General features: G+C 46.7%; 1 protein-coding gene and 1 long non-coding RNA gene across 16 annotated transcripts; one reads left to right on the top strand and one right to left on the bottom strand.

Annotated features, from left to right (window-relative positions):
- Positions 1–21,979: 21,979 nt before the first annotated feature.
- Positions 21,980–81,253, bottom strand: LOC116959114. 6 transcript variants are annotated; one of them, XR_006165362.1, is made up of 6 exons: positions 81,108–81,253; positions 52,367–52,499; positions 50,920–50,987; positions 29,729–29,938; positions 24,492–27,666; positions 21,980–23,146 (listed from the first exon to the last, which is right to left on the bottom strand). It is a non-coding gene; the product is annotated as an uncharacterized LOC116959114 (long non-coding RNA). The 6 variants fall into 6 exon arrangements; XR_004405653.2 differs by lacking the exon at positions 81,108–81,253 and adding an exon at positions 54,062–54,785; XR_004405650.2 differs by lacking the exon at positions 81,108–81,253 and adding an exon at positions 54,062–54,785 and having other exon boundaries at positions 52,367–52,483.
- KATNAL1 (katanin catalytic subunit A1 like 1) lies at positions 80,968–124,593 on the top strand. Of its 10 annotated transcripts, none has more exons than XM_042793071.1 (13): positions 81,497–81,567; positions 87,883–87,995; positions 89,390–89,481; positions 90,387–90,562; positions 99,262–99,422; positions 101,418–101,586; positions 109,095–109,219; positions 109,722–109,827; positions 114,678–114,836; positions 115,685–115,811; positions 116,767–116,901; positions 119,247–119,373; positions 120,905–124,593. In XM_042793071.1, the coding sequence occupies exons 4-13, from the start codon at positions 90,401–90,403 to the stop codon at positions 121,101–121,103; spliced, it is 1,470 nt and encodes a 489-aa protein (XP_042649005.1). In that variant the 5' UTR covers positions 81,497–81,567; positions 87,883–87,995; positions 89,390–89,481; positions 90,387–90,400; the 3' UTR covers positions 121,104–124,593. The 10 variants fall into 10 exon arrangements, with proteins under 10 accessions (XP_042649002.1, XP_042649004.1, XP_042649003.1 ...); XM_032982858.2 differs by lacking the exons at positions 81,497–81,567; positions 87,883–87,995 and adding exons at positions 88,035–88,661; positions 88,803–88,893; XM_042793068.1 differs by lacking the exons at positions 81,497–81,567; positions 87,883–87,995 and adding an exon at positions 80,968–81,121.
- The last annotated feature ends 10,906 nt before the right edge of the window (positions 124,594–135,499 follow it).

Below are 135,499 nucleotides of genomic sequence, written 5' to 3'. Positions count from 1 at the left end.
ACAAGCTTTTAGGACACAAACGTACCAATCGTTTCATTAATAACAGTAAAATGCTAAGTATTTTCAAACAAAGTTTCTTCGTGACATTCTTTAGCTTACCATCAGGCTATACTTGACTACAGAACACATCTTTTTGGGGCTGCTTTAGAAGAAAATAACAGTGTGTGACATTTTCCTTTGGCAGGCTATGATAGACATTATTTTAGCTCCTGAAATACGTTAAGGGACGTTCTACAAACGTGCTAGTCCAATGCGGTGCCTAAACGTGGGTGTTTATCAAACTTTTCTCCAGACTTTGCTACTGGATTGTACCCTACATCTGAAAAACACTTTGAGATTATATTAATCTAGGCTAGAATAGGTTTGCTTTAAATTAACACCAGCCTTTATTCCAAAATAATATAGACAAGCTGTCAGACTTTCTTCCAATGTTTGAGGGAAAAAATAGGAAAAGTACATCTCTGAGAGTTTTATATCCTTCTGCAGAAGTTGTCTTATATTTTTATTTTGTGTATGTTGTGCCTCGGCTTTTCTTTTGACAGTGCTTCAAGCAGAAAAACAAAGATGGATTTTTTTTTCCCCCAATGAATTTATTATTAAGAATGAAGGTCAGATCGCTCTTACGGCTGCGTTGTGCTGTTGAAAAACACAGCGTGGCTTCTGCTTTGAGAGCACCTAATTTTGAAATCCATCTTGCTGAAGCAATTGCTGTTAGAGGTGACCTGCAAGAGAGACAAGCCTTCCCTTTTGCCACTTCACGACGGAATAAAAGACTTAAGCTGTAAATTAACTTAGTCTACCTGTTTGCTACCTCAGAAGCTCAAGCCTTCCCTGCAGCAAGGAGGGCTCGAGATCCAGCGAAGCGGTGAGACGCCGGAGCAGCGAGGAGCGAGCAAAATGGGCAGGTGTGGGTTGTTTAGCTACACCTTTTCAAATCTTGCTTATACTGTTAAAACGCGTTTGACTTAAATGACGGGCGTTCGGCACAAAGGGAGCTCATCCGAATGCTTCCAGCAGCCTTTTGTCTATTAAGGCGGCAAAAGCTCAAATCGCCCATTTCTGACCTTCCAAAAGTTCTTCAGTAAAAAAACAGGAAAGACCAAACGCTACAGCCTGTGTGGCTGGAAAGGACCCAGCTCCCCGCACACCTTACAGCAGCAAGAGGTCATTCAGAAAGCCAGGCTTATCGAGGGGAAAGGGAGGACACGTTCTGTGATGTTTGGCGAGTGCATTTGTTACCGAGGCTAAAAAGCACATTTTCGAAGCAATGTCTGGGAAGAAATTCCAGCTGAGGCGTGACGTCCCTGACACCCCCCTCTGCTCCTTCGCAAACCGAACCGCGGGAAAGCAACACCAGCAATGCCCTTCTGGGAATAAATTCTCCCTTGCCGAAGTGCTGGGGTTGATCACGTTCTTCCTCAGCCTTCCCCAGGGGGGGAAATGCCTGTTCCCTGAAGAAAACCCACTCCAGGTGACGCAGGCTCGCAGCAGCGTGGTGGTACCGACGGCAGCCCCCCCTCCTCGGTGTTGGGAAGATGTTGTGCGTGGAAGCTGCCGGGGGGAAGGACGGCGTGGGGAGGCCGAGCAGGCTCCTGCCCACGGCCACGCCGTGCAAGAGCGTTAAGGGACGGGTCGCGCCGGGCTCTCGTGCCCGGGCTTGAAATGGGACACGCAGGGGGAGCGGCGCGCCGGGCTGCAGGTGGGGATCGCGGGCACCAGCCCTGCGAAGCCTCAGCTACGCAGTAAAAAGCAAAATCACAGTGCTGCTTTTTTTTTTTTTTTTTTTAAAAAAAAAAAACAACCCCAAAACCTCTCAATTTTGTGATTCCTAGAAGAGATAGCTTTCTCGCAAAATGTGCTTCAGTAAATGATTGAATACAGTGACTCACGTTTTATTATCAGGCTTGACTGTAGCCGAGCTTACCCTCGTTTTAGTTCTGTTGACACACGTTTCTGCTGACGCCTTCCAATAAGACGCTGTGAACAAACACTTGTGAAGCTGATGCTGGAAAAGGCGGTGAGGGTTGATCACAGCTCGAGCCTTCGGCACGGGAGCAGCTTTTACCGCAGGTTCTGTGCACGGGAGGGTTCGGTTTTGCTGTACCAGCCACCGATGGCAAAGTGCTGGTGGGATTCTGCTCGGGGGGGGGGGGCTGGCAGGTGCAGCACCCACCCGGGTGCCGGGGTGTTTTGCAGGACTGACCCATCCTGCTTGGGGCTGGTGGCTTCTCCCAGAGCCAGAGGCCGAGATGTGTGAGAGGCTGCCGGAGAACCCGCCTGCGAGCGAGCCTCCTTCCAACGCCGTTTCCTTTGAGGTGGAAGAAGGAAATGATCTGTTTTGGGGGAAAACGTTTGTACCAGATGTTCGGCGACGGCAACGCCACCTCGGGTGTTGCAGGATCTGCCTCCTTGCCTGGGGGTCTCCCGGCAGTGCCCCTGCCCCCCTTGCCCTCCTCGGCATCCCCTGCTCCGGGGAGGGGGGTAGGAGCGAGTCTGCCTCCCCCCTCCCCGGCTGCTGGGAGCTGGATCCCTGCTCCCCAGGTCGGACGGGAGGGTCGTCCTGCTGCCCGGCCACCCCCAGGCCATCAATGCTATTCCTGTGGTGCCAGGGTTGCTCGGGGACACCCCACCACGGCATCCCTAATGCCAGCAGCGGCTCCCCCCTTCCACAGACCCAGAAAATGGGGGGAAAAACCATAATGCTGGTGGTGCCACAGCGTGCAGCATCCTCGGGATGTGCTACAGCTCAGGACTGGTGTCCCTGGTCCACCAGCCTCGGCGCTTCTCTGAGTCCCCTCTCCCTACTGCCACGGGTTTTTCTTTCCATCTGAACTATTTAATGTGACTTTGGAGCACAATGGAGCTGTGATTTTTTTTCGAAGCCGCCAGCCTGCAGGAAACAGAAGGTCTCTGAATAAAAGGGAGGCTCTTGTTACAACTTCCCTCTTATTTACTGTTCCCAGTAGCAGCGAAGTAAAAAGACAATGAATGAAATGGAGGATTAATCACGCGTAGCGCTGAAATATAAACAGAGACTGCAAGTCCCAGAGCACCGCTCCGAGCGATGGCTCATACCCACGGCGTGCAGAAGCCTTGCAGCACCGAGACATCCTGGGTTTAATGAGAACAGGCAAAAGGCAGAAGAGACTCAACAGGAGGTTTGTCAAAGGCAAACATGCAAAATGAGAATTTTACGTGGACTTTGTCTGTTCAAGCGCGGTCAAAACTTGAGTTCAAGTTGATATCCCCAACGCTTAATCATCAGCCCATGACTTTTCCAGAGGAAACTCCCTTTTTTCATATTTTTCTGGATTAATTTTAAAACAATAAAAGTTCAGGACAACTTCACCACCTCACAGAAGACTTTTAAAAATGCTTCAGAGAGAAACAACAGCGCTGCACGGTGTTCAGCTTTGCTCCTAAAGGGGTTGTGGGCATTGGGCTCGCTCCTTTTTTCTCTTGCTTTTGGGCTGGTATCCAAGCGCTGATAGAGAACTAATCATGTTCCTTATTTATTTTTATTTTTTTTTTTTAACCAGACATTCTACCTGTGTTTGGTTTCCAGCTGTAGATTTAGAGTATTCACGCCAGCCTTTGCAAAGATGTTGAGCACCTCAAGTTAATTGGTAATAAATTAACCTTGGGAGAAGCTGTGACAGAGCCACGGCCTCGAGCAGGCTGTTTGTGTGAGGCAGACTATGTGCATACAGCTTTGTGAAGGTCTTTAGTGAAGCAAAACATAGGAAAGAAACGTGAAAACAGGGATGCATAACGCAGTTTAAATTGCCTGAAATGTCTTTAATAAACAGTTGGTTTGTGTACCTGAGTATCTGCACCTGTCAGATAAGTACTGTTGATTTTTCTGGCCTTTGGATACCGCATTTAATGTGAGGGTTGAGGTGAAATGGAGAACATAATTGTAAATCTGACAGGGAATTTGCTCCCGATCCTTAGTCAGAAACTCAAGCAAAACTCTAAACTGTTCCTTTTACAGTTCTCTTTAGAAAACACATGAAAAAGTTAATGAAAATTTATTTGGGCCACCTGCGGTAATAAAATTGAAGTGACCTCAGTCTGAAAAAAACACAATACGCCTGGTAAGTGAATATAAAAAGCCAGAGCATGTGATATAATGAAGCCAAAAACCAGCCCAACCTAGGTAGGTTAATACAACACTTGGAGGATTGTGTGAATAAAAGTCTAGAGAGCCAAAGCCGCGGTGCTGCTTAACTATTCCCTGCTATAAGCCGGGCTCCAAGCCTGGGATTTGTTTCGCTTTCTCTTTCTGCTGCGCAGGACAGAGTTGCGGCTACCTCCGTCGATTACTCACACTGTTTGCATGGAAAGAATGCTAAAAAAAAAAGAAAAAAAAATTCTTTTTAATATTAGAAGGCTTTTAATACTACTTCTAAGCCCATGTTGGTGCTGCGTCAAATTAGTCGGTGATATCCTTTTAAATGCCTCTTTCTAAATACTTTTTAAAAGGGGAAAGAGGTGCGTGTACCAACCCCTCCGCTGCAGCTCCCGTGTTTACACCCAGCAAAGGCCCCGGGTGGCCCCGCCGGGAGGGGAGGGTGACCCCCGCGGGTCCCACCACCCAGAGCCCCCAGCACTTGCAGCCTCCAGGTGATTCCTCTCCAGAAGCTTGATTTGCCAGTGATTCCCCGGTGAGGAAGAAGAGGGTGGGGAAGAGCATCCTGGGGATGCTGGTCATGGCATGAGTGCTTCCCAGATGGGCCCTTCATTGCTTGCTTTTGATTGTATTTATTTTAGGGTAATTAGTAATAGAGAGCTCCCGAGCAACCCGGATTTGGACAGTCTTTGGAGATCCAGATGACAAAATCGGGGGAGAGTCCGTTTTTTTTCTCCTTCCACCCACTACATGAGATGCTGGAGGACCTCACGTCGGGATGGGGGTTTGCCACTGTGCCCCGCTGGGTCCCCTCTGCAGCCGAGCTGCTGTGACATCCCCTGAACCGGGGAGACTGGTCCTGTCTCAGCGTCATCCCATGAGGATGCACACCGCCGACACAGCCAGCTGCCAACGCAGTTAAAAGGATGTTTTTCCCACAAGCTGCGGTTCCTCAAGGCAGGGAAATACCGAGTAGTTCATCCCTATAAAAAAAAAAAAAAAAAAAAAAAAAAAAAGCCTCCGTTCCTCTAATAAGACTTACATCCTACAAAAGTGATTTTCGTCGCGTGCCAGTGACTGGCTGCGTTCGGGAGGAGCCGTGATCGCGCTGGAGCCGCCGGGGAGCCGGGTGCTGTGGGACCGGGGGGTGCAAAACGCTCCCTAAACCAGCGGCGCTGCCGGCGGCGGGGCTGGGCTCAGGCAGAAGTGAGGCTGCCTGGAGTTTTTGCACTAAAAGCGTGATGAAAGTCCTTCGGTTTCGTATTTCATTGCCGGAACCGTGCTGCCAGATTGAAGGTATTCCATCTCTGGCAGGTGATGGAAACTGCAGGGATGTTCCTGGTGCCGGATACCGAGGGAATTGTAAAGAAACGACCATCTGAGATGAGCTGGGCCTTGGCCCCCCCCGCCTCCCTGCCAGCCCCACGGCCCCAGCGTCCCCGTGTCTCTGTGGGTGGCAAGTGGGGAAATGGGCTCTTGGCATCCACGGGGCTCTATTTGGAAGCCTGGGATGCGCTGCCTGCCCACTTGCTGCTCATCCCAGTGTTAGGGGTTTGTCGCAGACTTGTGACATCCCGCTGCCGGGAAATGCTGCTGGGTCCCATGGTTTTGGACCTCCCAGACAGACATCCCAGTGCTCTTACAGGCATTTCCCCTGGGGCTGCTTGAATTCACGAGAATCAGGAGATGTTAAATGAGCTCTGAGTATGAACCGAAATACTTCCGTAAAATGCTAATAAAGTGTGCTGGATTTTTTTTCCTCCTTCCACCCCCAACTTTCTAGTTTCAGCACATTGCTAGCAGAAATCTGATGAATCTTCATGCTAAGAAGATTCTCAAAGTCTACAGGGCTTTGCCTGCTTTTGGACTCAGTCGTGACTGCTCCAGCAAGCCCCCTGGAAGTTCATCTAATTGCCATAATACAAGAGATTTTTAAAAAATAGATTATATCTTGTTATAAAGCCTGGGGGTCTGTCCCTGCTGGGGTCTTCGTGGGCTTTAGTCTCTCTGCCGAGGCTGCTGGTCACAGGATGCCCACCCAGGCGCCGTAAACCTCACCCCTCAAAACGAAGGGGACCTTTTCCTCCCGCGGGTAACGCGAGCCGCGCGCGGCCGTGGTGACTCCCCGGCATTCCGGGTGTTTGATCCGAGGAAATCGCCAGTGAGCCAGGAAATGTCAAGATTACATCACAGGCAGAATTTTTTTTTTTTTTTTTTTTTTTAAAGCCCTGAAAAAGGACTTGTTAAAGCCCATTTCTCTGCAGCGTGATCCCAGCTGCTTTTCGTTTTTGCTTTGCATTTCAATTTTACGGGAACAGGCAAGCAAATCCTTTCCCCCCCCACCCCACCCCCCCCCCGCAAGATATCGCTTTACTTTTCCCTCCCTTTGATTTACAGCGCTTTTGCTCACCATGGCCTCGGCGCTCGCTGGGGCTGGAGGAGCGAGTCCCTGTTTCGCTGGGCCTCTCCTGAAGGGGACATGCGTGGGATGCCCGTGGGCCACATCCTGCAGCCGGAGCACCCCAGCGCCCCAGCACCCGAGGCCCCCCGGGCAAGTTCTTCACCCAAAAGCCCCACGGGGGAGGCTGGCCAGAGCCCAGCTTGCCCACACCAGGAAAGTACGGAGGGGGAGGTGGGAGCGGAGCCACCGGCCCCTTCCCCGAGTGTTTGCTCGTGTTCCGGGTGGGCGCCCTGGGCAGCTACAAGGAGGTACCAAAACTTCATGGCAAAACTGCACCTCGTTATTCCGCTCATTTTGCACCACTGTTAAGGAGCATCCAGCAGAGTATGTGACCCACACATGTTTAATTTCTTTTACAGTCTCTGTTTTGATATATGCTGGATGTGTTTTCATAAAACGAAGATTTATTGAAACCTGGAATTTTATGGCTTTAAGGTTCAATTGAGTCCAGATTGCGAGTTTCTCCTTTTGGAAGAGGAGGAGAAGGTTTAAAAGAGCCCGAAGAGGCGTGTTCCGCCTGTGGCACTCGTGAAACTCTAGGCCAAGGCTGACACCTTTTCACTTAACTTCTACTATAATGTCAAAGCAAAAATTTACCATCAAATATTATTTCTTCCATATGTGATGCCCTGCTGTAGATACAGATCACAGCAATTGTGTTGGGCTTCCTTCTTTCAAGTTATTATCTGTGCCATAAGAAAGGCAAGACTTGGTGCAGGATCCAAGGAAGAACGGCAAGTCAGCATGAACTCAAACCATGCATAATTAATGTGTCTTCACTTACAAACACGGGCTTGCGCTCTTGATTTTTCTTGTAAAAGCACAGAGATGCCTTTGCTGCCTACAATGCTCAGGAAAGCGATGTATTTTTAAAACACATTTAGAGCTGCAGGAGTATCTATTAAACACATTCCACACATTTCTGTAACATTAAGCATAAACCGAAGCATTTTCTTGGATGCTAAGCATAGCTCAGTACAGAATAACATCGGCTCAGAAGAAAACTCGGCTCCCGTTTTGTACCCGAGAGTTTTGTGCCCAGAGAGGTGGTGGATGCCCCATCCCTGGAAACGTTCAAGGTCAGGATGGACGGGGCTCTGAGCGACACAATCTAATTGAAGATGTCCCCGCTCATTGCAGGGGGTTGGGCTAGGTGACCTTTAAAGGTCCCTTCCAACCCAAACCATTCTGTGATTCTATGAAGTAACTCCATTGCCTCCTGCAGAGATATTTTGCCTGTACATCAGGCTAGGCACGAGCAGGGCTGGGGATCCTTGTGCCGTGGGGTTTAAGGAAAAGTCTTACGGGCTCCCTCTCAGTGGCCTGCAGAAACCAAAGTGTTCATCAACCACAAGAAAATAGTGAAACGCCAGTTTTCTGCTTTGCTACCTGTGTCAGATGGCCCTGAGGGCTCTGGTAGGAAACAACCAGCATTTGAGGAAGCAGAGCCTGAGTCCAGCTCTGCAGTTACCATGGCGTAAGTAAACAAACAAGTTTATCACAAGTGATGAGGGCATCGTGCCAGGTTCAGTTAAAATAATAAAATAAAAAAAAAAAAAAAAAAAAAAAACAAACAGCCCCAAACCAACAAATTATTACAGCATGAGGAAAGTCCTGAATGAAAATGATTGTTCATGCGAATACCAGAAATATATCTTGTCATAAACTCAGGCCTCCACATCTGCTTCACCACCAGAGGATTCTTTATAAACAGCCTCTTTAATTTTATCTAACAGCCTGTTCGCAGACATGCAGTCCAAAAATACATCTCCTTTTCCTCCTCGCACTATCCTGAGCTTGGCAGGGCACCAAACATGAGGTTCAGCTCCTAGTTCAAAAAAGCCCTTCTTTAAGCATTGACTCTGAGCTTGATTTAATAAAAGCTCTGCCCGGCTTCCTCCGGGCAGCCCTAATGGGATGCAGAGCCCTGCGCCTCTCAGGGCTGCTCCAGACCTGCTCTGCCTTGGGCAGTGGGATCGTTTCATGGTGTAACGAACTTGCTCTGCCGCGGAGTTGGGGAACAGGCTGGTGTTTTCCAGAGCGTCTTCTCCGAGGGGGGCAAGGGCTTCGCTTTGCCATCCTCCAAAAAGGGGAGCGAGCGGGCAGCGTGTGAAAAGCAGAGCAGAAGCCACAGTGAGGGATGTCCCAGCGCCACAGGGATGCCCTGGTGCTACTGGTAGGCAGGACCCCCCACCCCCACTCACGCCAGCCCTGCCTTCCCCACGGGAACCGAAGGAAAAGCATCAAAGCCCCTAAACCAGCTTCCGACCCTCGAGTGCCCAGGCAGAAGATGCATCTGCCTCATCCCCCGCCTGCTACTGCACTGCCAAACACTTGTAGGTGCTCCTGAAGGAAAGACCGGGCATTTTCCAAAATAGAGGGGTGTTACAGTGGGGCTTGTTCCCAAAAAGTCCCCCCCCGACACCAGCAGCAGAACCTTCGCACCTCCTGACACTGATGTTCCCAAGCGCAGCACCGATTTTTCTGGCTGTTCATTGCCTGGGAAAGCTGGAAGGGGTATTGGCTGCCTTTCAAAGCCAGGGCAAAAATGGGTGATGTCGCCCTAAAAGACAAAAAACCTGCCCGCTGCGAGGGCTGTGCCAGGTGGTGGGCCCCACCTTCCAAAGAAATCAGTACCAGAAACACCGCGTCACGTAGCATTCGCTGCAACGCAGGATTTAGTGCTAATTAGTTGGGTAATTGAAAACGTTGAAGAATTATCCCGTTTGACAAACTGAGTGGATTTTAAGCATTGAAATTTGCAGTGATAAAGAAATATTAATGGCCTGGCACATCTTGATGTCCGGTGGAAAAGGATGTTTAATAGTTTCTCCTTATGGTTCAGTTGTTTATTTAAATGACTTGGAAGCTAAGCCAGCAGCAAACATAACTACTACTGTTGGGGGGGGGGGCTGTGTGTTAATAATAAGTAGATTTTATTTAGCATTGCATCAAAGGATTAAATGGAGTAAAATAAAGGAGGGGGGAGTTTCCTGAGTGTTCAGCGAGGCAGGTCCCATTGCCAAGGTGCGGAGGAGAATCAGCAGAAATCCCCTGGAGCCCATCCAGTCACTTGGTCACACTAATGGAGGCAAATTAGCAGCGCAGGTGTGAACGAAAGGGAACCGCTGCTTGTGGCAAGGGAGGCTCCAGGTCTCTGGTGGTGGAGGGACTCTCTTGGCTGCTGCGGGGGGGATGCTGGTGGCACGCTGGGCTTTGCTGTCATCTCCTGGCAGGGATTTTCCGACCAGTCCCTGAACCAGGGCGGCTCGAGAGCTGTGTTCTTCTCAGCTGCCGGTCCCCAGTGGCATGTCCCCACAGGCTTGTCCTCTGTGATAGGGAGGGAATCGGGGTTTGATGGAGGGGACCCCTGCCACCTCGTGCTGCAGCAGCCCCTGGGCATCCCCCCCTCCAGCCGGGTACCAAATTTCACTGTACAAGGAGCACTGGCATTCATCTGACAACACCTTACTGGCCTGAGCTTGGCCGATGCCTTTCAGCTGAATTTCAGCTGAATATTTAGGAGAAACAAATAGAAGACTGTTAATTGAGAGGGAGAAGCAGGTTTAGCTGACATGCTGCCCAGCTGTGAGCTGCAGTACACTGATCCTTCCTTTAACGTACCACAACAGGAGTGTAATTCGGTTGTAAATTAGACGGCGTATATTGGAAATCTTGCCATTTTGTTCATCACGTTTCAGAAGGTATTTTATTTATACAAGCATCCACTCACTACCGGTACCAAAATGCTAATGGTACCTGTGCGCGCTCTGCGGGAGTTCCTGACGTAACTGCATGTCACCTCTCCCTAGCACAGGTTCAGATAACCCCAGCTGGGGGGTACACATGGATTTTCCTGCCATCTCTTTTTTCGGCCAGTCCCATGGCCAGTGGGGGCAAACGGAAAAGCCACTTTCGGGTGAAGAGGCTCGGAGGGGAGCAGGATGCAGGCGAGCACAGGCACAGTTGCCCAGGTGGGTGGTGGATCCACCGTCTTTGGAGAATTCCCAAAGTTGGCTGGTCGAGGCCCTGGAAAACCTCATCCCTCTCCAAAGCCCTTTCAGCCTCAGTTGCTGCACCTGGAGCTTGCAGGCAGTGACAACCCGGCTCCGAGCATCCCCGCTCTCACCTTACGGGATGTGAGCCCCCAGAGATGTTAAGAGCTTTCTCCTGCCAAAGCCTGGAGGAGCCAGCTCACCCCATCTTAGCTGATGGCTGCGGTAAGAAGGAGGGTAAGAAGAAGGCTTGAAAAGGTCACACTAAGGCTGCAATTTCCAAACCAGTGTGAAGGAACTGGATGCCTTAAACGCCCTCCAGTTTAAACACCGGGTCTTGGCTGTTAATGGAGGATGCTGTAAATGTAGCATTTCCTTTTACCTAATAAAGGACGATTAGAGGGAGGGACTTGTTAATAGCCAGGGAAGAGCCTTTAGTCTGTGTCAGCCTTCTTCCCCATGGGTTGCCGGTGGATGAGAGCAGCTTGTGGGCAACCTAAGGCAACGTGGCCCCAACAGCAGCAAAAGTGGAGCGAGGGAGAGGTGAAGCTGAGACAGGGAAATAACAGTTCTGAAACATCCATAGATTCCCTAGATTAATTTCCATCCTTCCCCAGCGTTTTGCTGAGCACTACAGGATTCAAGCCATTATTATTTTAAGAAGTTTTTTGGCTTATCTGCCTGCAAAAATAGTCATCACTGATAAATTGAAGGCATGGCTGTCTTATCTGGTCTGCAGCCAGAGGGGCTGGAAGCAATAGAAGAAGTGTGAACTTTCTCCTTCATCTCAGAGAACATTAACTTCAAAGCCCAGCCATAAACTTTCAGATGTAATGACTATTTGTCCAAAGGAGAAACACATCAGCTTGATCAATGACTGAAAGGTATAAAACACAGAGATTACATTTGCTAAACACTTGTGAAAAATACGTGGTTATGGTTGGGCATGTGGCGGGGGGGGGGGGGGGGGGGGCGGTGGAAATGATGACTGAATTATTTGGGCAGACAGGCCTTAGGGGCAGAGCCAAGGTTGTGGTGGGTTGCTGTAGGTCCAGCTTTGAGTGGTTTCTGCCCCCAGGGAGGCTGGGCAAGCCCCAGCGCGCTGTTGGGTGCAAACCTTCGTCACCGAGCGGGGACCTTGCGGCCCCGTTGGCAGCCGCACTGCCCCGACGCTTTTCCCAATAAACCGTGGGAGAAAACTTCTCTTTCAGCTGCTCAGGCAAAGTGTTTGAGGGACCACCAGCACTTTCTCTTGTGTCCTCGCTCGAGCTGTGTGAGCACTGACCAGAGAAAAAGCCACCCTGGGCGCAGCCGCCTTGGCCCCTGAGCATCTCTGAGCTCCAGGCTGAGCCCAGGCAACCCAGCAGTGCAAACACAGCTGGGCAGGCGCATTCAGACATTTCAGACGATTTTGGTAAGATTCCCCACATCCTTCTTTTTTTTTTTTTTAAAAAAAAAAAAAGCATTTAAAAAAAAAAATGCTTTCCATTCTTCTGTCGAAAATTCCCTGGAAAAAGAGAGTAAGGATGTATTTTTGTTTCTGTGGCTTGCATATGAGGAATCTGGAGGGAAGAAAATTTATATTATGTGACTTTTTTCCCCAGAGTAACCATTGCATGTGCCTCTCCTGAGAACATCTCTTCTCCCCTCAGCCGTTAGGGCTTGAGTGAGGAGGCCAGACCCCATCTTCTTCCTGGGCGGTGGGTTCACCGTCCTTGTCCACAGCACACAGCGCTCAGGGAGACCGCTCTGTAGGATTAATCCACTATTTGGTGGAAGCGTTTTTAAAAGAAGTAACTGGAAGGACTTGCTGCTAGGCACTGGCTCCTGCTTCCTGGGGCTCTGGGGCCGGGGGATGCAGTCCAGACCTGTGCGATTCCTGCCCGGGGACGGAGAGAAGGAAGTGCCAGAGTATGAAGAGAGATTTTGAAAGGTCTGTAACATCTTTTGCCAACATCTTTTTTGAATCAGCCCTGCGTGAACAAGTGAGAGCCCAGGAGAGCCGTGTCATCCTCGCAGGAGATCTGGGCTCACTGCGGGGGCAGCTCTGCATGGGGTGGGGGCTGGAAGGTTGCCACTGCCAAAGGAATGTCACCTTGCTTTCCGTCTGTCCTGTGTTGGCCCGTCCCCTCATCCCTCTGCGAGGCATTGAAATACCTCCCTAGGGAACCAAGGAGCAAAACTGAGCCCACCTTCCTCGGCATACATGCTTGGGTCCCCAAATCCCTAGCCCCAAAGAAAACCTCGGGCAAAAAGGCGAGAAGCAAAGGCAGAAACTCCTTTCTTTACACCAGTTTGCGTCTCCCAAAATGCGGCAGGATCAGGAGCCAGCTGGGCAGCAGGAGGCACTGGCAGGGGAGGCAGCCCCACCGCAGCGCCCTGAAGGGTGACGGCAGTGACGTGCCCCCTGACGCAGGCAGAAAGCAAGAGAAACAGGTAATCGTCTGGAAAAAAAATTAGCCGATTTAACACGTCTTGCTTCTCGAGATTTGGTACACCCTCTTGGCTCTATTCAGTGTCCCGGCCACGGGTGTCCTCTGCAGGGGGGATTTTCGGAGCGGATGGAGCTGGTGGGGTGCCCCCCGCTCCCTGGCCACGCAGGTGGTGTTGGGAGGAGAGAGTGGCTCAGCTGGAGCAGACCCTACCCGCCCCTGGACATGCTCTGACCTCCAGAAGGTGAGTTACCAAAAGTGATCTTCTCCAGGCCACCGCCTCTCCCCGCTCTGTCATCCCAAACCCAGTTACTCCCAGCGCTCTGGGGAACAAGCTGCGGGGACAGCCGCAAAGGGCTAGAGCTGGGGGTGGCGGTGGGGGCTGAGACAGCATGCTGGAAATGTAAAGCACAACCACGTGCTGCATCCATCTGGTCACCCTCCTCTTCGCAGCACATCACCTTCTGTCCCCCGGCCTCGGTCCCGGCGGAGACCTCAGGGGCAAGGACAGCTAATGGGGGGGCAGTGGCAGGGCAAGAGGGGCAACGGGAGGCAGACAAGTAATTTCTTTTAAGGGTCAGCTGGCTTTACCCAGGTAAAACCAGTGCAATGCCAGCAGATCCCACATTCAATAGATCCTCAAGGGTGTTGCTGGAGCACAGTGCTCAGCTGCCCCTGTAACGCTGCTGTTTGAGGGAGGGCAGCTGGCTGCTTGGCTCCTTTCCCCCCATAAAGCCGTACCTGCGCTTTGTAGGTGTGTTGTGTATTTAAGTCTGGTCTTTGCAAAGTGATCCACTATAGCAATCCCCTTCCCGTGCACGCAGCCCATTTTTCTACCTCCACTGGATCAGGTCCTGGACTTCAAAGCGCACGGGGAGCAGTGACCCGTTTTATTACACAGTGATAAAGCAATGGCCCTTCTCTGGTTCCGTATAAATAATAAATAGTAGTTATATTTGTAGATGGAGGCCTGCCAAAGACTTTGAGTACGAGACGTGAGATTTCCTCTGAAAAAGGAAGAAGAAAACAAGAATCCTGACAGCTTTCTATTTGGTTGTGCAGCTGCGCTGAAAAAGGTGCCCCGCAGATCAAAGGGAACCTGCTCCTGTTCTCCCCAGGTGCCGCGGCGCTTTGCCTGTTAGACCAGATATTACTTATCAGGCAGCAACGCTATGAACAGCACAAATGTGCACTTTGCTCTTCAGATGCTTTGAAAGCCAGAAGGATGCCAGGTTAGATTTAGGGAAGCACATATGGATGCGTTGCCTTCTCCAGCCTCGCGCTATTCCTTACAACCCTCTGCTGCTCTGGATGAGGACAGACAGCACGGCTGTGGACAATCACAGCTGTAGAAGCATAATTGCAATTGCTGTCTGAGAGCTGCTCGGTGCTTCTGATAACCCTTGAGGCCTGCAGCGAGTGACTACAGTACAAATGGAGAGTGTTTTGGGGCAGGGATATACTATGTGAGCAACTCTGCAGCAGGATTGGGGAAAAAAAAAAAAACAACAAAAAACCAAAACACCTCTAACCTTTCAGTGTTTACAACTCACTGAAGGAAAAGATGCTCTGAGGCACAAGCACAAGTCCAGACTGAAGCCCAGATTTCCCTACTCTGGGATTTCAGGCACTTGGAAAGCATCTCTGGGGCAAAGCCCTATACCATGGCTTACCCTAAAGGCTGAGATGCTCAGCTCTCAACCTAGTCACTGGCCAGAATCACACCACCAGTCCACTGACGACAAATCCCACCAGTTCTCTGGGTTCAAAGGGCTGCTCAACTTCTGGGGACGTAATGGGAAAGTGACAGTAGTGAAGTCTCGTGTCAGTGCTGGGAACAACTGTGTTTCAGCACAACCTCCCTCTAAACCCCATACACTGTGTAACAGATGGTACATCTGTTTCTCTTTCCAGCATGATCTCACTAATCACTTTTTAAGAATCTAGCATTCAGGGTTAATCAACATGAGCTGAATTACAGTAAAGGTCCCTACAGCAACGGAAAAATCCCATGCAACTCCCTTTCCCCAAGTTATCCTCTTGGATAGCAGGGTTTATCCTCTGCCTGAATTCTGCCCAAAGCCCTGTGATCCCTGCAAAGCCAGGGCTTCTCTCCGAAGAGCTTCTGCCTCTTCTGGGTCTTTGTCTATTTGACAAGGCAGATTTGCCAATAGCTGATTTTTCTGTTCAGCAGTCAAACATACATGATATAGGTCAACCCCGAAACCCTCACAGGAATGAAAGGGTGGATTCCCAAGGAGAACGATGTCCTCAGCTGCAAGGCTTATAAGGAAAAGCTATCGTCCACTGTAATCCACTGCCTACGACTTCATAGGCTCACAGCACATACGATGCAAGTTCAAAACCCTTCTGTTTCTCATACAGGGAAAGATTTGAAAAAAGGTTTCCTAGAAGCAGTATCACACCCAGTGTGCCAGGCAGCACCAGAGGTGCGTTGGGGCTGGAGCACAGCAAGGCAGGAGACTGGCTTAGCCTGGCTGTGCCTACGCTGCTCAGTAAAAGCAGGCCAGGGCAGCGTGGCACTGCTGGGCTCCCAGGCACGGCACCTAGAGCTCGCTCCCTGAGGAGGAAAATTGTCCTGGAAACAGCTACTTGGAATGATCCAAACCGGAGCCTCAGAGTTAGCGGAGAGTCCAGAGGAGCGTGAGCAGAAGCTCCGGGCTGGAGTCCATCCCGTCTTTGCTGGCGATGCAGACGTGGTCATCAGGAACAACTCTCCAGCCGACTCATGGGCCCTCATCCTTGACTTTCCCCATCGTGCCGGTTAACACATGCCCATGCTCTGCTCTGGAGTTGGACAAGCAGCTCCCTCCAACCCCCAAGCAGCACAGCACACGTCCCCAAACTCTGGGCATAGCTACTCCCTTTCATCATGATGCTCCTCCAGCATGGTCCTACCAGCCTTTCCATCCTCCAGCTCTTCTGAGCACTCATGCCTCAGTCCAGGGCACGCAACACCCAATGACTCTTTTACACTACGGAAACCCAACACCAGTGAGCTACAGCATCATCTTCATTATCCTGGGCATTTTGAGCTGGGATTAAAAACAAAACAAACAAACCTACAAAAATACTAGTTCTCTCTTAGGTCCATAGTCACTACGCACAGGGCCAAGCTGAGCTGGAGTCAAGTGCCATACCACGGAGCCAAGGCCAACCTACTTTTTGTGGGCTGGCCCTGAGCAGTGTGGACACAACCGCTCCCAACCATGACCTCCTGGCTCCCAGGCCAGCTCTCTGGGGCAGCCGGTTTAGCCTTATAGATATTCATGCTCTGTCTGGACCAATAGGCAGTGTCAAGAATTTATACACCATTATACCCTGAGCAGGAGGATTAGGAGAGCCCTGTTGCAGGCTGCCCCACAGCCTGTGGTTTGGCCACAGTCTTAACATGTCAGTAAAATCCTCACTCCGGCTGAGGCAGAGAGGGTGTTTCAAACCTCTCTCCCCAGTGCGACATGTCCAGACTTTCTTGTGAGATTAGCTTCAAAAAAAGTCAAACCCCTTCTCTTCAGAAATATCAAAGCAAGCTATTTCGATGTTTCTAATTTTGTAGGTTAAATCTGATTAATGGCTTGCACACCACTTTGCGGGTAGTTTTGGTCAACCAGAAATTGCGCTTTTCAGCGAATAAGCTGTTCTTCAGAAATCATTGGCACTACTTGGGCCCCCCTTCCCACTGCCACAGGAGAGGGCAGGGACCTTGTAGGTGATGCTCAGCGTACGGATCAGCTCTGCTCTGGCTCTAAAATCGTCACCAGCTGGTCTCACCTTCTGCCAACTCTTCTGCTTGGAGACACTGAGGACCTTCAGTACGCTCCATCTCTCGCTGTGGGCAGCTTCTTCCCCGGCTGCACCTTTCCCGCTGCGGTCAGAACGGCCGTGTAAAGATTTCGTTACCTAATTTAATTTCCATATTGAGAATTTTTAGCTACTATCATCGGTGTTTCTATGTCTTTCCTTTCAGGACATAGATCTTTATGATCCCACCAGGTTATACTATTTATTGTCTGTGATATTTTAAATGCCTTCTTAGGGACAGGTATAAACATGGTAATGATAATTTTTGATATCAGGACACAGCAATGGGCTTCCATGGATGGCTTAGCTGAGAATGGCCACACGTCCTCTAAGGACGTGCTACTTGGCCCTGATTTTTTGCCGCCTCCATCTCTGTACACACCAGCATCAGTCAGGAGGTCTCGCAAAGCCCACCGGAGCCATTACAGGCCATTAAAGCGGTGGCCTTGGCACTTGTAGGGCTAGCACTGCCTGCAGGGTGTGAAAGCCATGCGTTCCCAGTTGTGTTCCTTTTAAAGCTGATGCAAGTGGAATTTCACAGCACGCCGCTGGCAGCGGCGGCCAGCAGACACGACAGTATCCAGGCTCCGCTTCAAGATCTCCAAGAAGCCTCTGGGGATGGCGGGGGGCTCTCAGAACCCTTTGGGGACACCTGAACGCTGCTGTGGTTGGGGATGCTGCAGCCTCCAATGGGGTTTGGTGAGCTCCTGTGGTGCCAGCGGCCTCGGCCCAGGTTGGATTCCTGAAGGAGGGTGCAGTGCCACAAAGTTGGGGCTGAGGGACACTGTGAACCTCTCGCCAGGGTCAGGGAAATGCTCAGCTGCCCCAGACCCCCAGCAGCACTGGGAGGAGGTGGCGAGTGGCAGCAGTGGGAGAGACTCAGCTGACACAGCCCAGCATCTAAGGATTTTTGCTGCTTGCTGGGGCTCTGGTTCTGCTTTTCCACGAGGCCACCAATGAAGTGGCCACGGGAGACTGGGATCGCATCAAGCATGGCTACGTTTCTCTGGGGGTGAGGGCCAAGGGTGTGAGGTTCCTGCTGTTTTCCTCCTCAGTCCTGCTGTTGATGGGGAAGGGCTTCAGGAGGAGTCGATGGATCCTGTGGTGCAACTACTGGTTGTGCAGCTACTGTTGACAACAAGGATTTGATTTTTATGACTGTGGGACCCTCTTTGAGGATTGAGGACTGCTGGGAAGGGATGAGAACCACCTCACCAAATGGGATAAAAGTGGGCCAGCAGGCTGGACAACCTGCCGGGAAATAACTTCAACATAGGAACAACGGGGGAGGGAATTGGCAACCCACCATCAAGTAAGGAAGAGCTGGACCAAGTTGGCAAGGAAAGGATTCAGTGTGATGTGGACAGGAGACACATCACAGTCAACAAAACAGGGCTGAAGGGGTCAAACCACAAGAGTATGCATATAGATGAGGAAGTACCTATCAGAGAACTTTATGGTGGAAGCTCTCATACCTCTTCTGGGAAATCAGCATGACTGGGTGCCTCTCTGAAGTGCCTGTACACTAACGCACATGGCATGGGAAACAAACAGGAGAAATTAGAGATCCGTGTGCCACTGCATGGTTACAATCTCATTGCAACCATGAGTTGTGGTGGAATAGCTCACTGCTGTGGATGCTGCAAGGGATGGATACAGGCTCTACAAGAAGGATAGGCTGGGAAGAAAAAGAGGGGGATTCTCTTGGTTTGAGGGAACAGTGGGAATGCATAGAGTTCTGTCTTGGATGGATGAGGAGCCAGCTGAGAGTTTATGGGCCAGGATAAGTGGGCAGACAAACATGGGTGACATTGTTGTGGAAGTCTGCTGTGGACCCCCTGATCAGGAAGAAGTAGTTGAGGCCTTCTTGAGGCGGGTGGCGGAAGCCTGATGTTTGCAGGCCAAGGAGGATATCAGTGACTTCAGCCACCCCAATATCTGCTGGAAGGGCAACACACCAAGGCACAAGCAATCCAGGAGGTCTCTGGAGTACGTTGATGATAACTTGCTGTTGGAGGTGATTGAAGAGACAACAAGAGGAGACAATCTGCTGGACCTCAGAATCACAAACAAGGAAGAAATGGTCAGGAATGTGAAGGCTGAGGTGGCCTTGGCTGCAGTGACCATGAGACTGTGGAGTTCGGGATCCTGAGAGGAGGGAGCATGGCAAAGAGCAGGACCACAGCCCTGGATTTCAGGAGACCAGACTCTAACCTCTTCTGATTGTTGCTTCTAAGAATCCCAGGAGATAAATTCCTGGAAAGAAGAAAGGTCCAGGGATGTTGGTTGATGTTCAGGGATCCCCTTCTACAAGGTCAGGTACGGTCTATGCCTTGATTCAGGACATTGAACAAAGGTGGCAGGAGGCCTGCATGGATGAACAAGGAGGTCCTGGCAAAACTCAACCACACAAAACCACACAAGGGTGGAAACAGAGTCAAGTAACCCTAGGAATAATATAAAGACACTGTTGGAATGTGCAGGGATGGGGTGAGGATAGCCAAAGCCCACTTGGAGTTGAATCTGGTGAGGGACATGAAGGGTCTTCTATAGCTAGAAAATGTGGGCCTGCTGCTGGATGGGGAAGAGGGAATCTGGTCATGCAGGACATGCAGAAGTCTCAGGTAGTGAAGTCAAGAAGGTGAGTGGGAGATGTCATCATGTTTTTATGCAGGGAAATCCATGCTTAACCAATTACATAGCCTTCTATGATGAGATGACTGGCTTAGTGGACGAGGGAACAGCAGTGGATGTTGTTTATTTCAACTTTAGCAAGGCTTTTGACACTATCTCCCCTGACATCTGCATAAGGAAAATGATGAAGTATGGGCTAGATATGTGGAAAGTGAGGTGGATGGAAAACTGGCTGAATTGTCAGGCTCAAAGGGTGGTGATGAGTGGCATGAAGTCCAGCTGGAGGCCAGGCACTAGAGGACAACCCCAGAGTCAACAATGGGTCCAATACTGTTTAACATCCTCATTAATGACCTGGATAATGAGACAGACTGCAACCGTAGCAAGTTTGCAGAGGAGGAAGGAAGTGGGGGGGGGGGGGTGTTGATGCACCAGTTGCTTGTGCCACCGTTCAGGGGGACCTCAGCTGGCTGTAGAAATGGGATGACAGCAATCTCATCAAGTTCAATGAAGGGAAAAGTCCTGCCCCTCAGAAGGAATAAACTCATGCACGGGTCCACACTGGGAGCTGACTGGGCTGACAAGCAGCTTTGCAGAGATGACCTGGGGCTCCTGATGGACAAGCTGGCCATGAGCCAACAATATGTCCTTGTAAAGCTGGCCAGCAGCCTCCTCGGCTGCATTAGGAAGAGTGTCACTAGCAGGTCAAGGGAGGTTATCCCTCCCATCTGCTCATCACTAGTGAGATGCATCTGGGGTGCTGTGTCCAGGTCTGAGCTCACCAGTACAACAGACACCTGGACATACTGGAGTGAGTCCCTCAGCGATTAAATGCCTGGGGCAACTGACATGAGGAAAAGCTCAGAGAACTGGGGTTGTTGACCCCTGGGAAAGGAAGGCCCGGGGAGGATATTAACAGTGTGTTTAAATACCTGATTTGGGGAGAGAGTAAAAAAGATGGAGCTAGGGTCTTCTCAGTGGTGCCCAGTGACATGACAAAAGACAATGAGCACAAGCTGAAATACTTTTTTACTGTGAGGGTGGCTGATCAGCAGAAAAGGTTGCCCAGAGAGGTTGTGAAGTCTTCCTTCCTTGGCAGTAATCAAAACCTCCCTAGACTCAACCCCGGTCAGCCTGCTTTGGCTGACCCTGCTTGAGCAGGGGCTTGGCCGAGGTGATCTCCAGAGGTCCCTTCCAACCTCAACCATGCTGTGATTCCGTGAGATTCATTTAAATCTCCAGCGTAAAGCACAGTTATTTTCAAGTATTCCATCAGTTCTCACCTCAGTACAGGAAATTTGGACTTCAAGCCCAACAGCACATTTAACCTTTACTAAACCTGTGGGGTCGGAGTTCCAGGAGAGCTTTAACAACGCAACAAGCCAAGGAAGTACAAAACGTGCCATGCCAGCCAGATGTTTCTACTGCAACAACCATATGATCAGAAGTTTCTCAAATAAAACCATTTGCTGTCAGGACAGAGTGGAGCCAAGTCAGTGTGATTCAAGTTTTTAGAGTCAATTTTGTAAAATGTCAGAAGGAGTTACTTAGTGCCACCCAGTGTTGGCAGCTAGAAAAAGGAAGGTTAAATATGGTTACAACTGGGTGTAGCCTAGTGAAACAGGAAAAAAAAAAAAAAAAAATCCCTGCTCTTGCTTTCTGTATCAAGGGGTGAGTAATTCCAAAGAAGCTGTGCAGCACTGAGGTCCAGGAGATAGCTGTTCTGCAGCCAAAATGTGGTTTAGTTGTCTTGTTAAAAAAAAAAATAAAATAAAATAAAATCTTTCACCTTTTATGTTCACTTTTCAAAGCAGGCAATCAGTTTGAGATGTAGATGGCCCCTTTTGCCACAAGACTCACTCCTCTAGTCTGGCATCAGTCTAGAGAGAAATTTGTGCTGATTTTTCTGGTTAGATGTTCAGGAATTTAGATAAGAGACAACTACATAACAGGTGTCTCTTTCCTAGGATGAATATAGTTAAAACATTGCCTTTTTCCACCTTTTTCTCAGATGCTGCACATGACCTGCTTTTTCCTTGAAGTCTTCTAAATTATACAGGATCTCACATATAACAGACATGGAAATAAATACTCTCCCGGTTATGATCTTTGGATGACTGAATAATTGCACTTAGGCTTTTGTCCTTCAAAGGATTATATAAAGCCGGTTAAGTGTCACAGTCCCATTTAACAGACACGGAAAGTGAGGTGCTGAGCAGGCACTGTCCTCCCCATCACAGCAGAGAGCTGGGTCCTGGCCAGGAGGGGATGGAAGGGACCTGGAGAACTCAAGTGGGATAGAGAAGAACGGGAAAGGAAAGCACTGAGATGCCTCCAACCCACCAGATGTTGGGGGTCAAAGGGGTCCCAGGGTTGTGGTTTCACCTAGAGCGGCCACGGCAGAGAAACCCTCCTAGCATTTTGGGCTCCTTTACTCTGCCCTGAAGGATTCTTGTTGCCCAGATGAAAAAAAAAAAAAAAAAGAAAAGAAAGACAGCAGCGGTTTGAGCAGTTCTCTGGCATTTATTTCAGAGCCTAGAAGACAGAGGTCCAAAGAAAGACTGACACAGGAGTTTATCTCAGATTGACAGAACAAAAAAAAAAAACAACACAAAGTGAAGGGTGGTTGCCCTCTGAAGCAACCTCACTTCCATGAGGTGCCACGCTGGTTATCCATGTTTCTGGGCGGGAGAGCTCTCTCCTGATATTTTTGCTTTTTTTCTCCCACCCGTGGAGCCATCTCCCAGTCACACAGCCAATTCCTTGGATTTGTGCCTGCTGACAACAAGCTTCTTTTCTCACTTACCTTTCACCGAGTGCTGGGAAAGAGGCCAGGCAGTGCGGCCGCAGGTCACGTGCTGAAAACTCCTCTTCTGGGGCCAACACACTCGGGGTGGTTTTTCTTTCCCTGCCAGTCCCACGAGGTTCCTGGAGGACCTGGGAGCTGGGCTGGCTCGGCTGGCTCCCGTAGGAAGACCTCCATGGTCATTAATTACATCTGCATGTTTCACTAGCACCCCACACGTCCTAGGTGCTCTCCCACAGAGCTCACAGTTTAAAACCCAAGGCGGAAAATCACTAATTCCTGTGACGACTGCTCAGCCTATGCCTCAGGAATTCATGAAAAAGAGAATTTTCCCGAAGAGGGGGCCACAGGACACAGTGAACGCAGAAAGAATTGGGTGGAGGAAGGAGACCAGACAAATACAGCGTTCATGGAAAAAATATATCCGTGTGTATCCCCCTAGTAAGGAAGGTTTACAATGAGAGACAGTCCCTGCTCCAGAGGTTTTACAGTCGCAGAGACGAGGATGAAATAGCAGGAAGGGGAAAGGCAGAAGTAGGGGACCGGGGAGTCCCTGCGTTACACAGAGCAATTCTGCTCAGTTTGCAGGTCCGAGGCTTTTTTAAGCCTATAAATAAACTGGGGACGTTAATGATGCCATTAATCTCCGCTGGCTGCCGTCCCAGCTATTTTCAGTGGCGAGGTTACCTTGCCTCTCCCAGCAAAAGTAGGTCTCGAGGGGAGGGAGGGTCGGGCAAGCGGCGGGGACGGATGCTGAGTGCCCGGGGCCGGGGAGCCACCACCCTCAGAGGGAGGACATTGCCACCGTCCTTGGCAGCGTACCAGGAGGAGGTGTCCCAAGCGCCAGCCCTCCTGGCTCCCAGCCTGGAGGGAAACACACAAAACCAGTTGTCAGGTAATAAATGACGGGAAAAATTAGAGTGCTGCCAGCTGCAGAGGGAAGCGCATGACTGCTCCTGCCTGCAGCAACCCCCCCCCCCCCCCCCCCGGTGGAGACCCCTTCTTCATCCCCTGCAAGGAGATAGCCCCGATGGAGACCCTCTGCTCTTCTGGACCCCCCCAGGGAGCCTGCTTTTTCAAAGACAGAAAGTGGCAGGGCTCAAAAGTACGGGAGAGGGGACCTCAGAAAGGAACAGGCCAGGGGTTCCCAGCCTAGGGCAGGGAGTGGCTGGGGTGCAGGTCCCTGGGGAGAGCAAGGTCTGCCCTGAGAGAGTGTCCTGCCCATCACTCACACCAATAGGCAGTGCTTCCCTCATAGGCAGAGAGAGAGAAAAGGCCCCTTTCCACCCAGGGGGAGCAGGAATGTCATAAACTCAGGCAGTAAAAGGTGCTTTTCCTCCTTCCCGCAAACACCAAAAGAAAGAAAAAAAAAACAAACCACAAAACAATAAGGAGGTGGGTACCCATTGCTCTTCCATTCTTACACAAAGCCAATCTGAGGTGGGTCAATATAGAGGTGCTCCAACGCAACCTTGCGTTGTCATGTGTGGTGTGACACGAGAAAAGCTCTGTCTCTGCTCTTTGCTAAGGTCTCGCTATGGGATCCTGTGAGGAGAGAAACCCCAGGACCACATCTGCCAGGGACAAGAGCGGCCCAACATCTGCCCTCAGTGCTCACACTGCCCCCCAGAGCTGGTTTGGCCGTAGACGGGATGGTCCTGAGGTTCATCATATAAGTATACCATGCTTTTGTTTATTTCTGTTACAGTATGCCAGGAAAACTGAGCTCCTAAAAGAAAATGAAGTTCATGCTTACTGGAAATAGGTGGCTTTGAAAACCAAGTCTGCACACTGCTTTCCTCTGACCTGCCTGCTCAGATATCCAAGACGGGTCAGATACTACCACACGTGGTTAGAGAAAGGAATGTTCCTGCACCATCAGATAATAATGCTGGCCAAGCTTTTCTTTTATCTTCTGCAACAAGCTCAAGAAGTTGAGACATTCACTAAATAATATCACAGAAGAGTTGTTCACACTCTGGTCCCAGATGACATTTGGCTGCTGTAGCTATTAGGATTTATTCTCCTGGAGCATTCAGCGGCACAGGACTCAATTTCCCTCTCTTCTCAGAATACACCCACTGTTTTTTGTTCTTTGTGTTGCTTAGCGTTGTTTCCCAAATTCTTAATACCTATAGTGGTCTGGATGACACTTCCTTATAACGTATCAACTAGGAAAAATTAAGAAATATTTGGATGTTTTTCTTACCTTAACAATGACATTTTGGGGCCAATGTCAGCAATTTCTCTGTCCAGCCCTCTTGACCTGGTTTGCAGTTCACAAGCTATGAGATCTGCTCTCCCTCAGGAACTGCTATGAAATGTGTTTAATTTCCTTGGGTTTTGCTCTTTTGCCTCAATTATATCCAGTGACCAATCTGAAAGCACTGTTACTGCTACAGCTTCTGTGCCGCAACTGCTGTCTACCCTCTTTTAGGGGTCATGCAGAATATGACCAGGTGGAAGTCTCTGGAGGCCTGGGCAGCATGTGCATGGCATAAGGAGGCAAGGTTTGGTGCCCTGTATAGATGCTTTGGCAAGCAGAGCCACGACTGGATCCCACACTGTGCATTGGGTCTGTGAAGGGGAGCGATGGACTCAACATGTTGATGGCAAGATCTGAGACACCAGCCCCAGCGATGCCCTACCATACAGTGGAGAGGAAGTTTTTCTCACCTTAATGAGCCTACAGAGTGTTAAGCCGTTTTTGCAACGCTTTTGCAAAGGCTCCTTTCTGTTCCCTGCTGTCCGTAACTGGAACGCTGGGGAGCCCGTGAGCCCCACCACTCACCCAGGACACTGCCGTTTTGGATGCGCAGCAGGGAGCAGGCACTGCAACAATTCTTTGGCTCCACGGAGGTGCCTGTTAGTCACATCTCCAGCAGCTTTGGCAGACTTGGTGCAGTTATTATTAACGCCTAATCGCTACTTGCCGACTTTGCTGGGTGGTTGCCAGGATGGGAATTTTCTTTATCAATGGAATTTCATCAGTTGGGTTTGCTTGCCATGCACGAGTTTGTCACATTTAGAGATACAGCCATCCAAATCCTATTGGTATAAACTGGAGCAACATCAATCTCAGTAAGGAAGTGCTGAAAAAAGCCCCGCAAAATCCTGGTTTTACTCCTGGTATTCTGTGTCTGGAGAAACTGCACGTCCAATAAGAAACCACCTTGCAATTGCAATCTGGCACAAGACGCACAGCGATACTCCAGAAAGACTTAATGCTCATCTTGACAAAGTAATCAACTTGTCAAGCAAAGGAAGTCATCGTGGCCAGCGTGGTGACGGAAGGTAACTAATACTCTCCATCTGCAGCATCAGGCAATTAAGGGTTTAAAATATTACAAGAGAGGAGAACTGAAATGTTAGAGAAGAAAACATATATACAGGAGTGGAGACATTAGCAACATGCAAGGGCCAGAAAAATGGGAAAAAAATGCCAGAAATGTTTCATATTCAAATGAATAACAGCCTTAAATGAAGTGGTTAAGGCTTGTTGCATATGGTAAAAATACAGGCTAAGCCAAGCAAATGGTCTCAGGCTAGTAGCACAGAAGAAATTATCTCCCTAGAGCAAAAAGGCATCTGTTCATTTATCTTGGTTATGAAAATGTCCTTGTCAGATGTTAGCAATGCTGAGCTCTCTCTGGGTAGGTCACTTACCTCTTCCCAGCTCCAGAGGAGACTGGTAAGCCACTGTCCCCAGTACACAATGCATCTACCCATCCCGAGCAGTCACCGGCGCTCCTCCCAGGAGCGCTCAGCTCTCCGAGCAGCCGCAGAAGGCACAGCCCTCCCTACGCCGGGAAAATCCTGCTACAGAAAAACGTGGCTGCTAGTAGTAGTGACACTGGAAGGGATCCCTGCACTCTCCTCAAGCCTCGCCTGCACAGAATCACTCTGCAGGGACAGGGTTACTTAAAAAATGACTTTGCTGGCAATATCAGCTAAAATAATTCCTTCCTGCTGACCTCGCTGCTCACTTACTCCAGACCATGGCTCCCGCCCGTTCAGCCCTTCCCGGCACCAGGAGGGGAGTGTTGAGGTCCAGGGCCCAGAACAGACCAGTCTGAAATAAAATCCAGCAAAGACTTGTTGCTGCTTAGAAAAAAAAAAAGTACCAAACAAAGAAAAACCCTAACTTCAGGAGTTCTCTGCTCAGCACACCGACGGAGAGGTGATGCACTGCAGCTCAGAGTTAAGAGGGAACAGCCAGGGCAGGGCTGGGCATTGCTGCCAAAGGTTAGCCTCAAGCTACGGCCAGTGCTTCCACATTTCCAAAAGGAGGGAAAGAAGGGTGACAGTGTCTCAGGCGGGCAATAGCTGGAGCGAGGCAGGAGAGCTGAGCCCTGCACCAAGGCTTAAGGGAACCGATGCACGCAACCACTGACTGACAGCACTGGCATCTCCAGGAAGGCCCGAGGACCCACACCTGATCTGCACATTTCAGAGACCAACAAAAGCAGCGATTCATCACATCCGTCACAGAAACATGAAATTCTCTCTTGTTGACAATTAACTCTTAGGTTTGCCTAGGAAAACGGGTCCTGGTACCTTTCCTCCAGGAGGCTTGGGTACACAGCAGTGGGAGCTCCGTTGTTGCCTTCTGTAGGACCAAGATGATGCCGTCCTGGCCAGGCAAGAGAATGAAGTTGCTCCCCTGGTCCTAAGTGACCACTGAACAGACTACAGGATTCAAGAACACTGGAAATGACCTCCAGCTACATAAAACTGGCATTTCAGTGTGCCCCTGAAGCAGCAGAGCCTCCTGCTGCTGCCGGTCTGAACAGACCGCTGTAGCTGGTTTGGGTTTCTCAGTGTACTGGAGGAGACATTAGACAGTTGTGAGATTCAGTCTCTAATTAAGTCCCTGCAGTGGCAAGATCGCTTCCTTTATAATCACCCAGTGGAAACTGGTACTTTATCCTCTGTACTCAAATTTTTATTTCTTTTACTCTCATTTTCTCTCCAAAGTCTGGAGTCTCCCATTCCACTGGATGACAGCTGCAAAAGCCTTTGACATTCACTTTAAGGACGTTTCTTTTCAGCTGCTTCACATTTCCTTTTGACAAGCTCTTCTAGCAATATTTACCGCAACTAATGAATTAACTCGTGGCTGGACCACTCGCTAGTCTTTTCAGTTCGGCGTTGGTTTAAATCTTGATTAGCTGGCTTGATTTTTACATCTCATAGAACTGCCAAGCCCAAGCCGTCCTGTCACACACGGTGATCCAGAGATGGTTCCTGGTTACGCAGAGCAGCAGCCCTGGGCAGTACACAGGCATCAGGCATTCGGGGGCACCCCGCTTCTCCAGCATGTAGCAAACTGGTGTATTATCCAGAGGAAGAAGTTCAGCTCACAGGGAACATTATTTGGATAGCTGGAAAAGAAAGAGTCTTACTAATTTAAGTGTATGTGAAAAATGATGCAATGCAGCACGCACCACATTTCACAAACATCTTGCACAAGTGATATTACACAAATGCACCTTTCTCCACATTTTTTGCAGATCCTCTTTTCTGTTTCTAGCTTCTCAGCACATCCTCAGCAATGAACAGCAGTCCAGAGTTTCAAATTAGGATCCTTATTTGAGTTCCTACATATAATTAGTCTGATTTGTATAGATTCTGTCCTCTCAAGTCCCAAGATACTGACAGGGTTTGCAGGTGTTCAACCGCTGAGACAGTCAGGTCATTTTTATTTTGGCAACTAATTGTGGGCGTAGCCACCTGATTTTCAGCAATTTGGCTTTCAATTCTAAAATTTTGTTCTGAAGGTAAGCAGAAAACTGGCATTTGTAGCCCAGAGCCTGGGAACACACCAGTCCTTTAGTTGCTTAAGTTCAGGACGAAAAGCCAACACACATGGAGGCTCTTCACTTGTCAGAAGACTCACAACAAAACAGGAAGTTATTAATATCAGAGGCTGAACTGACTTGAGAGTCAAACAATATCAAACAGAAGGTGTCTCCTCTTTTTCCTGTTTATCTCTTGCTATTTTAGAAGCCAGGAGAGACAAAAAGTCAAAGAGTTTCTCAACTGGTGCTATAAGGCAGTGAAATCAAACCGGCAGACTGTACATCATCCCAGTAAAGATACGGCTTGTCTCTCCTCAGGACTTTAAAGCTTTTGCTGCCGTTTTAAACAAGTAGGCAACCTACTTTGAAATGATGGGGTGGAACATGACAAAATAATGCAGTGCAATGGCATGCAGGAATTTAGGCATATTGAACAATAAATGAAACTATGGGGCTGGTAATAGGCTGGCTTGGTATAATTAGGAAAACACTGGAACTAAAGATCTTTCTCCTGAGAAAGTGTCACTTGATTTTTAATTAACACAGGCCATTAGGACTACAGTTCCACGTCGTGTCTGCGTGATGGTTTATCAAAGCACAGTCAAATTACTGGCAGGGTCCTGGGAGGAAGTTCTAGGGTAAAGGAAAAATGCTGTATATGCTGGCTTACCACGACACAGTATAGAAATGAGCAAAACTTGCTGGGCTCATGGCAAAGCCCCATCACATCAGCGCAGCACACGCCAGAGAGCACTTCGCTGCTGCTGAACACAGTATTTTCTTTCAGACAAGGACAATTTGAAAAATTGCTTTTTCTGAAAGGGAACTGGACACAGTCCCTTCTTGAAAGGTGAGACTGAGCAGGAAACCCTGCGCTGGGAGCAGCTGGCGGGGGCAGAAACAGAGAGCCAGCCTGCCGGGATACAGGCTCGTCGGCTGCTAGAGCTCTTCGGTGTTTCATCAGCCACCGTGGAGGCAATGGGGCCAGGGAGCTGCCTTCCTGGCCCCCAGCTTCTCAGAGCATTTCACAGATGACCCATGTCAGTCCCAGGAAAACTGGCACTGGACAGGAAATTAAAGGCAAACCCTAGACTATTTATTCGTTTCAACTTAAAGTTGGGCAGGTGACACTTTGTAGTGTAACCTGGCTTTTCTTTAAAAAACAAACCACAAAATGCTTAACGTTGGCAGTAGATATATCAGGTCTCTTGGAAAGGTTTTCATTCTGCTGGGGAAGCAGGAGATGTGAGGACTCATTTGCTGGGCTCTTTTTCAGTTATTTGGAGGTTTGGGTCTGTTTCTTTTTTCCCATCCTATCTTGCTGAGCCACTCAAAGCCATGTGAAATAAATTCCTAGAAGCGAATCACTCCCACAGAGCCCTATGCCTCTCAATTCATGCCAGAAAAACACTGTTTGTAGCTGCAGAAGACAAAAAAAAAAAAAAAAAAAAAAAAAAAAGAGAGATGCTTCTTCTTTTCTGTCCTTGAGAAAGCTTCAGCTGCAAATGCAAGGCAAGAGTCACACTGTTTTCTTTCCACGAGGGTTGCAGATGCCAAACAAAAACATCACGGATTTCATCGCTACCTCAAGGAAATCTGCTGTAAATGACTTGCAGGGCCTGGCACCTCTGACAAGATTTGTTACCTACAGCACTGATGGAAGCAGCATGTTTCTCCCAGGAAGGCACGGCAGTCAGCTGTCCCCCAGAATGGCATCTTTTCTCCCACTCAGGCCACTTTGGGGGGTGTTGGGTAAAGAGGGGCACGGCAAGCAGCTGCCTGGGTCCTAGGCAGGCACTTTTGTCATCATTGCTACAGTCCTTACTAGACTCTTTCATCATCCCAAGCTTCATCCCTACAAGGGAAGAAAAAAAAATGTTCTCTCTTAACAAGAGGGCACAGGAGCACAGGCAAAACCAAACGGCTGGCCCCACTGGCTGGCAGATGCAATTTCATGTTACAGCTGAGTCAAACAGCTTCTTGCTGCAGATGAGGACGGGCTCCTCTCTGGCTCTGATCCCGTGCTCCCACTCCTGCCTTTGCCACTTTGCTGACTCCACTCTGAGGACACTGTTTCAGGGATCTAAACCAAAGAAAATTAACTCTGCAAACCAACTAAACTAAGTCTCCTGAGTCCCGTGGTAATATCTTAGCCGCTGGATCTCCTTTCTTGCAAGTAGGGAAAAGAAAAAAGGTAAGGAGAGGGCAAAGACAGCACCTTTGAAGGCTTGCATCCACAAGGATCTTATACTCTTTTTTTTTTTTTTTCTTTTTCTTTTTTTTTTTTTTTTTTTTCCCTTTCTCTCTCCAGCTATCACTCCAGCAAGCTCCTGTTTTGCACCGCAGTGCTCCTCAGAGGCCAAGCCCGTTGAGGACCCAAGCTGTTCCCCAGCTCCTGGCTCAGCACACGCCAATCTCTCCCGCACATGGTGAGCACGCAGCAGAAGGAAGGAATAACCACTCATCTCAGCCTCACCCAGGCACCAAACGGGATGCAGGAACTGGGATGCACGTCCCTCTTGCAATATACCCTGCGGCCAGCCCTAGCCAGCCACCTCTTGCTGCAAAGGGTCTGTAAATCCCAGGATTTACCCGCCTGCACGGTCCTAGCAAGTATCCCAGCGATGGGTGGCTCCTGCCTGAGCTCATGGATGAGGAGGAGGAAGAAGGGAGTAAGAACAGTTTCAGATTAAGTGGAATTAAGCAAGGCAAAAAAAGTGGTCACTAGGAAAAGAAAATGAATGATATAAAAATAGATATGAATAGTTTTCATGTTTTAAGCAAGAAATGCAAGAGACAGGTGAAATGAGGCAGAGTGGAGGGAAAGCATTCTGCAGAATGAATTAGAGAGATTTACAGCAGAACATTAGTTCCCTGTGTAGATCAGGTCAAACATTGCTTTGCATTTTAAAGTCAGATGCCCTGAGTGCTCTGATGGACTCCCTTTGCTGTCCAGAGCGTACAGTCAAAAGGTAATGCAGAGTGAAACTCTTCAGGGCCTGATATGGCAATCTCTCCTACCATCCCTGAATGCCTCACAGGCTCTGAAGTATTATTCTCATATGCCTTGGGGTTATGGAAGCGCTGTTTTCCCTTGGAGAACGAGGGGCAAAAGGCAGAGGGAATGGGAGCATCTTACCCAAGGGAGTCACTGGCAGGGCAGAAACCTGGACACAGATCATCTAAGTCCCAAGGTACCACCTGAACTTCCCGACACACCCTCCTCTCCCCCAAAACGTGAGAAAAGAAGAAAGAAAACCAAAGCCATACCGCAGTGGTTTGAGTCGTTTGAGAGTCCTGGCTGCAACCTCCCACACAGCAATCACCGCACAATCCTGGCTGGTTTCACCACTACCATCTTACCTTTCCCCTCTCAGGTTTTCGGTTGCATCTTGACAGAAATTGGGAGCTGCCTGAGGCAGAGGCTGTTTAACCTTCCCCATTGCTTTGCGTGTGGCATGCAGTATCATGGGGTATCTCGCAGGTTTTGACTCTGAATCGAGTTTTTGACTCTGAGAGTTAAATTATTTAATGCCACTTCTGTCTGCCTTATAAAGCCTTTTCATCCCTGTGATCAGCTAGGAGAAGCAATACACATGAGCAAGAGCCATCCACGCACGCTGCTCGGGTTTTACTATCCCTGTTCATTTTGAGATTTTTGATAGTAGGGAGGTTATTTAGGTTGCAGGCAATAGCTCTTGAGGGTGACGCGAATCTGGCTCGTGAGTCAAAACAAGCCTAAAAGACCTGCACACAGCAGAGATTGCTTTATAGGAATGAGGCCCGGCAAATTTATGAAAACTGACGCCCAAAGTACTGATGTGAAGGATTTACGTGATAGAGATGTGAGTATGTGTTCCTGTTCCCCTACTGACTATTCCTATGTATCTCCTCTCTCCCTGCCCTTCAAGGCTTTGCTCTGAATATAGTGGTGTATACTATTCCCGAGGAGTCTTGGGAGAGAATTTAGAGGGTAAAGATTTGCTTCAAAGCAGATCTTCAAACATCTGTTTGTACTTATGGCACAAATATTTAGCACACTACAGCACAGAGCTGCCTGTAGCTTCAAGGCAAACGCAAATGCTAAGCGGTATTAAACACTCATAAACATAAACAACATAGCCTGGAGCAGCTTATCGGTTAGGTGGTGATGGGTGGGGAAAGATGCGTTGTGTATTTAAGGCCCAGTCTTTTTCCCGCCGATTTTTTCCGTGTTAGTAATGAGCCAGGGAGAGAAAAACTCTCATGCGTTTTAGCCTGGCGATATTGCTGAGGTCAGCCAGTCCCGAATCCCCCCTGCAGTGGCTCCTGCTTGCCGCTGCACCAGGGTGCAAGGGCAGCCTCTGGCTAGCCACCCTCCGAGTCAGGAGAGGGAGGAGGCGACGGCTAACGGCAGCTCCACATCTCGCAGCAGTGCCACCTGCCACAGCGGGCTACGCCTGTGGCGGAGTGGAGAGTACAGCTGAAGGGCAAGGGGCAACCTCCCTGGTATCAGAGGCCTTACTAATTGGCCATACAGAAGCATCAGAGGGAGCCCCTAGCCTCAGGAGACCTTTTGGTTGGAAAACAGATGAGCAGATGAAGACATTATAACCTGCTGCTGCTTGACACCGCTCTGCCACCAAAGGCTAGTGTGGAGCTGAGACACCCGAAGGACGCTGGTACCTTTGTCTGAGAGAGAGGTATGATTAAACTGATAGAAGCTGGTGGTGTTTCAGTCCCCCATACTCCTTCTAGGTGAATGAGGAGATCATTTGGCTGGTTGAAGTCTCCGAATCGTCTCCTATTAGGATCAGACAACCGCCACTTCTGGTGCAAAGAGGGGACAGAAGCATGGGGCAGAAGCTGGAAGGACCTGAAGCATGGCAGCAGTGCTGGTCTTGATGGGCATAAACCATTATGGACGATATCTCAGTATCTCTAGTTCCCAGTCTTCTATCTAGTCTAATCCCATCTCCTTGGAGATTTCAACTCAAATGCCATTTGCGGCAGCCCTGCCCTGGACATATGCTGTCTTCTGCCAACTCCGCTGCAGGGATAGCAATCTGTGCCAGCAGAGAAGGAATAAACAGCTGGGTGGGTCACCTCTTCACTCACCTCACCATCATTCACTAGAGCTCATTTGTCAGAACCCTAAATCACAACACAAACACTAAAAATCAGTCCAAAATGGATATGCCTAGACCACAAAACCTGCAAATTCTCTGAAAACGTGCAGTCTAGCCCAATAAATAGCGTCTTCCCCAGGAGAGCCAATTTTGGTTCTCCAAGCAGAACAGCATCAACAAGAAAAGTACTTTAACACCAATATTTTTGGCAGTATGAAAACATCCCTGTATATTACAAGGCACTTGTAATACGGGCAGAGGTTTTCCAATGTAGATCCACATTCACTTCTGCGTTTCTGGACATGAGGAGGGCTTTTCAGTCATGTTGAGCTAATGCGACTGAGCCAACAGGAATTAAAGCTATGCCCTCTTCTGCCTGTTGAGACATGGTGAAAGAAAGCAGCCACCTTAAATCAAAGGGTCGAGGTTCAGGGAGGTGCTCCAGCTAGAAATCAGAAGGCAGTTTATAGATACTTTGATAACTTGAGCTTTTATCATTCCACAGGCCCCCAAGATCAGTTGGTGAGGGCTGAGTGAGTTTCCTCATATGGTGTTTGAAGGCAAAGTCAATCTACATTTGCTTCCCAACAGGCAAGCCCAGGCAGCTAGAGCATGTTATAAAAAGAGGAGATTAAATGCAAGTTTTGCAGTGCTACTGTCTGAAAAGATACAATCGGTTCTATCGTTAGGAGTTGGGATTTTAAACCTGATGTAGGCAGCTCTGAAGCACCAGTTTTGTCAAGAACATCCCATGCGTTGTCCTATCTTGAAAATGGAATTGTTTAGCTATTAAGAGATTAACGTAATCTCTGCGTCTATGAAATTGGATTTTGAAACCGCTTGCTCACTGCACTATCCCCAGTGCAGGGAATGAAACCCCTGCTCCTGTTCTCATTGCTACAAATTACGGGTCACACCTTGTTTGGGCCTGGGGTGTGCTGGCGTGGCCGACGGGACAAAGTACCTGGCAGGCTGTGGGAGGAATCTGGCAGGACGAGAGAAACTGTTATTCCTTGGAGGCTGCTGGTGATGTACCATGTCACTCTGGACCTCTTGGTGCGGGCTGGCCCAGTGAGAGGGATACTGAGATGGTCGGGACAGAGCACACAGGCTATGAGAAGGGCTTGTTTGGGTTTAGCCCAACACCTCCTGCGCATGGTGGATGGAAAAATAAGGGGCAACAAGCCCAGGCTGGAGCTTGGGAGATGAGAATGGACATTAGGGAAAACATCTCCCAGAGAGTGGGACTCTCCATCCTTGGAGGTTTTCAATACTTGGCTAGACAACACCAAGGCTGACGTGACCTAGTGTGATAGTCCCGTGTTAAGAGGGAGTCTGGACAAGCTCGGGCCTTCAGAGATCCCTTCCAACCAATGTTTCTGTGTTTCTGTGCTTCTCCTAGCGAAGGAGCCAAACGTTGTTCAGCTCTGTGGATCCATGTCCTTTTATGCTAGCTAAGGATCTGGCACTGCGGTCTGAAAGGCCTGAAAGAGTGTTTAGAAATCGCTTCAGAAAATTGGTTTGGAAACCTTTTTTCTTCTGCTCACGCATTCAGACGTGGTCTGAAACAGAAAGCTCTGGAAACAGAAATTGTCTCAAATATCTGGCTTCACAAAAAACTAAAAGCAAGAGCAGGATTTTCTCAGCTGTGAACACCACCTCCTTGGGGGTGCAAGTTCTCAGTCACCCAGGACTGCACAGTCTCTCCCATTTGGGGCAGTAATAATTCTCAGAACGATCCCACGTCTTGTGTGGGGCCACAGTGGCCACAGTTTTGAACTCCACCGGGTCAGTCTGGGCTTCAGGGAGATAAACATAGTTACACAGGAGATGTGCACGTGCACAAGCTGAAGCCCTGTGCCTCCACTTAGAGCAAGAGGATCTCCTAACCTCCTAACTGTACACCCAGCTTTGTGAGTACCAGATTGTAAAGAAAGCTGAAGTGCACAAGCTGGATGAAAAGCAGCACCAAGTCAAGCAAAGGACCTCTGACAGCTGAATCACCACCTTGTCCCATGGCACAAATATTCTCCAACATCCTCTGTTCCTCCTGTAGGATGGAATGTGCTGCCAGAGGTGGGGACAACCAACCACCCCAGTCTCATTACAGACTCCTTGCAAGGTATGTCATGGGATCCCCAAAATAGCATCTCCGAGCTGCACACTGAGGAGGATGCTGGGACACAGGTGAGAAGTACAAAGAAGACTGCTGGCCCTACACATGCCTTGGGAAACTGGGGAGTTTAGAAAAGCTGCCTTTGAAATCTGGGAAACCAAAGCTGAGTCTGGTTCTAGTGAATGGGGGGCAGCAAGGAACGCCAAAGCAGCTCTGCTGAGTGCTGCATGCTTCGCCTCCTGCTCTTCCACCACATTTTTCTTTCTTTGGCATACTCCCTTGCCTTTCTAAGGAGGGTAATTTAAAATGGGTGTCATTATCATGCATAGAGGGGAAAAAAAAAAAAAAAAACAAGCAAGGTTTCCTCTGCTGGTTTAATAAGCTGCCAGCTTCCAACAAACTAACAGTCAAGGTTAAGAAATCCAAGCCCCTCCTCTACGCTGCTTCCCCCTCCCACAGCCAGCAGCAGCATGCTGTGCTCTCCTCCAACCCACGGAGGAGACTCCTCCAAATGTGGCTTGTGGTCCTGGGAGCACGGTCTGGACATGAGTGTTGACAGTCCTGTTGCTTCACTTAGAGGTAAATGGTAGAAGAAGAGGTATCCCAGGGCAGGAGGCAATTGCTGCAGGGATTTCTGCTTGTCGTTGACTAACCCAGACCATGCCTCCCTGCAGCATCTTCTGTTCACTTGAGTTTCCTGGCCATAGTGACTCTCTTACTGCTTCCACCATGGTGTACCCATGCACACCACTCCACAGGCACTTCAGCTGGCTCCTCTTCTGGTAACAGACAGACCATGAAGCATCCTCTGCCTGTCTGAAGCAACTCTTTGGCCCTTGGGTATCCTTAGCCAGAGAATATCAGCTCCATGCCCCAAACTTTGTAAAGTTTGCTAGCCCTTTGCATCCTCTGGATGTCCCCTGCCAAGTTCCCCTCTCTTGGGAAAAGGGAATCTATTTGCAGAGTGAATTCCTTATGGCAGCACTGGCTACAGCCTGTGACAAGCCATCCCTCTGCAGTGCTACGGCCCTACAGTGCTGTCCCAGGTGGGTTGTGGGTAAAAATAAAACCACGGGGGTTTTAAATGGTTATTTACCCTTTTCTGCAGCAGCTGAAAAACAAAATTAGTTTTCAGTCTTTCCCAGAAGTATCCTTGGCTGTATAGGCTTGAGCAGCACCCTGGCAGTAGCAAGGTTGTTGTTAATGACTGATTGCTCCAGGGTAGTGGAGGATTTCGTGCTCCTGATACAGAGAAAAGATCAGAAGAGAAAGAAGTCAAATGAGTGGGTGCCTGTGTTTGGTTACGCTTCTGCTGATGCATCTGGCAGAGACTGCAGAAATGGCTAGATAACTGGTGGAAGTGCTTGGATAATATGGGGAGCCCCGGCACCTCAGAAGAGAGACAGGCCATGCCACCACCAGCAGCAAACTGCCCAACAGTGGTGGAAGGGACAAAGAACCAGAGCCTGTGTCCTCTGCTTTCAGGCAGGAAAAAAAAAAAAAATCTTTCGTACTTTCTCTTTCTTTTGGACTTTGTAAACATTTTTAGAGACTGTTTATACACGACTTGTTTTGCCCGGTTGGATGCATCTGGGTTACTTGGTCTGTCTGTCTGTTCTCTCCAGTTTTAATTACACTACAGCAATTAATAACGCTAATTGCTGTTTTGACTAAAAGCTATATTTTTCCCCTCTGAATTCCATATTGAATTGACAGCACACACACACACAAAGCCCCAATACCACCCACAATGCCTCCCAGGGCTCCTGAGATGCCCCTAAGACCAGATCTGAACCTCAAAATGAAGACATGGCACAAAAGTGCTGCCTCAGGGCTTCTCGCCACCCAAGAGCATGCTGGAAGCCCAGGTGCCTGCGCTAGACTTCTCACCCCAAACTATATTCAGCCCGTGACGACTTGCCCCTGGCAAGTTCTCCTCACCCAGCAGACAGCAGCCCCGCAACCTCTGCTCACCGTCCCAGTACCACGACTGGGCCAGTCGTTCTGGGGAGCTCTTTGCAGCAGTGGTACCGTGGTAGCTGTGATGGTCCTAACTAAACCAGACTGAACGGAGACAAAAGGAATGGCAAAGGTGGCATCACAGGAGGATGACACGGAGCAGCTACAGTCCCCCTCAGGGTTGCACCGGCACCACATACTGCACCTCGCTGGGACGTGCTGCAATTCGAAAGCCCACCTGCACGTACCGTACTTCCAGCTGGCAGGGAGACGGGCATGAGGGCTGGGGAGAGCTGCTGTACGCACTGGGCTGTATGGATGCTCTGGAGCCAGAGGAGTACCCAGTCAGCGCTGGCGACTGACAGCATTTTATACATACGCACAGCTTTGCATGGTCTTATTGGGATCCGAACATCTGCTACTGCTTAAAAGACAACTCAGTCCTGACCCACCTACAGAGAAGATCTTGGGTATTGTTTTTTAAAGCAGTGGATAGGTCAGAATGCAATGCTACCAGGAAAAAGCCCAAGTGGGCACTATATGTTACATTCGGCTCTACATGCTCCTGGTGGCACTATCCTGCCCATATCCATCTATTATTTCTTAGAGCCAGCTCCTCTGGAACACGTGTGTTTTGTTCCTTCCTCGTTCAGGGTCCAATGCAGCATGATCCTGGTTGTGAGTACTGGCTCCTGGGGACCACAGGAGTGACATTACCAAAGTTAGTAGAATCCCTCTAACAAAACACCTGGTAATATTATTAACAAAAGCCATCCACATATCTCCTGAATTATTAGTTAATGATGCTCTCTCTTTTGCTATTCTAGCACAACTAGGATATAATGACAGATGTGTATTGATAGGGCTTCTAGAGTGAAGAGTTAAATTATATTTGCTGTCAGCAATGTGGTGTTAAATGTATGAACTGAAAACTCACTAGTCACCAACCAACAACATTGTCTAAGCACCAGAAAACATGGAAAAGAAAAGTTCTTGACTCTGTCCCAGTAGGGCTGCCACTTAGATATTTTTGAAATTTAATTAAGCAAATGTCATCATTCCTAACACAAACCATCTTGCGGTGAGCATGCTTTTGAATGCAAAAAAGAGAAAAGCAGAAAGGAGTACTGGAACCCCAAGGAGTTAGGAATTATTCCCATATTAGGTACTATTTCCACAGTGAGCTGCGTTCCCAGTTTATCCATTTTCATTATGCCAATTTATTGCATATTATGTACTAGGGATGTGTGTTTAGATTAAAAACTCATTTTTGTAGGTGCTACATGAACAAGCCACGAGACAGCTCCTGCTCCTGCAGACTCCAATGTAATGTCACAGTGACCTGGAAGCAGAGGATAAAGGATATGGACAATGGGGAGATGGTGCGAATGGATGCATCCAGAAAAAAAGCACATTCTTCAGAGTAGGCAAAATCCTGCTTTTCAGGAGAAAAACTGTATGACGTGAAAGTGTACGTGGGCTATGCAGACATCTCATTTATATTTAAGGGTGGATGTTGTGTTTATGAAACGAGACACATAAATAGCCTAAGAAATTTCGGTCCTCTCCATCTAGAGGACAAATGTTCCTCCAGTGACCTGCCAAGCCTAAACTTAAAAGGATTGGGGAAGGAGAGGGCAGATCAGGCTCTGCACCCATCGCAGACTGAGCTCTCTGTTCCCACTGTCATCAATAGCAGCATCTTCCCCACTGTGATCTCCCCATCCTCTGCAAAAAGGGCCTAAAAGAACTAACACTAGCAGATCCCAGGTGTGCCAATAAATCCACACACTGCCTCCAGCGATTTATAACAGTGACTTGCATTTTTCAAAGAGATTTTGACGTGGAGGAGCCTGAATGTTACATGAAGCGTGTGGAAGTCTCAAGTAAATGAGTCTGTTTTGAAAACAGGGCCCAACCATGCAGCTAGAAAGCCATGAAGGACTTCAAGAAGCGCCGACACCGTACCAAGCGAGTGCGCCCTGCAGAGCCCACGCTGCCCCTGAGGCTGGAATCAGCACAGCCTGCCTGCACAAGCTTTGCTCTTCTGCTGCTATATAACCCAGGGTTAATGCAAACTTCGGGCCCTTCCTACCCTGGGCAGCAGCTCTGCATGGCACTGCGCAGCAGCCCGTGGCCACACCGGCTGGAAAGGGCTGTTGCAGGGTGCACTGCGGACACATCTCAAGAGCTTACACCACCCCATCTATGCTGGGACCTCTGTCACGCCTTACTTCACAGAGATGGCCTGAGGATCCGTTTTAAAGAAACTGGTAGGGCCCCAGGGGGCAGGTGGGACAACTAAAATAGCTTTAAATCCAGCGAGGTGGCGTGGGGCGGGGGGCAGGGAAAGACAGCTGAGACAGCAAGCAGAGGTAAGACCCAACACTGGAATCTGAAGGTATAAGGCAACTGATTATTAAAGAAGAGACTTCTTTAAGTGTCTTGGTAATTTGGCAATGAGAAACCTCATGTTACTGCTTCATCAAACAGTGCATACATAACATGGCATTGTGAAATCTTGAAATCTTTGTACACAAATACAGTTAGGAGAAGAAAAAAGGAAAACTTGGCTGTATTTCTGAATATACTCTCTTCTTTGGGAAATAATGTTGACACAGCCAGAACAGGCCTGCTATATCCAACTCTCATGCACATGTCCTCATTCCTACCGCTTAATAATCATAATGAACTATGAGGGGAAGGTAAATAGTCTTCATTCCACATCTCTGAGGATAATAATAAGAAGGAAGAGATTTCAAACATTGGTAATGACTTGTAGAGCTGCACATTGCTTAAAACATCAACCACGAGCCAAGAAATACCCCTCAAGGCTGCAAGCAAAAACTGTTTTTGGCTCTGCACTGTGAACAGAAATTTTATTTGATCAACAGAGTTATTGCAACAGACTTGCTGTTTAGAGTCTGGAAGATCATCTCTAAAGCAGCCCCCCTCACTGCAGCTGAAGCCTTCTGCATGGCAAACATTTGGACTTTTGAAATGCAGCTCTGGCTAACAGCTTCAGCTTAATCGTGATCATGACTACGGAGCGTCTTCGATGCTTCTCCCTTTTCTAGCTTAGAAGTCTGTGTGACTTTTCATGGGGAAATAGGAGAGACCTGCGAGTGGCAAGAATACTCCTCCCCTCTCTTTTGCTTTGGGAGAATTAAATCATCTGAACTATTTGTGAAAAGGTTCAGCCTTCTGCTCTCAGTAGCTGTACAAGTATAGGGGCAATCCCTGGCCTGTAGGCTTTGCAGGCTGAGAAAAAAACAGACATGTATGTGTGTCCCCCTCCAGAAAAAAAAAAAAAAACGCCTGCCAGAGAATACTGGCAGGGAGGAAAGGGAGGAACTGAAAATTGTTTTTTAACAGAGTTTCTCAGAAAATGACAGATCTTCTCAAAATATTTTAGATATCTTTTTTTGTTGAAAGGTGAAAAGTAGACAACGTTAAAGTTGAAATTTGGAAAACTGAAGGTCCGTTATTCAGATATATATCTGCCATAATAAATGTGTCTCCCGCTGGTATTGCTAAAGAAAAGTAAGAGTTTTGAGAAGAGAGATGGTTGTCAGGAGCAGAAAGTTATTTTCGACAAGAGAAAGCCAAAGAACGATACTGACTGCTCCCGAAGACAGCACACTGAACCCTATCCAGCTAATTACTTAGGGACATATGGATAACTGGCATCTCCATGCTGACAGTTTGTTGATCTGGCAAAACAGAACCTTCTCCAACCACGGGAATAAGATTTAAAAAACCAATAAATCCACAGGCTCCTGTTCAGCAGAAAGAAACCAGTGGGGCACAGACCCCCTTACCTGTGTCAGAGACACAAGTGCTCTGACGTAAACCAGACATGATCTGCCTGACATCCTCGGGACAGAAGGAATTTCAGAAAAATATGCCATAGGAGAGAGCTCTAGAGCTCAGAGAAGCAACTGGGTCCTCACACAGTCCGTACAGCCCATAAGCAAAAAGGGCCAGAATACAGCAAAACTAAACAAGCTAGAAATAGACATATTTTGGGGGTGTGATGTATGCTGACTGACACCCCAACACCAGAATAGGTTGCCTAGAGAAGTTGTGGATGCCCCATCATTGGAAACGTTCAAAGTCAGGTTGGATCATCCAGTGAAAGATGTCCCTGCCCCACAGCAGGGGCAGGGTGGACCAGATGATTTTTGAAGGTCTCTTCCAACCCAAGCAACTCTATGGCTCTATGATTTCCTACTTAAGCACTGACATAAGAAGCCTGAAATATGCTGGTTCTGACAGTTTGAACTACCATTAAAAGCAATGTGGCTTTTCCAAATATCATCTCTGATTTCTGATTTTTTTTTTTAAAACAGAAAAGCACTAACACCACGTTGGGTTTTTTTTGTTTTGTTTGGTTTGTTTTGGGTTTTTTTTTTTTTTTTACAACGAGTGGGGCCATTCAAGGTGTTTGCAGTGAGTTTCAGAGTCTGTGACTTTCTTATTCAAATCCAAGCAGTATGAAAAGAGGCTATGATAAATTGTTATGATCAAAGATTTACCTTTCTAAGAAGATGGAAGATAGAATGGCAAAGTACAGAAGAGGGGAAACAGAGAGGAAGAGTAAAAACAAGCACTTTGTCCACTGTTGCCTCCAGGGTTTATGTCTGACAGACACAAACCAAACCACCTCTAGGAAAATAGTATGTTTATTTCCAGTGAGAAATACACAGCTTAACATCCCAACTAAAGCCACGTGGCAATGGGAGAGCACCACAGTAGTTTGTATCCTTGTCATATGGCCAAGGTGAGCATTTGCTTTCTGCCGGGTGGCCTTGGATGGGCAGAGAGACATTTTCTGTGCATCAGCGATACAGATCACAATCATTGTAGGGCTGTTACACTCGATCTCTACTTCAAAACCCACGTAGTGTCTCCACAGTGCGGTGGTGTCTGCAGGTACAAGCACCACCAGCAAGCCAACAGCACTGAGCCCTGGAGAAAGAGTGGAGAGGCCACCCCAGGCTGCTGGGAACAGCGGCATGAGGAGATGAAGCCTGTAAGAAAGGTTGGCACCTACTATTGTGAACAAAAAGCATGTCTGTAATTAAAGCCAAACCCCAGGAAGGTTGCGCGTTGCACCACTTGGAAGCACACGGGGATTTGGGGCAAACTGAGGAGATCGGTAGTGTTGGCAACGTATCTTTCATCTTCCGCCGCAATAAGCAGCAGAGGTAGTAACCGATAATTACCACCAAGGTAAACACGGGCATTTCACACCTCTGGTGCTTCCTCACCTGCACGTTGAGGACAGTGTCTCAATACTGGTTCCCATTCATGCCTCTGTGTAACCATGGACCTGTGGCTGGGCTCCAGGATCATAAATACTTCACCTGAGATCATCTAGCAGCTGAGGGCTGGGAAGGGATCTCAGAGGCTCGCCCCTTCTCTTGCAGCAAAGGTGGTCCCTGAAGGAGGGGCTCCCCTCATTGCTCATAGGAACTATTGAGACCTGAGAAGCAGCTGGGACTTGGCCCAACCCAGCGCACGCTGGTCACAGAAGGACATCGCAAGCAGGGTCACAGTGATTCCTACTCCTTCAGTAAGTGTGTCCCCTCGCGAAGACCCGCTCTCCTGCAAAGGCTCTGCCTGCCCCTCCTGCGTCCTGTGGAGCTCCTGCCTGCCAGGGAGGGAAGGGGCCCCATTACAACGTGGTGGCCCCCCAGCACGAGTAACATTGGATCATTCAGCAGAGCTGGGAACAAACACCGGTCCTGACGCAAACAGCCCCATCCAGTCCAGCCGTGCAACGTGACGAAACAGATCTGCCCAGGCAGAGCCGTGCAGACTGCGAAGGGAAGTCAAGCGCCAAGCACGCTGCAGGTTGGCAAGCCCGGTCTTTTTTTTTTTTTGTTTTTGAGTGGAGGCTCGTCCTTTCCTTTTATTTAAGCAACACTTCCAGGGGGAGGAAAGGCTGGAAGAAATACTGCCTCGTCACAGGGGCCTCTCACCAAGCTCCAACAGTGCAGCTAAGAGGAATTCTGCCCGTTTTCCCAAAAATGAGTACAGCCGATGCCTTTACAAAAGGACGGCGAGGAGGAGCCATGCGGAAAGGGAGAAGGCAGAGATAGGTAGGATACCCTGGGGCAGGGAGAAGCTCCCCGGCTTGTGTAACTTGCCAGGGTAGAGAGTTGCTCTAACAAGTTACGCAGGCTTCTACAGCAGCTATGAATTTGATCCTATAAAAAAAAAAAAAAAATCAACAACTTAATCACATGCTTGGGTCACATGGCAGCAAGGGCAACACACAGTAGCAAATGTTGATTTTTATTTTGGTTTTGTTTGGTTTTAATATAAAGTGGGAGTGAGGAGTGAAACTTGGGTGGGGCTTTCTACTACTCACTGGGAGGCAAAGTAAGGTCTTCGCAACAGCTCCTGCCTTGGTTTTGCTCTCCCTCAAGAGCAGGGTGCTCTCTGGGCTCCCCCAGGGCTGGTAACGCCGCAGTTTTTTTCCAGGGCTCGCAGACCCTGGGCTGTTCCGCGGCGCGGGGCCAGCTTTGCTATGTCTCAGCAGGACCCGTCGGCTGAGCGTGGTTGGAGCGGGCTGGTGGCGGGAGCGCCTGGCACAACCCTGAGGGGCAAGCAGGTCCTCGGCAGGGCCGTCTCGGGGGGAAAAGATGAAGGTGTCAGGAGTGGGAGGTGTGGAGATGGCGGGGCAGGGCGGGAGGCTGCGTGGCCGGGAACCTGAGCCATGCAGCCTTCCTAACCTCCCTGCAGCCGGGAGCACGGGCGTGCCGAGCGGGCACGGCAGCTGACAGGGCTCCCATCAACACCCACCTCTTCCCAGCGGCGGGAGGAAAGAAATTCTGGCTGGTGTTGGGCGTCCTGCAGCCAGCGGTGAGGCAGGCCGCCCTGGAGAGAGGGGAGGCCTCGCTGGCAGCTCTGCATCAAACCCAGAGCACTCGCTGCCGGGGTCAGATTTTGCTGGTCACAATTGGTTATTTTTTTCCAAAGGCACGTGTCAAAACCATCTGGTCTGAAAGTGTCTCAAAGTGAAACAGTTTGTTTTAACTCACAGAAGCCTCTGGGTTTTGCACTGCTCCGTCTCCACCTCTCTTCATTTTCTGTGGTGGCAGAGACCCCGAAGTCACAAATCAACCAACACACCACTTTGTTGTTTTGGCAATTTTCAGATGAAAACCCTGTCTTTTCTTTACCCACTTCTCTGATGCGGTATCTAGTTATAGATCTGCAGGCCTTACATTTGGGGGTTCATTTTCAATAACCCTGTTCACATCAGACACAGATTATTGCAACGGGCCAAAATAACAGAAGGTGAGTGAACGGTCTGCTGGCCTGTTCCATCACAGGGAGCGCGGCAAACCAGCCTCCCCAGAGAGAAAGCAGTCAAAGCTTTGCTGTCTTGCACCATGAGGTCCTCACGGAGATGCAGCTTTTCCTGTCAAAGCGAAGCTTTACTGATGAATCTTGTGTGCACACATGTAAAACAGCATGAGCGTGCATACCCGAAGCTGGAAGAGCTGCAGGGGGGCCGGGGTCCTGCCTCCTCACACCCCAGCCCACACGGCTCGGCCAGCAGCCGGCTGCGGGACACGCTTGGCTCAGCTCTTTCCTTTTAACTCCTTTGGTGCAATTAAAGCAGCACAGACTCAAATGTGGCTGCAGGGATGCTGCTGTACAAATACAGGAAGGGAAACCAGATTTAACGGAGTATGGCACCTTCGTACTAGCGTAACTGTTCACACTGGTAGTTGTACCAGCATCAATCTCCTTGTGAAAATATAAATTATCTCCTCAGCTGGAAGTCCTGTACAGGCACGGGCACTGTGGGGAGATAAGAGCCCTGTGCTGCTTGGCAGGAACAGTCTGTGTCTTGCAAAGTATCCTTCTGGCTTAGAGGAACCAGAAATGTAAAGGAGAATATTTGTTTTCCTTTTAAAAATAGCTTGTTCTAAGGAATGCCTTTTTCAACCACAAGAGGATACGCGATGGAAGGGATACAGGATCTAATAACCCACCTGGAAATACTTTGTATGGAAAAGCAGTTCAGCGAGTTTGGGGATTGTGCCAAAGAATTATCAGACAGGCCTTGCTTGATACGATTTGGTTTTGTGGGCAGGTTTTACAGCCCAGCAGGATCTCCCAAAGCTGAGATGCTTTTAAGCTGCCCGTGTATGTGCCTGGCCCTTATTGCAGTCCTGGCTGTTGGCCAGAGTGATTCTGTTTGTGAGAGAGTGAACAAGTGAGGATCATTACGACTTGGAAGGAGCTCAGATCTTGCTCACTGAGGACTCTGGAGACACAGAATGGGACAAAAAACGTAGAGAAATGTATCAGGACATGGGAACCTGTAAGGAGATGGCATGCTCCTGCAAATTTCAGCTATTCAGGACACGGTCTGCAGGCTGTGGGACATCTCATACGCAGAAGTAGGTGAGCCTGGATGCAGGAAAAGAAGAGGCTTCCCGCAAGATCTGTATGTATCTCCTACTCTGAGGCAATCGCACGTCAGCAGATATTTATTCTGATGATGGAATGGTGGATCCAGTGGCTTCTCCAGAGCTGTGACTCTGCTCCTCGTCCTTCATGGTCATGAGCGACCGTGTGGCCTCAGGAACAGCAGCATAGTATTAAACAGTGGGAGTTTTCAGAGGTCTACGGCAGAGCCTCCACTGCACTTTCTTCAAGAGGAGGGAAAAACAATTCAAGGAAAAGGTAAAGATGGGGACACACCCCTACACCCCACACCCCACCCCGTATTTTTTCAAGGTAAAAAAGGACTACTAAAGAAACCATCCAACTTCCTGCAGAACGGAACAATTGAACTCTGACAACCATGGGGCCCCCAAGGAGCACTTCCAAATGAAAATTTATGGACTTTCTAGCAATTTTTTTGTTTTGTTTTGAGGGGTGGGGGGGAGAAAGAGGGAAAGAAGTAAAGAAAAGTAAGTTCCATGGAAAGCTGCCATTCTTCATTGAATCAAAAATAGAACTTCTTGGAAGTTTACCAACCAGGCATTTTTGTGTGGAAAACACTAACTCTGCAGATTGGGCACTGTCCAAGGAAAAATACACACCAGTTTTGGACAGGAATAGAGTTAGAGGTCTAGATGTGTTCACTCTAAAATACCTGCCAAGCAGTCCCTGCTATGGCAGGACGTGAGAAGCTCGCAACGCCTGCTATTTTTCTGTAGCACGTTAGAGGTCTGGCTTTTGGTCTCTGACTGTGTATCCACAGGGTTTTGGGGAGGTGTCAGTGAGTCCTGGAGCGCAGCTTGCCCGTTACAGTTAGCGGAGATCCAGTCAGTACACTTACTGGAGTCTTGGGAGATTTTTATCTGAGTTTGACACCTGCACTTGGACAGATGACTTATGCCTCGCACCGCGCTGCAGCGAGGGGACTGAAGGGAAGGGATATTGGAGTGTGGTTTTCCAGGGGTGGTAACGGGACTGTTTTGTTTAGTCCAAGTGTCTGAAGAATAAATCCACGTTTAGTATGAGGTATAGCACGGAAGGAGCAGGAAACAAGCTGGGAGACTGGCCACCCCCTGAGCTGTGATAGGATTTGGTGTTTGCTTGAATTGGGGGATTGCTCGGTTGAAATCCACTAAGGATGGAGTTCCACACCTGATACTGCTGCTTGCCATGAGTCTTTGGGCAGTGGATGGGGATGGGAAATGGGAGCACAGTTTTTAGCTTGAGGGGCTTCCTCCTCCCATTGAAAAGTTGCAGACCTACCCTTGCTCTATATTTGATCTCATGCACGGTAAGAAGAATTCTGAGTTGTTTTTTTTTTTTTTTTTTTCTAGCCTTCTTCAACCTCTCCCTCTTTCTTCTTATGCCTGCCATAACAGTATTGGAGCACCTACCTTTTCCATCTGCTTGTCTGCATACACCTGCCCACGCAGTTCCTCTGCCCTGTGCTTCACCTTGTGCTGGGTGCGATGCTGTTCTTGGTGAGTCAAATCCAGCGAGAGGCATCCAGACAACCTAACATTGCCTAGGGAAGGCACGGTGCTGAAGCTCCTCTTCGGTTCTGCACCATGAGGAAACCCTTTGCCTGGATGGGTTTATGTTCCCTTGCCCCACCTGTCCCCAGTCCCAGGTCACATCATCACCCGTGGGGGCCACACGCTGCGCGCACCCCCAGCGAGCAGGGCCTTCCACCCAGGGCTGTGCTGAGAATACCTCATTGTTTCACTTCTATTTGGAGGGAGAAACCTGGGATGGTATTCTAGCCTGGGGCACAGCACAGCTCTTGAGCAGGACTCGTATTTCTTGTTTCTTCACAATACCAACTTTATCACCCAGAAGAAAGCTGAACTCTTGAGTTTTTCCAAAGAGGGTCACAAGCTTGGCTAGAGCCTTGTGCCAGTTGGCTGTGTCCTCTGGGTGCCCGGGGCTGGGACTGCACCGAAGAACACGGCCACTGGTGCAGGTAGTCTCTCTCACTCATAGACACATAGAGCATCTCAGTGCCTTCTTCCTTGCCCTTTCATGGTCCAGTTGCTCAGAAGGATGCCAGAAATTGGACAGGATTCAGTGGAGCCAATATATGAATGTCTGTATGTGTACCTAGGTAGGTATGTATCTGTATATGAAAGGTGGACTAAACACAGTTCTTCCTTTTGAATAGTATAAAGCTAGCATTTTCGCTGGTGGTAACTTCCACAGGGTAAAGAGAAGGTACAGCAGAGCTGACCCCGCGTGGTGTCATCACTGATGGGGCCGGAGAACCGGTTTAAAGTCGTGCCCTTATCAGCTCAAAGCTGCATTCCCTGGTGGAAGGTTATGTGCCTGCCTGGCAGCCTGTCACTTAGATAGGGATAAGCTCAAGGAAGACTAACCCAGAAGCTAATGAGAAGGAGGAGACTGGGAATGCACTGAGAAATGTCCTGAGAAGGCAGGAAGAGGACACAGAAGAGCCAAGCCTGCCCTCCAAGGGTTGAAGTATTCAAGTTTGCAGGGCTGGGGAGTCAAGAGATTGGTGCAGGAGTGCAGGCACCTCTCCTGCAGAGAGGGCAGATGCTGCACTAAGTTGGAACATTGCATGGTGAGGCTGAGTGCAGGGAGAAGGATGGGAGGCGTCCAAGGAGGAGTACAGCCCATAGCTCTGAGAGCCTGGTTCTGGCATGAAGGTGTGAGCAGACTGGGATTTTAGTTGCTCTGGAAGAGGTAGGACATAATGACTGAGCAGAAAAGTTAAACTAAGTGGTTTTTTTATCATCTGGGAAAGCACTGAAAGGCAGTGGCTGACCCTTAGGAATAAGGTGAGCCAGAAAGGAGCTGTGATAAAAGGGTGGAGGTGTCATTAGTGTGTCCTGTCAAGGCCTGGCACATGCTCCCTCGTGTCTGGGTGTCTAAAGCTTAGGGAGCTGGTTCCCTCTTCTTTTTTTAGGCTGGCAACTTACACTGGTGTAGGCAGGCCTGTCTCAATGTTGTGGTAATGGCAGAGGAATTTTGGGGAAAAATGGGGGGTAGGAAGAAGTTTTGTGAAGCGGCCAATGTATTTCTGAGGTGTGAGGGTAATCGAGAGTAACCTGGGAATAGGTGATATGGTCTTGGGGACCCTGGGTGAGTAGAAGGTCAGGAGGACATCAGTGGGGTTTTTAATGATTCTAGGCAGGTAAAGGCAAATCCAGACATACAGGGATTTCGATAGCCTTGGCATTTGGCTGGAAATAGGGATTCTCTGTATGCTTCTCTCCTTCCCTGCCTCTCCCAACCCTTGCTTGATGCCAATTTCCTTAATACAAGATTTCCATTCCAACCTGCACGTCCTTCCCATCCCTCTTCTCCAGCAAGTTCACTCCTTTTCTCTTTCCTCCTCCCCACATAGTGGCTCTTTCTGCCCTCCATGGGCTGCTGAGAATAGGCAAGGTGCCGGGCTCCTTTCCTTCAGCCGAGGGCAGTAGGCACATATGAGGTGTTTACATCAGAAACATCCATTTTTATCTCTCCGGGCATAAGCAAAATAGGAAGTCTGCCATCTCAGGAGGTGACTTCATCTGTGCCTGGAGCCAGCTCTGGGTGAAGGAAAGGGAGACCTGCTTTTGGGCGTTCCTGCTGGGGTTGCTCCTGTGGCTGCAAAGGCACCATTATGCTCGTGGACCCGGCTGAAGCCAGTGAAAGCTCGTGACAGCCATGTGCAGAGGACCCTGAGAGTCAGGAGGCCACGACAAGAGCTGTACAAAAGCTCTCGGTAAGACCAGCTTTCCCCCAGCACGCCTGACGTCCAGGAAGACGGTAATCAAGAGTTTGTTCATTTGAAGTGCAACAGTATGGGACTGCTCCAAAGAGGGTTGGGAAGCTTGGGACTTCGGCTGGGATCCACCAGACACGAGTGGGGCATGCCCGCGGCAGGGCTAATGGCACCGGTGCCGTTATCTGCTGGTGGAAAGGGGTTTTGCTGCCTGGCCAACAGCCTCTCACCAGCGTGGGGCGTGGGGGTGCCCGTGCAAGGTGATCTCGCGACACTGCGGGGGCAGAGATGACCAAGAAGCCTGAGGTAGGTGTGAAGTAAGGCATCACAGGGTAGCGGTGAGATGGTCTGGCACATGCCTACACAACCTCCAAAACCAGCAAACTCTCTACCCAATGGAGTTACTGTAGCTCAGAGGAGGATTATTTACTAAGACCACCTTTTTTTCCCTTTTTAAAGGAAAAAGTGGTGCCTCAACAAAAGGCAAGCAAACCCAATGCAGTAAAGCTGCTGTGTCAGGAAGTACAAAACAAACCCACATCCCATCAGAACTAACCCGCTTGTAGCTTTGCATCCAAAAATATTAGTCCATTTATTGCCCATTAAAAATTCCCTTTGTCTCTTCTGAGTTGTGGTGCATGCTTGAGATGTTAAAGCTGGCACTGTCAGTCTTTAAAGAAATGTTTGAGATCTATTTACTCATTAACTTTCAAATGCAGGACACTTTCAAAACCTTTTCCTGAGGGCATCCCTGTGTTCTGTTTGAGAGAGTTACTGTTGTTTTCCCACCTACCCTGAAGGGCTGTTTACGATACCATCTCTCCCTTTTAATCCTCTTTTCCTTTCATGTCTAACAAACAGTGTTAAACAGAACACAGGGGGAAATGGCAGCTCTCACACATTATAATCATCTATACTTAACCGAAGAAAAGAAATGCTTCACGATCAGAGGTCTCATTTTGTAAATTAATGCTCAAGAAGCTTTTTCCTCCATAGTTTCCAGATAAAACCTCTGTTCTTCCAAGCCTTAGGTTTGTATGGATAGTAACTTGGATAAAGAGTTTCTAGAATTGATCCTGTGAGTCAACGTGCACTCTATACAGTGACTGGGCTGCCACAAAAAGGATTTTTCTTAGGCCACCCTACACAGAGGGATGTCTTGAGATGTACACAGAGGAACGTGGGTAATATTGAGATGTTGAACTATGACAGAAAATGTTACATTTCAAAACTGGCCACGGTTTCTGGCGTTTTTTATTTTTACAAGACATCTTGATTTCTCTAGCTCTTTCTGCCCTATATCTGAGCACTTTAAGGCTGTGAATATATTTATGTTCACAACTTTTCCATGGGACTCCACGTTATACAGATCAAAGAGGCTGAGAATTTCTTGCAGCAGCGCCAACATGAGCATCTCCCTGATTTCCCCTTCCCCTCTCCCACCACTCACTCACCCCTCAGCTGTGCCAGTTTCAATGCTGTGTGGGAAACAAATCGCAGAACACATCCAGGTTAATAATAGCTGAAAAAGAGAGAGAGAGAAAAATTAATTCCAGAACCTGGACTGATGTCCTACATGTACATCCAAAGCCAATACAACAGAACCTTTTCAGCTCAAATTCAATCTGTCTGGCTCCATCAATAATTTTTACCTGATTTCACATAGGACAGAAAGGTAGACGTTTCAAGAGCTATTGATTTCTTTTCTAAATTTTGTGCAAATTGATGGCTGGGTGAGGGATAGACCTTAATTAGAGAAATACAGCCAGCAGCCAACTGACTAGTGAGTGTGTGCATGCTGGCTGACTGTGTATGCATTAGCTGGTCAGCCAATATACACGTACCTGACTGCTGCCCAATGAGGAGTCTTAGAGCATATAGGGAGGGAAGAATTGGGCTTGTTGCAGCTATTTTATTTTAGGAAGAGAGGGGAGAAGGGAGGCAACTATGAAGCAAGGGTCACAGACCCACAGGAAACCGAGAGCCATTAGTTCCACTGCTCACAAAGCAATTTGTTTAAAAAAAAAACCCAAATTCTATAAAAGAAGTCCTCTTCTGCCAGTGAGCCTGTAAATCAAGTGAATAGTTTCTCATCCAATTTGGGAGGAAGCTGAGAGCTCAGCCTCAGAATCCTATTCAGACTCCAGCAACCACTTCTGCTTTTAGCACTCTGAACACCGAAGGAAACCACGGATACTGATTTCTTTCCCATACTAAAATGTCACTTAAAGCCCTTGTTTCTCCCGAATAACTCTTTTAAGTACTTGCTTCATCTCTGTTCCTACCTGCCTCCTTTCTAGTCTACAACAGCTTGCCAAGAGCTCTGCTCCATTCTCTTCTTTCATATCCTTTGTGCCTCCTCTCTGGCCAATCAGTGGCCTCAAACGTCGGTACAGGGCACTACATGAAATATTGAGCGTATTGTATCTGAAAATGGCGAGTATTTCGGTGCAAATGGAAATTGGCTCTACCTGCCCACCTCTTCTCAGGGGAAAGAGACCTTGGGTCTCCTTGCCACTTTTGCTGACCTGCAGAGGGGACTGGGTGGGATGGGAACCACTGGGTGGAACAGGAGCCATGAGACACCCTATGACCCATGGCTGCAGTCCATGGACACAAGTGGAAGGGTCTTTATGTTCCTGTGCTCATGTCTTCTTTCCATCAGCCCTCCCAAATCAGGCTCTTGCCATCAGCTTTCCAGCACTTCAGGGTGTGCCCTCTGCCTTGCCCAGGGGACCAAGTGCCAGGCACACAGCGTCTGGTTGTACATGGGGGAAGCAAGCTGAGCTGTGTGGCTGCCTGCCTCTCGGGAAGGGAGGAGCAGACCGTCTCTGTGTCAGAAGCAGACACCATCTTTGGTAGGGAAGGCTTTAATCAGAACAAGACCGGGTCTATTCCTACCTTTTGTGGGTTCCTGTAGCCTTTGCTTTCCCCCGTGGCAGAAATTATCATCACCATAGGCAGGTCTTGGGCTTCTCCAGGTGGGAAACCAGAGGGTTTGGGCAGCCGGTGATTTTCCTGGTGGAGGAAATCCCTGTGTGGCAATAATTCAGTCTAATGGGCTCTGTGCCATCCCCACTGCAGACACCCAGGAACATTACTGGGAGCTGTGCTCAGTGTGATCTGTTTGCAGATACTCCAGTCTCACCACAGGTACGAGGAAAGCTGTGATGGGAAAGACCTGAGCCAACTCCCAGGGGATCTGCCTGCGTTAATGCCCGTGTCGCTGCACACCTCTGGCTCTGCTCCAGTCAATGCACTGGGGCAGCTGCTAGAGGTCAGCTCAGCTCCTGCAAGAAAAGTGTCTTCACAGACCTTCCTAGAACTGATTTCACTTCCAGAATGACTTTCTGTAGTGATATACATATATATATATATATTTTTTTTTTTTCAATTCCCCCCAAATGGAGTAATATAGTGATTTTGGAGAGGTGCCACTGGGGATCTGTAAAGGAGATGTAAAGCAGAAGCTAGGGCTGCCTTGCTGGAAGGGAGTGCTAGGAGGTCCCATCCCCTGTCCTCACCACACACAGGAACGTAGGAGGTTCTGGTGAATCCTCACCAACATGGAGCAGCCTCATGCAGTGGCTTTATCCTTGGGCAACTACAGAATTTGGGGAAGTGGTGGCAGGGGGGAATGATCAGAAAGCTGGCAGAAATTGTGTAATTGGTGTATCAAAGGCCCTTCTCCTGTCCTCCAGTCACATTTTAATAGTACCCTATTTTATTCTATGTCTCAGTAAACAACAAAATCATTACTGATAAAACTTGCCTTAAGCAACAAGACACATGTGAACAATAAAGCACTAAGAGCCACATTTTCAAAAGTGTGTGTGCAGAAATGTCTATTGTACAATGTATAAGCAGCATGCGGTCTGGATGTGGCAAGCAGCAACGGGAGAGGAAAAGGGGAACAGATGGAACCTGTACATGAGTGACAAGAGCGGACGTAGGCTCAGATCGAGTTTTGTACTGTGCAGAAGCTGAGCTTTTGAAAAGCCTTAAATAATGACCACATTTTAAGGAGGACTGCACTAATGGGGCATGCAGATAAGCACGCTGAATGGTGAAACTGCAGAGGACACAGCAGTGGAGACAGTGATATATACAGAGTGTATGAAAAAGTTCGGTCTGACATGCCAGCCATGCGTACAATCAAAGGTGTGCACATTTTAGAAACATCAGCCTCCCTGAAACCTCAATGACTTAGCAATAAAACATCGGGAAACGGTAAGTCAGGGTCAGAAAGGTCTGAGAATTCCACGCAGCTGAAATAAAGATTGAGCAAGAGGAATTAGCATCAAGAAATGAGATTCAGATGTTTAAAGCTGATTGTCTGAACCAAGTTAATATAATGCACCATGTTTCACTTCAAAACATTTGGATTGTGCAGCTGGAAAGCCCTTCCCATGATTGTGAAACGCAGCAGCTCGCTGGATCTGAGAGGGCTGGGATAGACGTGTCTGCCTGGGCACACGCAGGCTATACGTGATGAGTTGGGATTACAGCCTTCACTGTCCCAGTCCAGTTTTACCAATTCCCGTGGCCACTAGCACAGAAAACAAGCCCAGCAGCAAGGCTATATGAAGCTCCTACCTTCACATATTCTGGACTTGTCGTCTCTTTCCATCCATTTCCATGCACTGAAATGATCACTCTTTTTTCTGACTGCGAAGCGCTCTGATGATCAGTGTCCCTTGCTCCCTTTCAGCATATACAAGAGAAGACCTATCCAGCCATCCAAACTTTCCAAGGGAAATTATCCTCCCTCCATCCTTTCCACCAAGTCTAGTGGTGCAGTTAGCGGCTCTAGAAAATTGTTTTTACAAACCTACAAGGGTATGGGACAATCACATTTTCACTTCTCTTCGCACACGCGTAGAAGGAAGCCTTTACCCGTATTAATGCAGTCCAGCACCACGATCACCTGTGTGGGACACTGCAAGTCTGCAAAGCTTGCACGCTTTCAGTGCTAAACTTTTTATTCAGGAGAATCTCAGGTGGGTTGATATCCATTTACAGATACAGATGTATTGCATAAGCTCCTTCAGCCTAGCAAAGGGATCCGAGAGTCCGAAAGCGCCCACCCGAAAACCACACCTCGCAGAGAATGAAAATCACATAGGTATGAGGGTTTTGTAGGCTGGCAACTCATTTGGTTTGTAGCTTTGTTAAATTATATTGCTGGTGGGAGCGGCTCTCTCTTGGGATGAGATAACACAGCAGTCCTTGGATAAGAAACTAACTGGAGATGAGTTTCGATTCTGTAACCATACTCCTCCATGCACTATCTGCTCATGGCGACCAGTTCTTGACTGGGGTGATGGTGTACTGAAAAATTAGACAATACAGATATTAAGCTCTCGTATCATAGATTTTTTCCCCTGCTCTATTCACATGTGTTTTCAAGGCAGCTGGACATGAATAATGCCGTTACGGGCCAAAACTCTCTCTGATACATCTCTAGTGAAGCTAAAACCAAATTTGACACTGTGATTTATGCTGTGAGCAAAACACACCAGGGCGTGTTCCCTTGCCTGTCAGCAAGGGGCACAGCAGAGCCCTCCCACAGCCACCCCCCAAGCAAAAAAGGGTGTTCAGCTGCGGGGAACAGCATCTCAGGTTGGGCACAGAGGCAAGGGGCAGGGCTGTGCCCGGGGATGCTCGAACCTTGCCTAAGCCTCTCCTCTCTCCTGGGGCAGATACAGCCAGGACAAAGTCACTTCTTTCACAGTATTTCCAGAACTTTCTGATTTCAGAAGACTCCATGTAAAGTTCAGTGTCTCCTGTTCCTTGGAGCTGAAGTGCACCGCCTGGGGTTTTCCACTTATGCTATGGGAAGTTTTTTGGGGTTTGCTCTGTTGCTGACAGCTTGGAATTTCCATTTGCATCTCCTTCCCATTTCCTTCTCAGACATGCATCATACAGACCCCACAAATTTTAAAAAACGGTGAGAAGAGAGGGCATTTCTTCCCACAGTGAAGCTTTTAATGTGCCTAGTCAACACTGAAGCAGCAGAGGTAGACCTAGGCAAGCTCTCCCTCATGGTCTGTCAGGTGCCTGTACCCAGATCCTGCAGATACAAACCTTGGTGTTGATGGCTACCTGACGTCCATGTCCACAGCTCCCATCCCTCCTGGGATGCCAGCCAGCAAACTCAGACTTCGGGGCTGGGAAGCATGCTGGGGCATTTTTTGATTTAAAATTTGCAGCACCGCTCCTGCCTCGCAGAGAGTTGGGTCATTTACTGATAACGGTGAAAGGGACTGCGTGCGTGCCGGGGCGGCATACATCCCCGTGTGTCCCCAGCACAGGGCGAGACCTCTAAGAAAGAGCATGTGGATGTAGACCAAATACATCCCTGATATAAACAGCTCTACTCCCGCTTCATATGTGGGACACGTGGGAAGGCAGGACTTGCTGCCTGGGCCCATACCTGCCCACGAGCCTCATCGTCCTGAGACCTCCTAGCCATATGGCACCTGTGTCTGGGGACCTCCCAGCCATACGGTGCCCAACGGTACCCGGCAGAGAGCTGGGGGAACCCCTGGCACTGTCCCACCTCGCTGCAGCTAGGCACAAGAGCTTTAGTTGTCTCCAGTAGCTCCTCTCAGCCCAGCCCATCAGCACAGAGAGTGAGTGGTGCCAGCCACATCACAGAGGAGCACAAGGTGAGGTATCCAAAACAAGGGAGGGATTTTAACCTCCCTTTGCTTTCCCCTTGCCCCCCCTGTATTGCACCTGCCATGAGAATGACCAAAATTGTCCAGTGACGTCACTCATCAGCCATAGAAAAGCTCAAAACAGGCAAGTTCCCTGTGGAAATCACCTGAGGAAACAGGCTTGTACCAACGCTTAAAACAACATCCCTGACCAGTTCCTTCTCTCCCAGGCCTGTGATTCACTCCGCACTCAGAACTGGCTGACTGCACTTTGGGTGCCTTGGGATAAGAATCATGTTATTCTTTCCTCGTGTCCAGGAAGGCTCTGATGTGCATTGGAAGGTCTCTGGCTTGTTACAATTAAAATTATCGCTAATTTCATGGGGGAGGCATTTTCGTGCACCGCCTTTTTATAGAAGGCTTCAACGGGGTCCACCCAAACCACACTAAGAAATCAATAAGCACCTTGGCATGGTGCTTTCCTGGCCTAAATTTGCATCAGGCTTGTTTACAGCCAGCAGGCCAGGAGAAAAGGGTCATTCATAACATGCGCCGTGGCATTGCTTGCCTGAATTTTAGAGTCAGCAACTTTGCTTGCAGACACAGTTAAGAATGTTCTCTTCCGCCTACTGCAGGAAGCTGGTCACTGTATCAAAGATCAAAGTTGCTCACACCAACGCAGGAAGGTTATATACAAGCAAAAAGGAACTACAAATGCTCGTATTTAGCTATGGAGTTTTGCTGCTGTGCACGTATTGGTCTCCACATTTGACTATAAACCGCTTGAATCAGTTCAGAAAAAAACAGACACTTGCTGCATCACCACCCAGATTACTCACAGGCTAATCCTCCTGTTGCAGAGACAAGATACTCTGATATCAAGATGTTTGATATGACTTTGGAAAGTTTGGTTTATCGAAAATTGTATTAGAGACTTATTTAGAGAGTGTAATGACCTTAAGTGGCTGTGCTTTAAAAAGGCCAACAAAAGAGTATGCAACCTGCAATGGGTATATATCGCAGGGAAGTAATTTCCCTCTGTTACACATACAGCATCTGCAGAACAGGCAAATGTTTATCGGGAACTGAAGCTCATCAAATCAGTTAATCGTTTCATGAGAAATAAGCTGAGAGACGGCTTTTTAGAAATTCAAAAAAAATCACAAAGGTAGACAGGACCTTTTCAGAAGTTGATCCTGAAATCAGGTGTCCCTGGGATAAAACACAGCTAGGAATTACCAATTACCGTTAAGAAACTTTTGGCTAGCTCCAGCAGTTCTGATGCAAACCTAACTGCTGCTGGAGTCACATGCCCAGCGGCTGCAGGACTGCCACAGGAGAAAAGACTGGCAGGGGAATCCGACCAAGTGTGTCATCCCTCTCTTCTCCTCTCTCCTCCCCTCCACTACAGGATAGGAAATCTGAGAAAAGGCAAACCAGATTTTTAAATTGTTTCGGTGGCTCTGTCAGGCTCTTGAACACAAACAGGATTCATGGGCATTTTGGGTTGATTTCCTTTCATATCTGCTCTGTCTGCATCGCTGCTCAGTTCTGGTTTACTATTCTCCAGCTCCCTGTACAAACAGGATCTTTCCTCAACAATGTTCTGCCACATCATCTTCCTTCCTTTGTATACAGGCTGATACTGCATGTTACACACCACGCGGCTTCCTAAGGCACCACGTTTCTCAATGCTAGCAAAAAACAGGAACCAAAAGCAAAGCAGCAATAAAACACTAAATTCTCGCCGTAGTTTAAAACTGAACCCTTGAATGTTTCCGATTCAAGATGACTTTTCAGTTAACGGATTTTTTCTAGTTTAGTGCTCTGGGTGCCGCGCTGCATAATATGTGCAAATGAGGCACTCATACTTTTTATCAGATTGAAATGCCTCTCCGGCAAGGTCTGCAACACTGACCCATGGTTTTCCTCCTTTTTTTTTTTTTTTTTTGGTGTTGAAAAGTGAAGGCAGCTGAGCAAAGTGCACATTGCTTTACTGTTCACCTCTTTCCTCCTGTCTTGTAAGGCTTGCTGTCTGATTTTTTGCTCCGGGGAGATTAGATAGCATGCCTTCAGGGAGAAGAGAAAACCACAGGGTGCACTGCACATTGCACAAACGCTCATGTTATTCTGAGGCCTGAAGAAATGAGGAAGGAAGCTTGAGGCTGGTGGTTTGGCAGGTGTGGGGCCTTTTTTACACAGACATCTGTTTTAAGTGGTAGCTCTGGGCTCGGGGATGAGCAGGGAACGCTTGTCACTCCCACCCCTTCTCTGTGTCACGGCACAAGGGGTTTGGGGCTCCCGAAGAAGCAAGGTCAACCGCTTGCTCAGGCTGTGCTTTGGGGCTCCGCTGTCCCATATTTGTGGGGCAGGGCTGCAAAGTGAGATGATTCCTCCCTGCAAAGCGACGAGTGGGTAACGCAGCTGCTCCTCTGCCGCCAGAGACAGAGGTGCTAATGGACGGGGTTAGCGCACGAAATGGGTGAACGACAACACGTACACCGCATCGAAACAAACGTTTGTCATCCCCCTAGATCATTTCTGGCCGTTTAGGTAACACTACTAGTGATCCCGGTACAGTTTGGAATGAACTGCTTCCTTCGGCGGGATGTTATGGCACACTGTCTGCCAAGCCTTGCACCACGTTTGAAGGAATTCATCAGCGCTTGGTGGTTAGTTATCTGTGGAATAAGAGATCTGGGATCCCCACCTTAGAAACAATCTAGCAAGAAACAGCAGTTTTTAGGGCTGGATCCTGCTCTGCTAAAACACACGTGTGCAGAGGAAAAAAAAGGGTTTGCATAATTCCCTCCTGGTGGGGATTCTCTGGGGCAAGTAAGTGTTGAGCCATATTGTTATTTTAAATGACAATAAGTTCTTTCTCTGGTAGTTCACTGCCAACTTTAATGAACATTTAGCAACTTAATTATCTTTAAGACCGCTACTCCTCTGTTACAGATTGCTGAAATTGGTCAGTGCGCTCAGAAGTTACTGGGGGAAGGGCAGATAGGCAGAAAAGCACAGACTGAGCCATCCGTATACAGATGCCCGTGTGATCACAGACCCTCATTTCCATAAGAAATCAAGCTGAAGCCATTTCAAGGTGAGGGGCTGTGGTTAATCCCTCCCAACACACTCATTAATACACCCCAAAACGCGCTTCCTTGTCCACGGACAAGGAGAGTCAGTCAGGTACTGCTTTAGTCTGGGTAGGAGAGGAGCCACAGTTTCTGAGATGGGCTTCGTGGGGGACTGCTGGGCTTTATGGCTTCTTTGGAGGTTTTAAGCCGTCGTTCAGAGCTGGCAAAGGGGTAGGCAACACAGTGGGAGAACTCAGCTCCCGTCTTTGCTTCACGTTGCAAAGGATAGAATAAAGTCTGCTGCTGTCCACACCAGAATGGGCAAAATCCTGACAAAATGAAGGTCTGGGCAGCATTTTGACACTTCTGGAAAGGAAGACAGAATTTCTGATGTGAAGTATCCTGCTGCCATGTTTAATGTGATCTCTGGAACCACCATGCCATTTGTGTTGGTCACCTGTGAGGTGCATTACTGCAGTGCTCACAGAAATCTAATAATCTCTGGAGTTGGGCTCCAAAATAAAACTGTTTTATTCTGAGGATTAAAAGAAAAGCAAGCCACACAAGGAAGCCTGATGTTCCAGCGTTGGTATCTTTTTTTTTTTTTTTTTTTTTTCCTATCTGACAAATATCAGCATGACAGCAAACAGAACCTTCCCAGTTCACATGGCAGCACCACTTAACTGTGCTGGTAAGTGGTGAATCGAGGCCTCGCTCTAGCATGGCCCTAAATTGTACCATTAACATGTGGTTGTAGTCAAAGAACACATTCGGTGGGAAATGGCACCTTGTTACTTCCCAGATTATCTGCTCCCTATGGGGTAAATATTTTAAACATCGCCCAGGGTTTTAGCAGCAACATTCCTATTAAAGTAAATGGGATTTGAGTAAATCCAAGCGCGCAGTGCTGGGACGTTACACCTATAAATCTCCTGTGTCTTACGCTCTCTGCTCTGTTCGCTGACAAAACCCAAGTGTTTGCTGCCTTTGTGAGGTTCGTACAGCACAACGGGCGGGTGTGTGCTCAGCGTTGCTTCCTGTAGCACTGGCTGCAGCTACGGCGCCCGAAGCGGGAAGGACTCGCGGGGATTCCTCAGCTCCACGGCGCGGGCGGCAGCCCTGCCAACCGGAGGAACCCGGCTTTCGGGAGCAGGGAGTCCAGTTCTCTTCTGTGCTGCAGTTACAGAGTGATAAAGCTCCTTTTGTAACAGCAGCTACCTGTAGCCAGGAAGTATTTTAGGCAACAGCTACCTTACAGGCCCCTTCAAGGTTGTTGAACATGTATTAAGCAATTTTTCTTTAAATTTTGTCTTTTGCTTCTATCTACCCCATCACGGTAGTGGTTTATAAGTGCCCCGGCTTACATAACAACAAAAGCTGGGAAAGGCCCTCTCCTTAGGATAGTTACCTTAAAACAAATAACTTGAATTTGGAAAAAAAAAAAAAAAAGCTTGCTCTCCAACAGGCATCGCTTCATGGCTTAATATGATAAATGTAACCTACATGAGCACATATGTCAGGCAGCATTCTTTGTTACTTCACTAGATGGCGTGTGGCCGTGCCTGGTAGGGGGGAGAGAGCGGAGAATTAATTCAGTGTGTAACTGGCTGCGCTGCGCTCCTGACCCTGATGTGCCTTTAACAATGTGGATCTACGAGTTAACGTTTCAAGGGTGAGAACTGAAATTCCTGAATGAGGAATAGGATGCCCAGCTGAAAACAGCTTCATGTTCAATAAGCTGCAACTTCTGCCTGAAGATTACCCTTAGGTGAGCAGTGGGGCAAGGTGATTGGGGGAAAAGAGGTTTATTTGACCAACCTACTTCCTAGGCACAACATGCTTTCAGAGACACAAGTTCTTCATATCTGAAACAAGCCTGAAGAAGGGCTTATGTGTCTGGAAGGGTGCCTGCTTGCTACAATGTGGTTAGCTGGTCTCATAAAAGACCTTACCTCTTCCTATAAATTCTGCCTTCCTTATAGCCTGACACCATCACTGTTGCAACACTACTGGCAAAACGTCCAAAACTTTATGTCCTTCTTGAAAAGGCAAGCCATAAGGTTAATCTGTGTTCTCACTTTCCCTGGTGTAAACCGAGGCATAGCTGTCCTCTTTTGTTCTTCCATTCACTATTTATGTGTCCGGCTTTGGAGGGGAACAAGACCCAGCTCTGCCTGGAGGCACTTACTCTCAGGGGATAACATTAAATCACCCTCACGGGGTGTTTGCAGCGCTCCTGCAGTAAGAATCTGCTCCTTTCTTGCCTGGGAAAGCGGGCATTAACTCTTCAGAGCCTCATCCGTGAATTGCAGAAGGACCTAGGGCCACTAAAGATGTTACGGGTTCCCCAGCACGCACACCAACAGCGAAAGCTTGCCACGGCGAGGTCTGGAGGGGCTGGGTGGCCGGCTGGCAGGGGCACAGCAGCTCAGGGCCTGGGTCAATGTGCAGTTTCACAACTGGCCTAAGCTGACCTACAGCTGGGCTCCTGCCAAAAGGCAGCTCCCCCCTCTCTGCTGACACTTGTGCTCCTTTGGCCGTAGGGTCAGCAGTGCCAGGGGCTGATTGGTCTCAGGACAATCCTCCCCTCCTATTTTTTTTTTATTTTATTTTTATTTATTTATTTTTTTTAAATCTATCCCCCCTCCTTTCGGTAGGGTTAATTTTCAGTCGGCCGAATAGGGTGGCCCAAGTGGCTGGGTGGATGCTGGGGCTGGGACAAGGAGACGGTGGGGGTGGTGGGGGGATGCTGAGAGGGAAAGTAAAAGACCGGCCTTCCTGACAGCAGTCTGCTGGCAGGAGTCAGGGAGGGCTGTGCCCCCACAGTGGGCTTCTGCAGTACCCTGCAAACCTCCCAAATGCCGCGGGGGATCAGGGCAGTCAGCTGCCTTGGGATGGGATGCTAACGTTCCTCTGCTCCTTTGAACACAGAGAAAAGGGGTTTAACAAGCATCTGTTAAAGAATGGTGCCATGAGGAAAACACATCGGATACACATCAGTGAGGGGTTTTTCCTGTGGTATTTAGGCCTAAGGTGTTTGCTGTTTTACCATCCAGCTATGCACTCAACCTTCAGAGGTGTTCAGTGCAACACAGGCACTAGGTTTAACACCTGCTACGCCCTGGTTACAGCTACAAAAGCAGCTTATGTCCTGGTTGTGTTGGCCACCAGTGCCACAACATGGGCAACACTCTCTCCGAAGAACAGCATGACGCCCCAAATCAAGCAGCTTTCCTTGTTTAGGGCTGATGGCTGTTTCTGATGGGAGAGTGCATCTGTGGTAGGTGTCTGGCTTGGGGGGAGCGCGTCTGGTGAAGTGCCAGTGCTGCAGCTGCACGGGGAGCTGTGGGGAAGAGGACCTAGTGCTCACACCGTGGTGTGGGAAAATGGGGGGCAAACACTGGCAACCGGCTGAAGAAGAGCCCCCCCCCCCCCCCCCCCCCCATTCCCCAAAGAGAGAGCTCGTTCCTCCCTTGTGTGTCAGGTTTGTGCGGCCACTGTAAGATGAAGCGACGTGGTAAGACAAGTTCTGCCAGGGTTAACCCACAGCAGCCTCTCCACTAACCTTCCCCCGAAGCAAAGGAGGATTAGAGATAAGATGTTAATGGGCGAGGAAAATCAGGGCCATAGGATGGCTTATAATCAGTTCTGTAGGAGAGGCAGGTGGCTACCTAACTTTCTTATTATGTATCTTCATGAAATGCACCTTCATGTCTTCGATCAGCTCACTCAGCTACCTTGGCCTCCAAGTGCAGTTGTCTCAGCTCACTCATTTGGTTCCCATTTCCCCATGCCATCACTCAAATTTAGTAAGTCGAAACATCTGGACGAACTCAGAAAAAGCTGCAAGTGATGTCCTTACTGTATCTATTTGAAACAGCCTATGCTTTGAAAATCACCGTCCGTACAAACACTTCTCTGCACCTAGCCACCCTTTTCCCCTCAGCCCGGGCTCTTGGTTCTTGGTCCTGCTTTGCTGTTCTTTCACTCGGTTGCTATTGGGCCTCCAGGGTTTAAACCTCTCTTACTGTCAGTATTATTTTGTTTGAATTCCAAAACTGTTCATATACTTCTCTCCCTCTAGTAAACTTACAGCAATGAGCAAAGATCCCATTAAGACAGAACTCTTTGGGCTATAGAGAAATGCTGCCAACTACTGTAACAGGAAAACATTACAGCTCCCTTTTGCCCAAAAATAACATTTTCTTGCTGTGGGTAAATAGCTACCCCAGTTCTGCTGGGAGCAATCATCTCTTTCTCCAAAGGGAGCATGCAGTCCTCTGTCGCGGAGGGAAGTTCATTGCCATCAGGCATGTCCAGGCAGCACTGGCCTCTGCGCGGGAGTGGGGGGAGCAGAGGATGAGGAGACCTGCAGAGAGGAAGCCGAGGGGGACGATCTGAGGAAGCTGCTCCTGCAAGAGGATCACACGACAGAAGCTAAAAAAGCGTTCCCCACTGGAACGGGACTCCAGGCACTTTGTCTGGGCTTCTCTCTGCCCTTGAAGGGATCTTACTTGGTTTCTTCTCCCTCTACTCCATGCCCTGGAAGCTGTAATTCTGAAAGTGAGTCCATCCATGTCCATGTCTGTGGGAAGGCAGATGGTGTTCCAGGATCCGGAGACCTGGGCTGTGTGTCATGTGCTGCCATCTCATTTCTGCATCTTGAGGCAAGTCCTCTTGCCTCTGCCATCTCCTTGCCTAGGTTTATGGCATCTGCTGCTCAGGAATATCACAGGGCCCTGGAATATTCACTGGGTTTTCAGAGCACCCAGTGAACAACAGGTTCATTTTAGCTGGCGTTTCCAGGTACAAAATAAAGCAATTGCAAAACAAGCAAAGTAACGCCATTTATCAAACTCAGTTATACCATCGAGAGCAGACAAAGAGATACCCTAATCAGAAGTTAGCTCTTCAGCTATAATCTGGTTTTAGTTTGTGTGAGTTTTGCCCATAGGTTCTCTTTCCTCCCCAAAAATGCACAGTTCTTGATCTTCCTGACTTTATTGATGTGTCAACCTGTAGTAATTTCAAAGCAGCTACTCAAGTTCTATTAGTATTGACCTATTTTGAGATGAACATTCGCCTCATTAGGCCTTACTTTGCTTCCTGCCCCACGGTTCATCAGCTAAGGGTTGGCTGAGATAAAACCTGAGAAACAACGCTAGTACTTAGAGCAAAAAATCAGAACACGTGAATCCAATCCCAGCTCTGCCACTGACAAGAGATGAATCCCTGCCCTTTTTCTTTTTCTTTTTCATTTTCCTATCCATCATGTGAGTAGTACTGATATCTCTTATGGCAGAGGCACAACTGCTATTTCAGTTTGTAGAACACTTTGAGATGGTCAAAGCACATCTCAACAAAAGTACAAAGCACTACTGGTGTTTCTAAAGTGTGTGATGCATGCACTAAACTAACTCTTTCTGACCTGACACTTTGCATATCTGCTTCCCTGTCACATCTCTACTATAAAATAAGCTGTGTAATGGGTGAACAAATTATTAAACGTGCAACTTTAAAATAGTAATAATAATAAAAAAAAAAAGACTTTTGAAAGAGTCTGCTTGTTTTTAAATTGCTGTATATCGCAGGTTTGGGCTAATCTGAGAACACCAGATGTATGGCCATAAGCAGAGCTCATGGAAGCCTCTCTGACCTTTCTATAGTTATGCCTCATGTTTAGTGCAATGTAGCCCAGATCCTTAGTGCTTCCGAAGGCCAAGAAGCTGTGTAAGGTCTTTTGACAGGAAAAACTATTCGTAGATCAGGACAACAGCATGAATGAGCAGGTTACATAACTGACAAGCTACTCACATTTTGATAGGCATAAAAACATTTATTTTCTTGTCACCTAGAACTATGACAATGGATTATACCTGCTTCTTTCCAGTCTTGCTGCAAAATGTGCTTTGTCTATGGATGTTCTTCCAGCAACAAAGCGTGTCCTGTAGAAGGGCGCATGGCTCTGGATTCCTACTGTAAGGCCCTGACTCTGAGGCTGCAGATTGCTGCTGTCAGCAGTAAAACTCACTGAAGGTGTACCCACCTCCCTTCAGAGCCCAGGCTGCGCATTCCCACGTACAGCTGAACCCGACCTCCACCATACTTTCTCCTCTGCATCACCTTAGCGCAGCGACAGGATCTCCAAGTCAAAGTAGGTCAACTGGTCAAGTCCGAGATGGGTGTATTTGGGCAGGTCCTCAGCACCATCTCCTCATCAGCATCACGGGGGGGGGGACTGTGCAGTCTGCATCGCCGCTCAGCACCGACACGGCAGTGGCCATGCAGTGCTTCCACACCGGTCCTGGGCAAAGGGTCTGAGCTCTCCTCCCCCGCAGATGTGACTGCCTTTACATGAGGTCTTTTGGGCGTATAGAAAGTACGTATCGCGTTCCTAGCAGACACTGCTGAAGCAGGAAATGCCTTAAATATATATATCTGGCCTTGCCGCATGCAATAGCAGAGCCCCGGCTGTCTGCAGCACAGGGAGATACACACGCATGTTCTCTGCTCATCCAGAACTGCTCCACGCTGTCTGTGCACATTACAGCTCAGCCTCTCCAGGGAACGCTGTGTTTGCTGTTACATTTGCACACACCAGCCAGCGCTTTGCTTTCTGGTCTATGAATGGTGTAGCCAGAAATTGGCTGCTACGCTGGTACGCTTCAGAGAGAATAATGCTGTCCTTCTCCCTGCTGTTTATTGTTTACCAGAGGTGCCTAATTTCTGACAAACAAAAGAGATGGATTCTGGGCAATTTAGCAATAATCAAGAGCAGGATGGCTTTCCAGTATGTACAGCGCTGTGTACAGGGCTCAACAAAGGCCCGCAATATTGGGCAGCTTGCTGACGCCGGGCTCTTGCACTGCCGCGTTAATGGTAACAGCAACAACCTTGTCTGCCTGGCAAATCACAGTCAGAGAGCACAGAAACCTCCAAACTAGCCACAGAACAGCCAAATGGGAAGCCTAGGACAGTAAATACACGAAAGGGAAGCCTTGGGATTATGAGAAGGAACTGAGTACGTTCAGCACAGAACGGATACTCCTCAGGGGACTATGTAAAAATAATTGACTAGTTTTGCCTGCTAGTGTACCTCTGTCAGAGTCAACAGAGACATTGAAAGTTTGTGCAGATGAAGTTTACTCAGGTACAGAAGAGCAGAGCAAGACTTTCCACTTTGATCAGTCTCCTGTCTCTGCCCCTTGGTGCAGAAGTCCTGCAGAGAACTTCTGGGGTTTGCCGCTTGATGAGCTTGCCTCTGACATATGAAATCATGTGAGCGGAGCTGTACAACTGAGGCAGAACAGTAATACTAGGCGCAGTTAGGATGTATGTGGCAGGGTTTATTTCATGCCAGAGTCGGTGCATCCTACCTACAGTGCAGCCCCGGGTGCTCTTGCTGCTGGTCCCAGGGGGGGAGAACCCGGGTGATGTGTCCCTTAGCCGCGTCACACGCGCAGAGCTCAGGACTGTGAACTGCACCGCCCTGCAGATGCCCGAGATGCAGAACTGGGCTGCTGGCACTTACCCCAGCACATAAAGCATCCCGGCACTCCCTCTCTCTGCATGCTTCCTTCCCTCCGCCAGCCGCCTCCGCTCCCGTTCTGTGGTGTCCCCCGTCCCTCTGTCCTTACAGACAGCCGCTCCTCAGCCCCCAAATCCGGCTGGAGCGGTGATATGGAAGGGCTGTCAGCATAGCGAGGAGGAATGGTGGCATGGAAGGGAAGAGGCTCCAATAAGGTAAATACGCTGCACCCTCTAGCCCTCTTGTTACTGTTGAGACATGAGCTAAACCGTTTCACCTAATCCGTCTTAGTCCTAGATGTGGGGGGCATGAAGGCATAGCCTGAACACCGAAGAGAAACCTCTAATATATAGTGTGCACCAGCGTAACGCTAGTTGTGTGGGTAGAGTTCACTGAGCGAACATAGATGTTTAAACTGTAGGTGTCCATTTGTGAATTAGTCACCTTAGGACGCCGTTTGAAGTCACAGAGAAATAGGCACTCTTGGCATACGCTGAAAATTTTCACTCAGTTGCGCTAAATCGTGCCTTGGAAGCTCCTGCCGCTCCCCGCCGACAATACGGGGAGTCAGGCACGACGAGCTCACAGGTAAATGTCTGTCCGACACACATCAAATGACGGGCAAGATAAATCACGCTTTTCGTGGCTTTGTTTTGACACGGGGGTGCCCCATGCTCCGGGGCTGGTAGGAGGAGGCTTCATGGGGTGCCTGGTGGGGCACGCTCCGGCACGGAACCGCAGAGGCCAGGGAGCCAGATTCAGAGGAGTCGCAGTGACAGACACAGCAAACCCCTTTGGGAACGTGGCTGCTGAAGCAACCGTGACTTCATTAGACTTGCTCAAGATGCCCTCTAGCCTAGACCTTTCACCTCATTTAATGGTTTCTTGGCCTCAATCTCTTATAATTCTGAAATGAAAAAAAAAAAAAAAAAAAAAATCTCTTTTGACTCCTGTTTTCAAGCCAGGGCTGTTTGATTTGGAACACTGCATTGAAGTCTGTGCTACTGATTGATTTCAGGTTTATTATATTCTCCCCTTTGAAACATGCTACAGGAAAAAAAAAAAATCTGTACACTTTGTCGTTTTTCATGTAGCCCCCTTCCCCCCCCCCTTTTTTTTTTTTTTTTTTCAATCTTAGCAAATGCTCAGTCTTTTCCACTTCAATAGCTTGAAATTCTCCCCTGGGAGCCCTAAGCTCTTTAAATATTTTTAGGTTGCCAGATTTCTTATGTTCTCTCTCCAGGAAGCCAATTTTGTTTCTAAGCTCTTGAGAGTAGTCCAGCTTCATCTTTTGCGCACTCACTGCATCACAATAAAATGCTGCCTAATTGCTGCCTCAGCTGAGTCCCAAAGGTGCTGGAGTTTGTCTCTAGGCTACAGTTGTGGACAATAAACTCTTCTCAGACTGGAGTTAAGCCTTTTTATTATTTAAATCTGAGTCATGTAAAATTAGTTTACTAGCAAGTAACCCACAAAGATCTAGTATGGAAAGAAACTCCCACGTATTGTTTTCCAAGACGATGAGAGAATGATCAGATATAAAGATTTGCAAGCAGCTCATAATACAAGATGTAATAGAAAGACCAACAGTTAATTCAGCCAAAAAGACATGAGAATATTTCTGTGAGCCTAGGAGTTACTCTCAGACCTTGGCTGTTTGGTGTCCTTTAGCTTCAAATTGAAACTGGCAGTATGAAAAACTCTCTTTTTTCCTCTAGCTTATCCATAACCTGAAATACCTATGAAAGAGGAAAGGCAGCTGTAGATAACAAATACCAGATGAGCAAGAGCTTTCTGTTCTAAATTGAGTACAAGAGTCAGAGGATTCAGTGAGCATTTTGCTAGAAAACCATCAAGAATATACTAAGACTGGGTGGCTGTACCTCCATCAAGCTCGGGAAGACCCCTGCAGCAAGGCACAAATGGACAATACAGGGAGTGAGAATGAACAGATCCTCTGTTTCTCACCAGGCCCATAGTCAGCCATCCTCAACAGCAGAAGAAGACACCTGTATACTGCATACACAGGCGTTTTTTTCCCTTCATGTTCCTTTTCTAAATCTGCATTTTAAAGTGCTTATATTTTTGTTATGGTAGCGCATACTCCACGGACACTATAGTAGAAAGATTTATTGATCATTTCTCGAGATTCTTAATTCCTTAAGACAACACTTGCTTTGGGTGCATTTGGTGCCATGTGCCCAAATCCCCGGTCTTAATTAAGCAAAAAATTAAGCTGGAAGAGACCTCTGGATTTTCTCAAAGCGGTTAGATTGTCCTTCGATTCGAAAAAGGTCGGACGTGCGAGCGGAGACCTGACAGAGTCTTTGCGGTGGTGTTGGCAGCGCACTCGCAAGCTGGGACACTCGTGAGTGAGGACGGCGCACGTCCGTGCCAGGGCAAGCCGACTCCAACGGCTCTTGGTGTGGCTCCTTTTGTTAGCACAGTGTGTGCCTAACAGCCAGATGGATCCGCCTGCAAGGACTGCGAGGAGACTGTGAACCACACACCATACGCTCACTGCGCAGAGACCCCTCCTGTTGCTGGGGTCTCTCATTCCTCATTTAGGTTTGTCTTGATCACTTCTTGAGAACGTAACGGCAGACGCAGCGTGGACCGCAGGAACTTCATTACTAATGGTGACGCATAAGACAGGAAGGATGCACAGGTCTCGAGTCGATTTTGGCAGGCAGCCCTTAGAAAAGCCAGGACGCAATTTCAGCCTTATACAGATCAGTGGAAATTTTGCCACTGATGTCAGTGGGATGAAGACTTCTCTCCACGTCTGCCTGTAATCTGAGAACATGTATTCTTTAAGTCCTGGAGACTCAGTGAAAACGGGACCCCACAGAGTTCATCTTAGATTCAGTGTTTGAAATAAAACTATGTGGATTCTTTGTGCCTTTTTTAGTTATCTGTAAAACAAGTATGATAATGCTTTGAGTGCTAAACAATACAAGGTGTGTAGGAAGACATAATATCTTTTATTAGGCCAACTGAAATAGTTGGGGAAAAACAGACAAGCTTTCAGGCTTGTCTGAAATGCTTTGAGATGCTCTGATGAAAGGTGTTCGAGCTGTGCAAGGGATCATTAAATTACATTCTTCCTCTCTCTGGAAATCATTTAGTGATATTTCAAAGGAAAGATGCTGTACAGAAATAACTGATTTCTATTGCAAGTGCTGTCTGGAGCTAAATATCTTCCTTCCTCTCTCTTTATGAACTAATCTAAAGAAAAATATGTTTTAAATTAACATGTTAAGAGTAATTTTGTGGTATAATGTATAGTCCTGTGAAATGTTCTGTGTTAAGGGTAACTCACCAGATCCTTGAGCATATTTCAGTATACACAAACAAAATGGCTGGATTTCTGTTAAATGCATTGCAAAAATTATGAAGGCATCACCATAAAGAAATTAGAAAGCATAGAAACTGTGAAAATGGCAAGTCAAAAAAAAAAACAAAAACAAACCAGATATGAGTCAAAAACTACATTACACTTGTAATCACTGCCTAAGAAGCCCCCAGATTTTCAGTATTGAGTGTGGGCACCATGCCTTCAAAACCCGTGAAGCTGTTAGTGTCCATAAAAGAGTGACAGAAACAACCAAACACTTAACCCCCTCCTGTCCCCGATTTCCCACAAAGGACAGAACAAAGTGGGAGCGCTCAGTTGAAGTTAGCCAGGGGTGACAGATGAACGGCGTTGAGGTATTGCAACTGTGAGTGCAGCAAGATCTGTCAGTGCCGTCAGGGAGTCAGTGGGCCACTGAGGTTACTGGGGGCCAGGAAGGAGTAGGTGGGGGAAGGTTTGAACTGTACCTAAATCTTACTAGTATCACTTCAGTTCAGTGCCAAGACACAATGATATCAAGAACAGAGAAATCTTTAAATATGTAAAAAGTAGTTGCGAAGAAGGATGAAGAAACCTGTTGTTTGTGTCTATTGGAACAACAAACAATAGGGATAAATTGCAGCAAAGGAGCTTTACATGAAACCACTAGACAACTGTCCAGGATTAAGGAAAATTGAGTATTGGTAGAGACTGTCTAGAGAAATGGTAAAACTTTCATCAGTGGAAATTGTCAAAAATGGCTTAAATAAACATCCACAAAAGTTTCACTACTGATGATCATCCACTGAAGCGGAGAATAGCCTTGGAGATTCATCTGAGAAAAGTTACAATGTGTGACCAGGTTTTCCTGCATGTATTCTTTTTTCCCCCTGGAAGATGTTCAAGATTTGCGGTTTGTGTGAGATTTTGAGATGCATTCCTCAGAAAATATCTGTCGAAGACCAGAGAGGCCATTTATCTTCTGAAGTGCCTGTTCCCCTCCACTCATCACAGATGCAGTCACAGATGACTGGCTTGGTGTGGACACCTTCTTATTGAATCCGTGAAGTCAGATGAGACAATTACCATCATTAATGACGAACTGTGTCCTTTCTAATATATTCCTAGATACCACACTCAAATCTTCATTATTCATTCCAACTATAATTACTTGTTGTGCACGTACGAGTTGGAACCCACAACATATAATCATAGTTATTTATTGACCTGTATTAGTAATTTTATCCCATTATACTTAGATGCCATATGGTGTGATGAAGAATGTAATGAAAGTTTCCTATGCAGTGGATAGAAAGCTTCTAGACAACAATTAACACAATCTATTCCAATTTTGCATTCCATTCCTTCTGAGAATATCACTGAAGTGTATGGTATCTCAGGAAGGAATATTTTATTTTTAGATCTAAGAACCAGCCAAAGCTCTGCTGAGTTGCAGGTAGAGCTACTAACTAGGAACGTAAGCGGCTTTATTCCAGTATGAAACACTAAGGTACTTCTGATACATGGTATTAACCACTTCTATTTTCAAAGTCTGGATACAATTAACATATGTACTCATCTAACCTGTGTGAACCTATGTGTTTCTGTTGTAGTCATCCTACCACAGGACTAAAACTGGGCACTTAAGACAAATCTACACCGTGTCCTACCCTGAGGTCAAGGGAAAAAAGCCTGAGTACCCAGTTGTCTTCTCTGCTTAATTGCTAGCTCTCTCCTTGAGGCCCCATTTAGGTACAAGATAAGGTGCAAATCTTGGGTAGTTTGCTCTCAGGATTCCCCCAGACGTAGTAGCCCTAAGCAGGCTGGATGTGAGGCAGCACGCACCACTGAGCCTTGGGATGGATGGAAAACTGCTCCCTGACTTGTGTGGGTTCACACTTTGGAGCCACTTGCAAGTAACGGCACAGGGAGTCCGATCATATCAGCCAGCACTGCACTGACCAGCGGTGCTGGAGGCGGCTTTCCTAGTGTAGAAAGGTCCCAAGGACTCTCTCAGTAGGAGGGGGGATTTTTTCTGGTATCTCAGCAAAACAGAAACCCCACAACACAAACGGCAAAGGTGACCAGGAGATATAGCACAGGATCACCCTCCCCATCTTGAGAAAACTGTAGACTATTATTCTACTGTGCTTTTGGAACATTTTTTTTTTTTAATAACGGTTGTTCTTCTTTTGTAATCTGTAATTATGGAAACCCCAATCTCATGTCTTCTCACGTACAAGTACCCTCATCATACATGTATTTCCCCACTGTAAAAGGATGTGAAGAGTTAAGGCTCTGTACTGGTTTTGTTAATTTTCTTCATAGGAGCTTGTACAGGGCTGTGTTTTGGATTGTGACTAAACCAGTGCTGATAGTACAGGGATGTTTTCTTTATTGCTGAGCAGCGCTTACACAGAGTCAAGGCCTTTTTTGCTCCTCACCCCACCAGTGAGTGGGCTGGGAGTGCACGAGAAGTTGGGAGGGGACACAGCCGGGACAGCTGACCCCAGGGATATTCTATATCATATGGTGACATGCTCAGCAAGAAAAGCTGGGGAAAGAAGGAGGAAGGGGGAACATCCGGAGTGATGGTGTTTTGTCTTCCCAAGTAACCGCTACACGCGATGGATCCCCGCTCTCCTGGAGGTGGCCGAGCACCTGCCTGCCGGTGGGAAGTGATGAATGAGTTCCTTGTCTTCCTTTGCTTGTGTGTCTGGCTTTTGCTTTACCTCTTAAATTGTCTTTATCTCAACCCACGAGTTTTCTCACTTTAACCCTCCCAATTCTCCCCCTGCATCCCACCGGGCAGGGAGTGAGTGGCTGTGGGGGGCTGAGCTGCTGGTCAGGGTTAAACCACAACAGGCTCATTTTGTAATTTCATTACTTTTAAAAATGCATTGAGCATGAAAGTTAAGCACAACACTTTCCCCTCTCCGATTTTGTTTTTTCTTTTAAGGGGAAAAATAATTTGAATGAGGAAATGCATACAAGAAAACAGCAGCATATATAGGTTAAACTCCAGCTTAGCAAGTGGAAGTTTAACTTCAGTTATACTTCCCTGTGGATTTTATCTTCTTCCTTACTTGATATTTTAAGAATGTTTTCATTCTTACTTTCATGGAGAAGGACCAGAAAGAAGTATTTCGTCTAAAAGAGGCAATTAGCTGGGTTGAACTATGGAAGGTCACAGATAAATACAATTAAACAATCTTTTCACAGGTTATTAAGAAACCTACCTCATGACTACTGAACTTTAAAAAGGAGCACAAGATGCCATGTAAAAATTAATAACTATTAAAAACTGTTAATGGTTCTCTCACCTCACTGGGTTTGTGGCCAGCATTCCTAATACATATTTACTTTAAAAGAATACTGTTTTAAAACAGGATAGTTAATTCTGTAACAACATGAAATATCTTAACTGCCAGAGACTGGAAAAGTGTCCTAGTGGTGGTCACTAGTGGCACCAAATCTCCCTGAACCGGAATGGCTTTTAATGATCAGAAAATTAAGTTTTAGGCTCTCACATGCGCAGCTGAGTGCGAGTACTTTTAGAGGTTAGTACACAAGGCAACCGAACCTAGCTTGTTGTAGTCTGCCACGCAGCCTGTGGGTGGGATTCAGCTGGCCAAATGCATATATTTCACCTCTAATATGAATATCTCATACAGTTCATATGAAGCACCATCTAAAAGGCCAGATTTTCCAATGATTTTTAAAAGAATCTAAGGCAACTAGCTCATGTGCAGATGTCTGCACTGTAAGCCATTCAAGTTAGGTAAATTGCATCCAGTGTGTCTGTTGAAACATTAGCAGCTCTTGCTGGGGAACTTCTTAAGCTACTCAGACTTGATTGCATTTGCTTTATGTTAGTGTCAACACCATGCTTTTAGGCTTATTTATAGTTTAGCATACCTTTTCATGGTACATTTGTAAATCCTCTAAGTTATTTTGCTTACATTATGACCATTTTTACATGGATAAAAGAGCTGTAGGGCTAGATTATATGTTTCTTAGTGATGCAGAACATAATAAGCTTCCCTGATATTTGTGAAACCGTAATGGTATAAACATCACGCACTTGAACAGAACGATGCTTAGATACAAGACTCAATCTCCTTAACTTACTCGCCAAAGTTGAATGTGTCTTTTTCTTGGCAGCACACTAGGCAAACAGGTCCCCCGAATGAGTTCAACTCATTTCTGTCTCTTGCTAAAGCTCATCACTTCCTCAGGCATGCAGGTGTAACTGTGTAGAAGGTCATGCGATAAGCCAGGTAAGAGATGGGACCTAGGTTAAAAATAACACCTTTCTGTCTCCGGGTTCCTTTCAACCCAGGTGATGTCACCGACCGAGCTGTCAGTGCCACCACATCAACAGCTGCACTAGTACAAGCAACAGTGTGATGCTCAAAAGCAGAGGGCAAGAAGTGCTGAGGGGAAGCGACCAGTTAAGTCAGTTTTGTTGCCAAGGAAAAGATGCAAAGAATAGCACAGAACAGCATTCAAAGTTGAAGAGGCTCCTCCAGATGATAATTTAGAGCAGAAGCCTAACTAAGATAGTCTGGATTGCTCTCTGGAGGATCCTCTCTCACTCCTTCAACTATGCAAGGCATCTAGGGAGACAAGCCTCCTAATTCAGGCATCTAAGTTAGATGTTCAAATGTAGGCAGTGAATATTTCCTCCCGTCCCGAGAATGTGAATGGGATGTTATAATAATTTTAAATATTAAAGTATTTAATATTTAAAATATTAAAAATTAAAAGCTGTGATACCAATGTCTGTTCTTTTAGGAGATACTGTTCTTTGTGGCACTGACCCTCTACTGACACAATCGTGTTTCTCATTTATTAGATAAATGAATGTTAACAAAACGCACATCAATCAAATACAGTCCAAATTTTTAAGTTAAAAAAAGATTCAAAATTTTACTCTCAAAATATGAACCAGATTAAGCTGTTCACATGGCAGCCACTGTATGTTCCCTATAGTAATTGCATTAGGGGGCCAGAAAAGGAAAAAGAGATTCTTTACAATGTTCACCAGCACATCGTACTTAAGTTTCTTTCTCTCCTTAAACATTTTTTTTAAGTTTTCAATGAGGAACTTTGGCTAAACTTTCATCTGTAGTTACATCTTGCCATTTACTACATTGCTCCTACCTACTCCGAACTTTTTACGCATTCAGTGATGGGAATTTAAGAAGTTATTGAAAAATGACAGAAGTTGTTCTTCCAATGCAGATGCATGGTCTCTGGTGTGCTTACCTCCTGCCCTGCAGGATCTTGATACTTAGGCACACACCAGAACACAAATTTTCAGTGCATCTTTCTCCAACATAAACACCTTCATTACCATTGATCACAGCGCTATTCAAAGGACTGTTTTAGACAGTCCTGGAAAGAACTACCAATACGTTAAAGAATGCTCTTTAAATGTAGCTATCTTCTGTTCTGGATGAATGTGTTTACAGGAGTGGATTGTTAAAGCCAGTTCATCTTCTAATATCTCATACTGCAGAACTGGAGTTAACATGCCTAAGAAATCAAAAATGCTGGGAAAGCCATTAATATGTATTAGACTGTGTTTTGTTTATTCTAGTGGTTTGGGCATCTAAACAGTGTGTGCAAAAAGCTACCCAACAGCTCCCTTATTTGAAACCGCCACTTTTGAGTCAGAGAAATATCTACAGGGCAAGGAGAATAACATATATACCAGCACGAATTAAAATTAATGGCTGTGCCTGAGTTAACGGGCTCAACTGATGTAACTGTTTGGTTCAAACTACCAAAGCCTAGTATCCTATGGGTTTGTATCCGTTTCCACTTAGCCCTCATCACTTCAATAAAACAGCTGCCTTTGGGTCATACACGGTATTGCAGGGGTGCACAGAAGGTGCTGCACGTAGCACTAAGTGTGGAGCCGTCCGTCCCTTTAGCCATGCAGACTGGGCAGCTTGCCACCAGAGGAAATCTTTATCAGCTAAGTTCTGCCTACCTTGTGCTCAGCAGAAGCACCAGCTGAGCCCATCTTTTCTACTGTGCTACTTACTGCAAAACTAAAAGGAACTCAGTCACCATTAAGACCTCCACCCTGTAGTTGAAATTGGCCGACGAGGTTCAAAATAACTGCAGTGGGACAGAGAGTCTGCAACTCCAGCAGTGTCACATCTTTAGCAAACCAGCCTAAAATTTACACCCTACCATGAAAGAGTTATACTGCCAAATGTTTTTTTTTTTTTTTTGTTTAACTGTGCATCACGGGAGATTTCCTCTCAGTTGTTAACCCTAGCAGACAGATGAAGGGAACTCTGCCACTCGATACTGTCTAGTGGTCTGCCACAGGACTGAGATGATGTGAATAAACTTTTCTTTCCCTGTCCTGGTTTTCACTTACCAGTTGCTGACACACAGCTCTCTGGGCCTGACTCTACTTTCTCTGAGGTTTCTGTCCAAGTCTTCCTGTCTCTTTGTTTTGACTATTGTAAGCTACCTACTTATTCCTTCTCCACAGAGTACTGCTCCAACATATGCAAAATGCTTCTTCATGTTAAGTATACACAGAAAAGAAACACAATATCCTAGATCATGTTAATTCTTTAATTCTTCTAATTTCTGTCCACAGACTCAAAGCCAAACTGTTTTTTTTTTCAACCTACTGCGGGCTTGCTTCAACCCATCTCAAAGATCTTACCTTTTACCTGTATTTTTCATTAATCTGAACATTGGCTCGTTCTTCACCATTTTAATCAACCTAGTCATAACTGCCAGGACAGCTTTCTCTCTCCATGGCTCTAACAATGCAACAAACACATTAGGTGGGACTCCTCTCACCTGCTTTTAGGCATGTACAGTGCAAACACTTATATTTATGCTGATCAGCTAAGTCTGCTATAAGCACTGGAAAAAACTGAACACATTCAGCGCACAGTCCATCTTGGTCAGAGCAGGAATTATATCCCTGAAGCACCCCTCTCTCTCTCTCTACCAGGAAAAAACTTAGAGGAAAGCTAACTCAGAGGCAAAGGTTTACAAGACAGTTGTCTACATTTGACCAGATAAATACAAACACTCAGGTCCATTCCTACTCTCACATTCTGGCTAAACTGAAATCTCATTTGAAAATCAACTGGTTTCGCTTGAACTGTTCTCTATTAACAATTCACATAATTTTGAGATGTATCTCGTGTGAAAGATATTGACTAAATCCTTCTGTGTTGCCACTCCATCACAATTTCTCAAGGTTCAGACTCTGAGGTTCTTTCCTAGGAGACAAATTGGTGGATGTGTCATACTGATAAATATCGTACCATAAAAATATCTATGCAGAAGAACAATTACTATGTGTGCATGAAAATTAAGTGTGTGTCTACTGATGCCTTTACCGAGTTGTGCATAACTTCCTTTGGAAGGTTAATGCTATGAATATGTAACGTGCACCTTCTTTTCCCTGTTGTTTTTCACCTTCCATTATTACAGCATTTCTGAATGTAGCCTGTAAGACCTTTGGTAAAGAGTTATGTTTGCATGCGAGTATTAAAGATTATTATGAAAGCACAATAATTCCTGCAGTCTAGTTAAATGTAATTGCAAGGGGAAGGGAAGACAAAAGCAAAGGGCAGTTCATAATTCATTGACATCTCATGTGTTTCCAACCTTCTCCTACAGAACTTGGTGCGTGGGAGGAGGTTACAAATGAAGCTCTCTGCTACTTTGTGCTAAAAGCCTGTGCCAGCCATCTGAGTTAGACACTGTCTATGGAATTTATGTAATGATAACCAAATCAATTCAGAAGCCAGTTTTGCTAATCTGACACAGACCCTAAGACCGGATAGCTTTAAACTTATCTGCCACTATGTGCAATTACTCTAGCTGAAGAGACACTTTTGAACCAAATCAAATGTTCACGGCAGAAGAGTTACATTAATTTGTATCAGCTTCTGATTGAACTGACTAGAATGAATCAGAGAGAGAGGGCACACAATCAGCTCTGCTGGCAGATTTGCAGATGGCTGCGAAGGGGCATGATAAGTCTCTGGGGTTTGGCTGTGAGTAATGCTGTCCTCCACCAACACAGCTGGAGCCTGCCTAACCACAGCTGCCAACACCCACCAATATCATGTCTTATCCAGAACTGCTAGGTTTATAGCCTCCATAAAAAAATAAAAAGATGTAAGCTGTGAGAATACACTCATAGCAGAACAAGTTTCAGTGGCTTAAAGTGTCGCATTCCCCTCCCAGCAATTTCTTACCTTCCCTTTGCATGAGATTACTGCCTCACTGCAGAGTCTGTGGAATGAAACACATGCACTAGTCCCAGATGCTTCAATACAAGGTCCAGCAAATTAGCTTAAACTGCTGATAAAGATAACTTTAATTTCAGTATTAAAATGGATTAGAAACATTAATGTTTTCCAATCCAGGGACTGTTGTGGAGGCAGGAACCTTCAGTGAGGAGGCAGAATAGATGGTCAGGGAAGCAGTAATTCCCGCATCACTCCAGCCAGATTTGCTGGAGTTTGTTTGGCTGCGGCCATAGGAAGGGCTATGAAATTTCACACTCACGGCTACCGTTCTTTTGCCTTATCAACAAGCTTATGAGCTTCGGATTGTCTGGCTGGACTAGATGACCTCCTGAGGTCCCTTCCAACCTTAATTATCTATCCTATGATCCTTACATATACCTAGCATGCAGGGTTAGGAACCTGGAGATGTGGTTCTCTTCCTGCCGACTCAGTCGCTTAGCAGACCTTGGTAAACCGTGTAGACCAATGCTTACCAAACCCTCCCTCGGAGGGGTCCACCTAGGGTGACACTGGTATTGCTCTGGCGTTGAACAACTCATTTTCAAAGGGAGATCAGCGGTAGTATGGGTACCCTCTGCCACTAGGAAGCAGACCCACTCGACTTGAAGCATTACTAAAAAAAGGGATGGGGAAAAAAAAAATCTTAAACCAAACAAATTGAGACTATGTCTACATGACCAACCTTCTCTGTGTCACAGTTTCCTAGCTGGGGGATACGATCCACAGACAAAGCAGCTAATGTGTTGCCTAATGTGATAAGAAGTATATAGTCTTGTGAGAAGGGGTATGGTGGTGCTAGGAGCAGGCTGCTTATGATCTGCTCTCCCCAAGAAGTGTTGGGCTCTGTTAGGTCTGCACAGCATTTACGCTTTTGGGTATGCGAAAAACCAGCAGGAATTGATGTCACGGGCAGGCAAATTCGAAGAAATCTGGAAAAAGGGGAAGCCAGAGTTGCAGCTGGTATGAATTCATCACGATTTTGGCTCCAGTTCTAAAATACTCACAAAGGCATAAGAATCTCCACATGATTTTGAGGGAAGCAAGATCTGTAGATGTACGAGTGACACATTCACACATGCTGTATTGTTTAAGAGGCATACTGAGCTTTTAGTTTCAATCCCTGCTCTTTCACTTGTGTCAGTTAACATTTCTGAGAACCTTATTGTGAGATACAACCTCATGCTGCTACCTTAAGGTAACTACAATTGTTATTTTCCAGAGAAATCACGTGTCATTATTGGGAGCAATCACAAGATCATCATCAGTGGGACACTCTCAGAGCTGTCACAAGGCAGTTCCAGCAGGCAGGAGTCAGTGCAGCGGTGCAGCTGTACACAGAAACACAGCTCCGATCCACCAGGATCTCAGCGGGCTGCTCCTGCCTCCACGTCTCCTCCACCTTCTTGCGCCTGCAGCAGCTCCGCAGGGTCAGCTAGTTCAGGAACTTGATCCAGCTGAACACTGGTAATTTTTCTGGAGGGGCATAACTGGCTTTCCACTGGATCAGATCGCAGGCTTGCCTTGCCAGACGGCAACATAAGCATTATTGCCGTGTAAATAACAAAGAGGAAAGCATAGCCATGATGAAAGAGGAAGGCAGGACTCTCCCTTTTGGTGGCAATTCAGACATAGGCTGGCTTGCATTAACTGTGAAATGACATCCTTAGAGAGGCTTATAACCGCACTGTTCCCCTCGCTGGGACCAGGCTGTTCATATTAACTGTGAGTTTCACGGTTCAGAAATGCTTGATAACATCACTCACCCTCATCAAACGCTACAAACTGGGTGGTGCTATCCTGCGAGGCTGCCTGGGATCACTGCGGTCCAAAGAACAGGCAAATCCCCGAATCTGTTCCTTTCCCGTTACGCAAAAGCAATGAAACCCGCTAGGGAAGATGGTGTGAAGTCCCCTTCTGCGCGCCCGTGCAGGACAAACCCACATTTTGCCTTTCCTAGGCACTCCCTCGGCTGAAGTGGCAGCAGACGAGGTTTGCGTTCGGAGTGTGCTCCTCCAGTAAACCCTAAACACGGGTGGAAGCGCACAGAGGAGCAGGGGAAGCCGCAGAGCCGGCGCTCAGCAGCCGGCCAGGACCTCGTGGCGTTTCGCTCTTGCGCTCCCACCCTCCTCCCTCGCCAGGGACTGCGCCACTTCGGCTCCTGCTCCTGCCGTAGCGGGAAAAAAAAAAAGGCGGGGGAGGCTCTCTGGTCTATCACGCTTAATACAAGACATCTGCCAAAACGCGGGCTGGGCGGGGGCAGGCAGCACCCGCCGCCGCCCCCGGCCATGCAGCGGGGATGCTTCTCCCTTTGTTTGTGAGCTCGCCGGGAAAACCCCACCCTTTCCCCCCCCCTCCCCGTTCCCTGCGCCGGGCGAGCCCGCGGGCTCTGCGGAGCGGCCGCCGCCCGCCCGTTCCGGCCTGAGGGCCCGGCGGCGGGGGCGGGGTGCGGCGCCCTCCCCCTCCCCGCGCCCCGCCGCCGCCATGGCAACCACCCGTCGCCGCGCGCGCGCGCACCCTCTTCCCCCCCCCCCCCACCCCGTCACACCACTCCAACACCCCCCCCCCCAACACATACCCCGGCCGTTTCCCCCGTCCCCCGCTCACCCCCACCCCACGCCTCTTCCCCCCCGTTCCCCCCACCTCTCTCTTTCCCCGGTCCGACAGAGCAGAAGGACTGCGCGCCCCCCCCCCCTCCCCTCCCCGCGCCGCTCCCGTCCGCGGACACGCACCCCGGCTCTCCCAGGTAACGGCAGGGCCCGGCTAACGGGGGCGGCCCCTCACGGCGCTGCCCGGGGCGGACGGCGGCTCGGCCCAACGGCCGCCCTGCCGCCGCTGCCCGTCCCGCCGCGCTGAGGGAGGCGGCAGCGGGGGGGGGGGGAGGGGGGGGGGGATGATGAAGAATGGGGGGGGTAGCAGCGGGAAAGGCTGGAGGAGGGCAGCCCCCCCCTTCCGCGGAGCTTGCTGGGAAATGTAGTCCGCGCCCCCCCCCAGACGCTGGGGCTGAGGGGCGAGGAGGCGGGTGGGAACTACAAACCCCAGCGTGCTCGGCGAGGCGGGGTGGGGTGGGAGATGGGTACTGCGGGTTTGCCCCCTCAGAGGGGACCGACTTGTGAGGAGGGGGAGGCTCGCTTTGAAGGAGGGCGTTGTGGCGACTCGTCTCTCCGGAGCCGCCTCTGAGGGGATGATGGGGTCGGAGCGCTGTGGACGGGGCTCGAGGGTGCCCCGTTACTGGGGTGTGTGTGTGTGTGTGTGTGTGTGTGTGTGGAGGGAGGGGCAGTGCGGAAGGGGAGCACGGTGTCTGCGGGGGGCACTGGAGGAAGGGCGGGATGCGGTGCGAGGGGTGGGCTGTGCCGCGCAGGGAGGGGTATGCGGCAGGCCGGGGGGTGGGTGGCTGCAGGAGGGGAGGCGTGTTGCTGGATGAGGGTATGCAGAGATGGGGGGGGGCGTGCGGGAGAAACCCGGGCGGGTGGGTGACGTTAGGAAGGTGCGCTGAGGGGAGGGTGGGGTTGGATGGCGTGTGGATGCAAGTGGAGGGCTCTACTGGAGGCTGAGGAAAGAAAGAGCGCAAGGAAAGGGTCACAGGGGAGCACAGGTAGATGGATGAAAGGGGGAGAGATCAGCTGGAGGAGGAGTGGCTGAGCAGATGCGAGGGGAGGGCTGTGCAGCAGGCAGAGAAGATTTGAGGCTGGGTAGATGGGTACGGAGAAGGCAGTGGTCGAAGGGAGCCAGGAGCTGGTGGCCCTGGAAAGTTTTCCCAACCCGTTTACTTTAGAGTTTGTAGTTTCGTGCGTCCTACCACACTTGGGCTCTGTTGAGCTTGTTGTGCTTGGTGATCTCTACATGAGACACGGTGTTACTTTTTGAAATAATTTTGCTTCATTTCTGTTGTGCCCACATTTCTGTCACGGTCAGTATTGGCATTTATCTCTTTTCTCTCTCCGTTTCCTCTGATGACAGCATTAGTCTTACCCTTTATCTTGTATTCTCCAGCAGGCATAAAGGGGAATAACGGTTTCTGTTCCATATCATATTTAAAATATGCATATTTATGATCGGTATATTAGAATGATTTTTTTTTTCTGAAAATCTGTATCTTAAAAGCATCAGTGCATTAGCAACCCCTTGTATATGAATATTGAATATCTATTCCTAATACAGTTTCCGATGTCACAGAGATGGGTTTCTTTCCAATGGGTGATTGATTTTTACCGCAGCTGAAGGTTTTTGGGCAATTTTTTTTTTTTTTCTTTCCCTCCAACCCCGTATCAGATACATCCTAGGCAGGCTTAGGCTTCTTGCAGCCTCTGGTACTTCTCGGACTGCAGAAGTGAACATCGCTCCTGCAGCATGCTTCCAAGGTGCTTTGCCCTTGGAGACTTGGGCTTTTGAGCAGGTAAGGGAGAGGAATGGATCCTGCCCTGAGCTAATCACAGTGCCAAGATAGAAAAGTAAATGGAAGACCAGGAAACAGCAATAGGCCTTTATCTGTTTTTCTGTGTAAATAATTGCAAAACAAAAAATGAAAGCTGATTCTTCTGGGGATGAGCTCTGAGACATCTGAAGACCTGATGTCTGTAGCACTAACAGCAATATGCTTATAAATGTATATTTTGAAGAATATATACTATTCTTTAGAACAGCTTAAAAAGCAAAATTCTAATTAAAAAAAAATATGCATTCATAGTTCTAAAGAGCCAATTCTTTGGAATTCAGAGGGGAATTCAAAAGGTGGAAGAGTATTCAGGCCTAAATTCTGACCTTATGAGTCAGGGTTATAAACACATGTGTGAGTCCATTAAACCTGCAATTATTCATGGAAAGTTTATCTGGGTTGCAGATTGGCTGCGCTAGGAATGTAGCAGCACCAGAACTGAATCTTTGTGGAGCTGCCTATGGTCTGGCACGGCTCATGAGCTGCAGCGCTGTGGGAACATGGAGATGCTGGATCCAGGGCCAGGTGCAGAAGCAGTTTCACAGCCTTTCTTGGCACAGAGCCCGACCTAATAAACAACTTGAACCCAAGCTGGCTCTGCACAGACCCATCTTGGGAGTCTGATGGCATGTTTGCTCTGCCAGAAGTGCTTACGCATGTGATGTGCAGAGAAGCAGCTGGCTCCACAAAGGGCCAGAGGGATTTTTGACTTGGGCCGATTTCCACTTTGTTGAGCTCTGGACAGGCCCTGCAGAAACCTTCAGGTATCTGAGCCCTGCATCCTGTCAGAGGAGGGATGGTCCCTTCAGGGCTGGTGCCACTTGAACACTGGCTTGGGTTTGATGTGGTGCTAATGCCAGAAGCCCTGGAGACTGTGCTGGAGAGGAGAGTGATGTGTGGAGCCAGCCTGGGCCCATCAGAGCTAAGATGGAGAAGGAGGTAGCAGGCCTCTTGCTGCCTAAACTGTGTGTGTATGGAGTTAGGCTCCCTAGTGTGCCCCACAGTGTTTGTGTTAGTTGCTTTCCTCTCTGTTCCCCAGCCTAACTGATGAACACCTCATTACCCTGAGTAATGGTGATGCGACTGTATGGATATGCCTGAAGCTGGTACATTAGGTGTTCTGGAGAAGGTTACATTCTGCAGTCAGATTTAGGTGAATCAGGTGCATCTCTGATTCTCCTCTTTCTCGTTCTTCAGAAAATTGTAATTCAAATGCTTTGCAAATGGCCATTTCATTCTCCAGGGTGCTTTCTGGTTGGTGCGATAGTATACTATTTCTAATTAAAACACTGACCAACTGTTTAGTGGTTTCTTAGGTATTTGTGTTTACTGTTAACTTGTGGTGAATGTCTTTACTTCATTTGAATATTTTTTTTCACTTGCATTTAAAGTAACATTCAACTCTGTGTTTCAAGTTAGCTCTCAGAATTTTCCACACAAAAATAGTTTGAGGCCTGCCTGCACGCTGCTTCTCCTTCCCACTTCCCTACACATTTCCCCATTAACTCTACGTCTGCTATTTCAAAACAGAGTTTTAGTGCAAAGAAGCCAAAAACCAGTTAATGGAAAGCAGTTAACTGAATTGAAAGATCCCTTGGTGCTGGGTTTCCTGGACCATGATGTGTGCATATGTTTTATCTGGTGTGTGTGCTGCTTTGAAGTGACATGTCGAATGGGGAGTGAACACTCCAATGACATTACCTGCTGCAACCCCCAGTGCTGCTGCTGCTGCGGCTGTAGCCATTCCTGTCACTGCTGGTGCACACAGCAGAAGAAAAAAAAGAAAGGAGCACTGGCGTAGCACACTTCTCATCTTTGATTCAAGAAGCCATTTAAATGTAGCTCAAATTCAAATCAGCCGGAACTGAGCCATATTCTTCTTTATATATATATATATATATATATATATATATATATATATATATATATATATATTTAACAGGAGTTGTGATCCTGTGAGGTAATGATTGTTAGCTTCCACACCAGTCCATGGGACCACAGCTGCAAGTTTAAACAAAGCCAAGTTGACAGGGAAAGATAGATTTGGCTGTGGAGCTTGGCAAGCCTTTTGTTTGTTTGTATTTTATCTGACAGTGATCAGTTAAAATGTTGTTTTTGTCATGCGAACGTAATGCCTGATAATTGTCTGCAGTATCAGCGATTGCTTCTGAACAGGGACAGTTAATTATTAGAAAGGAAGACCAGTTGTTTGGCACTCAAGTCCAAAATAAAAGGGATAATCTTTCTAATAAAGCAGGCAAGACTTATTTAAATTTTCTGAATAATTGCATTTTTGAATAACTTATTTTTAGAAGTCAAATTAAATACAGTAAACACATAAAAAAGAAATGCAGTCCGTATTTCTGTCAGAAATAGATTTCTGTAGGCTTCTATTAGGAATGGCGTGTCACACAGGGAAAAAGTGCTTTTTTCTTCCTCTGATAATGTTCCAATTAGTGTTGCAGTTTATGCTTTTCCAGGTAAGGTATTGACATATTGTTATATGTCTCTATTTTAACAGGTTTTAACTTTGAAGAGAAAATGGAAAATAGGATCATTGTACTATTTTGAGTGAAAACATAATCGAGGGAGAAGAAGCTGTTCAAAACTGGTCAAAGCTGGTTTACAAAAGCAATATGGCCTTAAACTAAGAAGGGCAGATTTAAATTAATTGTAAGGAAAAGCTTCCAACCAGTAAGAATTTGAGAAAGGAGCAACTACAGTTCATCGCTTAGACTCTGGTAATAGAAATGCATGCACACGAAAAGTGGATAAATCCAAAGATCAAAACCTCTTAACACTGGAATTTGCTTCCTTGCTTTGCTCTGTGTGGCAATCGACCTGTTTTGGGGCTGTGCAGCAGCAGAGGGCCATCCTGGCTCTATTTTGTAGAAGTGGAAGATGTACAATCGTATCTCAGCACTGGATTTCAGAACACGGTGCCTAACAGTGTGGCTCTCCGTCTTGTGACATTAGTCAGGTCTCTTACTCTGCATTTCAGGATGCCTGACATCATGCTGCATGGCTGATTTACAGAAAATGAGAAACAGAGTTAGTAACCAGTCTTCATCTGAGTATGTCCAGGCCTTTCCAGATGTTCAGCTGTCCAGTCAGCAATACTGCACAGCTGCTATGATGTGAGACCATATGCCCAGTAATCTCAGGGAGCTGTGGAAAGTTTTTGGTCTGCCTGGGTAAAATTTTGGTCAGAGAAAGGCACGTGTCCAGAAAAAAACAGGTATGTTATAGCCCTATCAGTGAGGAACTAACAACTGATTTGGAGAGGAGTCTGATTAGCAGGCAGTAAATAAGACTTGATGCGACTATTGAAACAATAAGAGTAAAGCAAAAATGAGTAACTTCTCATTTAACGTCATCCCTCCAGTGCAAGAGTCGAGTGCCTGTGTGGAGAAAATGGGACGCAGTTGCGTAACTGATTGTGTCAAAACACAGGCATAAGAGAGACATGTAAAGATAGCAGAGATGCTTTTTGTTTTGACATTTTCAGAGCTGAATGTTCAATATCGAGCAATAGGAAACCCCCTGGTACAGACCCCATCCCTAGGGGAGGGCAGGTACTGCCATGGTGAGGTTAAGGGGGAGACGGGCTGAAGGGGAGCAGTCGTCCTGCATTCTCACTGGTGTTGCACCCAAGTGTGGAATAGTGTGCTGAACAAGCTGTTGCCTTTTGCCCACCATCCACACCGTCACTGTATCTGCCTGCGGATGTATTTCTGTGTGTACAATGCTTTAATGTTAAAATAGAGACTATCGGTTGGATCTTGCTCAATTGTGCGCTGCTTTAGTTCTGGGAGAAAAATTATTTTCTGACCCCAGATAGGGATCAGCTCAGTTTATGCTTGAAAGAATAGAGATTAATATCCCCTGTGACCTTTTAGCCTCGCTGCTGCAGGGTTTTTAACAAGTGGGCTTAAGACCCCATGTGTGGCAGCTATGCCGACATGAATGTCTGTAATGTCTCTTCTTGCCAATGATCCGTGAACTAAGGAATCTCCAAGGATCTCTTGACGTGCAGTGGAGCTGTTATGGTCTAGTGCAGGAAAGAACCACGCAATGATAGAATGAAAAGCTGGTGTCACAAGTAATGTGTAAGTTGTTCTAAATGCACCTGACAACAGTTGTCCCTGGCTGTGTATTTACTTAAAAGATGTGGCTGTGATACCATAGAAAAAAACAAATATTTAAACAAAACCCCAAACAACAAAAAAAACCCCAAGCAACAAAAGCACTATTTATGACTCCTGTGTTTCTGGTTCCTCAGATGTTTGCAAGGTTGTATGAACTCTATAATGCAATGTAGAACAGATAATAAAAAGTAAATACATAACATGAAAGAGCCCCCACCTCGTTCTAGCTACCTCTTCTTCTCCACCCATGGCGCTGAAGAGTGGGATTGTCCAGAAAACAATACAGGAGAGAATTCCTTCCTAAAAATAATTTTTACTTAATTTTGGACATACTTGTTTTGACTCGCTTTGGCTACTCTGAATGAATGCTGCCATTGCTGATGTGCGTAAAAGGTTTGTAGTTTGTTTAAACCATTTTTAACCATTAGTTTAAAATAGCCAGTCTTTTTGCAGTAGGACCTCAAAGAACCAACTGCCCGTGGGTCAGGGGGAATACCGAGTTAGGACTGAGGTCTACGGTTGCTTTTTCAAACATGTCTCAGGTATATGAGTGATGTTATATTCATCTTTTCAAGCTATATTACCTGCTTTGGTGTCTAGGGTACGTGATAAGTGAAAATTGACGTGCCTGAATCAAAGGGAAAGATCTAGAGGCTTTGGTCAGCCTAGCTCTGGAGGCAGTGACTGCTCAGTAGGTACATACGTGTATATCCACCAACCCCCGCGTACGCTCCAAGTTTCAGTGCCTGTCAATCTTTAGAAGCTCTCCAGTGTGATGCACCGGCTGTCAGGCTTCAGTGTGACCAGCATGAGGCCAGAAGCCCCCAAACTCTTGGGTGCTGGTGGAAATGGGAGGGAGACTCTCATTTAGGCTCCCCCTGCAGTTTTAAGACTATGTATGTTTTTGTGCTTCCCGCTTCCCAGCTCCCTGTGCTAACCACTCACCTGAAGCGAGCACGTGTTGGCGTGGCTGCTCTGCCTTGTCTCCTGTCCGTGGGCTGGCCCAGCTTCCACTGGGGATAAGGCTGTCTCCCTCGGTGAGCGGGGCACTCCTTTGGGCTTAAGGGCAGTTGGATGTGAGTGTCAGCCTTCTTAAGGCAAAAGGGAGCTAAACACACACCTGCAGGGTGGGAAGTAGCTGTAATAAACAGATACATGAGATAGCTAAAGTAAGTATGTGTTCTGTTTAATGGATTTCTAGGAATTGAATGCAGGAGTTCCTTAGAAATGTTTTATTTACTCTCTCTTTTTTGCTACGTGTAGGGAAAACCTCCAGAGATTCTGAGGATCACTTTAATTACAGGGACAAGCTGGCTGTGTAGCAGATCCTAACCTGGATGTGTTTGAAGATAGGGCAATGGATTCTGCCCCGGGTGGAGTTTTATTCATTTAGAAGTTGACTCATGAGATCTGGATGGGATGTAATCTATATTCAGTTCCTATTTTTTTATCTATTTCCAGTGCAGTGCAAACGACATCACTTTTTCCTATCAGTTATCATCTTCTGTATTTTAAAATCGAGTGGTCTTAATTGCCACAGTGGTAGAACTCTCCAATGATGTATTCTGCCCTTCCTCAACACCGAGACAAAACAAAATTAGGGTTATCGCTCTTTCCATCTTAGTTCTGCTCCTGCTCAGAAGTTTGTAACAGCCTGTGGGAATGATCTGCAAGCTGAAATGTGTGGCACAGCGTGAGGACAAGTAAGCCCCAGTGTGTCTTGCTGCGCTCGATGGAGTGCCAGCCGTGGGCTAGCAGCGTGTTCTTGGCATCAGAGCCCCCAGCCACATGGAAGCTGCGTGGCCTGTCTGTTTGAGTGAGCGTAGCAGGTTTCCATGGCTTAGTTGCAGGGAGCAGGAGTGAAGAGGTGGTGGAGCAGAGCTGGTGTGATGCTGCAGGCAGCAGAAAGGACCATCAGTTTGGCACCGTTGAGAGGTAGAGTGTGTGTGTTTGCTGTGGGCAGCATTCAGGGAGGGCAGATTGAAGGTCCTGTGAATATATGTTTAACTTATTGTCAGAGGTTTGAGCTGTGCTAGGCACGAGGGAATACAAAGACATAAGATACATATTCCTTAATGCCATCTTGATCTTGTCTGTTCTATAAAAACTACTAACATTTTTATAACCCGCTAGGGTGGAAAAGGTTGTTTCTCCCTGTTCTGGCTTCTCTCTGCTACCACCTGCTCTTGCTGCACGCACCCCCGTATCGCGGGCTGCCTTCAGCTGTGCAGCCTCAACTGTGTGCTGCGCCCTGCTCTCTCCCCGTCTGGCTGTATCCCTCTTTCCCTGTTTCTTCTCCACTGCCTCGGTCTTGCCAAACCCCCAGTGCAGCTAGCAGACAACCCTCCTGAGCTGACCTCCTCCCCCTTGGTCAGTGCAACTCTTTGCATTGCGTAGCTATGAAACATAATTTTTTATTTTTGATTTTCAGAGGTTTATATCTGGGTGAATGTCAGGGACCCCACCCATCCATCCTAAGTCAGAGAGAGGACAAGGGAAAGGAACTGATGCTCTTTTTGTGTGGTAAGGACCTAGGCTTTGGGATTCAGATAAAGGGGCAGGCACTTCTTTGATCTTGAACCTTAAATACATACCTAGCTGTACAACATAGCTTACTTTTGAATGTGTGGTTTAATATTACTTTCTTGAATGGTAATGGGAAAAGTTGGACTGTGGGTTTGCCTTAAAGTCATGCTGCAGTGAATAAAATCTGTAAATCTTAAATTGTTTTGGGAACTAGGGGAAGGTCGTACTTTGGGAATCACAGTTTTAAGAAATCTTAAATTTGGATGGCTAACTCTGCCATAAATCCCGAAGTGACGTGTTAAATTTAATGAAAAAAATCCAAGTCAGCATGTGGATGTTGGAGTACTTTGAAAGACTATTTAAACAGAATGAGGCTCTCAGCTTTGTAGTAGAGCCATCATTCAACCATATCGTAATCTTACTAGGGTGAGGGCTCTCAAAAGTGCTAAGTGCAGGCTTCCCTGATGCTGGTTGGCACATTTAGGCACGTATGTAATACAACAGTATAAAAAGCAATTTAATGCCTCGTGTGATTTGTGATTCATGGGTTGATGGCTGCTAATATATTGTAGTGATCTACAGATTAAAGTTTGACTTGTTAGGTTCAGTGTGGGCAGGGCATTTAATTTTTTTGCATTAGTTTAACAGCATTGGGGCCAAAGGCAGCAAAGAAGTTGTGGTTTTTATCACTATAAAAGAGTTCTGATTCATGATCTCAAACCTTAGTCTAGTAAAGAGATACTCCAGAGCTAAATGATTGAAAAAGAAGGGGTCTGGGTGGGAACAGGGGGTGGAAAGACACAATTCAGCTATGAGAGAAAAAACAAAACTGATGTCTCACAGTCTGAATTATTCTACAGCATGTAAAACTCATTTTCTCTGGTGATTATGTTCTCTTTTAGATTTCTGAGTGAAGATGAATTTAGCAGAGATTTGTGATAATGCCAAAAAAGGAAGAGAATATGCACTCCTTGGGAATTACGATTCTTCTATGGTATATTACCAGGGTGTCATCCAGCAAATCCAGAGACATTGCCAGTCAATCAGAGATCCAGCAATTAAGGGCAAATGGCAACAGGTAGGGTGACACAAGGTTGCCTTTATTACTTGATATTTGAAAACCAGGTTATACTTCCCAAACCTTGTAAGATGTAGTGGATGTGTATTTCAGTTAAGTTTACAACAGTTTTTTTTTACAACATTTTGTTGATATTTATGGGAAAATAATTTTTGTGGCATGTTCAAAAGGAATTCTTTTGTTCTCATTGAATAAATTTTTGTGTTGTTTTCACTTAGGATGTCTAGCTAATCGCTGGTCTGTGTGTGTGTGATTGCATACTTTGGAAAAACTATTTTGCTGAGGACTTCCTTTTGCTGCTCTATCTTTTGACCATCTATGTCCAGTAAACTGAGATGTGAGTGGATAGGTTAGCATGGCTAGAATGGCTGTCCGAGTAGCAGTTAACTATAAGGCTACAATGTGCAAAACAAATTCGGATCAGGTTTCTGAAATTCCAAGTAATACTCTTAGCCTGAGTGTTGCACACATGCATCTCCCTGCTAAGCAGAGTACTGTCAAAGCCAAGGAAGTAATCCACAGGTGAAATGTAAGAACCCTCATTTAGCACTTTAAGTATTGAAGTTTTCCTTACATTTTGTGGTCCCATTTTTCGTTGTACAAAATGTGTTCCATCCAAAAGAATAAAATTGGAGGATAAACATATAAAGGCGTATTCCAGAATGAAGAATTCATGTTGCATAAATATTATGTCTTGAAATAAGAACATAGCTCCTATAAGAGGTAGAGTTTTGTAGTAAGTAGCTGAAGAGATGATTTCAAGAAGTTTTTCTAACTATCATGTTTAAATGTTGTCACTTAAAAGCAGAAGCAAATTTTTCCTTTTGATTGCAGCAGATGCTTTGGTTATGGTTTTGTGCTTGAAACATCTGACACTAACATGGAGTATTTTGTGTACTGGTAGATGCAACGCTGTTAGCAATCATTTTGTAATGACAGTACTATTCATAGGTGTTTATCATAGAACTGTGGAAGTCTGTCTGCTTATTAAGAGCTTGTCTGCAAAGCGTGAGAGTGTACAAGCAGCGGTGATAGTGCCTACCTTTCCTGGTGATGTAGGAAGCTGAATGTTGTAGAGGAGAGATTCACATCCAAGTTTTTGTATTCAAGTTCTTCCCCACCACAGGGCATGCCTGACACAAGGGTGTTCATGTCCCATGCATGTCCTTAGTTCCTGTGGAACTTGTAGCTGACCGGAAGGTAGAGCATGAGGCTTTCCTCAATCTGCAGCTGCATCACTGCCCTCCCTTCACTTCTAGTATTTAGTGCTTCTTCTGATGACATTGATTCTTCCATTGATTAACAGCTCTTATCTTGTGAATTTTACTTCACGTCTCCTGATGTTGTGCGTTGTCTGAACTGCTTCTGAGAAGCCCGTGCACCACGGAATGCATGCTGTATGTTGGAGACAAGCCTCAAGTAAAAAAGGACGATTAACACAGTTTCCAGGATTATTCCATGGGGAAAGTAGCTGGCTCCTTAGCAGAGGATCTGAAGTTGGCACCTTCTCAGAATTATCCCTTTTAGGTAAAACAGAATGGCCCCTGCGTGTGTCCCATAAATGCTTTAGAGAACTGTCCCCAGAAAAATCAGCAGCAGGTGGGGTCGTGTCTGTCACGCTGTGCACTCATGTTAATTCTGAAACTTCCCCACACAGCGGTGGCAGATGAGCTCTGTCAGAATCTTGCTTTGGCGTTACTGGTGCCAGTCTCGGCTCAGGGACAAACACCAAAAAGTAAGAAGTGTGATTGGAAAAAAAAAAAAAAAAAAAAAAAAAAAGGTGCCAGTCCCCAGGCTGTTTGCTTTCTCATTCATTTATAGGACTACTCGTAGCATGGGAACAAAATAATATAGCCCTGACAACAAACAGTGAAGCCCTGGAACCACTAGCTTTTCCATACCTGCACCTGAATGGTTTGGTGAGACCTGTAGAGGTAGACCTGTTTTCTTACTCTTGATAACTAATTGTTGTGCTTTCTCACTCCTTGGGACAGACTAAGAGGGAGTCTGGTGATCTGGATGTTAGCACTGCTTTCCAGCTCCAACAGCAGCTACATCCAAACTGTCAGTCATATTCAGTAGCTGTCTGACAGACAGCCTGTTCTGAAAAAAATTAAACTCAAAATTGGATCACAAGAAACACACATTCACAATATTAAAATAATACTTAGATGTTCTTTTTAGATCATTCTCATGAAAGAGTTATACCATACACATTACGTAAGCTTAGCAAAATTCAGGGTTAACCCACTTAGTACCAGTAATGTGCAGAAGCAAAAGATTCCCATACCTCCATTCTTCTTGCAAGTGGTACAAGAAGCAAAGCAACCTTTAGGTCATGGTTAAGAGGATGAATGCAATTGATTTTTACCTGAAATTCTGTCTCCTCTGGTGTATGGAATTAGCCTGTTCTTTAGGTTCTTCAATTTCTCCTTCCTCTGAGGAGTCTGAGGAGGTTAATACCACTGGTACCTTTTGGAGGTGGAGCTTAGCAATCTCTACCAGACACTGGGTAGGTAGAGCTTTTACTGCTGGGAACAGTCTGAGGTGTGAATGTCTGTGTAGATAAAAGGTTAAAGGAGAAGATTATTACTTAAACCAGTTCTTCTCTGAGATGTACTGTCGGCCTGCACATCCACATCCTGAACCTCCTGAAGGATTCCTGGGACGCTGATGCTGAGGGGATCTGGCAGTATGAAGCATGCCCTTCCTTTCTGTGCATTTGTATGCAGCACACAGAGTGTTTGTCCTGCTGGTATTTCTGAGGCCCTGAATTCAGTTTCAGGTGTTTGCATACATGTTGTCTCGTAAAATAGGAATGTTTGCGTGAGTATCATCTAAAAGAATAGTTACAGCAGTGGCTCTGCAGCTGATCAACTCAGATCTGTTAGATGAACTATTGTTCTCCCCATCCTGGTCACTTTTCTACAGTGGGTGCTCCATCCTGAATAGGTACCTCGTGCTAGGTGGACCTGTTTTGTTGCCCTGTGTACTACACGGGATTTTTCCAGCAGTTTATTGAGCAGCGTAGAACAGAGGTGAACTAGAAATAGTTGGGATTTTGGGTCAGACACTCAAACACTTTTGATCTACCTCTCTTTGCTTAGGTGCTATTATTTTCAAATGTTGGTCTGGACAGAATGATATTCTATGCAAGTATTTGGTGGCTCGTGTTTCGTGTTGCAGTCAAACAGCTTCAGCTTTGCAGCTGGGCACCTTGATTTCAAGGGTTTCTTGTGCTTGGTGCTGATAGGCAGAATGTAAACGTGTCATCTGCTCCCCTGGGAACAACTGACTGGCTCAGTTCCACTTGATGCAATACTGCTTCTGGGACTTCAAAATCAGCACTGACCAGGGGAGAGGGATTGTATTATTAATCTGGTACAACCTGCAGCACTTCAGAAGGGCAAAAGATGCATCCTGGAGGGTCTAACAAAGCAAAAGTGTGACAACATAAGAATTCTTCTGATCCTTTGGAAAATTCATTGTCATTGATTGTCTGTTAACTATCTTGGCTTGGGGATATCAAGGGTGACCTGCTCTTGAGACCCTTACTTGATTTGCATTTAGGAAGCTCCCAGCTTGCTCTTGGGTGGCTGAGTGTAGCTCCATTCTTATCCTCACTCCTAGGCTTCCGAGTTCATTTGAAAAAGAAAAATATACTTCTTTGTTGTGCTTTGAGGCTTGGCTGACGTGTAGACATACTCATCCATGTAAGTGCAGGCTGGGACTGGAAAGATTCAAAAATGAGAAGCAACTCATCTCTTTTTCTACTTAATAAAAGGTAGGTTCACTCTCATGACTGCTACTGTGAACTTTACTTGTGTTGACATTCCCCCTGTTTATTCTGAGAGAGTTTCTTGGCTGTTGTAGTCTTTTTACTAGACAGCTGGCTTGTAGGAAAGAGCTGCTTCAGTGACAGTTCAGCAGCTGCAGAATGACAGCAGAGCGTGCCCCCGGGAGATAGTACTGGCTTACGACAAGGCCAGCGGCTGTCGAGCAAAACCTGCTGCATGTTACAACCATGTGCTCTGTGTAGCAGAATATCTGAGAGCACAGGAGGAGCCTCAGCCGGAGCTGGGGCAGGAGTTCAACGATTCTCTGAGTGCGTGGAGCAGCCAGCAAGGCACTCTTACTGACCATGCTCACCGGAGCAGGTGATGAGGTCCACTGTGTTCTTGCTTAAAGAATAAATGATGATGTTTTTGCTATTTTTAATTTTCAACACATTTCAGTCAGTCTCTGCTTATGTTGTTTTTGCTTCATGCCTGTTTTATTAACACTTCGCAGGTTACTTCGTGAGTAATTAAGGAATATTCTGCAGGTGTCCCATGAAGAACTGTGATTACAGGAGCTATACCTTGGCTCCATGGGATCAGACTGGGTTACAGGGCATCTGTTTTGGGTATGATTTAGGGAATTGTTTTTTTTACTTTTTAAAAATGGAGCTTGTTGAAACACTAACACTCATTGCAGGTTTGGAACACATTTTTCTAGCAACTTGATTGGTTTTGTTCCAGCATGATAGAATTTTTAAAAAGCCCAACCCACACGTTATTTATATTTCCCAAGGTACAAAATACCCAGGGTGATTGCTCTGGGAAGTTGTGTAGAAGTCCAAGCTCTAGCATAGCAAATAAAAGCTGATGATACCAAAGGTAAAACAGTTGCCAGATTGTGAAATACAGAGGAAGTGCCTGAAGTGGTTTTTCAACTAGCACTAAGAAAGAGTGATCTTGGTCACTGAGTTTTATACTCCCATGTTAGGATGTGTTTTCTGCTTGGATACTGTAAATCCGTAGGGCTGGAATGTCAAAGCTGTGGGGCCACCCCCAGGGCTGAAAGGCTTTGTATCAGGCTTTCCAACATCACCCAATGCCCATGATGCTGCTTCTGTGGAGGAGGTGAGGTGGCTGGTAGGGGCAGCTGGGGTACCAGAGCATGGCTTTGAGGAATAGGCAGTTCCACACGGTAGCTGAGCCCAGTTAACATCTTGCCTTGCCCAGAGAGGCCAGGCTCTTCCCACCTAGGCTTCCCTCCAGCTGCACCACCTTCTCTCCCTCCTATGCACCCTGCCATTCTTTGTTCTGGGATTCACCTAATCACAGGGTAGCAAGCCAGAGCAGCTTGCTAACCTAGCAGTAGTGTCCTTTATTTTATTTTTACCCTCCTAGGCTAGTTTTCTGCCATTTTGCCAATCTGGGTTACCGTATGGAGATGCTAGAACTGAATGCAGAAGAGCAGTGGCATAGTGTGGTTGGGCAGAAAAGTGAGGAGAGGCGAGATCTTCCCATTTGGCAGTTGTGAGCTCTTAACTGGGCTCACACTACTGCCTGAAACTGCTTAAACATGAATAACCTAAAAGTTTTCTTCAGGCTCTCTACAACCTGAGCCCCCTGAGGGCTCTGGCACCCAAGGGAGGGGTGTGACCTGGGGCAAAGAGACTGGGTAGGTCCAGACCAGTGATTTTCCTGTTTGCAGCCTCCTGAAGTTGCTTCAGAGTAGCACTGATGGCTTAAAGACACTGTTCAGTCACCTCCCTAATTACGGCACAGCCCTTCTTGGCTCGCATCTGGGTTATTTGTTTCTCAGCTGCAAGACGCTTTCTGCATGGTTTCATCTGACTTGGTTTCTTTAAGGCCTCTAGGAATTTATCAGCTGTTTTTCTTTTGTGGTCCTGTTGTTTGAGTACATTGAGGGGTTTTTGTTGCTTGGTTTGCTGGGTACTGACGAAGCGGTAAGGGTGTCTATTTCAGAGTTTGGTCTGCTCAGGTCTGGGTAAGAGATGGCCAGCAGTTGTTAGTCTGTTTTCAGCTTCCAAGGCATCAAAGCCTCACTTTCTTTCAATTTTCAGATACCATTCTCTTTGCTGGTCCCGAGAGCTGAATGACAGCACTCCAGCCCTCAGTGCAAGTAAGTTGTTTTCCACCAACTTTTCTGCATATGTTGGAAGGCTGATAGGAGGAATCCTGTCTGTATTCCTGGAGCACTGAAGTGGGAAGCGGCTGTCTCTTGTGGAGCAGTGCCCTGGAGGATTTATGCTGTATCATTCCTTTGTACCTCACAGCAGCTGTTTGGCTGGATTTATTTTTGGACAGGAGGAATGCGTGTTAGACAGTTTGAAGGAACCAAGTTAGTAATCAATCACATTTGTAACTCAGCTGGAAGTTCTTGCACTGGGGGATGTGTCTGCTGTATGTGTGATGAGAAAGCAAAGAGAGCAAAGCAGGGCAGGGGGGGCCATGTCAAGCATTGACTGTCTTTACCAGAGCAATCCTGCCTGAGCTGGATGTCCTGTGCCTTTGGAAAGATTCAGCTACCCCATCTGGTTCAAGCAAGAAGGCTGCTCTTACTCTGTGAAACGATCAAGTTCTTCCCATTCCTAAGGCTCCTTTTTGTACAGAGGCACATAGAGCTCCTGGTGGAGTAAACGCAGTGTTGGAAGGACTGTGTAGGGCCTTTGGGATTTACCCTTTGCTTTGCCTCTTGTCTTTGCTTATATCTTGCTGAAAACAGTTATAGATATTATTCTTCTTAAACAAGATTTGAGTTTTAAACCAGAGAAGAGTTTCTCTGTGCTGCTGAAATCTCTTATTTTGTTCTTGTGGTGGGAAAAGTTTTTGAAAATCTTACAGAGCAGAGCAATATGTTGCTGTGGGATATACCTGGTAGTATTTTAGGAGAATGGCACCTTCCAGAAGGGAGTGATGTACGTTTGTTACTGAGTGCTGACCATTTAATCATTCAGTCTTTGTATACACCGTATCCAGCAAATGGTGATGTCAGATAGCACTTTCTGTCTTGAAGTTGTCCCACCAAAACTCGGGGGTTGCTGCTGCTGTTTTGAATATGTGGGGTAGAGCACGTGAGGAAAGACACTGTACTGAGAGGGGAAATGAAAGCGTGAGAGGGAAATGGGATGAGCAGGTGAAAATTAGGCTGGAACAGGAATGCTTCTGAACGTGTGATGGCAAGACACCACACCCTGCGTGTACCCATCATGGTTCCTTTCCAAGGACACGGGGAGATGGGAAGATCTCAGGCTAGTGGCCACATCTTTTCACCAGTAAGCACCATTAGGAAGAACAGTCATAAGGTGTGATACTGTTTAGTAGTAGTTCCTGATCTGCTGTTACTGTATTTATAACCTCAGCAGACAGGCTGGATGTGCAGACTTCCATTCTCCTGATCTTATTGATTACCTAGAATCTGCTCACGATATGTACCGCAAAGAGAGTCTGGATTTCAGGCAACATCACTGACATCTGTTGATATTGTCCTCAATTGCCTTCCTCTGTTTGCCACAAAATGAAGCCTGCTTACAGTGTTCCCAGGCAATATTTTTCCCTGCTCTTTTTCACACGGGTACATGACATTAGCACAGCTGGCTGCCTGATGTCTTTCCTTGGTTTTCGTGTAAGCTGACTTCAGATCCTGGCTTTTGATTCAGCCGTGCCGTGTGTGCTAGTTGTAGCCTCACTCAGTAGGGTGCCTGGTGGCAGCCTGCAAACATCCTCACCGTAGTGTTTCCTCACGAGAGCTTTTAGAGCCTGTGTGCCTTTCCAGTGGGTGGGAAGGTTCAGGATGTCTGTGTAGTTCCAGCTGCGAGCCTGTAAGAGGCAAGATCCCCACTGGCCTGAGGTAATTTTAGCTGCAGAGTGCCATGCCAATACTGATTTCCAGGCACGCACAGCAATGCATGACTTAGTTTTAGCTGTGCACCAACGCTTCAGTGAAGAGGTAACGTCTGGGTGTTATGACCCTCCAGTAGGTAAAAACCAAAGTAAGCATGGAGGTTGATCCCACAGGATGGAAAGCATCCTCGAGTGATAGGTGGAAGACTGGTAAGATGCAGCACAAGTGCACTCAGATGAATCCTAGCACAGTTTAAGCTAATGCACTGAAAGCTTACGCTTCAGAGCAAGAACGTACAATGTAGTTTTTGTCTGCTGGTGTGTACTGAGAACCAGTGAACTTAGCATACAAAACTTGAGCTTGCAACAAACCGTATCACTTAAAACTTAGCAAATTTCTACATAGTTTTTATTTTTCCCTAGGCTTCATGGATTAAAATTGAAATGAACAAATATCAAGTAAATAATCTTGAAATTATTGCAGTAGTTCTAATTCTCTGCAGTCCACCAAAGATTTGTCTTGTGCTTTGACTGGATGATGATGATGATGATGATGATGATGATGATGATGATGATGATGATGATGATGTGTCCCTCACAAAGTTAATTTTGTAATATTATGTTTTAATGATTTAGCCAGCTTTATAACTAGTACCTTGGAAACTGTAATCAGAGAGGTTCTTTTATGCCAGAATAGTAGCAAATACATTAAAAATCTGCCAACAGCACCCTTACTAGTATAAAAGTATGTGTATGGGTGCAGAAATGTCAACACGCACACATAAATCTAAGCATCTGCACATGTTATGGAAGAGTGATGCCTGTGTTAGGAATCATGTCTGGTCATGACATTGACAAGCGGGAAGATGAACTCAACAGAGATACAATTGTTTATGCTGTTGTTAAAGATCTATTGTCAGCCTGATAGGTCTGGGGTTTGTGAATGGAAAGGTCTGGGAGTCCCTGCTTTTGAGAGTAGTGTATGTTTTGAGGTACTTTCTATGGGCTTTTTTGTTTTTAAGTTTGAATTATAACAATTTTTAAATAAGGTATGTCATTCTCAAGGTCCGACAAGAATTAGTTGAAGAATATGAACAAGTTAAGAGCATTGTCAACACTTTAGAGAGTTTTAAAATGGACAGACCTGCAGATATCCCTGTATCCTGTCAAGATGAGCCTTTTAGAGATCCTGCTGTTTGGCCCCCTCCTGTTCCAGCTGAACACAGGTAATGAGACGCTCAAGTGGAGTGGGTGGAATAAAGTTGGGTTGCCATAATGTTATGGGTTTTTTTGAATGCATTTGTAACGTGAAAATCACATTTCAGTTACCCCTTAGTCATCTGTAATAAAGAATAAATATAATTAATTGGGGAAAAAAGTAATTAAACTATAGTCGGATTTATTGCACAAGTTCTGAGGAAAGTCACTCCTTTATTGTGGTAGGAGTGACTAGCTAAATGCCCGGAACTAGAGTCTGCTGGAGAGGTAAGTGAGCTTTTGGTGACAGTTGCCTTTCTCATGTGCGGGGAGAAAATATTTCCATTTCAGCTTATTTTAAGCAGTTGAATTCACTGATAGCTGTGGAGTCAGTAAGGAGCTGGAACTGAAGGATCTTGAAGGACATGGTGGTTAGAAACTACTCCCTAGCTACAGATGATATGACCTGTGTTTAATCTGTTGGTTAGTTTTATTGCTAAACATGTTGTTCTACATGACGTTTCTCTTCTGTAACCACCTTTCAGGTAACTTCAGTTATCTAGTAGTTTTCTCAAAATAGCTGCTTGTGCATTTTCTGAAATCCCTATTTCCATCCTAATTGAGCTTGACACAGGTTGTTGGAAAGAACAAATCCAATTTAAAAACAAGAATAACATTTATCGTGCCAACATTTTTCTAACATTAGAATAGCAAAGAATTTTTTGCTGTGTGTCTACTCCCATGAGCAAGGGAACAAAGTAAAATGAGAGCTCTTGGTTAACAGAAAGGAATGCCAAGTTTATTTGTAAATTTATGTACTTGATGATTATCAAATGGATCTACACTTTTCAAAAAACCCTAAGAATGTAAGTATAGAATAATACTAACGCTGATTACTTTTGTGAGTGGTAGAAATTATTATCTGAATTTTTGTGGTAATGTTATGTGAAATGCAAGATGTGTTTATCCTTGTATCTTTCTTAGAGATAAAGGCCCAATAGTTTATCTGCTTTTTTAAGCTGAAATTTAAATCTTGTGCAAGCAAGTAAGGAAAACTAGAAGCTATTCTGTGATGTTAAGTTTGATGAAAATATATACAAAGCAAAACGTAGCAATTGTATCCAGCAGTTTGTTTAAGTGTGTACGCTATTTAAGCCATATTCCAGGAAACTGTTTTTGGAGTTAGAGAATTTTGAGTTACTCAAAACAAGAATCAGTAAAAGACTTAATAGCAGACAATAATTGAAGTTGAGTGATCATCCTGGCCGTTTATTTTAGTTCCCAATACCTAGAGCAAAATGACTGTGACACCAAATTCGTTCTCCTTGTGACGCTGCGGCGTTCTCTTTGACATTGTGGGTGATGCACACAAGCATAGGTGGTTGCAGTTTGGCTGTTTGCTTTTGCTTTCTAGGTAATTTTTATGCTTTGACATTTTCACACAGGGGAATGAAGTCAGAAGTAGGAGGATTGTTTTAAAATTCTCCCTTTGTTTTGGGACCTGTCAAAGCTACTAGCCAGGGTTGTTTTTTTGTATTTTTGTGTTTGGGGGGGGTTGTTTTTTTTTTGTTTGTTTACTTTGTTTGTTTGTTTGTTTTTATTTTTTTTTTTACCAGCAATGTCATCTGGTTGTGTAGAACTTGTGCATATAAATGTAGCCTAATATAATCCCCTGGTTGGGAGTCAGAGGAAACTATAATATGAAGACTTTTACTAAATTGTTTACTGTTTCGTGCTGGTTGGTTGTAAGATTGGTTAGGAGTGCTGATGTAATAGTATTGTTCATTTTGAAACTTTGTCCTGTTGAAACTGTTGAGACTTTTTTTTTCTTTTGTATTTTTTCTTACTTTGGATGTCAGACAGAACCAGAAATATGTTGCTGGATTTGCAGATATAGGGAGATAAGACCTAGGGGCTTGTCAGCTTTACTAAGGGAATTAATGAAATAGTAGAATGCTTCCTTCTTCATGTTGCTCTTTTTTTGCTGTTTTTAGCATGTTTTTGTTGTGGTTACTTATTGTTAGGGCTCCACCTCAGATAAAACGTCCCAACCGAGAAGTAAAACCTTTGAGGAAAGAATCACCAGGACTGCAGCCCCGTGGGCCTGTGGGCAGAGCGCATGCGGTATCCAAGGGCGAGAAGTCTGCAGGCAGCCGTGAAAGGGAATCGAGAGCTAGAGGAAGAGATGACAAGGTAAGAAGTGGGAAGGAATGTGGTGGGGAGGAGCTGTGATATAGCAGGTGGCAAAGGGAAGCATTCTGAGTTTTAGTTATTTCATACAGATAATAATAATAAAAAAAACCACAGTAAACCTGTGCAAGAAACCTTGGTGCTTTTCTCTTGCCTTATGGACAAAGTGTGTATCATGGGGATATTTAGTAGTCATGACACCAAGTTAAGGAAAGTTCTGTCATGTTTTCTCTGTCTTGATTTTAGAAGATTTTTTTGATAGGGAGGAAGCATGGTGGCCTGTTGATGGGGGTTTCTTACCATCTCAGACCATGGGCTTGACTAATCTGTCAGTGTCAGTTGGGTGTAAAGTCCCTTCTCCTCCTTCTCCCCCACACTAGTTTGTTTGTTTGGTTGGTTTTTTTTTTAATAGAGTCCAGTTCAGGTCTTTCGTAAAGTTTTCCATGTAAAAAGTGCAAACGTGAAACCAATGCCTTTCTCTGCTTTTTGGAGTTCCACAGTACCATTGTATCTGCCGTGCCATAGTAAAATTTAGGTGTGCCTAGAAGTCCAGGACAGTTCTGTAAATGCATTGATGCTAGGTAAATCTGTGCCAAATTACTTGAAGTTATATATTTGAAAATGATGTGAGAGAGATGTAGCAAAAGCAAACTCTTAGCAACTTTCATTTTCTTTAGTTTATGAAAAGGGGTTTATATTTATTATAGTGTTTCAGAAGATGCTTCTTGGGAAGGCTTTGTTTTAAAAATAAAAACAATGAAATAAATTAGAACAACCTGGAGATTCTTTCCTCTGAAGACCCATGAAAAAGAAGCAGTGCTGAAGTGAGAGAAGAGGGGAAGCAGTGATTCACCATCAAGTAGTGATGTCAAAGGCAGGAGTATTTTGTTGCTGAAAAAAGTGTCTGCGTGCAAATTGCTGTTTCGGAGACACATTTTTAAATTTAACTGTGGAGTCAGTGCCAGGAACCCAAGGAATCTGTGGTATAAATGATACAAGTCAAGGGTGTACTGAAGTGGCTTTACTTTCCAGACAGACAGAGATATGAGAACCCCCCTTCCTGTGGGAGCACAGTGTGGTACAGATTGTGATAGATGAATAAGAAAATACTTAGGCCAGTTTTCTTCCAGATGAATTTGGTTAGTCCCTTTACGGCCTTTCTATTACAGGTTGCTTCTCCACCGCACAGAAAGAACTCAAAGATAGGCTTTTTCCATCGTGAATTGCTTTACTGATACACAGGAATAGTATTAAGCAAGCCCAGCTCTTATTAGCATCAGTAGGTAGGGCCAGGCACATTTTCAGCAGTGTCACTGAATGAGTGCACAGATCAAGTTTAATCATTTTAGAAATCTCTCTACCCTGGATCAGTAAGATTTAAAATAACGAGTGTGCGTCCTGCAAGCTATAAAAAGCTTGTGAAGATCTGTGAAATTATTCGCAGTTCTGCCAGCTATACGGGGAATTGGAGTCTTGGTGTGTGACAGGTTCCCCAGATATGCTTGTGTAAGGCAGCCTTCAAAGTCTTAGCTTTAATGAGAGTGAACTCTGCTCTGAAAGCTTTCCGCTGATGAGCATTATAGGGCTTTACTATAAGGAGCCCACAACAACATGACGTGTACCATACTTGTCTCTGGGAATAATGGGATTAGCAACACTACTGCTGTCAGATGGCGGAAAAGTCATGAAGGTGTTCCATTTAAGATGGTACATTTTAAACATGACTCTGATCTGAATAAGTTGGTCACTAGGTGGCAGAAGGAAAATATGTCTACTCTTCAAAAAATGCCAACACGTGCTCTTGTTTTGGCCTTTGTCTAGTTACTCGGTGGTTATTTTACTTTCTTTGTCTGGGGTATATATGTAAAAATCACACCAGGTTACAAATTCTCATGTGTTGTGTGACAATTGTTGTATGGGATCCATGATTTTCTTCTGAAGAAAAATTTGAATGAAAGAAGTAGCCAGGCGTGGGAAGTGTGAGAAGTTAATGCAACTTACCATATTTTACACATAGGCATGAAAATAGGTTTAACTTCCCTTGCAGTTTTATCCTTTCTTAGTTTGCAAGTGTTTATGTTCTTCAGTTTCTGAATTAAAGCTACAAGGCGCTTACCTCTGTAGCCTAGTATGTGGTATCAAAGAGATTCAGTAACTCATGTTCAGTGAAAAATAATAGGGCAAAACTGAAGCTTCAAACTAGGCAACCAGATACCTCATTTCTCATCATAATTGTTTCAGCTCTGTAGTTCTCGGTTTGGGTGGTTGGCTGGGACTGCTTGGAACATGTAATGAACTTGGATGCCATATCCTTTACCGAAGATGTTGGTCGCAGTGTCATAGGTTGTACACTGTCCTGGCTATAATATCACAATGCAATATGCATATTCATTTCTGAGGTTTTTCAAGAGAAATATAGCTATAGTGTGTATGTTTCAGAAAAATTTTGTCTTGCTTTACACCTGATGCTTTCTTTAACCATTTCTCCTCCCCAGACCATATAATCCTTTTGTTCTGACTGTAACCATCTTGGGATAAGGAGTTTTAACCAGACTGCCTGTAAAATGACCTTTTGTAGTGCTATATAACATAATTTTGAACTGCAACCCATCAGATGGTGTTTATCCACTAAAACCTTATATTTACGCGTTCCTTTTTCTAAAATACTGTTTTTGAGTGCTTCTTTCTTCATAGTTCCACTGGAAATTACTAGGCTTGTTCTCAGGGTACCTTCTGCTGGATCACAGCCAAGAATTTCAGCCTCTGTTCAGTAGTTCATCTTAAAGAGGCAGCATGAATGCTACCTGTATGTCTCTTAGCAATTGCATAATACCATATCTAAGCACTAGAACACTTTTTTTTAGGAGTACTCTTTAGATTTTATTATTGTTATTATTTTGGTTATTATTATTTAATAATTATTATTTAGGTTATAGGCTGAGAGAGTTGGGGTTGTTCAGCCTGGAGAAGATGAAGCTTCAGGGAGACCTTATAGTGGCCTTCCAGTACTTAAAGGGGGCTACAGGAAAGATGGGGAGGGATCCTATCAGGGATTGTAGTGATAGGATGGGGGGTGATGGTTTTAAACTGAAAGAAGGTAGATTTAGATTAGATACAAGGAAGATAAGGCGCTGGCCCAGGGTGCCCAGAGCAGCTGTGGCTGCCCCCTCCCTGGAAGGGTTCAAGGCCAGGTTGGACGGGGCTGGGAGCCCCCTGGGCTGGGGGAAGGGGGCCCTGCCCGGGGCAGGGGGGTGGAGCTGGATGATATTTAAGGTCCCTTCCAACCCAAACCATTCCATGATTCTGTGATTATTTTAGATTGATAGTGGACAAGGACAGTAGCTATTGCAAAGGATATGAAATAGCAAAGGGCTGTGCTGCCATATCAGTGAATATTAAAATTGATGAAGATATAACTGTAAATTAATTTTTTTTTGCTTCATTATTCTGATATGTGTCATCAGAAGCAAAGGCAAGGTAGATTACAGGAATATGGATGTAAGATGTGGTAGTCCTATTTAGGTAGAGGCACAGATCTCCATGCATTGGGACTGGAAGGCTGCATAATGGTTCTGAGAAGCCTGAAAGAACTGGTAGATGAAATTACAGGGTTGGGAGCAGAGATTTCCAGTAAAATTTATTGGGTCTTCTGTTGTCTCATGTGAAGAAGGGTGAACTGTGTTGACCATGCCCTCATTTAGAACGGGAGAGGAAAAGTGATCCAGGCAACTGGAGTTGCTAGTTTTATCTAAACAGTGTGCAAAGTTTTACAACAAATTTAGGATGGACAAAAAGTTAAGGACTTGGGTCTAACTGGAAAGTGGAACACAGTGAAAGTGGTCTCTTAAGCAAATGTGTTGCCTTTGCCAGCACTTTATTTACAGTGCTACTTAATGTCTTAGAGAAAGAAATCAATCTACCTGGTTGCCACATGGGAAGCAATTAGTTAATCAAGTGAGTATGCAGTGTAGAAGAATTGTAAGGTTCAGAGGAATTAGGCAGCAAGGGGAATGTAAACAAGTGGTACTGAAATAAAAAGTATCAGCTGAGCCGCAAATCATTTATGGGTTTCCTCAAGACTAGAGATTGAATCTTGTTTTACACTTAAACTAATGACCTTGGCACAAAAAAGAGGCATGAGCTAATTAAATTTGCTGATGACACTGAGTTGGGAAGGTCCATCACCAGAATTGAGGCTGTTGTACAGGAGGAATCGGCTCCGTGCCGGAGTCATGGAAATGAGATAATGTTCAGCGGTGCAGAGCAGCAGGCTGTGGGCTGGGAGACTCCAGCAAGAATTTCTGCTCGCAGCTGGGAGCTCAGCACTGGAGGAGAAGAAAGATTTGGACGTATCAGCAGAGATCGGATCAGGCTGAACACTGCCACATCACCTTTTCTGATGGGAAGGGCTGGCTGCTGGAGAGAGCACAGCCAGGGGCGGAGGGTGCCTCTGGCAGTTGTTGTTGGGTGGTTGTGTGGAGTGGGAAGAGTCTGGAGGAAGGCAAGGCGAGTTCAGGACCCAGTTCTGGTCATTGCAGCCACCATCCTGCGGGATTGATCTGTCCGAGGCCGAGGTGGCAGTGTGATACAGCTGTGGAAATGAACGCCCATGAAATCCCAGGCCCAGTTTGTTGAGGTGTTACCAGCAGAAGGAGGAGATACTCACGCTGTTACAGGAGGTCCTGGTGAGAGAGCAGCTGGAGTATTTTGCATACATTTCTACAACCATGTTCAAGAAAGATGTGTTAATAGTAGAAGGGAGGGAGGGGGGGGGGAGAGGTTGCCAAAGTGAACAGGTAATTGTGTTCCGCTTGTGTTCCAAGAAGAGACTCCCTTGGTCTGGTAAATGAAGGCAGCAGAGCACACACGTGCTGCAGGTGCATCAGGGTGGTGGCCACATCGGCGAGACAGCTGCTGGAACTAATGCACAAACTCAGTACAAGAATAGAAATACATTCATTTTGTTCCAGTGGGCTAGTGCAGGTCCAATACCTCTTCCAAATGATATTTGGAAGGGGGACTGGGTGGGAGCAGCCTTTTGCAGTCCTGTATACCTCTGTCTGTTGGCATACCTTCTCGGAGAGAAGCTGTCACAGGAGCTTTATTTAAAGGTGTTTTGGGAAAGTAATACAACAAGAAAAGATGAGGATATGACTGGAAAAATTGTGGTTACTCCTGCTGCCTGGATTCAGGTGACCTTTTTTTAAACTATTTTTTTCTAGTCTCTGCTCACTTACTTGCAGACTGAAGGCTGCATGTTGGACCAATTTGGGACCAACGTGAACTATCTTATTACACATGAAAACTGTAAATAAATGAAATCTCAGTTTAATTCCAGAACTGGAAAAAAGCCGAAACATTCAGTGTCACTAAAATGACAGCCGAGGTGCTGCCGAAGGCACACCTCTCAGCTGGCCGCCCCTTCTCCCTCTCTGCTGCCGAGCCGTGCCTCGGGGAGCAGGAAAAATAACTGTCCCGGGAAAAGTGAAATAGCGCCGGGCCGGGGGGGCTCAGCCCCGGCGCCGGCCGGACGCCCCGCCCCCCCTTGGCCACGCCCCCACGTGGCCCCGCCCCTCCATGTGGCCCCGCCCCGCCCCGTGGCCCCGCCGGAGCCGCAGGGCCTTTCTTTCCCCTTTTAATTCGTGGGCTTTTTTTTTTGGTTTTGTTTTGTTTTATTTATTTTTTTTTTTTTTTTTTTTTCCCGCTTCTTTGAGCTGCGTCACAGCCAGGCCCGATGTGTCGCCTGCGCTGCCTGGTTTGCGTGTTCGCTGCCTTTCTGGCGCAGCAAACGGGCTGCGTGCCAGGCAGCCATCCGCCCTGCCTTCTGCTTTTTAAAGCCTGCCTTAACTCCTCTTTCACCCAGAGAAAAACCAAAACATCCGATTTGTTTTCAGATGTGCAGAAAAATTCTTCCACTAGGAAAGCCAGTCCGTTGCAGAGGGATAGGAGTGTGTAACAAAGACAGACAGCAGATACCTTTCACTTCATCGTAATTTTTTTTCCTTCTTTTTTTATGGTTACATTTGGATTCCATTTTCTCCGCTCTGAAATCTTCCAGACTCTACAGGGCTTTTTAATCCATTTCCTTTTTACACCAGACCATTGCATTTTTGACACTAGCTTTTTGTCTAAACACAGCGTTCAGCTTCATTTCCATTGCAAAAAACCAATCTGGGAGTACTAAACAACACAGAGTTCACTTGGAAGCAAGAAATAAAAATAGTGGGAAGATAAACTGCTCTCTCACAGGCCTCGTGGGCAAACGGCAACTGGGAGGGGTGGGGTGTAATCGCTACCTTTTTCTTTTTCCACTGCAAGGTTATTTGTGTGTCTCCAGCTGCCTCTAAGCCCGCCTTTGCCTAGGCTGCTTTTGTCCAGCCAGCTGGGATTCTTTAACTTGCTGCTGATAGTGTTTAGAAGCTGAGTTAAGAGTCCTAAAGTAGCTCCCTAGTCAGCTTCCTTCATTAAAACAGGGCAGCTGCTTTTCAGGCACCGCGGAACGCTGCCGTTGAGCTGGGAGGGGAAGCGGTTTCCTTCTGAAGTGGGAGAGGAGGAGGGTGAGCCCCGATGCTTCAAAGGAAAAATGTTACTTCACCCCCATAAGCTTAACGGCACTGTGGAAGTACTAACCAGAAACTTTGGGCTGTCTGGGGCAGAGGTAGCGTGTGGCTTGGTCGCTGAGTGAGCATTAGCGTGCTGTAGAAATTACTGCTCAAATACGTAGTTCAGAGAAGCCTGGGTGACCGGGGAGCTTCTTCAGGGCTTTTGGTGTGGCCCTTAATTAAATGTGACCTTTTAAACGCATTTTAACTGTTTATGGAGCTGACCTTTGAATGAGAGGAGGGATATAGATAGTTTGCAATTGAGGAAAGGAGAAATTGCTGGGCAGGAGGGCTTTAATTAAACAAGGGGAGAGAATCTTGTTGGTTTTCCTCCATTAAAGGCAATGGGTGTAACAGCTTTTGTGTTCCTTTTCAGTGATGATGGGGTGCCAGTTGTTTAGCTCTGGCAGGTAGCGTGGCAGGTGTAGCACCTGCAAAACATGCTTTGGATGCTCTGGTCTTCAGCCAGGAGTTAATGTAGCATTAAGTCATGGCACAGCCTGCTTTAGTGAGGCTGTTTCTGCATTCATGCCTTCAGCTAGCCAGAAAGTGTGTCAGTTGTCTAAAGAGTGGTTTAGCACTGTTAAGAGGGTCTGGTTTGCTGCTTTAAAACCAAACCAACCAACCAACCCACCGTCATACGTAGTGAGCTCTGATAGGGTTTTATCCCTGTGAGCTGCATCTGCTGTTGTGGTAAAAACAACCACAGGTGTTTGGGGGCTCTGTGGAGTGGAGGGTGCGAAGGTGTTGGTTTTGCTGGCCACCATGGTGCTGAGATAGCTGTGTGAAAGCTTGATACCCTCTTGTGGCTTCTACAGACATGAACCAGACAACGTTGCTGTATATTGCTAGTGAAGGTTGTGTTGAAAGAATAATGTCCTTATAAGCCTGTGTGACCTTCACTTCTAGGGAAAGAAAATATCCCAGGAAGTTGGTGATGGGGAAATTCCAAAATTTGATGCAGCAGGTTACGACAAAGACTTGGTTGAAGCTCTTGAAAGGGACATTGTATCAAGAAATCCAAGCATTCATTGGTATGAGGATTTTCCTAATTCAAGTGTTTTTGGTAGTGTGGAGGAGAGAAATTATCCTTCTTCTAACTGTTAAAACAGGGAGCCATGATAATCTTTTATAAATAAGCAAAACAAGGTCTTTTGGTTTTAACAGTTTATTAATTTGATTACAGTTAAGCTTTTGTTGCTAACTGGCATTATGTGCAGTACATCCATTACAGGTACTGCTGAAATTAAAGTACACACCAGAGAACTTTAAAGATACCGCTTTGGTGTTCATATTGTCCAAAACAATTTTTAATTAAACAGCTCTGGGTAATTTGAGATGAAAATGATTTTTACCCAACCTTCTAAATGTGGATTCAATTTTAGGTCACAGAATTACAGGAGTGTTCTCATAAAGCATATACTGGTACGCTAAAAGAGATGCTATTATATGAGAAGCTTTTCTATTTTTCTCGTATACAAATAGAAGAAATATTGTTGTACAGGAATCTTATATGAGTTTTTTCATCTTGCACAGGGATGACATAGCGGATTTGGAAGAAGCCAAGAAATTACTAAGAGAAGCTGTTGTTCTTCCAATGTGGATGCCTGACTTTTTCAAAGGGATCAGAAGACCTTGGAAGGTGGGGATTTGTTTGGTGTTTTAGTAAATGGCAAGCTGTAGTTATGTGTGTGTAGCTATGTAGTAAATGTGTAGTTATCTGCTGCTGTAATGTGCGTGAAGCAGAAGCCTGAAGAGGCAAATGGGAAAGATCAGGAATTTGTTCATGAAAACCTATCACAATGATTCATGTGAAATGCACTGAAAGAAACAGCTGGATGTGTATGTGGGCTTTACGGTAAATCATAATTCTTTTGCATTTACTCAATCAAAGCTTGTTGACTTTATAATACTTTCTGTATGTCAGCCTGTACATGTGAGCAAGCATATAGGGTATACTGACAGAAGCAGAAATGCTTAATAGCCCTGTTTAGGATTATGGTGGCCACTCTTCACAGAGGAAAGCCGCTCGTGGACTGTTTTATTCTGCATGTGCCAACTATCTCACTCCTACTGCAAACTGCAGGCTGGATGGTGCAAGGAGAGGGGGAGCTAATCTGAGCGATGATTTAGCTTTGCAGTTACATTTGCGGCTGGGCATAGTTACTGCTGGAGTGGGAGAAATTCAGTGTGGGAGAATGAGCTGCAAGTGAGGCAAGAGGAAGGATATGGGACTGAGCTGACCTGGCTGATGGAGCAGACATGAGCTCAGTCTCGGCCTTGCATAGAGCTAAAGAGGAGGGAGGAGGTTGCTGAGCATTTCTGTAAACAGAAAATAAAAGTATCTTGCTTTTGTTGTGGGATGGATTGACACTTGTTTTGGGAATAATTAGTCACAACACTAGAGCTTTGTAGTTACTGAGAAGGATTTACTGGGGAAAAGAGACTGTAGAAAACTGTCTGTTGTTTTGAGTCTGCAAGGCAATGGCATGTGTAGAGAATGCTGCGTACGTAAGTAGTTTCTGTGGTTTAGTATGCTGGTTCAGCAGCATATGTCAGATCTTGTGTTACCAATGCTTGCCCTGTCTTTTCCAGCTTGGTCCTTGTACTCCTCTGGTTTATACTTAGGTCTGATGCTCAAAGCTGTCTTCCTCTAGCCTGAGCCAGTCCTAGATCCCTGTTGTTCTGCTTATTTACAAAACAAAGCCCAGTGGGAACCCATGAGTGGAAGAGTTGTCATTCTAGAAGCTTCTGTCTATAGACAGTAAAGAGGGGAAGTCGGAAAGAGTGGGAGGTGACGGTGGGAGCTGGGAGATTGCTGCCCGAGAGCTGTTCATGGAGGTTTTAGTGAGCTGCGGGGGGGGGGCAGCCCAAATCTAGCCCCAGGCTATATTGCCTTTGGGGTTTAGTGTGCTTGTGGTCAGTACCAGTGGCCTTGAGGTTAACCTTAAGGTTAACCAAGCTGTCATCTTGGACAGCGCCTAGATAGTGTGGATTACGAGTGTAGGGTGAGATTTTAGTGTCTTTTGAACAGCTGAATCTCTCTCTCCTCTTGGCATAGAGGAGGTTTATCTGTACCCTTACTGTAGACTAGAGGGGCCCCAACTGTCCAGTCTTCAAAAACTTTTAAGGGAATGCAGAGCTGCTATGCTTTTTTTTTTTTTTTTTTTTTTAATCTGTTAACATGCCCAGAGGATGTAGTGGCCATCTGTCTTTAAGGCCAGTTTCTCAGCAGACTGCAGGGAACGTGAAGAGTGCCACTGACCTTGTCCCTAAGTGTTGTGGGAGTGGATAAAGAAACAACAGCCCGGTCTTTTAATGAGATACGATCTCCATCTCCTTGCATGAGATTATCTTTTCCTACTGAACAGTGTCACCTCTGAAAACTAGGTGGTTGTAAATATGGAAAAAAACTCCAAGATGATTTCCTCTCTTCAGTCTGAAATGCAAATTGATTTCTGATGAGTCCATGAAGAGTCTTCATTGTTAGCCTTTTCCCTGGTGACTTGTGAAGCTGTAACTCTCCTGAATTTATTTTTCACACAGAACAGCATGTATTTTCCCTACTGTTGACCTCTGACTGTGCTACAAGGATGAGAAGTTTTGAAGGGAAGACTGTTTCTTGCAGTAATCAGTGTAGCAGCAGGCATTTGTTGAGCCTAGGCATTCAGGACAATAATTCAGGGAAAAGGCAGCCAAATCTGTTTTTGGATGTTCAGACTCTCTTGAGAACAATTCCCAAAACAGCCCTCACAGTTTGTGCCTGCATTCAGAGGACAGTGCCTTGTATGAAGGAGCCAGCTGTCTTCCCTGATTCAACACAGGTGCTGTGTAGTTGCAGCCACGGGTTTCTGAATGTCCCTGGGCTTGCTCTTTCGTTTTCTCAGAACTGTTTTGTGCCAGGAAGGCTGGGCTGCTCGCTGTGCTTCCCACTGCTCTGCTAGTGATTGTTACAACAACAAGAAGTAACCCTGCAGTGATTTCATCAAAACACTTACTTCCTGTGGTGCATTTCAGCTTCTTATTGGAATACTTTGGATTAACAGAGCCTTAGAGGAAGAATAAAGAAGTCTTTGTGTTTGTCAAGGATTTTAACTAGTGAGTAAGTGGCAGCCTCCTAGTTTGCAGAGAGAGCAACTTGATCCTATGTGTTTCTGTTTGCAACCATGCACATCTTGTTTTGATGAGGACTCAAGTTTGTTTTGTTTTGTTTTGTTTGTTTTTTTTTTTTTTTTTTTAAACTGATATTTCTATTGTCTTTATCCCCGGAGAGCTTGGTTTTCCCCTGGCTTTACACCTGGTGTGGCTGCTTTGCACCTGCGTTATGCACATATACAATGCCACCAGCGTCACGTGCGGGGTAACGCTCACTGTAATAGCTACACAGGAGGTGCAAAGCGATGGGCTTCGATTTCGGCAGTGAGCAGCTTGTGTAACTGAAGCCTGGATTTGACCTTCCATAATAATGGAGGACCAAAGCAATACCCCAAAAATGACATTAGTTGCTTGTATCACCAGGTCCTGCAGTAAACACAGTTTGTCAAACGCAGGGATCAAGTGTGATTTGAATTGAGGTGCAGCTTGTTTTAAAGTATTAGATAAGCACGTTTGAAACTCGGAGGGAACAGTAAGTCATCTCTGACCTGCATATCACAGGCTGAGTAGTTTTCACCCAGTCACTTCAGGGTTGTACTTGCAATGTTACAGTATCAGTATGGCCATGCAGCAGCTCAAATCACAGTGTATGTCTGAATGTTCATGGGGAGAAAAAAGAGTCCATTTGCTTTTTATGCTTGCTGCTCTGGAGCTTAGGAAACCTTGGGCAGCCTGAGGAGTGACATTGGACTGTTAGCTGTATGGATGGTGTGTGAACGTTTCTAGCTTAATTTACCAATGAATGTATGTTGAGCTTGCATTAGCTAAGTGTTAAATGGCAATAAAGGTATTAAGAGTTAATGGAAAATGGAGTACAGAGAGGCTATTGCTTTTGAATAGTACATTTTTGAATAATTGCATTCCCGGTTGATTTGTTTTTATAGATCTCTTCCATGTCATTCTTTGTGCTTTTTGAAGTAAATTTTTGTGAGGAACAGATGAAATCTAATTTGCTATGTGGCTTGCGTTTAACAGATATTTTATTGCTGTGGCATTTTATGTAAGTTATTAATTGCAAAGCACATTATGATGTGCAATTCTAATTCTAGCTAATTTGATTATCCTTGAAACACAGTACAACTTTACTTCAGGAAACTCTTGTTAGCATGTAATAAGATCTTGCAGTTGAGAGGGGAAAAAAAAACAAACAAAAAAAAAAAAACAAAAACAAAAACAAACCAACAAGCTGCTTGAGCACTACAGTTTTCTTAGTGCCATGCTTAACATCACAGTGACCTATTCTGGTGCTATGCAGGCATGGAATGGTGTGTTGTTCCTCTCTAGCACTGCTGCTGAAAGTGTTGGAAAGAATATCCATAAAGATCACTGTATTTAGAGATATTATCAAGAGTGATTAGCCAGTCTCAGTGCTACAATCTTAACACGGGTCCTGAGAGCACTGTGTCTCTAGCGAAAAACCTGCTCATGTAATGATGGGTAAGTGTGCTGAGCTGCAGAGGTGTGTGCTCCCTACTCTCTCTTTCAGATAGGCCACAAAAGGAAAGGCAGTCTAATGATGTGGATGCCAACCTGGGACTTAAAAAATACAGTTTAGTTTCCTAGTTTAAAGCTTTCTGAGTAATCACTGAGGTTCATATTAGGCTTTTGTGGGACTGAGTGGTAGTCCACAGGAGCCACAGTGACTTATCTGTGAATCAGAAATAGCAGCGCTTTTCTGCCATCCAACAGTGTGTCGAGGATGGTGTTTCATGCAGGAATTGCTGAGATGCAGTAGTATGGCCATAGAAGAACTGAGATGGAGAGATTAAACAGTATGACAAACCATTGTATTCAGTGAATTCTCTTGTGCATAGTTAAATGTAAAAATCAACCAGATTCATACATACACATCATCAGGATTTTTTGGCAAAATGCTTTTCCACAGAAAAACGCTCTACTGAGGGAACACAGCTTTCTGCAAAAAGTATTTTGGTTTGTGTGAAGCTTTCTTTATGAAGGGGCCTCTGTTACAAAAAGAAGAATTCAATCTTCATCTGCCTGTGCACCTTCTCGTGAGTTGCAAAAGGGCTAAATTCCAGTCCAGGCTCTGCCTAATTCAACGCAGGGATGTAAATCTGTTCTCCACTTCGCAGGTGATAAGTGCAGCGACAGTTACTGGCTTTTGTGATTCGGATTCAGTGCAGTGGTGAGAGGAAATTGCAAAACACTTCTACACTGTTCTCGAAAGCAGGATTCTCGTCTTTTGTTTTCCACTGATTATGACTATGTTATTAAACAATTTAAAGGCAGATCTTGGTTCATACTGAGATGTAGCGTAGAGTACCAATTGCAAAGTTTCTTTATTTGCTGTTCATTATCTTTGGTTTTACTTTGCAGGGTGTGCTGATGGTTGGTCCTCCTGGCACTGGCAAAACAATGCTGGCAAAAGCTGTTGCCACAGAATGTGGAACAACATTCTTCAATGTGTCTTCCTCAACCCTGACGTCTAAATACAGGGGCGAGTCTGAGAAGCTGGTCCGCCTCTTGTTTGAAATGGTACGTCCTCGATGATGTGATCTGGGGAGCACTAGGGTGAGAAAGGATATCTCTCTTGGTTTCCTGCCCCTCCAGTAGCATGTTGGAAGCACGGAGTTCATTGAACTGACAGCCCCTTGACCAGTTAGAAGAACATCATCCTTGTGTTTCCATCCTTTTCTGGTATGTTGGTGAGGATTAAGAAGGAAATGGTTCATCACACATGTTTAGGATAGCATTTTCCTAGACTAAACGTAGAATTGTGGCCTCATCAGAAATTCAATTCTTACTTGGTTGTGGGATAACAAGCCCATAGGAAGTAGATTTGAAATTGGGAGGGGTTTGGGTCTGTTATTGTAGAAGCAGTGTGTGGTTTAGTTCTCTTTCTGTTCTGAATGGTGGACACAAGCCCCTTTGAAGTTGTGGCTGTGGTCCATCATGTGGGGTATGTGAAGGAGGTGCTCTTGTGGGCCTATACCAAAGAGTCATTCACCTGTTTGGGATCCTCATTGCACTTTTACCATACTCTCGGTTAAAACCTGTCTCTGAGATAGGCTGAGCTCCCATCTGTCTCCCACCAGCACAGAAACCTGGACATAAAAACTGCCTCTGTTTTGATTGTGTTCCTTTTCCCCTCGCAAGACAGGTTGCTGAGAAACCAACCAACACTGAAAGACCCCTGACTCGAGTACAATTTAAAGTGTATAAACTCCAGCTTATGTGAGGCAGTTTGTAAATCAAGATCTTGAATTATTTTCTTGTGACAGGCAGGGAAGTCTGTAGGATGTCTAGTGGGACTGGGCTGCGGTCTGATGAGGGCCTGTGCTTGCTGCTGCAGCCTTAATAGTGATGTTTTCATTTGAATAAAGGCAAGGTTTTACGCTCCAACAACAATCTTCATTGATGAGATAGATTCCATCTGCAGCCGCAGAGGCACGTCTGATGAACACGAGGCGAGTCGCAGAGTCAAGTCAGAGCTGCTTGTGCAAATGGACGGTAACAAGTGTTTAGATCCGAGTTTGGGGCTGGGGTGCTGTTTCTGTACAGGTGGGAAAGTAAGAGCATGAGCAGTCTGGAAAACCTGGCTTTATGGATATGGGAAAAAGAAGGCAGAACTCAAGAGTAGTGTATTTTTGGAGTGTTTGAAGGCAGATAACTGAAAAGGGTGTTCTGCTTTATTTTTCCTAAAATGGCCATTTTGATGGTAAATTGAGAACTCCTGTTTAAGAGACACAGACTCCAAGAGAAGCACATAATGGAGATTTGTGCAGTTTAATACAGATCTTTAATTTTGATGCCATTTAAAAAAATTTCTCCCCTTTGCTAGAGTCTCCAGCTCAGGGACTCCACTGTGAGCTCTTGCTGTATTTTGTGGTGCCAGCTAACATTACCCTTTTAGTCAGATTCCATACCTGTCCCGTGCAGGTGCACATAACAAGGATGACCATCTGAAGAATCTTGTATGGCATAGTGGTATAACAACCACCCCTGTATTGCAGCTATTTAAGTGCTATTTATAATGTCCTCAAACGTGCAGGTTCATTGTGGGAAACTCAGGGTAGGCAACTTTTTGCCCCAAAGTGATCATTTCTTTGCGGTCCTCATTTGGGAGGCTACAGAGTGCTTCTTATTTCTTCTGTGGCCAGATCTGACCGAGATAGCACTTTTGGTGGGACTAGTAGGGCTACACTGCCGTATGACTGTGGTGTTAGCACTGCCAACGAAAGCCCTCCTCTGACTCCGTCAATAAAGAACTGTCCCCCTCTCTGACAGTGATGGTTTGGTCACACCTAAGCTACGGTAAGTTTGGAAAGGGACTCTAGGATTACATAGAGCTGTTGCTTAGCTTTGTCCGGGCTTTTGCAGTGTTTGTCTGTGCAGTGTTTCTTAGCAAGCATCTTGATCAAGAAGAGCTGTGGAGTGAAATTGCTCTAAACCGTTGTGCTTGCAGGGGTAGGTGGTGCTCTGGAAAATGATGACCCTTCTAAGATGGTTATGGTATTAGCTGCTACAAATTTTCCCTGGGATATTGATGAAGCTCTCCGACGGAGACTGGAGAAGAGGATTTATATCCCTTTGCCCACAGGTATGTTTGCTACGAGCATTTTCCTTTACAGTGGCCTTTGCAAGACGAGTTTAGGATTACTGCACGACTCTTGAGTTTGGGAGGCATCTTGATGTTTTTGTAATGAGCAGTGAAATTCAGGGGTTAATCGTTTGGCTCTGTCGTTTTATTTTTAAAGAGAGTGAGAGAAAGGAAAAAAAAAATACTACTTGCTTGGAGGCTTAAAAACAAAGAGCTGCAGCATTTCATTGCAAGCCCGTTGATGGGTTCTTACATTTTGAGAGAGAGTTAGTCTTAATGAGCCTGGAATTATTTTAAATGCTTAACAGTCAATCTTTGAGTGATCATCAAAGGCAGCCTTTGGACATGTTCAGAAATATTGCAAATGCACTCCGTGCCCTTGCAAACAAATGCAAAGAAGTGGATCCATGCATTTTCACTTACAGGCTTGGTTCATTGTAAATCACTGCTTGCTCACCTTTATGACTGTGCTTCGAGTCGCTCAGAATGCAGCAGGCTGATTGCTTTCCTGCCCTGAGACGTCTCGGCTTGTATTGTCTTCCCTAGCTGTCATTCACCTGTCCTATTAATTTTGAGATTCCTATCACTTGAAGTTTGCATAGCTTCATTTCTGCTTGGTACAGTGGATGCCTCATCTCCCTGCATGAGCACTCAAGATAACAAGATGCGTGTTCACGGTGACGGCAGCTGTGATTGAGTTTAGCAGGTATAAGGACACTTAATAGTTCTACAGCTTGTCTTTGCAGCTTACAGGCAGTAACAGCTCCTAACAGGATGCCTGTCTTTATGACCAATTAGTTTAAAATTTTATCAGCTCTGGCTCTTGTTTCTAATTAAAACAGATTGTTTTTTGACACAGTGTATTACACTCTGGACAACATATGAGATGTGCTCCAGTTTTATTTCCAGTCTTGTGTTCTGTTGAATCGATTCTGTAAATAAATGTGGAGCTGTTCTGGGGTAGTCTAAATGATGCATTTATAACTGTGCTGTGGGATTTGATATGGTCAGGCATTTTAATTGAGAAAGTGATAGGATGTGTTATATATACATCTGTATATTGTAGAATTTGATGCAAGTATACATTCCACCATGTTTTATTTTCAAAATACTGCAAGGACTTGCTTAGCCCTGTAGCAGAGATTAGAAGAATGTTCTTTGATACAGGATACTTTCTGCAGCTATGCTGTATGTACATTGTGCTCTGTAAATAATAAATCCCCATTTTACAGCTAGTGCCAGCTGTGTGATTTATAGCTCTATATTCTTGACAGTTCTGCAAAGCACACAAAACCTGTAGTTTTATACAAGTTTTCTAATTTCTTTTATAGTTCCCCTCTCCACAAAATGAAAAAAAAAAAAATTTTAGGGACATCAATAAATAAAACAAAAAATAAGTGTGGACATTTCCTTAAGACTTCTAGCCTGTCCTACTGCTACTTCTTCTGTTGCAGTTGTCCTCTTTTCTAGGTCATAAAAATTGGTCACTGTGGAAATCAAGATGCTGAGCTGGTTTATTTTTTTGTACAGTAAGAGCCGGGAAAGCATTCATCCTCTTCTTTACCACCCCAGTGCAGAGTAACACTGAGGCCTAAGCTGTCAAATGCGAATTCCCTCTTATAAGCCTAGGCTGCTTAACATATATATCCAAATGCACATAAGAACATGCCCTCTACAAGAAAAATGGTTAATTTGCTGCATAAGTGCTCATTTACACAGCTGGTTATTACTGTGAGCACACTGCATCTAGGTCTGAAAGTGCGATACCAGGACATTTGTATTGTAAATATATTAATATATGTTTACTGTATTAATGTATCTGTTTTCTGTCAGGCTTCAGCAACTTTCTTGGGTCCCAACTGAGTAAAGTGCTTAAACATATGCTTAAAGTTCAGCCTGTTGTTAAGGGGTTTGTGCTGTCTGAAGCTCTGCTAATAGAATTCTCATTGTGGTTCTAATGAAACTATGTGAATAATATGCAATCAAACACTTGAACAGTGAGAGAATCCAAAGGGATGTGAGAAGAAGCAGACGTTTGTAGGATTGTGCTTTTGTCCCCTTGGGTAGTGTGTGACCAAATGCTTTGTCACCTGAGACATAGCAGACATTTTTAATGACGTATGATTTTGGAAAATGTCTCTATGGCATGCTGTTTTAATAAACTGCTTTTAACCATATACTTCACTCTATTTGATTGCTCACTTTACTATGATTTTTTTCTGTCTCTTTCCTTTTCTTATATTAAACCCTGTTGGTTTTACTTTTGACTGGAAAATGTAAGTTCTGTTTGTATCTTTTTTAATGTTACTCTTGCAAGTCTTCAAACAAGTATTTTTATTTTGCAGCAAAAGGCAGAGCAGAACTACTTAAGATTAATCTTCGAGAAGTAGAACTGGATCCTGATATCAGCCTTGAAGAAATTGCTGAGAAGATTGAAGGCTATTCTGGTGCTGACATCACTAACGTTTGCAGGTATCTCATTCCCCTTAATTTGCAAATGAAAGTGCATGGAAAGTCATCGTTTGCATTATGTGATAAAAGGTAATACCCACTGCAGCTGAAGCCATGCTGACAGCGACTGTGTCTGAGGCCCAGATCTATTTACTGGAACCATGCGCTGCTGTCATATGGAGCAGTCTGAAGACTATTTGAGTCTTCTGCGAGATGTGGTTAAGTTTTCTTGGATCTGAAGAGAAGCAAATTCTCTGAGCAAATCTCATGTTACTGTTGGCTGCATTTGTTAATGTAGTGCAAAAGAGGTTTGGGGTTTTGTTTTTTGTTCTTTTTTTCTTTTTTAAATCCCATGAGTTTAAGAGCTAGAATTTAGTGATGCAAATGAACTTTTCACAGAATACTTCTTTGGGACTTCTGTATGCTCCATGTTTGGACAGCCCCCAGTGCAGTGCGGTCTTGGTTTCTGCCTGAGTCTTCGGGGTGCAAGGGTGATACAGATAGTTTATAGCATTTGTATTGAATTTATTTCCATCCTGTTCCCACAATTTGTTTCATTTTTTGACAAATGAGTCTTTCCTCATGAATAGGTATTTGAAAAAACTTAATCAAAGGGAAGTCTACGTTCCTTATAGTGTTAGGATCCTTGCCAAGAGAAACTGATCCTTTAAGAACATGGCTTGGGATTTTTTTTTTTCCTTCCCCTGCTGCTTTGCTGAAATTGTGGAATGACCCCATGGTTTTGAAAACCTGGTGTGTGTCACGCAGTGCAATAGTTAAATTACCTGTTCTCCCTGAGGCCTGTGTTATCCCTTGCTGGGAAAAACCTGGGGAAAGAAAAAAAGTAATTTCAGACTGCATGTGGGCCGTGGTGTGAGAAATGAGCAGCGTTCTCCGTGCCAGTGGGCCACGCTGGCAGCATCCGAGCTGGGGAGGAGTCACAGAGCAGGTAGAGCGTGAGGAGCCAGAGGCACCCGTGGCCTCGGCCCCGCAGGGCCGCGCGACGCTCGTGTCTGATGCCTCCTGCTCTGCCCTTTACAGATTCCAGTGCTGTGTGTGAGCAGGCAGTAGAGCTGGGCTGCACTCTGAACGCTCGCTGACCGTCCTTTTGGGCTACACGATGGGGAGAAGGTTGAAATCTAAGAGGATGGGGGTGCAAAATCCAGACTACTTCCAAAAAAAAAAAAAAAAAACCCAAAAAATCTTTGAGTGCAGTTCTTCTCCCACCCTGCCCTTTCCCGCACTGAAGTTGTAAAATTTCATCTCTATGAATCATTGTAAAAGGTTTTCAGTTTTATAGTTTTAATTATCTCTGCACATTTACCATATGCTTAAATGGGTTTTGGTGCCAGTGCATTCTTTACGTTGAATTAATGTAGTGATCTGGGAACATGGAAGCTAAGAAAGATGTGAACTGCATCTTCTATGGTAAATAAATGCTCTCTTAAGTGTTCATGCCAGTGGTTTCTAGCAAGAGAATACAATCAAAATTCATAGGCTTACAGCACATGCTGCTAGCAATTAGCTCCCATACATTGTCCTGTATTTCCAGGGATGCCTCTTTAATGGCAATGAGACGACGTATTAACGGCTTAACTCCAGAAGAGATTCGTGCACTTTCTAAAGAGGAGCTTCAGATGCCGGTTACCAAGGGGGACTTTGAGCTGGCTCTGAAGAAAATCTCCAAATCTGTTTCTGCTGCAGACCTGGAGAAGTATGAAAAATGGATGACGGAGTTTGGATCTGCTTAATCTCAGTGACAGCCCTCCTTTGCTAGAGTTTTATGGCTTTTGTTGTTTTCACTGGCAAAATGAGTTAGAAATCTTTTTAAGGTTTAATAAAAGGTCTGCCTCTGCCCCCATCCCACCCCCTTCTGGTGACAAGATCTTTTAAACTCCATTTGCCTTTAAAGGGAGTGAACACAATGAGCTGATATTGTAAAAGATATTTTATCTCAGAAGTAGTAAAATAAGACAAACAGGAAGGGGAAAATTACACTTGTGAGGGTAATTTCTTTATTTTTCCAATGAAGAGCAGTGTTACTTAATCTCCTCGTAGTCATCTTTCATGGCTGGAATCAATAAATCAGCTGAGGGATGTGACTCCAGAGGAGCTAACAAGGGCTCACTGTACCCCCTGCTCTTAAGTGCTACATTTCTGTTGAACTGCTGACTCTGCCTCCCTTGGATGTGGCATCAGAGTTACTGTTCTCTGTCTCTCTGCTCGGATATTCAGAGCAAAGCCTGTGGATTAATTGGCATTACACAGAGGAAATGAGGATCAGTTTTCCATCGAGACATGGGCTTGGCTTTCCTCTCGTGTACGTCCATTTGGAATTGATGTTACTTCAGACTGGATTGGTGTTACATGTGGCGATTTCTGATGGAAATGAGAGGAAAAGAAAAGAGCCTCGATTGTTCTCAGTCTGGTTTATACTTGATCTCTGAGCATAGTTTGTACCAGTTTGACCAGTAGACACTTTGACCAGTAGGCACTTTGACTTAAGTTACATCTTGCACTTTTATGCTTATGTATGATCCTATACTTTGTCTGTGCTCTCTAGATATTTGTATTATTATTATTATTTAAGTACCAAATGTTTAATACAGTAAAGACATTAATATCAAGGCTGTTTTTAAAATACAAGGCTGTCCTTAAAACACGTGGCTGTGGACTTCCGTTGCTTCTGATTAGACATGAACTCTTTCCTAGCTTTACTAGGCAATGGGATTTGTATCTGTTTATGTTGTAGAACTGTTCATGCTTAATTTTTTTTAATGAAGATTTCTTAAAAAAGTTTAAATGTTACTGATTTAGGGGAAAGTGAGCCGTACAGTCTCATTTCTGTTTCTTACCTGTTTCTTCCCTTCCCACATACAAGTGCAGGGATAAGAAGGGTTGGGATGTAAACTCCAGCATGAGAAATCCTCTCTCTAGAGCATAGCTGTCATGCTGACTCTGCGAGCTTTTGACAGGCCTGGGCTGTGAGTCTGACACACAAAGGCTTCCTGTGGTAGGAATGAGAAGGAGAGGTCAAATTTACAGAAGAATATGCAAGCTTTCAAATTTTTGGTGATTTTGTGAGCTAGGCCCGAATTCTCTTGGTGGATGTGAGTTGCTGTGCGGTTCGGTAGGTAATTCTGCCCTTTGGCTCTCTGCTGAGACTCCCAGTGGCATAGCCAGGTGTGGCAAACTGGAGTAAGAAAAAGATAATACCTCCTCTTGAGTGGGAGTATATCCTTATTTGCCCAATTTTGCTAGTTCTTGAAAGTTCACAGTAATGTCAGTAATTCAGCACGCTGGTCTCTTGGGCCATGACACGTGAACCACTAAGGCAAATGCTGCATAAGTGTGTTTAGTGTTCAACAGCAAGGGCTGTCAGGATACATGCATGGCAGCACTGCAGCATCTCCCTGAATACATGAGTTTTACCATTGCTGCTTTGTCTGTCAGTATTCCATTTTCTTTCTTTGTATGTGAAGACCATGTCTCGGATTGATCCTGTCATTACAAAGCACTGCCCCCGTTTGAATGGAGGAACACGGTGGAGATTCTGTCAGTCTTGCATTTGACATGAAACACGGTCAGAGCTTTGGCGTGTTTCCATGTGGCACTGCAGAAAAGGAGCTTCTGGGACCCACAGACTGGTTGAGACACAGCTGCTGTTCATATCTTTCCAGGACAGAGCATCTCCACTGCCTAGCGTTAGGCCCTGTTACACTCCTGAACAGGGAGGTTAGTGCAGAAGGAACACCAGCTTTTACCTTTGTCACCTACAGGGAGAAGAAATGCTTCTTTCCTGACTGGTTTGCATTAACTGCACAGTAGAGCCCCTGGGTTTCACAGTACCTGTGGCTGTCAGACAAAAATGAACAATCTGCATTGGAAGATGAGCAAGCAGAAGCCATGCTGACTCTAATTTTTGAATAAATTCCTACCAAGGCCAGTCTGTTCTTCCCAGGGAATAACTGGGCCTTTATAGAGAGCTTTGAAAACGTTGCTGCAGTCTGCCATTTCTTCCTTATGAAAGCGGTAGGCTCTTTTGTTTGTTTTACTGCAGTAGAAATTAGTAAAGCTATGCGAATATTTTGTGGCCAGTGCCAGATTAGCATTTCAGGATCTCTCACTAGAGAGGCCATTGCTGCCTGAGGAGCTTAATCTACACAAGCAAGACCTAGAAGGGAACAGACATGAATGCCAATAACTTATCCTGTTCAGCTGCCCCAGAGCAGTGCTGGGATTCAGCAGTTGCTGCTTAGAAAGGCCTAAGTACCAGTTTTCTCAGTTTCCTATTGCAAGCAGAGGTGCCCTTTCTGCTGATGAAAGCACAGCATTTAAGCAAAAATGTCGTTCTTAGCTCTTTGATGAACCTTCTACCTTAAGGCGTTAAGCTTCCCTCTTGGATGTTAAGCAAAATTGACTGTACTGTGCATTCCCTCTAGTAGGAATTATTCAGGTGCTACAGTCTTTTTCTCTAAAGGTCGTGATTTCTACACCAAATACAGTTTTGTTTTGTTTTTTTTTTTTTTCCTGTACAGGCCCATTCATCCTTTACTGTTACAGAACAGAAAAGCGAAAGTTTCTAGGCTGTAGATGTTTATATGTGTGATGGTTGTGCCCCGTGCATTACACCTGTGACTTGGGCCCCCACTAGATCAGGTGCCCCAGAAGACAGAAAGCATCGTTTCCCTGCTGAGACTTTTCAGGATAAGGATCTGACCCTGTGTGCTGCCCCTTTATGTCTTTAGCAAGTCATTCATGCTGGTGCACTCACCTGGGTTGCTCACGCTAGAGGCGAGCCGGCAGCGGGGTGCAGCAAGGAGCAACCAGGGAAGGAAAGCCAGGCCGACAGCGGCAGCAACTCAAGGCCCAACGGATGAGCTTAGGGCTCAGCATACATCCAGTTTGTGTCCCACTCGTGGACACCTTGTGTAGGGATGTTGGATTCCTCAGAGAGCAATGTACCAGTGTACCACGGCCTGCTGCGACACTTTGTCTGGTCTGTGTCCGTGTGGGTACGGTGATCCCCGCGCACACGCGTGTCTGTGTGTACATACGCACACAGTGGTTGGTGCTTCAGTAGTTTGTACTTAAATTACATAAAAGACATGTTTTAAAGCTGTGTTTACGTGTCTCTAAACAGCTGTGAAGGCCCTCTTGGGTGGCACTGTTGCTTCTTGTACGATAAGCAGTCTGGTTGTATGGAGTAATAAACGTACGTGTAGAGTCTGTCTCGCTTGGGTTGGGCTGTGGATGTTTTCCTGGCGACTGTTTCCGAAGGCTGCTGTACAGCGCAGAACTTCTCAGTGTGTCACAGTGCTGGTGGACTCCCCAGAGTCCTGGACAGAAAGCAGTTAAAGCGGAGTCTGTTTTCTTTGGCTAACGCTGTCAGCAATGCTTTCCCTCTTAAATCGGCCTTTCATTGCCACAAGCTATAAAATGGAGAAGGCTCCAGTGCCCAGCACATGGAAGGAGGGGTGGGGAGAGGACAGCAGAGGCCTCAGCAGATGTTCAGTGTTAGCACCTGATTCAGACCTCACAGAGCCAGGCAGGCTTTTTTTATTACTTGCCCCTGGGCTGGAAGTATAATGGGGCTCCAGAGAAGCTATATCATCGGCTGCCTGCTAACCAGAAGACTTCCAAGACAAAACTTCTGTTAGGAAAGAGCTTTCAAACTTGGAAAGAGACCCTAAGTCTCCTGGGACCGAGCTGATTATTTGAATTTTCTCACTAACTTCCTTATGAAAAAATGTGTAGTTTCCAGTGTTTCATAATGCTTCAAACATGAAAGAGCAAGCAAGGGAAATTGCTGATCAAGGGATTTCAGGAGAGGTCAAATCTTTGCATAGGAAGTTCAGCTCACCCCAGTTGAAAAGAGTCTGTGAAATAGCAAAGGTGCGCTGGCTTGTTCTGATCATGGTAAAGATGAAAGAGCTCGTGTGCTGTAAAGAAGTCCTCCATCGAGTGGGCAAAGATTTAGCAGTGCAATCCAGGCACGAGGAGTTGGAAGCAGCGGGGGAAATAGTGAAAAAATTTTGGCCTGTTTTTGGGATAAGCCACCCTGACTCGGATTGCGGACTGAGATTTTTTTTTTTTTTTCAGAGCTGTAGTGACAGGTAAGTAGACAACGAACATGCAGGTGACACCGTGCTGCCAGGGAGCAAGCAGGGAGCCTGGGAGTGCCAGAGCAACGAACTGGTGTAAAGTAGTTGTGCGGCCCTGCGGCAGCAGCCGGGGCTGAGGCTGCGAACCGCCCGCCGAACAACGCCGGGGGGGGGCAGGGTGGAATAAACCAGAGTGCCTAAAGCCACCCGTGTTGGCGGCAGCAAGGGCAGAGCGATGCTTCAGTTCAGAGCATGTGGCACACGGTCTTTCTCCCCGCTCGCGTCGTTTCCTGCGAGCGCTGTGTGAGAAGCTCGGCCATGGCTGCGGATGCCTCGGTCACCCGTGTCTCGGGGCCCGGCTCCCCCAGGAGCCTTACCTAACAAAGCTGCGGCAGCAAGCGATGTTCCCACCTCCCACGGCACAGGGGCATTTCACCCTCTCTGCTTTCTCAGCCAGCCTGGTTTTGTGTGCTGGCTGTGACCTGTTCTTCTGACCTACTTACTGAATAACACGGTTGTTCAGCAGCTATAATAGAGGAGCTCCTTTTGTGCAATACAGAGCTGTCTTTTGATCAGCTAAAGCGCCATGCTCCTACACATGTCTGCGCCTGGGTATCTTGGAAAGATCCAGGCAATTTGCTTCTTCTTTAGAAAGCCCTGACTAGCATTAAAAGCATATGGAATGAGATGTCTTGGCCGGCCTGGTTGCCCAATGCAAGAACACTTGCCTCAACAGCCAAGGAAGTGCTACGGGGCAAGTTCTGGTTTTGTTATGAAGAGGCAAAGTGTGGGGATGTTCCCATTCCCGCTGCACGGACAGAGTTAGGGTCATACTGCGTCTAAGCTTTATTTTCTGGCTTTTGTGTATTTGTGGCTTCTTTGTTGTAGTAGCAACATTTTTCTTGGAGTTAGGGGGGAAGCCGTGGGGGTTTTTTGTTCAGTGTCTGGATTAGGGTTTTGGGGGATCCTGTGGTCTGGTCAGTGCATGAAGCTGCTGAGCCCATTCCCAGCATACTAACTTTTAGAGAAAAGCATCGTGCATTCTGCTTGGCTGTCTGGCTGTCCAGTAAGCAGTGTAGCTTTGTGCAAAGTGGCTTAAATATAAGATTTAGAATATTAGCTTGGCAAAGAGATAAATTCTTACTGCCAGTTTACAACTGCGTTGCTCCCATTTGTGAGCAATCCCTTGTGTAAGTTGTTCAATCGGTGCACAAGAAACTGTCTTGGAAGTAAGAGTTTTTTGAGCTTGACTTTGGAGAGCAAGAAAGGTAGAAAAATCTCTGCCTAGAGGAAGATACCAGAGTGCCCAAGACGTTGAGAGCTGAAATTTCTTCTTTTTGTGGCTTTCCTTTTTGTCTAGCAGTTAACACTGCTGGGTTGCGCTTTCTGGTTCCAATTTGTTTTGAAATAATTACCATTGTTTATCCATCTCTTAGACAGCTTTTGCAGATGAATTGGTTCCACAGAGCCCTCTTTTGCTTAGCGGTTGGTGTTCTTGCACAGCGCGTTGCGTGACATCTAATTGAACGGGCTGATGGCATGAGATCTTCCTTGTGAAGTAAAGGTCACCCAAGTGGTGAAGGTGAGAGGAACTGCACTGAATACCAATTGGACTGGCGGTAACAGAAACCATAGCAACTCTGCACAGGGTTTATAAATATAACTGAGGAGAAAAAGGGACTAACCTTAAGGAGCTGTTGACAACACTGCAGTATGCATGTTGGTAAAAACAGTGGTCTTCCCACCCTTGCCAGTGAGAGGAACGTATGTAAGAGGTGAACAAAGGAAGCCAACAGCAGGCACCGCCGCCAGGTTTCGTCGCCCAGACTTGCTGCTTAAAAACATGCCGATCTCCAGGGCCGGTTTGTTGCGGCCACTATAAAAACCGCCGTTTAGGTAGTCAAATTTGACTTCCTAGTAGCTCGCTTCCCATCTTGAAATGTCTTCAGACTTTGGGGCGCGCTGGGGCCGGCGTGGTTTCGGAGGGCTAGAAGAATAAGGGGATGTTAACAGTGGTGTGTTTCTGTAGGGTCCTGGGGAGTTGTCGTGCTGGGCGCTGTTCAGATGCACGAGAAGAGATGCTGCAAATGCGCACAGGGAGTTGAGGTGGTAGGAGAATGAGGAGAGAGGTGGAAGTGAAGTCGTTCAACCAAGGTCCTGGGATTGGTGGAGGAGAGAAAACTCTCCCTCTGACTCCCACTTCCTGATCCTAAAGTGTAAATAGTATTTTTCAGTCGCTTTTGATTTGCAGCCCCCCAGCATTTTTTCTGCTGAGGCCGAAGATCCCTGTATTGTGAATTAAACACAGCGAGTTTGTTTTTCTTAAATACCTTCTGCAGGCCCTTAACAAATAGCCTGTGGTGCTCCCGGGGGCTGCAGGTGATAGTTTGAAAATTACTGGCCCATGTCATCCTAAGCTTGCCCGAATTTCTTATGGAAGGGAGTCTATAATGGATGCTGTGGATTTTATTTTCTTCTTGCTAGTTTGCCCGGAAAGATGAAGCTCGGTGAATGTGAGGTACTTCTGGGGAGTTTATTTACAGTGTGTTTTTTTCTGTGCAGATTAGCATTTCATCAGCATATGGCACAGCTATTTAAAGTAAATATTTGGCTTTCCTTCCTTTATGCTTCTGTAGAGAAGTCCCTGAGTATGCATATCTATCCCTCTGTTGTAACTCATTAGACGTTTCTACCAGGGTGCTGGGGGACTGGGCTCCTTCCCCCTCGCCGAGGAGCTGAGAGCTGTGATTCACGCGCTCCTGCCCCGTGTGATGGATCCGCATCCCTCAGCTCGGGGTTGGGGGGGGGGGGGGGCAGGCAGGCAGCCGGCCCCTCCGCCGGCGGGGCTGCTGGCAGCGCTGCCGGGTCATTCTCCCTCTCTACATCCTGGGAATGTAGAGTGATTTAAACTGGGAACCTACCCAGCTGAAGCAAAGCCTTGGTGCCCCCGTCCGCGCTCGCCTCCGCCGCCCGCCCAGGCAGCTGTGCTTTCGCAGGGCACGACCCCAAGCGAAGCGCGTGAGGGCGAACGGCTTTCGGCTGGGGAGATGCTTGAGGAGGAGGGCAGGCAGTGGCGGGGGTAGGACGGCGTGCTGGGCTGCCTCCCGGCCTGCCCGCCCGGCCCAGGCAAGGGAAATCGATGGTGAGGAGAGGGAAAAGTGCTCCGCCGGGTGTGCGGTATGGAGGTGGATGGGAGAAGAGCAGGAAACTGATTTGAAAGCAGAGGAACTGATGAGAAACTAATCAGTTTTAAGATGGAGTGGAGCCCGCTGCAGCCAGTGACCCAGGAGGCCTCTTCCAGCTCTGTTGCGTGTCCAGATGTTTTGTGTTCTCATAGATGGTTTGGAAACTTTCTGCTAGTTTCCAATCTAAATAAGTTCACATTTGATTTGTAACCTTCTGATCTTGTGCTAATGTTTTATTCTAACAAATAGTTCTTACTTCCCGGTATTTACCCGACATCCCTGAATGTATTTATAGAATCATCACATAAAGCAGCACTTGGTGCTTCGTTAGACTGTGCAAGCTCCTTCAGTCTTTTTTATGACAGATCCTCTTCAGCAGCCTTTCTTTCCACCTGAGCCTGTTGTTTTTTTTTTTTTTTTTTAACACAGATCACAAGAAGTGCGTATGTTGGGTCCATAAGCCACACACAGCAAGTACGCGGTCAGGCAAGCAAAAAAAAAATTGCCATCATGGTATGTAACTGTAATCAAGCAAGTAAACCAAGTATTTGGCTGTGTAACCTACAGGAGGGCAGAAGGCTTAGGTATATTGTTGTTGCACAGCAGCTAGGGCTCATTCGACAACTGAGACGATGGCAAGCCATGGAATGCACAGGGATGGGGGCAGGGAAGTTGCAGGAGCTCTCCAGGCAACAGCGAGAGAGCAGATCTGGGTATTCTGTTCACAGGGGGATGCAGCCAGGTGCACCCACACGGTTTGAGAGCACGGCGTTGCTGGGGATGTTTGGATGCTGCCCAGACGAAGGGGAAGAAGGGATTTGGGACCAGCTAGCAAGCCCCCGGGGGTAGCAGGGCCACCAGTAACCAGGGATGAGTGTGAACGTGGGTTATCCTGGTGCTCACGCTCCGGTCCCCACTGCCATGAGTACCCAGTTGCTCTGTGCAAGACCCTACGTGGTTCGCCAGGGCATGCTCCTTGCTCTCGAGCTGTCCAGAAGCAAAACCAAACTGCAGCCTTCCAAAGGGAGCCGCTAAGCGTTTGGCACCAGAAACCCTATTACGTGAAAAATGAACCCCCTTAGTTTGAGCCTGGTCAGCAGATTTCCCGTCCTACCTGGTGGGGGTTGCTGCAGCCAAGGTGGGAATAAAGCTGTTGTGCTTCTGCTCCTCGGTGATAGGGACTGTTTTGTGGGTTTTTTTGGTTGCGTTGCTCTGCTGGGACTGTGTGGGTGTGCCGGTGGCCTGCAGTGGCTGTGGGCAGCCATCCGTAGCTTTCTTGCAGAGGGCTTGGGGACCCTGAGAATGTGAAAGCTTTGTTTCCCACTAGACACCCAGCAACTCTGCTTCTCAATGACTTCTTCCATCTAGAAGTTTTTTATACCTTGTTTCTGCTCTCAGACCTTCTGATAGGAGGTACCTGCAGGCTGCCTGGCCGCTGTTTTCCTCCAATGGTGCAGAGCATTTTTAAGAAGACAAACTCTGTCACACTTAAGAAAAAAATGCCTGGCCAGATTTGGTAAAGGACGGTGGCACATCCCACTCATATGAGGGAGACAAGTGACTTAGATTCATAGATCCCCAGTGGAGTGGACAACGGTGAGACAAGCCTCAAAGTCCATGCACAGACATTTATTCATTTCCCACAAGGTATTAATTGGACCCACAGTAATTTGCTATATAATGAATTATGCCAGGCGCTACAGTATGCCTTGCATTACTTAATGGTAAGAAGGGAAAGGGGGAAAAAGAAAAGACGAGAGATAAGGAGAGAGAATAGAGAAATAGAGATCACTGGTCTGGGGTCCTGCGTTGGTTCCAGCCCAGTTTGTCAGGGATGCGTCCGTCTTCCTTGCTTGATTGATTCTTTCTATCTATTGCTTGCTCACTTGCTTGCCTTCCTTGTCCCCCCTCAATTTATACACACTGTCCTGGGCCCGTCCCCTAGGTTAACCCACATACCTATGTATCACATGTATGGGGAAGAGTAAGGTGCTTCATGGGATGATATAATTAGCATGATCTTATTCATTTTTTGTGAGCACAGTCAGGGGTGGCAACTTTAATATGCATTTTGTGGCTAATGAAGCAAAGGTCATTCGCCAGACAGATGGTCCCTGGAACTTTACAAGATGCACCAGAGCAGAGCTGTCCTGCCTTCACAAGACTCCCTCTTCCAGCTGCATCCTGTGCTAACCAGGCCGCCTTATCAGCTCCAGGCCCCACATTATTTGCCCCGTGACTATAGTTTTGTTACTTACGGGTGTTTGAGGCATTCCTCAGCTCGGAGGGCCTCAGCTCCCCTCCATCCCTTATCCCTTTCTCAGGCTGTTTTTCTCAGTCCTTGTTTTGGGGAGTTACAAGTTGGCTCTCACAGACGGGAATGAGCTTGTGTCTGAGTGCAGCTGACAGCCCACCGCACGGCTTCCCAAAGAGGGGTCGCTTGAGGCAGTATTGAATATGATCAGGGAAGGACTGTGGGACAGGAGGAGGAAGATTGGTGGCAGGAGTTCCTGCTGCTGGAGCTAGTCCTGGGATGAGGATGCAACTGCCCAAGTTAGGATCCCTGGCTGCTTTAGGGGGCTGAGTTTGGAGCTCCTCTCACCCAGCTGCAGATATTTGTGTCTGAGCTGGTCACCCTGACTCCCTGTAGAGTGGGTGGAGAGAAATGGGCAAACTTAGGCTGAGAGTTCTCCGACACATCTGAGATGCCTTCTCCAGAATCAGAAGAGCAGCACCTCACAAATACCATTTATTATACAGAGAGTCAAGGAGAAGCAGTTTAGATGATGAATTTTGGGTGGGAAAAACCGCCCTGTGTTGGTCTATTTCTTCAGTGCCCCTCACCCTCACTGTCCCATCAGCACTGCAGCTCGGTGGTTACCTACCTTCAAATGTCCCGTGGTCACTCAGTGTCTTGGGTGCAGACTGTCATGGTTTGAGCCTGGTCGGCAGCCAACCACCACGCAGCCACTCTCTCTCCCTTCTCTTCTGGCAATGAGAAGGGACAGAGAGCCAGGCTTGCGGTTTGAGATAGGACTGGGATGGGGAAAAAATCCCCCTTTATGGGCACGAGCAAAAGTCAGACTCGTTAGGGGAAGAAAAAAAAAGAACATACATTTATTACAGACACTAACAACACGTAGGCCAGTGAGAAGCATTGTCACATCTTGAGAACACCTTCCCCCCACCCCTCCCTTCTTCCCGGGCTCAGCTCTGCTCCAGATATCTCTACCTTCTCCCCCAGTGGCGCAGGGGCAGGGAATGGGGGGTGCAGTCAGCGCTGCCACTTCCTTCATCTTTGGTGAGGGGAGCTTCTGGAATTTGTTCCCCCTGCTCCATCGTGGTCCCTCTCTCACAGGAGACAGTCCTCCACAAACTCTCTGACATGAGTCCCTCCCACGGGCCTCAGTGTTCCCCACACAGCTCCGTCATGAGTCACCAACTTCTTCCAACTGGATTCCCTCCCACGGCTGCAGCCCTTCCCGAGCTGCTCTGGCGTGGGACTCCCCCGCATGCTGCAATCCTCCCAGCACTGAATTACAGCAGCGGGGCTGCCTTTTCCCACAAGACCCTGGCCTTCTTTGGGCACAGCACCTTGATCAACCAGGTGGAAACCACAGGCCATAAATCAGTGTCTGCTCCACCGTAGATGGGGGGAGGGGGGGCCGCCCTGCCGTCTCCCCACAGGATACAGGGGGGTCTCTGCTCCGGCACACCTCCCCCCTCCTTTCTTCCTCCGTTCCCCCACTGACCTTGGTGTTCACGCAGCTGCAGCAACTCCTCCTCACAAGTCCCACTGCTCCTCACCACGTCCCTTCTTAAATACGTTATCGCAGAGGCGCAGCTGATGGGCTCAGTTTTGGTGCAGAGGTGGAGCTGACTTGGAGCTGGGGGAGCTTCGAGAAGCTTCTCACAGGGGCCGCCCCTGTAGCCCCCTCCCCTGCCACCAAAACACTCCACCACTCACTCAAACCCAGGACGCAGGCACAGAGCACACGCACCTTTGACCACACTGGTATTTAAGTCAATCCCAAGCTCTGTCTTAATGCAGTTCCTTGCAGACAGTTAAACCCCCTTCCTCGCCCCCTGGAAGGATCCTGGGTTTGGGGTTTCCCAAGGTTAGCCCAGCCTGGCCACGTGGGACCAGCAGACTCAAAGTAGTGAGTTGTATCATGGAAACATCGAGGCTGTGCACATTCATCCTGGCCCCTCCTGGCAAACACCGTGAGCAGGGGGAGACAGGGCAGGACAGAGATATTTTTCCAGGGCAGCTGTAGGTACTGGTACTAATTAGGCAGGATCTGCCAGGAGACAGCAGACGGGATTCTTCCTTCAGCAGGAGAGAGGAAAGCATGAGAAATTTGGGAGTTACCAGGGGGCTAAAGAAGGCTGAACGTCCAGAGCTCGGAGTGGTGTTCAGATGCTTCCTCGGATAATTTCTGCAGCGTCTTTCCCTCAGACCACAGCATCCCTCGGACGCCGAAACAGTCATCTTTCCCCCAGACCCCTCCAGCCCGCCAGCTGCCAGCGGGCAGGGTGGGGTACAGCCTGCCTGTCGCTGTGCTGCTGAGTGATTCCTGAATGTGTGACATGGGCACGGTCTGGCCAGGGCCAGCAAACGGCTTTCTGACAATACCCTGCAGCGTGACACCCAGGCGAGGAGAGACGGTAAGAGCTGGGCACTGCCCACGTCTGCTGCTCCCTTAACAAAATTTATTAACAAATCTGACCCTCAGGAAGGGAGGACAAAGGAGAAAGGGATGTTGGAAAGAGGTGTTTCTTTGCACCGTGCTTTATTTTATAAATCTGTCCTGCATGGCTGCTTCTGGTTGCCTGTGGGGCTGGGAAGCCTTTTTTCCATCTTTGATAGATAAGTTTGGGCTCCTTCTTCTCAAGCTGTGGAGTTTTGAGAGGATATAGGCAGGCTGCACTTGTGCTTCAACCTGCAGAAAAATCACTTGAGTTCTCCTGTCTTCTCATTCACCCTGGTGAAAGGGATGAAGATTCAGGAGAGGAGGTTCCAAGTGGTGCATTTGAGGTGATGCCTGAAAACAAAGAGGTCTCCCCATCCTTCAGGGTGGGGTCAAGCTCATTTCCAGCTAGATCTACCCTACCCAGGGCTGAGGGCGCTTCTGGAGAAGGCGATTGGAAGTGCTGTGATTAACACCAGGTGCACTAAAAGGGAGATGATGAGCGTGCTCTGACTGTGGTCTGTGCTCTGATACAACGGATTCATAGTTTATACGGCTTTGGTGGCTAAATTGTGGTTTCTCATAGCCGGTGAGTTTTGCTAACGTGGTAAAACCAATTCCTTAGATTTGGGTTGCAGGAGGACTCAGACACCCTCGCCTTCTCTTGCTTGGATAGATGGTTATGCTTTGCAGCTGGGGCAAGGTAATTCACCCCAGAAATCCCCCTGCTGCAGCAGAGGATTGGTTGCCCCCTTGTCTCTCAGTGCAGCATGCTAGATTTTTGTCTCTTATAAGAGGTTTGAAGCTGATTCAGAAGAATGCTCGAAACATGTTTATTGCCAGGCTGCCCACTCCCACCCATCTTTTCCTGGCAATGCAAACCCATCTCTGAAGGAGATGTGGTATGTTCCCTTCCCTTTCCTATGCCAGTGATCCTCTGGTCCTGTCCAGTGAATGCCCATAAAGCATGCATACAGCCCCCACCAAAGTCCCCTGGCTCAGCAGGCTGCGTGGGTGCCCCTATACTTTGCTAGAGTGAGGTGTCTGGGGGGTAAGAAGCTGTGAGCTCTTCTGAGCTAACGCCAGAGGAGAGTGTCCTGCAGCAAACCCACTGGGATCCTCCCTGCCGTGCACGAAGACTTTCGGCCTTTTGGCTTCCCCCTCAGTCTTGTTCAGCAAGTCCAAGATGGAAATTAAAGCAGGGACATCGGAGCCACCAAATGAGCTGCCGGGAATGAAATAATGCCACTTGGTCTATGGAGTGGTTCTTAAGGCTCGTTAATTGTATTTTCCCAGGCCCTCTCTTCTAGCTCACCACGAAACCTTGAACACCAGGGCTGTGACCCGTGAGGTCAATCCCTGTGCTGAACGAACACACAGCATGAAAGGGAAGGATGAAGCTGAGGGAGGAATTAGCTGTACATGGCAGGGGGCTGCAGCGGGAGCCCCCGGAAAGGGGGTGCCTTTGCTTTGTCACTCGAGCCCACGCCATGGACGAGGAGGCCAAGAATCCTTCACCTGCGGTGCGGCACGGGGGCTGTGCCCGCTCCTCGCCCCGCGGGACGCGCTTTGAGGAGAAAGGGGAACACAAAGGAAACGCCGCCGGGTGACGGCCAGGTGGAGGCATGAGGTGGAGGAAGAACTGTCACTTGCTGGGGATCAGAAATCTTTCAGAGTCTCCTCCTGGACCCCGTGCCTCTTGCCAGGCTGCTTGCTCCCACCTGCCTGCTCTGCAGTGGGAGAAGGCACAAGCCCACCAACTGCGCTCTTCTCAAGGGAGGGGGACAGAGTGTCCCATTACAGGGCTGTTGCTGAGAAAATTGATCTCCCTGTGGGCACAGCATCTCCTCAGAGACCTGTGGCAGATGAGTGGCTTGGTTGTGTGAGGTGCTGGACAGGCAGGCAGGGAATCACCGCCCCAGCCTGAACGAGAAACCCAGGTTACCGGTGAGACAAGCCAAGGGAAGAGGCAGGGGCAGCGGCGGGAGATCTATCACGGACGTGGCCAGGGTGTCCTGATGGTTTATTGCTGTCCCCGATGCTTGTTAGCAGACCTATGGATGGTGTCCCCCAAGAGCCTGAGATCAAACACAGCCTTTGCTGGAGGAAGATGTCCAGACCACCGCCGTGGGATGGCTTATAGCTTGGCCAGGCGGCTCCCAGGGCC

This window comes from Tyto alba, unplaced genomic scaffold, assembly GCF_018691265.1.
Source record: "Tyto alba isolate M040663 unplaced genomic scaffold, T.alba_DEE_v4.0 Super-Scaffold_2, whole genome shotgun sequence".
Classification (NCBI taxonomy): Eukaryota; Metazoa; Chordata; class Aves; order Strigiformes; family Tytonidae; genus Tyto; species Tyto alba.
This window is presented reverse-complemented; position numbering and strand designations above follow the sequence as displayed.

Excerpts from the sequence above, each read along its gene's own strand:
- KATNAL1 (XM_042793070.1), top strand. The coding sequence starts at position 90,401 with ATGAATTTAGCAGAGATTTGTGATAATGCCAAAAAAGGAAGAGAATAT. Across the intron at positions 90,563-99,261 it reads TTAAGGGCAAATGGCAACAG|GTCCGACAAGAATTAGTTGA; the intron begins GTAGGGTGACAC and ends GTCATTCTCAAG. Across the intron at positions 109,828-114,677 it reads GGATCAGAAGACCTTGGAAG|GGTGTGCTGATGGTTGGTCC; the intron begins GTGGGGATTTGT and ends TTTACTTTGCAG.